The sequence below is a fragment of the Mastigoproctus giganteus genome, chromosome 6 (assembly GCF_048544385.1).
Source record: "Mastigoproctus giganteus isolate SK-2022 chromosome 6, ASM4854438v1, whole genome shotgun sequence".
In the NCBI taxonomy this organism is placed as follows: Eukaryota; Metazoa; Arthropoda; class Arachnida; order Uropygi; family Thelyphonidae; genus Mastigoproctus; species Mastigoproctus giganteus.
In genome coordinates, this window is record NC_143580.1 from 176,380,388 (window position 1) to 176,502,283 (window position 121,896).

General features: G+C 36.8%; 1 protein-coding gene across 1 annotated transcript; it reads left to right on the top strand.

The window, feature by feature from the left end:
* The first annotated feature begins 24,431 nt into the window (after positions 1–24,431).
* LOC150084768 (BRISC and BRCA1-A complex member 2-like) lies at positions 24,432–120,064 on the top strand. The gene is made up of 12 exons (XM_090375523.1): positions 24,432–24,677; positions 35,027–35,103; positions 35,260–35,351; positions 50,207–50,395; positions 71,859–71,933; positions 78,226–78,326; positions 91,518–91,617; positions 95,034–95,104; positions 111,327–111,409; positions 113,652–113,802; positions 116,136–116,185; positions 119,959–120,064. Exons 1-12 carry the CDS (start codon positions 24,562–24,564, stop codon positions 119,970–119,972), a joined length of 1,119 nt encoding a protein of 372 aa, XP_090231649.1. The 5' UTR covers positions 24,432–24,561; the 3' UTR covers positions 119,973–120,064.
* Positions 120,065–121,896: the final 1,832 nt, after the last annotated feature.

Here is a 121,896-nt window from a genome sequence, read left to right on the forward strand (position 1 = left end):
AAAAGTATATTCTTAACGAAAAGAATACCGTGGTGTTGTGTGTAGGAGACCAACAAAGAACATTCCATGTATTTGCCAGTCTCTTGCTCACATGCTCAGCTAATTGAAAACATCACATAATAATTTTGTTAATGTCCTGAAATGTTGCTCTGATTTTGTAAAGTAATTACAGAACAACGTTATTCTTCAAAAGTATGGATATGTTTAGGAAGTTTTATGTAACAAAAAAAAAAATATTGTGAAGTTGAAAACTATAAAAAAAACTTTGCCAAATACACTGTGCTACCACTTTATTAGGTACACCTCTACTGTGCACACAAATGGTTTGTCCCATAACGTTGCAAGTCACATGACCACAGTTGTGGATATAAATGCAGCAGAACAACCTTTCTAGTATCAGTTAGCGTACAAACTGTAGCAAGAATGGGGAAAATGGGTAATCTAACGGACTTCGAACGTGGCATTGCAGTAGGTGCAAGACGTGCTGCACAAAGCATCTCTGAAACGGCAGTTCTCCTGAACTTCTCACGCACCATAGTTTCAAGGGTGTATCGAGAATGGTGCAACGAACAGAAAACATCCTCTCAACGGCACTCCTGTGGAAGAAAATCGCTTGTTGTTGAGAGAGAAAGGTCAGAGGAGGATGGCTAGAATTATGCAAGCAAACAGAGAGGCCACAATGTCGCACATCACGTCAGAATACAACCTTGGTGCGCAGAACAAAATATAACGGACCACTAGTCGCACTTTGTCGCGAATGGGCTACAACAGCCGACAGCCACATCGCGTACCTTTGTTATCAATGAAGAACAAGAGAGCACGCCTCCTGTGAGCACAGCAACACCAGTACTGGACTATCGAGGATTGGAAAACAGTTGCTTGGTCTGACGAGTCGAAGTTCTTGGTGCATCATGTTGATGGAAGGCTCAGAATTTGGCGAAAACAACATGAATCCGTGGGCCCGTCATGTCTGACGACTACTGTTCAAGGTGGTGGGGGCAGTGTTATGGTGTGGGGAATTTTTTCTTGGCACACGTTGGGTCCATTGATACCCATAGATTCACATCTGAATGCCACATCGTACCTAAACATCGTTGCTGACCAAGTGCATCCGTTCATGTTGACAGTTTATCCTATCAGATGGTTACTTCCAGCAGGATAATGTGCCGGTGCACAAATCCCGAATCACAATAGAATGGTTCCACGAACATGACAATGACTTTTCTTTGCTGCAGTGGCCCGCTCAGTCCGCGGATCTCAATCCTATTGAACATCTTTGGGGTGAGCTGGAAAGGGCTGTTCGCTGCAGGCCTACACCTCCGTCGAATCTCAAGGAACTGCGTGACACACTCATGTCTGCGTGGTACTCCATTCCTGCACTCCATTTCTAGACGAATTCAGGCTGTTTTGAAGGCTAAAGGAGGCTCAACACGCTACTAGGTAGGTGTACCTAATAAAGTGGCAGCACAGTGTACATACCAACTAATGATGGTCTAATTTCGTGAACCCTTCTACCTGATTCCTGCAGATTAACTTTAAGCCAATATACAGTATATTAATTAAAAAAGCGATTACTTTAAACACTAAATAAGATGACAAACCACCACATATCTTCTCCCTTTCGGTTTAAGCCATTACTTGTCTTGATTTACTTGGTTTAAGCCATTACCCTTGCTTGTCAAGAAAGCAGTTTGAAAGCCTCGTATTCAAGAATCCAATATCAACAGAATTGAAGAGCCAAGAAGCATCCACACAGCTAATTCGTGAATGTTTAACCATAAACGACATAGGGGTTATCGTTTATGTTTAACCATAAACGATAACCCCTATATATATATATATATATATATATATATATATGACTGTACAGTATACGAATGTATATCATCTTCTTTGTGGATACCCTGCTGTCCTATGGCCACGGAGAATGGATTCAGGGGGTTTTGAATTGAGTCACGAAATTACACGTTTCTTTACAGATAAAATGCGATTATTTATTTTTGTTAACATATTTAATAAATTGAAAGATTGCAATCACTGGATTTATAAAAACATATTTAAGAAAAACACGTAAATTAAAGAATTTAAAAAAAAATCGGTTTGGATAACAATTTCGTTCGTGACTCAAGCGATATCTGACCGTGTTTTCTGTTAAGCAGAACTGAACTGAATTGAAATGTCCCACTCAAAATTAAATCTGAAGAAATTCATTGTACGTATCAGGTATGGCCTCTTTATGTAAATAGCTTTGAGAAAACTGGGTTTGCTACTTAGTAGATAGATGTTATATTGTGGAGCACTTCACGCGTTGCCTTAGTATTGCACTACTCCAATAGAGCAGTTCATTACTATAGTGGCATACAATTTAAATAAATAAATAGCAGTATACTTAATCCAACTGGGGAACTGATTTTTATTTAGAGTAGTGCAATACCAAGGCAACTTGTGACGGAGGCACTCCACGATGTGAGATCGATGCCCTAAGTAGCAAACCCAGTTTGCTCAAAACTATGTAGAGAAAGAGGCTAGGCCCGACACGTGCAATGACTTTTTATAGCTTTCATAGCTTGAGGCTTTTGTCCTAGACTTAAACATCTGAAAAAATTATAATTTACCTCTTTTTAAAGATAAATGGTAAAAAATATGACACTTCGGTTGCAACACTCTCTGAATATCAAAACTTACTTATGTATGCAAGAGTTCTCCACCCATTCAACCGTAAAAATAACGTCAGAGAAATGGCCTTTGTCATTCCTCATCCTTGCAGTCAGTAACATTTCTGCACAACTGCGTGCATAAAGCACGCAGTTGTGCAGAAACACCCGTGGACCTCTCACTAAGATAATTTTAGCTTACCTTACAAAAATGGAAAGTGAACTTTTGAGATCACCATGTCTGACCAATTCCCCTAATAACCTTTGTGTTTACAGTAAAATACAAAACACATTTATGGTACATCTCGGCAGTGTGCCCTACAGTGGTGCATCCCTGATGAGGATGCTGTTATTGCCATTTTGTTTCAAGATGGCCTCCACAAATTACACGCAACAACCTTAGAAGCTCGTATTTACGGTATATGGAGACGATCTTAGTTATCATTCTATTTAGACCTTGTAAAAATTAATTATATTAATTCCTAATCATATTTTTAAATAAGGCCATTCAGAGTTCAATTTTCTATTTTAAAATAAACGTTTACTCTACCATAATGAGCATGGACTCGTGTATTACTGTTCAGTTAATACAGCATAACTTTCTGATCATAAGCTTATTCTTTTTCAACAACAATAACAAAGAATACTTAAAATTATTTTCTAGTTTATTATGTGAAAACGGGAGAAGATTAAAATGAAGAATATAATATAAATGGCCAGTAGTCGTGGAGGAAATACTGCAGATAATGTTTGCATCTTTAAATTTTCAAAGATGCAATAAAGATAAAGATTATGTACAAGAGAATAAATGAAAATTTAACAGGATATGTAGCAAGAATGAGGTTATTGTTGAGTAATTGAAACTGCGACTATGAAGCGGTAGTGTATTGTATGTGTACACTGCGTTTGCTTTATGGTCGGTTAGCCTGTTTTACTGGACGAAAACCCAAAATTTCCACTTGTGAAGCGTGCAGCTGTTGCTCGAAATCAGATAATTCGGCCACTGTGAAGATAAGAATGAGGGATAATACGTGGACACGAAATATAACTGAATTATACTTACGATTGAAGAGAGAAAGAGGAAGATCAATGGAAGAGAAGAAATGCAATATATCAGGTGGTAAGATTAGTCTGATCATTACGGACTTGTCGCATTAGATTACAACACTCCTAAAGGTGTATCGCGGGAGTTAAAAATATGAACTTCATAACTGTGATAACTTTGCAAAAAAAGTCAGTTGCGAAGTTGGAGAGTTCAACGGTTAGACAGAAATTCACAATACTCCTGCAGCAGGACCATTGATTGCACGCGTAAAGTTTAGTTAAAAGTGGCTCCTACTTTGTATCATGGCCATTCCACATCACCGGACTTGATGCTTCTGTTGGGTGGGGGGGGGTTAGAGAGGCCAGTTGAAATACACATCTGAAACGCTGTCGATGGCACCATGCTGCATACCATCCTCTATGATATCGTTACATTTTTTTTTTTTTTTTTTTTTGGTAGTTGTTGACGCATCGGCTTCTGTGGCCATAATGCACCTCCCAAGGTTTTTACAGTACTTTGATCTAAGCACGAGGCGGGATTCGAACCCGCAACCTTTGGGTTGCTAGGCAGGTACTTTACCCACCCGGCTAGCCCGGTCGGCATATCGTTACATGGGTCCAATCGTGTATTATGGTAAATGGCAGTCATTTTGAATTCGCCGATCCCAACAGTTATGTATGCCTTTTATTTTCTGTCATGTACTGTTCTTGTTATAGGGTTTTGGGCGCATTACCGATTTATACCGTATTGCGCCTATGTAAAGTATATTATGTCTATAAATTGGTGTGTTCTTTGGTCGATTTGCCTGTTTGCCCAACGAAAAACCCGTACTATCCTCCCCTGAGACCTACTAACTCAGCCACATTATGAAAGTGTATAAAACCTAGAGGGGATTAGAAAATGAATTAGGGAAATGAGCGAGATAAGAACCAAAGGGAGCAAATATAAAATTTTGTATGAGTATTAAAACGGGCATCACTATGCCCATTTTAATACCCATACTACACTCTGGCCAAAAAAATTAGAATTTTTTTGCAATTAGCATTAACAGATAATTGAACAGTGCGGTAATGCAAATTTAAGTTGCTACATGGTATGATCATAAGACTAAGACTACCTCCCCGGGGTGGAAAGCCTAAATACTATAGGCTTTCCACCCCGGGGAGGTAGTCTTAGTCGATTTGGTCATGGGGAAGATAGGCGATTTTCAGGAAGTGCTATTGTTGGAGCACGTTTACGAGCCCCAATTACGGGTTGTGATTGATTCTTTCAAGACGACAACGCAAATATACACCTTGCAAAAATTGTATCTGAATGGTTAGAGGAACATTCCCAAGGTTTTCAACATGTATCAGGCCCTTATTCTCCAGATCTGAATTCAATGGAGGATTTCTGGGATTTCTTGGAATGAGCAGTTCGACTTCTCAGTTTTCTACCCACCTACGACATTACAGAAATTAACAAATATCCTGATGTAAGAAAGGTGAAATCTGGAGCTAGACTCCCTTACACACCTAGTGGAATTCATGTCACGCCGTGTGCATGCTGTAATTCGGGCAAAAGGTGGCTGTACTAAATATTGAATAAAATTTTCTAATTTTTTGGCCAGTGAATGTAACACTAAATACTACTGTACAAAACAAAAGGATTTTCAAATTATTCATTATGTAAAAAATTGCATCATGCATAACTTGATAATGTAATTTTTGTTGACTGTTCAGAACAGCGTTTCTGAACGATGTACCACTGACAACGATGCCTTGTAATTTGTATTCTGCTGTGGCTATTCATGGACCAGTGCAGTGTCAAACTGCAGGCTCATTCTCTGCTGTCTTCCAAAATTTTTAGACTAAATTCATTTATCACTGCAACAAAAGCTCGAAGACTACTGGTCTATACGTTTCAGCAACACCTTACTCATTCTACACAATATTCAAATGTTTCTTTTCTGCATTGCTAATGAATTACTGTAAAGAATCTCAATGATTTTCGAATTGCAGAACATTATAGGATGCTATTAAAATACATTTCCATCATGCAAAACAATTCCGTATCATTAGCTTGCTGGAAAGTCAACAGTCAGTCTTTATTTCCAGCAAGTTAATGATGTTAATGACGCCAACTGTCGATTTTCCAGAAGTAGTAACAATGTGCCACAACGTCTTGCGTTAGTTGGTAAACGTCCAGAAAGCTGTGCCTACATTAATAATGCAAACCTATTCTAGACATATATTTAAGTAGTTTACCTCCCGGTACTTCACGCTGTCTTTGATTAGCCATAATAGTGAGTAATTGCACTCTTTAATGCTCCATGTAATTGTCCTCACCTTACTCGTAGCTCTCAGGCGCTCTAACAATTAATTGCTGGACGCTGTCATTATCGTGCTAATTGGAAACCTGTTCCTATTGATGGAAAGGGTTCGCCATTTTGAAAGTGGAGCAGGTGTTTCTTATCTGAGCAAACTTTCATGCTTTCCTGGAGCAGATAGCGGGGAAGATCGGTGCAAAGAAGAACACGGAGAGAAGGATGTTTAAAAGATTAGTGAAACTTAAAAGACAAATCATTGAACAGAAGATTGAGAGAAACATGATAGCAAATGAGAGATGATAATTTAAAGAGGGGAAACTAAAATCAGAGTAATTGCTGGACTTGGAAAGAAATGCGAGAAATGAAGAAGAAAATAATAAAAAAAGGCAGTTAAGAGTTGGGCTAGAGAGCATAGCAAAGAAAGAAAGAGTGGAGAAATAAAAAGAAAAAAAAAAAAAAAGAAATCTTCAAAATATAAACCTTACAGAACATAAACAGAACTTTTCAGAAGACAAAGGCTACAGGTTAACTTGTAGATTGGCTAGCTACAGCCATGAATGAAAAAAAAAGGGGGGAGAGAGAGAACTATTAGCGAGAATTCCACTGTCATCAATAGCACTTGAATCGCAGATGTTTTTCAGATGGGTGACGAGTAACGAAATCAGTGAAATGGTAGACGCACGCACAACTGTGGTGAAGAGACGTCTGTGATGTTCCTCTCGCTTTTACTGAGTTTGACACAAAATTCATTAATCAAAAGCTGTTATTGGTTATTTGGTTTTTAGGAGCATTAGCAACTAAGGCCATATTGCTCCGGGATATGCGGTGGTCATTCCCTGACCTTTCCGCATCCTCCGTATTTGGTGGTGACGGGCTCGAACCCCGGTCTAATCAAGAAGCGTGTGCTACGCACTGCTGCTCCTTCCCACCTGGCTACGGAGGCGCCGCATTAATCAAAAGCAGAAGCTACCAACGTACAGCAGCAGTTGCAGCTACGAACTGGACGATTTTTATCCTTTCTGACTTTTACCACTTTAATTTGATGTTGAATATTGACGAGAGTATAATAATAATAATAATCGGGTATCCAACTTGTTAGCTTGAAGTAGTAGAATTAGGGGCTAATTCTACTACTCCAATTAGGAGTAGAATTAGCGTCCTCCTCCACTTATCACCCTTAGCTTTATTGCAGCGGTCATTGTGATATGTTTGTAGGATATGTTCATAGAGCGATTTTCATTTTGTGCAGGCTGAAAAACCGGAATAACTTACGGGGAGGCCGCCGTAGCCGAGTGGTCAAGGCGCGGGTGCATAAGTACATGTGCCTTGAGTGACCGGGATTCAGGCCCGTGACTGCTGAATACGGTGCCGTTTCTTATATTCTGTCTATCTTGTGAACTCCTCTGACCGTTTGGTCGTCCCGGAGTATAAACAGAAAAAATAAAATAAAATAAATACTCCATCTGCTTGAAACCTGCTTTGAATGGAAAAAGCTTTTAAAATTCTTCCAGTAACCGATGGGATTTGAAACGAGAACTCCTCAAACGAGTGATAAGTGTTTTGAGACCACTGTAGTATATCGGAGGACAATCATGACCAGTCAAGAGCTTCATTGCACGTGATGATAATTATAAATTCTTCACGGTTTTGGCTAGGGGCTGTGTTATCAGTAGTGAAAGTTCTATCGTTTAGTGGTATATACAAGTGTGTAATTAGCATATACTGACTACTTACCTAAAGCAGCCAGCATGGAGAGAGAGAGAGAGAAGAAAAAACCCTCAGAAACAGGTCTTCTGTCCTCAAGATTTAAATCTAGATATTTATCCAAAATGGTGTCACATACAAAGCGATTTATTGTCATTATCCGAGGCTAGTCCTGAGGAATTATTGATGGATTCACTTCTAATTATTGCAATGCAGCAGTAATTGAAAGTGGAGAGCTTAGTTGATACGATAGATGCTTCACCATCCACTATTTGTTTGGAGTAGCCTGGATTTGAGTCCGTCGAAGACTGAAAGATTTCTATAGATTCCTTCAATGGCTCTGACTGAACTTATCTCAGGTGGAGGGAGTAGGGTTTTCTCGTAACTTATTCATTTTTTTTTTCCAGCCTGCACAACACAAATCGGCCTCTGAACACACCCTGCCAGAGACAAAATAGACATAGGCGCGAAAGGTCAACGGCAAACCACCGCATGAAGCCTCTATAACATTCGTTGTCAGTCCAGGCACTCTCCATCCTGATCGCAGCTGTGTACAGAGGAAGCGAATCAGAATCAGTTTTGTTGTCAACAGTACAATAGTCTAAGGTACGACGGAACTAATTGTGTACGTTTGGAAGTCGGACGCAATCATCACAGATAGGGTCTTATGGTTCTAAAATGACCTAAGATCCAACGAGCCACCAACCTCATCCCTTCTGAGTACCAAAAAATAAAAGAACAGCGATAACAATTTGGCAACATTTAATTGAAGCTGATAACTGATTTAAGCTACTTTTTTGTGTTCTTTCGATACAAAATGTTTAGTATTTAATTCATAAATCTACGACGAAGCGTAGATTTTTCTTGAAAAAGCTAAACAGCGATCAGCTTACAATTATTTGCTCCTCTAAATTTTAATTATAATAATATTTTTTAAAAGAATTTTTGCCGTGAATCAGTTATTTCGTCATCGTTAACTTGTAGGTATTAGAACGATGTTTAAGATGTTGGTTTTGTTTTTATTGGCGCATTAGCTACTAAGGCTATAATGCGCCAAGATGTTTAAGAGAATGTCAGATTTTAAAAATATTGTGATTGCGTACAATCTCTTAAAATCGTTCACTTGTGTTTGTAATTCATACATGTTTGTGATATAATTTTGAATCACACAGTTATGCACGTAGCATATAGCTGAAAGACAGTTTTGTACTTTTAGTTTTTTTTTTTAGTTTTTTTTTTTTTAGGAGCATTAGCAACTTAAGGCCATATTGCTCCGGGATATGCGGTGGTCATTCCCTGACCTTTCCGCATCCTCCGTATTTGGTGGTGACGGGCTCGAACCCCGGTCTAATCAAGAAGCATGTGCTACGCACTGCTGCTCCTTCCCACCTGGCTACGGAGGCGCCTGGTTTTGTACATTTATGCAAATCCCTGAAGGGTTGGAATGAACTAAATGTTATTTCTAGTACTTTGACCTATCGGTAAAAAAAAAAAAAAAATATATATATATATATAAGATAGTTACCATTCCTAATTAATGACTAAATGTGACTTGAAGCTACGAAGACGGAAGTCAACTTATATACTAAACGAAAATTGCCATTGAAGGGGAGAGGGGGATTACTGAAACATGGATGACACTTGTTCTGTGGGGAACGGATAAGGACACAGCTGTATGAGAAGACGATATGTTGATATAATGCAGAGGGAGGGGAAGGTTAGAGCTTTCGTAATTTTACATATGATTTCCTTTAAGACATCAACCGATAATCACTCGCCGAATTTTTACTTGAGGGGTTGGGCTACTTCCCTGTTCGTTTAAGTTACATACTCAGGTAACGCCTCCTGATAAAGTTGCCTGGAAGGTGTAAGCCATTAATTCGCATACAAACAGACATATATCGTGGCTTTAATTAGCGTGTCATACAGTGACTCTGACAGATATTGTGATCGTACATAATGAACAGTTAGATGTGGTTAGAGTTTAATATATAGACATACAAATCAAACACGGAATTTCTTAACTAGTGCTAAGAACAAACACGTAACCTCAACTACCGTTTTCAGAATGCGAAATCTCGTTATTCATCGATAAGGGTCAGTTTAAGTTGGAAAATGTCAAAGATAAATTATTATTAAGTGTTCCTCCTGAAATATAGTATAATAAGGTTTTAGAATAGATAAACATAGCGGTATATTATTAATACAGTGACAGTATTCTTTGTTTATTATCTTTAAGCTTATTTTGATTAGGATGCTCATTAGCACGATATATCATTGCCTATTACTCATTTGGAGGGGTCTGCGTTCGATTTTGGTCGATGACTGAAAGAATTACTAAAGTCATCTTGAGTCGAGGCTCCAGTTGGCCGATTTCCAGCAGAGGAGTAGGATTTTCTTCATGAGTTATTCCGAGTTTTTAGTCCGCGCAGCGTGCAAATCGTGAACCCCCCATATATATTACAGTCATACTGGAATAACAAAGGATTTTTGATGAAAGAGAAGCGAAATACTTTATCGTAACTGTTTTTTTTTTTTGAATTGCTACAGAAATTTATTAACCCCCTCCTCCCCAATTCGCTGCTTTATTACATGCATAATAAAATATTGGATTTGTGACAGAAAAATCGCCTTAATTCAGCATAAATAAACCTTATTTTAAATACTATTAATTTTTTTTTACAAATATTTAGTGAAAAAATTCTATTACAGTTAATTATGTTTTTTAAATTGCATTAAAATATTTACAATCAATTATTTGATTACCTGATTAGTTAATTTAATTACTTTTTTTTTGTTGTTGCTAAGTTTATATGTTATTTATATTTGTTGCTGTGTAATGTAAATTATCACATCCTTCTGACAACCGCTTAATATTAAAAAAGGAAAACTTGCTCTCAAGACAAAAAAAAACAAAAAAAGGATTTAGAGAAGTCAGTTTGAATGATATTTAATAATCAAGAGGAACTAGTTACAGGATAAAAATAAAAATGTTTTTACAGAGCCTTCTTGGGCATAAAGCGGCGATGATGTCTTTAATTCACTAATGGTGCTAAGATGCAAAATATAATAATAAATGGGGTGCATCTTTACTAGAATTAATTTTGTAGACAAGCAATAAATAATCTATACCAGAATGATAATTGTGATTGCAGGCTTGTGTTAGGTTTTGTATTGAGCGCCAAAGCAACTAAGACTATGAGACGTCAGTGTACTGTGTGTATTTTTTGGTTGGTTGGTTTGTTGTTTGCTGAACGAAAAACCTGGGTTTCTGGGATTAAAAACCACGAAACTCTTGTTTGAGACTTATTAACTTAGCCACGTTTTGAAAAAGTCCTTAAAAATTACTCGCGACATTTACGGAATTCGAAGTCAGGCTGTTTTCCCTAGGTGTGGCAGGACCATGGTTATAACCAGGAGCTACCGGTGAGGGCGATTGTAAGGGGAGAAGAAATAACATTATTTCATTATATTCAACGGTTGGAAGCACAGCTGTTTATATAATGTTACTAATAAGAGTTAAATGAAGATGCAAATCTTGATAAATCCAAAGGCCATGGCCAGACAGGCGAATGAAAAACCCTAACATGTGATAAAATAAACCAGAACAAGACAGGTGGAAATATTGATGCCGGGAAAAAAAAAAAAGTTTATGTACAATGCCAAACAAATTAACAACAGCTTGTCCTTTTGCAACCTATTTTGCTGTTGATATATTAATTTTAAATACAAATCGACCACAATAAATGGCGAGAAATCTTTAAAACTAAAGATACATAAACTAAAAGATGAAATTCGCTGATAAAATCATTAAGTAGGTAGAAGCTCTGCTCTCTTCCCAGTATCATATTCATAAAACCAAGAACAGCCAAACAGGTAAATGAGATATACCCAAGAAACTCCATACAGTAGCGGTTTAGCTATGTTACAGAATTTCTTGGACGATCAAGTTTCTCGAGTGGTTAATCGTGGAGGTACAACAGTACGCGCGTTTGAGTTGACCATGGTTAAAGTTCACCGACTACTAAAACAGTGATTCTCTCTCTCTCTCTCTCTCTCTCTCGCTCTCTCTCTCTCTCTCTCTCTCTCTCGCTCTCTCTCTCTCTGTCTTGTATACTACTCTGACCTTATGTGATCATTCGAAGTATAAAAAATGTATTCATTTACACCGATGAGCCAAAACATTATGACCAGCCAGTCGTCATGCAAATCGAAGCAACTGCAGGTGAACTACGGCGCCCGCGCGAGTCGGGACACGGTATGAAAAACAGCTGACACTGAGCTCCGTTAATCAGTGTTACTCTTGTTCTTCAGATGGGAAAGCCAGCAGACTTAAACGAGTTTGACAAAGGCCAAAATGTAATGGCCAGACGACTGGGTCAGAGCATATCCGAAACGGCACAGCTGGTGGGATGCTCATATGTAAGTGTAAGTGTTTTCAGTGTCTAACGGCACCAGGGGTTTCCCCCATCTCCGCGTTGCTTTTATTGTGGGTGTACCAGTTCACTGGGAAAGCCAGAGATTTAAAACTGTATGGATTATGGAAGTGTGGTGTTTTGTACAGTTGTTCCTCTGGTCATTTAGCCGCTGGACCTCTTCTGAGGCCCAACGTTGCCCCACTTACGCCCCGTGGAGGCAGACCAGGTACCCGATAGTCTTTAGTTCACTCTGGCAGGTCCTGCCACCTAATTTCCTGAGATTTCAGTGGCTAGGACCTTAAAAAAATTTACACATATATGTATAGATATATGCGTGATATCTCTCGATTGCGTAGGGTGATGTCGCTTGAATAAGGAAAGACCGAAATATGGGCATAAGTTAATTTGGATTCATTGAATTTATGTGTGGGGGGGGAATTCGCTTGTGTAAAGATAGAGAGGGGGGAGACTGAAGACTGGGGGGTTAAAGGAGGAAGGATAAGGCCAATTGAGTAGGAGGCCTCAATTTGGTGTCAGTAGGGCATGCCCTGCCAGAAGGAAGAATGGGGGTGGCGTGGAGGGGAGGAAACAGTATGACCGTCTTCTCCCCCCCTGCCGAGGCAGGGTAGAAAGGGCCAGACAAGGGAGCCGGTACAGGTCGCCAATATGGCGTGTGTGCAGCGTGGCTGCAGAGTGGCTAGGTCAGCAGGTTCAGAACAGCATCACGACACTGGTCCCACCAGGAGGTACATCCAGGGACAAGGTCTCTATCGACTTGTTCACAGATCGGTTGAATGCCGGCGTTGGTCATGGGATCAAGGTCTCATCCAGTTTGGTCGTGGTCATGGTCCTTCTGTTTCCATTTAGGGTGGTCATTCTTGGTATGTGGTCACTTTCACTGTTTGTTCTGTTTTCTGGGCGCCGATGCAGTGTTGTCACTCCTGCATATGGTGATTGTCACATTCTTGGATAGTTCGTTGGGTAAATTACATGCGCTGTCGGTCCAGTTGACAGGGTGTCCGTGTTTGATTGTGATGTTCGTGGGAGCAAAGTCCCGTCCGATATCGTGGTACTTTGAGCTTTCTGGTTCAGTTGACAAAGTAATGGCACTCATGAGAGCAGAGTCCCGTCCGATGAGTTATAGTTGTAGTCAGGTCCTGCATCAGGCCTGGGGAGGTTGGGTCATTGCCCTTAGCCGGGTATCCAGGTGGGCAGGAGCAGCAGTGCATAGCACACACTTCTTGATTAGACCGGGGTTCGAGCCCGTGACCACCAAATACGGAGGATGCAGAAAGGTCAGGGAATGACCACCGCATATCCCAGGAGCAATATGGCCTTAGTTGCTAATGCTCCTAAAAAAAAAACCCAAAGCAAATGACTATTATGGGTTTCCATCCACACGATGAAGGAACCGTGAGAATGAACATGGGAAACACGAACTTTTTCAAAATAGGTAACGGTGTCAGAAAGGGCCGTATTTTGTGACTTCACCTTTTTAATCTTTATGCCGAAGATATCATGCGTGAAGATTTGGAGATTGGCATCTGCACAACCTTCGTTATGCAAATGATACTGTGCTAATTTGTAATTCTAAGGATCATCTTAAAGAAACTCTGAGGACAGTATGTGAAGCAAGTAAGAAAAAAGGATTATTTCTGAATGTGTGTAAAACTAAAATTATGGTGATAATCTTGATTCCAGTAAGGTGAAGGTTAATGGGCAAGATATCGAAGAAGTTGATGAATTTGATTACTTAGGGTCAAAAATAAATAAAAATAGTGACTGCTCAAAGATACGACAGGCAATTGCTAAAATGTTGGTCGCTGATCTGATAAAATTACGTAGAGATCATGATCTGCCCCTAAAGACGAAACTGAGAATCATTAATTCGTTAATTTTTCCAGTTGCCACTTATGGATGTGAAGGATGGAATCTGAAAAGAGTTGACAGGAAGAAAATTGAGGCATTTGAAATTTGGTGTTACAGGAGAATACTGCATATTTTCTTACTTGGATCGAAGAACAAATGAATGGGTATTGAATAAAATTGGCAGGCCTAAAATTCTTCTTCATAGCATCAACAAAAGAAAACTCAAGTTTTTTGGTCATATAGTAAAAAGGGAAACTTTCTGTTGAAGAATATAATGGAAGGAAAAACCGAGGGGAAGAGGTGCAAAGGAAGACCTGCAACTAGGTGGAAGGATGAGATCAGTGAACTTCTGGGCATGGCACTTTGCGATTCTGCTCGTATAGCACACGATGGATGCAGTTGGAGGAATTTGTTGGTGGCCACAACAGCTACTCAGGGAACTATGTGACTGGAAGAAGAAGATAGTTTGAGAGCAACGGCTTTTAAACTGTAATGTTATGAGGATTCCTTTTTGGCTTGAAAAACTTTTCGCGGGCCCGTTTTAGTTTGAAAAGGTTTTCGCAGTCCACCACGTTTAACAATAGTCTATTCTCAAAAATTTTTCAGTTTTAAATATTGACGGGAAATTTCGGATATTATTCGAGGACTCCCTGTAGCATCTCCTGAGGTCTGCGGACCATAGTTTAGAGTGCAGTAATTTTAAGAAACGCTCTACAGTGTATATGAAAATTTTTAAGGGATTTGGATATCATTAGTGATAGTGCTGCCATCTGCTGAAAGAATTTATTATTAATTTTTTTATTCTCATTATCATGCGAGTTCTATAAATTAAGAATTTTATTAGTATTAACAAGCACAAATTGAGGAGAGAAGGCAGGCTTATTCAGCATCAGTATTAAAAGAAGTCCGCTGTTTTCATCTGCCCAGCTGTTCCTTAAATTTACAAGCTGTCTAGGTTCTACAAGGTGGTTCTATTGGGTGATCCATGATCAAATAACTGTTAAAAATGACTCTTTTGTTAAAAGAGAATTTTGTTATTTTCCATCTACGTCTATTCTTTAATTTAAGTACATGTACTTTAGTTTGTGCTACTTTCAAAAGAAAAAAGATATACCAATTTTTAATTTAATCAAGCCTTTCAAGATCATAAATTCCTGAGAATGCCTGGAGTGAAATCTTATTCTATCAATTTTTATAGTTTTTTCCCACTGTCACTAATTCATGACTGAATGAGACAGTCTTGGGCGAATAGTGCACGCCCCTACTTTTTTGTCATTCAGTAAAACATGCAATCCGACCTTAGAATACATACAGTATATGGTTTACAGACACATCACACTGTCGCCATATAGCCTTAGCACTGATTCCAAACACAAATCAAATTATCACTCTCTCTCTCTCTCTCTCTCTCTCTCTCTCTCTGAATACTTTATATTAATAAATAAATAAGCTTATTGCACTTTGCTGCACCTTGTCCAGTAGATCCTTTCTGAAGTGGAAACTTCGAATCTGGATATACTGCTCAACCTATTGCCAAGGCTTTATATATGGAATAAAAGTGCTTCTCTGTTCCTACTTGTGAAATTCATGTATACTTCACAGACGAAACACCATGTGCTGTCCTGCCAGTCGCCTACGCTGTTGAAACACTTCATGTATTGTACAGATGATGAAGATGAATTACTCCAAATTCATCTTCATCATCTTCATTATCAACTTCCTTAAGTTTATTACTGCCAAGTAATAAAACAAACTGAGATTAATACCACACAAATGTGTAATTTTACATTTCCCATTATTGTACTGCCATTTTTCAGATTAACTAAATTATTTATCTTGGTCTTGTTGACATAACGTACTTTGGTAATTATTATTTACCACCCTTTCAACCATTGTATTATCAGCAAACTTTGACATTGAATCTGATGTCATCATCAGTGCCATTACCAAATATCAGAAACAACAGGATCCAGTGCTGAACACTGAGACCCAAATTCTCCTCAGAGTAGTAGCCATTTATAACTACCTCTCTTTTTTTTTTTTTTTCTCATTTAACCAAACTTACATCCGTCATAGTACCTTCCCAATAATCTCAGATTGTTCTATTCAGACAGAGGCATTTACACTGAGTGACCAGTTTATTAGGTACGCCTCTTTAATCCAAAGAATTAATTGCTTCATCGGAAGCAGTGTCACGTGTCCACACCAAAGGGGGGGTTCAATTCAGCGGGCGAGAGAGTACCTTAACAACGCGACCTAAGTGACTGAGCACAGTTCGGCGTGACACGTACAGATGCAAGTACCACGGTCACATTCTGCTTGAGTATTCATGCACAAGAGTATTTAGAGTATAACAAGAATGATTCAGCAACCAGAAAACGCCCAGCAACTGCAGTCCTGTGCTGGAAACAGCTTGTTCATATGAAGAGAAAAAAGTGCCATGCACTAACAAACGGCCACAATCGATCAAACAGCAGTGCAGTATAACAGTGGTGCGCAAAGGCAAAGGAGTATACCGGAACGCACACGTCGGACTTTACTACGGATACAAGAGCCGATCCGATGAGACAATCTCATCGGGTCGGCTCTTGTAAGTTAAAACAAGCAAGCAGCTAAGTTACACAAGCCATAGCCCAAACACTCTTAAGTGTAATTTTTTGTGTAAATTGTGTGTTCTTGGTCATTTTCTCTGAGCAAAAAAAAAAAAAAAAAACCCTTTCTGGGAGGCAAAAATTTGCGCTGATCTCACCCAAGACCGACTAATTCGGCCATGATATGTAACAAAGACCCATAAAAGTTCCTCACATCACTGATGGGATTCAAACCCTTTTTGTACACCGTGTACAAAGACCAGGCGACAGTTGCATGAAAGAATGGGTGAATGGGCCGTCTGTCCAGGTGTCAACACCGCAGTGTGTTGCTAGATGTATGAGTGTGGAGAGTGTATCCGTATCATACGTTACGTCCCTTGCCTCTCGTTGAATGCCAAAGCCTGCCAGAAAATTGCCAATCAGGCAATAATTTTCAATTTCAGAAATTTTCAAATCCATTCACGTTTATACACACAGTTTGTTTTTTTTTTTTTTTTTTTTTTAACTAGAAACAGTTGCTGCCCACAGAGTAATGTACCATGCCAAAAGACACAAATCATTGAGGGATGGTGAGAAGAGCATGAGGGTGTATTTTCCATACTGAACACCAGATATAGGCTCTGGATTGGAAATAGCAGTTTTATCACATTAATTGCCTCAAATTACTATTATACTACTCGTGCAATTGTAAAGTAGGCAGGATTGTTCAGACAAACAGCTACTTTCACAGTTTCTTTGATGATAACAAGTTGACCAATGTTTAAAAAACCTCCGAAATTCATTTCATTACGTGTAATCAATCGTTCCATTTTCCATTCAACTTCTCAGTTCAATTATCAATTAAGTTTTGTATACTGTTGATTTCCGAAAAATTGCGTGTGAGGATTAATGAAAGCCTCACTCATAAAACATCGACTACCGATTTGTCATGTCAGCTGCACGGAACGTAACTAGTGTGAACGCAATACCTCAATTGCACCCCAGCGAGAAATCAACTCAACGGAGTGTAACTGAATGGATAAATAAATAAATTTTCTGTTTATACTCCGGGACGACCAAACGCTCAGAGGAGTTCACAAGATAGACAGAATACAAGAAACAGCACCGTATTCAGTAGTCACGGGCTTGAACCCCGGTCACTCAAGGCACGTGTACTTATGCACCCGCGCGCCTGACCACTAGGCTACGGCGGCCTACTAAATGCTCACCAATTTGAGAACATGTAAATATATGCTTCCCTTGATTTGAACATTGTTCAAAAAGTCCTTGTTCAGCTTTAGGAAAAGTCTTATAATTTTTATAAAAGAATTTTACAGTTAATGAAGTGTGCTTAAGTGAGTTTTGTTTATGTTTTCATATATAGTAAAACCTCACTAATTCGGATCCTCTGTAATTCGAACTGCCTAACGGAGATTTTTCCTAAACAGGAATTCAACGATACAGTTGTATCATTAGATCAGTAATAAATCATTGTGAAATCAATAATTAACAAAAGGAAAAGTGACATGCAAATGAAAACATTACATTTTTATCGTTAGATAAATACCCCTAAAATAAAAGCTGCGCTACCCTGAGTTTGAAGAAGTACGACAAAATAAATTACAGGCAATCTTTTATCTTAAAGTAGGTTATAATATTGTGGTAAATGAAAATAAACGTTGTTCTAAATTAATTAAATACGCAATTTGCAGGCAAACAAGCGATTTTTGGTACAGTACTTGTTTATTCGCTTATCTGTCATTAATGTGCGTGCCTTTTATATCCTGTTTTTAATAGGTACTATTATCTGTTCGCATGTAATTTCTAGAATTAATCATTTTTTTCAAGTGTGGTGTACCAATACATGTTATCTCTTAACTAGTAATATCTTACCGCCATGCATTCTATGAACACTAGGTGAGGTACGAGCTGCTGTTGCGCCGTCCGCACCTTTTATGGGTTTGACTCCAGTCTTTTACTGATGGTGAGTGTTTGTATTTTCTGTTAATATTTGTTCACTGAAGAATAGATGGCGACTGGACTCTCAGAGTGCCACGCCTGGGCACTCCATTTGATATCATCCTAATATGGACTTAAAGGACACTGTAGTCCGGTTTTTAATCGAAACAACCAAATTCGCGAAGCATTATACATTTGTACCCGTGGGTAACGAAGTGATTACGATCGCTGTTTTTCCAAACTCTGTTTGGAAAAGGCTTAGTTTCTAATTTCATTAAGATGGAAGAATTTTTATGGTTCTTTTTCCTCGCCGTAGCCGAAAGCCATGCAACCCTCGCCCAAACCCGAGCGAGGGTTGCAAGGTTTTCCTTCCCTTTCCCAAGAAATCTGGTTGTTTTGACAAGGAAAAATAGGCAAATCGTCCACTGAATACATGCAATTTAGAGACACAATACACCAAGGTCTCATATCCTTGTTTGATTCGACACCCAAAAATAATAAGAACAATCCAGACCTCATGGTATTCAAAAGCGATCATGGGGCATCCGGAACATAAGTAATGTAATTGTGTAGGGGAGGAAACTATTTGTTTTTTAGGTGTCCATACTCCACGAAGATGCGATATATGACATGCATTATGTGATATTAAACCCTAAACGCAAACAAATGAACATAATAAGCTTAATATGACAGCTATATTGCCAAAAAAAAACCGGACACCCCTGGGTTACGGAAAAATGAATCATACTCGTCATTTGCGTGCACTGGCTCACCCAAAAATTTTTATCTGGGGGAGGGTCGTACGTTTCACTTTGATAGTTTTTACAAGCATCAACACATACTAGTACCATTATATAATATTAAAAAAATATTCTTTTGGAGGGGGGGGGGATGTATCCTCTCAGCTTCCAAACCTGTGGGTGCGCAAATGTCCACGTTTGTGGGAATGAAATACTTTATTCCGCCTCCACCTTAAAATCCAATCTATTATCTAAACCTTTGTTTTTCAATAAAGGTGCTAAGGCTGTTCAAGATAAGAATGTTGCATATTGCAAATGGCTTGTATTTCTGCCTACATCAAAGCTCGTAACAATTGTAAAGCAGTCCACACTAGATTTTGCACAGGGTAAGAATGAAAACTTGCTTCTTGTCCAATTGGTAGTCGAGCATTATAGTCCTTGCCTAAAACTATAAAATAGGTGACCAGGAAAGTTAATTTATATACCCATGTGTATTGTATCTATAAATTGCGTGTGTTCTCTGATCGATTTGCTTGCTTTTCTGGATGAAAAACCTCGTTGTTTTTGATGGTCTTGTTAAACCACCTCTTACAATTCCTAGTACACTCCATTCAATGCCTTCTATGGTCTTCTGTCAAAAGGATGTCAGAATAATTTTGAACAATCTTGATGCGAAGGAAGCTCCAGATCCCAATGGTATTTCTCACTTGTTCTCAAAACCCATGCTCCTGGGCTTATACCCGTCCTGTGTGGCTTTTTACACTTTATTATTCCACTGTTCCACTGGTATTTTTCCTTCTGATTGGAAATTTGCTCATATCCAACGAGTTCCCAGAAAGGGTGACAAATCCCTCCCATGCAGTTATCGTCCCATGCACTTACTTCTACTCATTCTGAAGTAATGGAGAAACCATTGACTGCAATTTCTAAACTATCTTGAAACCTTCCATCTTATCAATGATCGTCAACATGGATTCCGTCAGTGTCGATCCACTGGTAATATCCTGGATTACGTAATCTGTGGATAAATTGTATGGAAAAGATTGGTGAAACTCAAAGAGTTGTTCTTAACATTTCCATGGCTCTTTATGGTGTTTTGCATACAGATATTTTAATTAAGCTTCCATCTTATGGATTGCGTTCTGTTTTTTTTTTTTTTTTTTTTTTGTAATTGGGTAGACAGTTTTCTCTCTGATACCTCACCGCGATTGATGGTAGATATTATTATATAACCCTGTCTTGTATCTTCGCCATTAATGCTGGTGTTTCCTAAGGTTCAGTCCTTTCTCCAACTAATTTCCTATTGTATATTCTTGTATAGTAATTTTCCATTGACTGGAAATCTTATCCTTAGTTTTGCTGATGATAATACATTTTATTCCACCTTTCAGTTTGAGAAACATTGCCTAGCACTAGAAGGTTCAACCTCTCGAATATTTACCACAAATTCCTTAACTGCTGATCTAAATTCTCATTAAGGTAAAGATAATTTAGTTAATTTCAATCCATCTAAAATTGAACCACGTCTTGTATTGCAGAAAGGATTCTTCTCCTATTCTTATAGTAGTAGAAATGGAAAATGATGTAAGAAAGCAAGCTTATATTGCATCAACTAAACACACACACACACACACACGTAGAAACGCGAGTGCAGTAAGACACGCTCTTTGAGTGGACAGGCCGTGGCTGTTAAATACGATTAACATTTGTATTGATTGATTTATTGAAAATTCCACTGATCTGGGGGTCGTGCCGGAGTATAAACACACCCTTACCTTTCAAGAATTTGTCTAGTTATCCCTAGAATTTACTCAACCCATCCACTTCCACAACAACAGTTGGAAACCTGTTCCGACGCTCAACCACTCGCTGGCTGAAGTAAAACTTCCCCACATTTATCCTGCAGCTGGCCTTCCTCAACTTGAAATTATGCCCTCCCCCATGTGTGTAGTCTCAGCAAGTGGAAGAATGCCATTAACATTCAGCTTACTCAATCCATTCAAGGCTTTAAACACCTCAATAATATATTCCCGCAGGTGCTTAGTCGCGAGACGCTGCAATTTTCAGAACTGGAGCTTTTCTTGGTAAGCGCACCCTTTTGTTCACTTCCTTATCCCTGCTAGAAAAGTTTCTGTATATCATTGGCAAAACCCCATGAGCTGTCCTGGCAGCATGTCTGCACTGCTCAGAGAATTTCATGTCTGACTGCACAAATTACACCAAGTCTTTTTCATTCTTCACTACCCTGAGTGCAGTACGACACAACTGATAACTTACTCTGTGGTTACTGCTACCCATGTGCAGTACCTTGCATTTGCCAATGTTAAGCTTTAGCTGCTATTTCTCAGCCCATCGATCCATTTTCCCTAAACTTTGTTGCAGTAGCTCATCCTGATGACTCGTTAACCAACCTCCGATCTTTGTATCAGCTACAAACTTAGACATTAACTCTGATATACCTTTATCAATATCACTGATAAATATTGAAAACAGCAATGGTCCCAGCACTGAACCCTGGGGAACTACCACTCTCTATCTTCTTCCACTAAATCATCCCTTTATCCATAGCAGTAACCAGTGGCGTTTCCAGGTATCATCGTAAGGGGGGGAAGGCATGGCAGCTAGGTCCAGGTAACATCGTAAGGGGCGGCATGGCGACCAGGCTTTTGAGTTTTTTTAAAACGCCTCCTGCATTCTGCTTCTTTAATTGCAAAGTTTTGGCTAAGGGGGGCATAAGCCCTCTCTGCCCACCCCTGAATACGCCGCTAGCAGTAACTTGCCCTTAATGCTACATTGCTTCAGTTTATACAGCAGCATTTTATGCGCAACAGTATCAAAAGTCATACAGAAATCCAAGTATATGATATGAAAATTATTTTTTGCATCCAGTTGCTTTGTGACCGCACTGTAGTATTGAATCAAATTGGTCAAAGATTTCCCCTTAACAAAGCCATGCCGTATCTGTACTATAATTACGGCCCTGTCTAGATGGTCCTGCATTACTTCTTTTACCAGTAACTCCATTATTTTCTCTGAAACTAACGAAGAAGTTAAACTAACGGGTCTGTGATTACTCGTGTTGATTTTTGATCCCCTTTATGAATTGGGGATATTGGCACATCTCCAGTCCATAGGGACCTCCCCTGAATCGGAGAACGCTTATCTTCCATGACTCAGATTACTAGACAAGATGACATGTCTCTATTAGGGATTACCCTGTCATCCTAATCTGTCTCTTAGCATAAGCACATCACAAATATTGCTTCCTTTACATCTAAAAATTTGGATTTTTTTCTTTCGCTCCCGTCGTTACTTTTCTTCTAAACAGCTGCTCACTCGGTACAAATCTCAAATCGCCCTACCATGGAATGTTGTCCACATCTGGGTTGGCTCCCCTATAACCTCTCTCAGGCTTTTACACTCCATTCAAAAGTGGGCAGTTAAGTTAATTCATGAGCCATCTCTTACATAGCCATTCCGCTATCTATAGACGTTCTTTTTACTGCTAACCACCTTTTCTATAGATACTTCCATGGGCACCGTTTTTATGAATTATCTTCTATAATTCTCTCTCTCTCTCTCTCTCTCTCTCTCTCTCTCTCTCTCTCTCTCTCTCTCTCTCTCTCTCTCTCTCTTTTCCAAACCAGTCCATACACTTGCCGCATCTAGTCAATATCATTTTACTGCCAAACTTAAAACTCGCAGAATTAACTTTTCTTCTTTATTTATCCTTCAGCTTCTGTTTTCTGGTAGAACATCCATTTGAAGGGCTCATTTCATGTGTTTCCTGAAAATTAAAAAAAAAAAGAGAAACTGAACTGTAATATCAACAAGTATCTTCTTTTATCTTCCCAGTCTTCAACCTACTCATGGTACTAAGTACTATTGGTTCTAATCCCTTTCGTTTTTGGGATTTTCATAAAATATATAGAAAATAACTTATTAAAGACTTTTAGAAAGGGAATGATTGACGCGATCCATTTTTAAGAAAAATGTTTTACAGTAAACTTTGTAAACGTTGGCACTCTAAAATTCGGAATATTCTTGAAACCTTGCTGATTTTATAAAAAAATTAACTTTTTACAAACTGCAAATATTTAGAAATAAATCTGGCACTCGTATCAATGATCGCATTTGTTTCTAAGAGTTTTTGCAAGAAGTCATCTTTTAAACAAAGACGTGTTTATAAGATACTCGGTGGACTATTTTGTCTTTTAACTAGTTTTTGCGGCCAGCTGTATTTAAACTGCATAGATAATGCGATGGTTTTAATTCTGACAGTACAATCCGCCTTAATGGCCCTCAAGGGTAGCACAGTTGGTAGAATCGCCGTCCTCCCCACACCGAGTGGAAAAGACCAGCGTTCGAGTTTCGTTAATGACGTGAGGAATTTTTATGGTCAGTTTTCACAACATGGCTGAGTTAGTGGCTCTCAGGCAAGGGGATCATGGTTTTTCTCCCGGTAACTCGGGTTTTTCATCCAATAAATAGAAAACAACAATTTCTTAATGTATTAACAACTTGCCTTCGCAACGAGTTTCCCTCGTATTGCACTGCATTCAAAGAGATAGCCTTTCCAAAGGTTAATCGGCCCTTTGTGTAAAAGATGAAACAATTATGACAGTCTGTTTCACGATTACTGGTCCCTCCTCAGTTGGCAGGTGATAGAAAACAAAAAACAGTTCTTAAAGAAATTCTTTGATGTGAATTGTCATGCGGTATACGAAATCATTTCTCCAAGTCGTAATATAGTTATAACTATCTGTTGAATGTAGTGCAATACCAGGGTGACCCATTACAAATGCAAGTTGTTAATGCATTAAAAAAATATATTGTGCTGTGAGAATCAAGACTATTGCATTTTACGATAAGCATTATAGATGTAAATAAGTTCGTTGTTTGTGCTAATATTTATTGACACTTCGTGAAAGTTCGTATTAATATTTATTGAAATGTTCTTCCCTGAAACTTGATCAATCACTCAGTACGCAGCTCTAATATCCGGAAAATTTTAAATCGGGTACTTCTCATTCCTGAGGGTGCCGATTTTAAAGAATTTACTGTATTTTAAGAAAAATAAGTGGGGAATATTTGCATTTTTGTAGAAACAGTTGGGGAGATTGCTGCACCAGGGAATGGTGAGAACTAACTGGGGTTCTATGAGTATGTTATTTAATTCATGGCTCACTTGAAATGTTTATGTGTGTGTTCGATGGTTTTTATAGTCAATTTTTTTCAAAATTCATCATAGAAACTGTTATGAAGTCGTTTACGTTGTTATCTGCTTGAAGGTAATGGCAAACTTCTCGTGTTTTGAACCTCACATACAACGTTATGTTGAAGAAATTATTAGATATGGAAAAGTTGGAATTTGTTCAGGAAATATAGGAATTATAGGGCCGAAATCCGGGTAAGCAAGCCATTTGTTTGCAAATTTTTCACAGAGTAGTAACACCTTAATAGCTAATAGTTGTTTTTGGTATTGGATAATCACCAAGGCATTGCCTTGGTGTTTCGACAGTTAGCATAAAGTAACTGTCAAAGTAGGCTTAAAATAAGCTTTACGGTAGTATAGGTGTTCTCAAAGAGCAGGTTGCTACCCTCTCCTTCCCCTGGGGAGGGAGGAGTATCTCACATTTAAATTTAATTTTATCAGGTTTTAACTGTTCCGCCCCTACCTATTATAACAGTATTTTTATGAAGTTATATAAGACTCTATCATGATTAAAATTTAATTATTAAAATTTTTTTTTTCTTGCTGTGCTCTAACCGAAATGAAATCATTAGTTTTATTTATATTTATGGGAAGCCAAACAAATTAGTATTGGCATATGATGTAAAGAAGCATGGCTTATATAGCAGCAGCCAAACACACATACACAGAATAAAATAACAAAATAAACAAACAAAAAAAATTTAATTTCCCCATTCCTTCCAATATGGTTATTTTAGCGGATTGTGGCATGGCATGGTATAGTTGTGAAACTGCTGCAGTACTGGTTAGTTAAAGCATAACCCCAGTGAAAAACCTGGACTGACTAAGGAGAAGAACCCTGTCCCCTCCTCCTGAGATCAGCTAAGTGCAACCACAATTGAAGAGGCTTTAGAGAATTCTTCCAATCACCAATGTGATTTGAATTCAGATAGCTCCAAACAAACCCACTATACTATTATTGAGGACAGTGAAAATGCTTTCCCCATACAGATATTAAATTAAGGATGCATGGACAGTAGGAAAGGACATGAGTATTGGCAAAATGGTGCAGGGAAGTAAGCTTTATACAACATCAGCCAACAAAAAAAAAACTCCGCTTACATAAGGCCATTCTGTCTAATAATTTTCAGTCCTTCAAATTTATTCAAAGTACCTAGTTTCACAGTAACAGGTGGAAGTTTATTCCAACAATTGATTGTGCTACGGCTGAAGACAATTTCACACATTTGTTCTGCAGCTATCCTTTTTATTTTTATATATTCTTAGACCATTTTTTCAATTTAATGTTGTTATACTGTGTAGGGTTACTGTATAACCAGTTTTAAGCCAGATAATCTGGCTTTCTGAACAGGCATCCTCCTTGAAACATCATTTGTTCAGCTTTCTAAGTTTAGAGCAAAATTAAGTGAACATGTGTTTATGGCAATTTTGTCAGAATCCTCAAAGTTAGACTCATTCTGAGTTCTTTTTCTAAAGTTCAATTTCTTACTCAAAAAGAATATACTGACTGCCAGTTGGTGCATGTGCAGTGTGGTGTTCTTTCTGTTCAAACCTCAGCAACTGTATGCACTAAGTGTGTTGACAAGTAAGCTTTAAAATACTTCAAGGATTCTCAAACTGGGGTTGCAATCCACCCCCCAGATGTTGCAACTAGCTTAAAGGTGGGGGGGGGGGGTTGCAAATATAAATTTTTCCTCTCGTTTTAAAGCAGCTTTTGTTTATTTCCAATGCAATAGTTTTATTTGATAAAATTGTAATTGTTGTTTTATGTGACATAGATTAAAATTTAATTATGTGAAGTAAGTGGTATTTTAATTCAAGTGAAATCAGTTTTGTTTATGGGGCTACAAAAATTAATTTATTATTTTAGAGCATTTTGGTATAGCACAGTTTTAGAAATCCTGTACTAGTTAGTTAAAGAATTACACGATTTTATTTATTTATTGTGTGACCATATTAAAAATGCTGAAGTAATACTCAGAATTGTGGGAAAAAGAATTTTCTTGTATAAAAAAGAGTAGAAACATTTCAAGGGTGCATGTATTGTTTATTAAGTAGATGTAATACTGAAGTAAAAGTAACTAAAAGTAAATAATGAAGGAAAAGCTGACTATGAACACTGTAATTGAAAAAACAAACAAAAATTAAAGATATGCATTGTTTGCATAGCATATAACTGTATATTAATGATTAATATTTACAAAATATTTTTTAAAAAGTTGTTTTTTATGACTATTGTTATATGCCCAAAATCCATATTTTATTGTGGAAACAGTTGGTGTCCTTTTTGAATTTTAAAATATGGCACCTTACTCCTGGGTGCATCATCAGAGAAAGAGTAAAGAGGCCATCAACATTTATTTTACTGAACTCTAGCATATTGGACATTTAAAAAAATGTATATATGATAAAAAAAATAATAATAAATAAAAATTACAATTTCCTTAATAAAATACAGTAAGGATTCGTACAACAGAACCACATATAGCAGCAGCTGCTAGCAAATTCTCATTTTTCTGACTGAATGGATTTGTTGTTAGCAAACCAGTTTGGAAAGGTCTGGATTCAAATCCCACCGATGATATGAGAAATTTATTTAGGTCTTTTCAAGCATGGATATGAGAGCTAGTTATTTAGCATTAGTATTATTAGAGACATACAATGCAAGAAAGCAAGCTTATACAGCATCAGCAAAAAAAAAAAAAAAAAAACCCTTCCCATTTCACCCACCCATCCATTCATTCCAAATGCTTGTCTAGTTCTGCCTTGAATTTATTTAAGCTATCAACTTCCACCACAACAAATGGAAGTTTGTTCCAGCAATCAACTACCCACTGGCTAATATTTGCATGATGAGCTTGCAAACGGACAGAAGTGTATGCAGTTTACACATGATTAGGCATAACATTGCATGTTGTTAGTTGCTAGACATTAAATCAATCAACACGTGGACTGGTGTTTTCATTCTCTAAGGGTTCCTGAATTTTTCTTGAAGATAACAAATGTACATATTTTGGCTGAAAATTTCTTTTGCTCACTTTGCCCATACCTGCCAACTTTTCTGGTTTTTCTAAAATTCCTGGGTAAATCAGAAGTAGATTAGGCTGCAACTAGTATGACCTGCTTCCACTGGTGATTGCATTGAAGGAGGAATGGGCCCAAATTCCTGTTGCTAGTTGGTCTCACTGAGGGGGCAAAGATAGGCTTGCACCTTATTAATTTGTTTGTTAAAACTCTTATCGGGGGGTGGGTTATATCAGGTCCATGAAGATGAAGCAAATTCCAAGAGGCTTTCATTCGTTGTCACATTTGAAATTGTTGGTTGATTCCATGACATGATGATGGAACAAGTTTGATATGTATAACCAGTACCTTTAAGAATCCACAGAAAAAAGTTTATTTGTTAGTTATTTTGGTTTTTAGAAGCATTAGCAACTAAGGCCATATTGCTCCGAGGATATGCGGTGGTCATTCCTTGACCTTTCTTCATCCTTCGTATTTGGTGGTCACGGGCTCGAACCCCGTTCTAATCAAGAAGCGTGTGCTACGCACTGCTGCCCCTGCCCACCTGGCTATTGAGGCGCCACAGAAAAGAGTGCAACACATTCAGAGTAGTAGCCTAGGAATGAAGAGTTTCTCAAACTTTTGATACCTAATCAAAAAACAGTTGCAACCCGAATTCTTGGTGTAACACGACTAATGACTCTTGTGGCAGAGAAGAAAAATGCATATAAATTATCAGGTGAATAATTTCCTGTGGTAGATATAAACTAGTCTGTAATCAAGTCACAAAGGAGGTTAGGCAGGTGAAGGCAGATTATGAGAAATCTTTGTTAGAAGATACAAAGAAAAACAGCAGACTTCTTTACTTATGGAAACTCTAAAAGGAAGGGGAAGAATAAGATTGGTTCTCTTGATATCGATGGTTTGACTGTTAATGATCCTGCTCAGATAGCTGACAAACTGAATGAGTATTTTGCATCTACATTCACACAGGAATTCTTTAGGGAAGTGGAGGATAGAAACTTATTAAACTCTAACAAGTAGCTAAATGATTTTGTAATAGAGCAAAGTGGAGAGAAATTTTTGAAGTTAAACATAAGAAAGCCACCTGGGATGGCAGGGGATCTGTCCAGTTATATTAAAGGAGGAAGCCAACTGGGCTAGCCGGGTGGGTAAAGTGCCTGCCTGGCAACCCAAAAGGTCGCGGGTTCGATTCCCGTCTCGGGCTTGGATCAAAGCACTGCAAAAACCTTGGGAGGTGCATTATGGCCACAGAAGCCTATGTGCCAACAACTACCAAAAAAAAAAAAAAAAAAAAAATATTAAAGGAAGTAAGCAAACCCTTGGCCACAATTATGAGAGCATCCTTGGACTCACGGGAGGTCCCCACTGACTGGAGATGTGCAAATGTATCCCCAGTTCACAGAGGGTCAAAGGGTGACATGAGTAATTATAGACCTGTTAATTTAACTTCTGTTCTGGGGAAAATAATGGAGCCACTGGTTAAAGAAGCATTGCAGGATCATCTGGACAAGACTACAGTAATAATTCAGAAGCAGCATGGGTTTGTTAAGGGGAAATCTTCTCTGACTAATTGGATTGTATACTATGATGTGGTAAGAAAGGAACTGGATGCAAAAAATAATTTTGATGTCATATACTTGAATTTCAGGATACTTTTGTATATGTAAGAGTACTGCACAAATTGGAGCAGTATGGCATTAAGGGCAAGTTGCTACAATGGATAAAAAGGATGGTTGAGTGAGAGAAGACAGAGTGGTAATCAGTGGACACTTCCCTTTGTGGACTAATTATTAGTGGAGTACCCCGAGGGTTCTGTATTCGGCCAATTGTTGTTTTGTATATGTATTTATCAATAATATTGATGTTGAATTTTGCAGATGATACAAATTTTGGCAGGATTGTTAATTACAGTATGCTACTGCAACAGGATCTAGAAAATTTAAGTAGATGGACTAAGCAGTGGCAGCTTTGCACATTGACAAATGCACCAAGTACTGCATAAGGGTAGCAGTAACCCCAGAGAAGTGTACCAACTGTGTGGTACTACACTTGCAGTAGTAAAGAGTGAAAAGACTTGGGGGTAATTGTGCAGTTTGAAGTTTGATATGAAGTTTTCTGAGCAGTGCAGACAGGCTGCCAGAGCAGGTCATGGGATCTTGTCAATGATATACAGGAATTTTGCTATCAGGGATAAGGAGTTGATTTTCCCTTTGTATAAAGCAGTGGTCAGGCAACACCTTGAGTACTGCATACAGGTCCGGAGGCCTCATTTTAGGAAGGATGTGGAGTTGCTAAAATGAGTACAGAGAAGGGAAATATTGGTGAGTGGAACAAATGGGTGCTCTTACCAAGAAAGGCTTAAGTTCTGCAAATTGCAGCTTCTGGAGACTAGACACCTGCGAGTTGATCCAGTTTGCTGTATAAAGCCTTGAATGGCTTGAGCAGGTTCAGTGCTGATGGGATTCTTCCTCTTGCTCAGATTATGAACCTAAGTGGGTATAAACTTAAACTAAGGAAAGACAGTTGTGGAATAGATGTGTGGAATGCCTTTAGTCAGCAAGTAGTTGATTACTGGAATAAACTTCCATCTATTCTTGTGGAAGTTGACAGCTTAAATAAATTCAAGGAAGAACTGGACAAATGTTTGGATCAAATGGATGGGTGAAATGGGAACTTTTTTTTTTTTTGCTGATGCTGTTTGCTTCTTGCATCATATGCCTCTACTAATGCTAATACTGTACCTTTTTGTTTTGGAGTAGATGTAGAGAATTTCATATTTACATTTGTGGGTGAACCTAGTTCCACCACCACTTTCAACCAGAATTAAAAGAACCTGCAGTGTCTAAGCCCCAAGAAGATGACCTGAATGTCTCCTCACTCCTTTTCCTTGACACTCCTGACCAAGCTGTGGCATGGCCACTCGAGGCACACAGTATTGTCAGTGGCATATCTCCCAATGTGGGAAAAAATAATGGGAAAAAAAAAATCATACAAATGATTTAAAATAAGAAATGAAGCTAGACATATAGAATATAAATTTCACTTTTATTGCCAGAAAATGGCTGAGGTTTCAACATGACAGGGTCCTACTCTTCATGTGTATACTGCCTTTTAGTGTAGTATATCACAGTTAAGTAGGGCTGTCATTGAGCTCCTCATGCCATTCTGTATGGATGGAATATTTGTTCATTAACCTATATTACATTTATTTTGTAAACCTTAAAATTGTTTTAATTTTTTTATTACTAGTGCTGAACATAAATTCCTTTAAACAGTTTGCAAATGCATTAGGTGACAAAGTGTGAATCAGTGATGGGGGAGCATCAGTTGTTGATGCTTTTTAAGAGTTGATCTTAAGTTTTTGTATGTTATTTTTTTAGCTATTTTTTTATAGGGAAATGGTAATGTAGGTTGCCACCCCCCCTGCCCCAAATTTTAACTTTTGTCTTTGGTAACATCTGGATTTGCTCCTAAGTGGTACTATTATTATTAAATGTAATATACACTACAGGCATGTGCCTAGTTACTGTTTACCTGGAGGTGATTGTGTAGTCAGATATGAAATCTCTGAAAGTGTAGACAGGCTGCCGTGATAACTCATGAGGCTTTAAGTGATATTCAGAAATTTTACTAGCAGGGATAAGGAGATGATTATGAAGAAGCACTTTGTCTCGAAAGCTACTATATATTTTATTAGTTTTATCCCTATTTTATTGTATTTTAATGCTTTTATTTTATCTCTTCTTTAGTATTTTATGTAGATATTATTTTAATAAATTTATTTTAAGTCAGTTTGTCAGTCGTCACTAGAAAGTTTTGTGGTGGTGTTCTACAAGTGTTCCACCACAAAAATTAGTATTTATCCAATATCAGTATTTTAATGCACTTTAAAATAAAAAGAAAATATACTCTTTTTATATATATATATATATACCTATACCTATACTAAAAACAATCTCTCATTATGAGATTAATTTGAATATTTTTTAGTTATATGAAAAGAAGTTATGAACAAGTTTTTTTTTTTTTGTATGAAAGTGAGTGAATGAAATAAAGTTTTTATATACAGAATGCCGTATATGGCTTCCTAATTTCTTACTCATTCCAAAGAATTCTGTTACTCTTACCCAAAGTAGGTTGAGAAACAGGACACTTGAGGAGTGCTCTTGATCAACCTTCTTCCGTATGTGCACAGTCTTTCTCGAAAGTTAAAACTTAGAGAAATCCTTGCTGAATTAACTTCTATTCTTTCTTTTTTAAATTCTTATCTGTATTTCAGTAGGAATCCAATCCACTGGAAAAGTGGCTGACTCTACAATGTTATTCCCACATAATTCTCATGTTAAAAAGTAAACCAGTGTAGGTAATCGGTACTCTTTCTTAACACTTCCAGATTTCTTTCTCCTACAGGAGTAGGCTTCACTATTTGGAAAAGAATGGTCAACATCTTGTTGTTGACCATTCTGCATCCAAGAAACTACAACCCCCCCCCCCCCCATTAGAATACTATTATTTTGTCTGTGGTGAATTAAGTCCTTCATTTATTACCATTTTGTCTTTAGTACCTCTTAAAAAAAAAAAAAAAATAGGCCCTAACAGTGTGATATCAAAGTTTCATCAGTGCATATACGCACGCAAGCATGCACACCACCCGTACACACAAAAAGAGAAACTCATCTGACTATGTGCATGTGAACCAATGTTCTCTTTATAGATTAGTTGGGATTCAGTCTTCAGACTTGTTTTGAAGTGTTCTCATCCGTGGAGGATGTGGAACAGGTTCTCGTTCCTTTAACATCAAGGAGATGGACCACTATGATGGTGGTATTCTAATAGTCCAGAAAGTATTGTAATTAGAAGCATATTTGAGGGAATTACCTTGCCTTCACATGATATAAGGATGAGAACCTAGTGAGCTCTCTGTATGTGACTTTTCAGAGGTGCTATAGTCCTTGAGTTCACTTTCATGGGCAGTAATGCTCTTCCACATAGTTTGTTTTTTGTTTATTTGGTTTTTAGGAGCATTAGCAACTAAGGCCATATTGCTCCGGGAATATGCGGTGGTCATTTCCTTGACCTTTCCGCATCCTCCGTATTTGGTGGTGACAGGCTCGAACCCCCGTCTAATCAAGAAGAGTTCCACATGGTACTAATCTGTTTGTCAAATTTGTTCAAAGTGATATTCTTCAGGTGGAGCCTGCTGTCCAGATCTCTAGACCTGAATGTAATTGAGCATGTTTGGGATGCTTTAGGGAAGATACTGAAGAACTCCTTCATTAAAAGAACTATGGCACTTATAAATTAGCATAACTGGTTTTTCTTTGGACAAGAAAGTGTTTCACAGGGCTATCTGGAACTAGTTATCTGGTTGATGACTTGCTTATATGTGATGTTTCTTATGACTTCTTCATGATATACAATTATAGGAAAGCAATTAACATTTTATATTCTTTTTCGTGGTCTTGGACTGATTTTTGATTTAAAGAAAAAAAGTACTATCATTGTACATACAGTTTTATTTTTTTTTATTGTATGATTTACTTTAACATTTTATTTATTTAAAACTTAATTCTTATAATCTTATGCATACATGTACTATATGTTGCTTTGTTGTTCACTTTAACTCGGCACATGCCTGTAGTGTATTAAATTTAATGATAATTTGGGGAACACCAACCACAAGAGTAGATCTTAGTGTAAGATCACTGTTATACTAAAATCTGCTCTTTTGGAGGACTAGGTTTTATTATTAAAAGTTCTTATGTGATTTGCCCAGCTGTGACGGATAATCACACCTCCTGTTAAATTCTTTAATTATTAAGGACTGGTGTCTCATTTGTGGATATCCATCCTTTGTAATATGTTTCATAACATTAGAGATATTATTTTTCGAACTCAGTATAACTGAGTTTTATTAGGATGGTTCAGATTAAAATAGGCAGAAGGTCATTATTTGCGTGCATTTAATTTGAAATTATTAGTATATAGGGGAAGTTATTTTGCCTTAATTCTCCCAATTGCAATTCTCATCTATTTCAATGTTCATCTTATAGCTACACAATTCAAAATGGTGTCAGGTGGAGATGAGAGCATTTGTACAATTTTTGAATGCAGAATGGATGAAACCTATTGAAACGCATGTTGTGCCTGAATGGTGAAAACTATTATTATTATTATTATTAGCCATAGAGTGCAAGGAAGCCTGAGGCTTATGCTGCACCAGCCAAAAAAAAAAAAAAAAATTTGAATTACCCCGAGAGAGAGAGAGAGAGAGAGAGAGAGAGAGAGAGAGAGAGAGAGAGAGAGAGAGAGAATCACCAAGAAAAAGAAGAATGATGATATCCAGCTCAGGACCCTAGGTGTGCCAAGCCCATACTCACTAGATGTGAGCCCCTGGGGTCGTTTGGCACAGTAGAGTGTATTTATGGTGTCCAAAGTTTAAAAATCTAGTCTGTAATCTAGAAGATTCTGTTTGACCTGGCCCGTTCGAAATACAGTTGGACTGACTAATAACTGCTTTACAATTGTTGCGAGCTTTGGTGCAGGCAGACAGTGAAACTGATGATTTGGAAACAAGCCAATTACAATATTCTAAATTTTTCTCTTGAACAGCCTTAGCACATTTATTGGAAAAAAAAGGTTTAGATAAAGGATGAGATTTTAAAGTGGAGTGTGGAATAAAGGATTCCATCCTTACAGGAATAATTTCACTGACATGATCTGAGCAAACATTGACATCAGAAGTTTTGAAACAGTAATCCGACCAAGGAAAAGAAGAAAAGAAATCTTGCAGATAAAGTTGAAGGGAACAGCTTTATACAGTACTGCATTATACCTACAAGCCATCTGATGTGTGCAGTCTATACCACCAGATATGGTGGATTGATTTCAAAAGTGGTTTGTTTATAGTATAATATCCATCTTCAAGACACCTGTGCAAGTGTTGACACCTTTCAAGCTTTTTATTTTGAAGTTGTACCACATCCTACTGTTTTCTTACTTGGCTTCAAACAATTTTTTTTTTTTAGACCACTCACTCAAAGAGGCATTATTTATAAAGCATTTCTATTCCAGTGGCAAGATCCAAAAATTTGTGCACAAGTGGTTTAACATCCAACAGAAAGTTCTTCTGGCAGCCATTTGGTTTCACAATAGAAAGTGCTTTTTGCAAGAAGAGATCATTGAAAAATAAGGTTCCTTATTTCAGTGAAGAATTGTCTATTTAATTTTTGTTATTTTCTTTTAAAGCACAGTATGATAATAATACATTTCCATAAACCTTTGATAAAATTCTATCAGGGATGTATTTTTCTTTTTATAAGATTTTATAGTTGAAACTTAATTTTAGCCATCAGCATAGATTGCTTGTCTTGACTTTTTTTTTTTTTTTTTTTCTCATTCAGGTGTAGAGTTTGTTAGTCTGCAAGCTTATCCTTTCTGTATGACAATAAATCATAATTAAATTAATTTCCCATCTAAAAGAATAACCTGAAGTCTTATTATTGTATTGTTTTTAGGAGCTGTGATTATGAAAAAAAACCACAGTGTGACAGGTTTAAACTTGTAATTCCATATGGTGGACAATCTATCACATGTAAGTTGCTGTTTTTATATATCCTGAATTATTTTAGCAATTGTTAATTTAACATTTCAGTCAGTTATATTTTGAACAGTGCTTGCTTGAATTGTTTTATAGTTTAAGCAAGTCAAGTGAATTAGTTGTACAAATCTTTTTCTATTTTTCTGATAGGGGAAGTCATATTCCAAGGAAATCATTCAGAATTCCCACCTGATTTCATCTTTAGTGATTCAAATTTCCAGCCTGATATAAATGATATTGAAGTAAGTATCACTTGTAAATTTAACATTTGTACACCAGTTTCCAAAACTTAAGCAAATGTCACCCATAGAAATATAGGTGCAACTTTTCAGGTAGATTATTTTTAATTAGTGCTATAGATTGACAAAGAGAAAATGACAATCAGTGGTAAGATAACAATGAATACATGCATGCAAATCATAGAATATGGCATACTGGTCAAGTGTTAATTTGTGGACAATGAATTGCTAGTCAGCGGGGAATATCCCCCCCCAACTGCAGTTCAGGAGAGGATTCAGCAACACAATGATGTTTGAGGTTAGCTAGAAGTCCTTCAGGTGGCAGCATTGCCTTCTGGCCTACAGGAGATTACTTCTAAGCTACTAGTGGGATTTTGCATGTAGTTGGTGGTAGCAATGTCTCCCATACTGATTATGTGATGAGATCATGCTAGCCACACCATATGGATAAGGATATTCCATTTTCAGATAGCAGTCTGATGTGATGTTGTTGTGCAGCATATTTTGTCCCTTGAAAGTGTATACAGATTGGTACATTCACTCAAGGGGATGAACCTGCACACCAGAAATTGGTGTCTCTTTCAATGGTGTCATTGGAGAAAGGATGGCCTTTGCCAGGTGACCATATATTCTGAATCTGTATAGTGTAGTGTAGAGACTTGCTGATAAAGAGTGCACATTGCCATTAGTCCTGGTCATATCACATGCCACCTACATCAATTCAGATATACTCTTTTGATGTGGACTGAAGGGAAAACAGCATCAGTTGTCTTGCATCGATGCCACCTTCATGAAATGTTGGTTTTGTGGTAGAAGCTATTCACTAGGTCTAAATATAGTAAAAATAGAGTTGTTAGTCTGTGTATCTTTGTCAATAATCAAAGATATGCCTTCATTCAAGGTTGTTGCTGCCCTAGGTCTATATCTGTAGCATCAGCCAAAAAAAAAAAAAAACACATTTCCATTTCACATATCCATTCCCTCTAAACATTTGTCCAGTTTCTCCTTGAATTTATTTAACCTATCAACTTCACAGCAACAATGGAAGTTTGTTCCAGCAATCTACTACCTACTGGCTAAAGGCCAGTGGGTAGTAGATTGCTGTATTCCATACATCTGTTCTATAACTGTCTTTCCTCAGTTTGAATTTATGCCACCTCAGGTTTGTAATCTGAGCAAGAGGAAGAATCCCATCAGAATGGAGCCTGCTCAACCCATTCAAGGCCTTATACACCTCAATCAGATCACCTCGCAGGTGCCTTGTCTCCAGATGCTGCAATTTGCAGAACTTGAGCCTTTCTTGTTAAGAGGACCCCTTCGTTCCCCTCACCAATGTTACCCTTCTCTGTACACTCTCAAGCGACTCTACATCCTAACTAAAAATGAGTCCTCCAGACCTGTACGCAGTATTCAAGGCAAGGCCTGACCTTTGCCTTATAGAAAGGGATAATCACCTTTTCCCTACTAACAAAATCCTGTGTATCATCGGCAATACTCCATGACCTGCTCTGGCAGCCTGTCTGCAAAGCTCAGAAAACCATATCTTACTGCATTCCTACCACCCTAAGTGTAGTACCACACATTTGGTATGTTTCTTTACCCATATGCAGTGAAGAACTCTACATCCTTCCTAAAATGAGGCCTACAGAACTGTACGCAGCAAAATTCCTGTGTATCATTGGCAATACCCCATGACCTGCTCTGGCAGGCTGTCTGCACTGCTCAGAAAACTTCATATCTTACTGCATTCCTACCACCTTAAGTATAGTACCACACATTTGGTATGTTTCTCTGGAGTTATTTCTACCCATATGCAGTACTTTGCATTTGTCAATGTTAAACTTCAGTTGCCACTTCTCAGCCCATCTACCCAATTTTTCTAGATCCTGTTGCAGTCACATACTGTCATTAACAACCCTGCCAACCTTTGTATCATCTGCAAACTTCGACATTTAGCCTGATATACCTTCATCAATACCTTCATCATTGATAAATATGCAAAGCAACAGTGGGCCCAACACTGAACCCTGGGGGACTCCATTAATAACATTAGTCCGCGAAGAGCAGCATCCATCAATTACTACTCTGTATTCTTCCACTCAGCCACCCTTTTATCCTTTGTAGCAACTTGCCCTTAATACCATACTGCTCCAATTTGTACAGTAGTCTTCCATGTGCAACGGTGTCAAAAGCTTTCCTGAAATCCAAAAATATGACATCAAGATTATTTTTTGCATCCAGTTCCTTCGTAACCACATCATAGTATCCAATCAGATTTGTCAGACAGGACTTTCCCATAACAGAAACCCATGCTTTGTGTGAATCATTACTTCAGTCTTGTCTAGATGATCCTGTAATGCATCTTTAACCAATGACTCCATTATTTTTCCCGAAACAGAAGTTAAACTAACAGGTCTGTAATTACTTGTGTCATCTTTTGATCCTACTTTGTGAATTGGGGTCACATTTGCACATCTCCAGTCAATGGGTACCTCCCCTGAGTCCAAGGATGCTGCCATAATTATGGCTAAGGGTTTGCTTACTACCTTTGCCTCCTCCTTTTAATATAACTGGGTTGATCCATCCACTCGGGTGCCTTATGTTTAACTTCAACAATTTCTCCTCCACTTTGCTCTCAGTTATTAAAAAAGCACCCTGTTTAAAAAGCATCATTAAGCACCCTGTTACAGTTTGATAAACTTCTGGCTTTCTCCTCCCTTAGTAACTCCTCATGTGAATGTAGATGCAGAATACTCAATCAGATTGTTGGCTATCTGAACAGTATCATCAACAATCGAACTATACATATGAATTGGACCAATCGGATTCATTCCCGGCCTTCTAGAGTTTATATACAGTGGCAGACAAAAAAAGTAACATTTGTAGTGAAATGTATAAGATATTGTTTGATTACCGTCATTTTGTTTGTCGCAAAGCAAAGGTATTGCATCAGATAACACTTCTATTGTATCAGATAGTAATTGCAAGGTATTGCAATTACTGTCTAATGCAATAGAAACTGTTTCTATACACGCTCATTAATATCCTGTTTTGCGGAGGTGAAAGCATGGCTCCATGTGTTCAGTTGACACCAAGAAAGAGTGTAGCTGTTGCTTTGTCCCAGGAAGGGCTTTCTACTACTCTCTGCTATCGCTGATAAAATAGGCTGTTATAGTCAACAGTAGCCTGTGTGCCGAAATTAAAGTGTGAAACCGGTGATGTGAAGAGAAGACCTGGATCAGGCCATAAGAGAGTGACTATGCCTTCCCAAGATCAATATTTGAAACTGCCATTCCTGTGTAATCTCCATGCTCCTCTTCTAAAACTGGACTTTGAGATGGCCTCTGGTGTTGAAACAAGTGCACAAACTATCCAAAGATGGCTTTCGGAATGTGGTCTGCATGCTTATCGGCCCAAGAAGCCTTTGTTGACCCAACAAATGAGGAAGTGACTTGCTTGGGCTAAAACGCATGTTTCATGGACAAAAGAGCAATGGGACACAGTCATCTTTTCTGATGAATCAAAATTCACCTGCATGGCTCGGATGGGAAGTAATATGTCAGAAGGCAAATTGGCGGCATACCATCCTGACTGCATAACACAAACTGTAAAGTTCCCCACCGGTCAGATGGCCTGGGGATGCCTAACAAGCAAAGGGATGGGGCAAATTAAGTTTATTAAGGAACAGTAAATGCAGAAACCTACACTGCTATCTTTGAGGAGTGCCTGAAACCTGTTATTAGGGATCACCACACAGACATCCAAAACTTCATTTTTGAACAGGACTCGGCACTTTGCCACACAGCAAAATTGGTAAGTTTTATGTTATTTAGATTTAATGATGAGTTTGTCTTCTTGTAGCACAAGGCTTAAAATATACTTACACCAATGTTTTTCCTTGGTTTTCTCCCTTATGGTGCAGTCATGCCTCAGAAATGCTGGCATTATATTGTTGGACTGGCCTGGCAATTCCAGATTTGACCCTATTGAAAATTGCTGGTACATAATGACGTCTAATATTGCTCAGAAGAAGCCAACAAGTAAGATTCAGCTGCAAGAGAGCATTGTTAAGGGTGTGGTACCACAAAATTGGACAACCGTATATCATAAGTTGATTAACTCTGTGCCAGATTGTTGCCAGGCTGTAATTGCAGCTAGAGGAGGAATGACAAAATATTGAGGACTTATTTTGCTGATTTACTGTACATAATACGATTGCATTAACTTGTCATTTCAGTTTGTGCACGTAAATGCAATAAAATGTATGTTTGATTGTCATGATTGCAATTTGCATGATTTCTCATATTTCCATTAATTATGTGTTTTATCCTTTGGGAAGATATTTATGGCAATTAGGTATATCAGGTAGTCTTTTTATTGTATTTCATTCACACAGATATATATCCCATCTAACAAATGCATTTCAAACATTTCTGCAACCCAGAAAATACATTATTTGTAAAATTCACAAGTGATGCAGTTTTTTTGTCCACCACGGTAACTAAAAAAAGTTCTTGTTGTTTTTCTTACCATCCTTTGCCAAAGATTTCTCTTAATCTTCCTTTGCTTGCCTAATCTCCTTTGTGACTTGATTACAGACTAGCTTATATCTACCATAGGTTTCTGTATCCCCATGCATTTTTCTTCTCTGCCATGAATCTCATTAGTTCATCTGACATCCATTTAGGCCTAAATCTCCATAGTTTATGGAAATCACTGTTAACATTGAGCTTGCTAAGCCTACTTGAGACTGACTAGCCTCAAACCTTCTGATGACCCTCCAGTGTAAATGTTGGGTAGGTGATTCCTTTCAGACCTTTTTACATATAGACAATCCTGATGTAACATTTTGGTTTGTTGAACAAGTAATAAGTTTCCTTTCCTGCCTGATCCATTATAAAGTGAAGCTGGTGACAATTACATCCCTGTGAATCCAGGTCATATTAATTTGCATATGGTATATAAATCAGCACCATGTTTTTTTTTTTTTTGGTCAGTGAAAATCTATTTATTTTATGCCCACAGTGTGTTGTTTGTTTAAAATATTACAAAATAGGTGTTTCTTAAATTTTGGAAATAACTGTATTTAGGGCAGAAGTGTTTATGAAAAACTCTTGTTTGGTGTTTTGCATTATTTTTCATTAATTTATCTAAAATTCTTTTAAACTTAATTTTTTTTATGAGTAAACTGGAATTCGTTTAAATCTAAGTGTTTTTCAACGGTAAAACACAAAATCTGTATATTCTCTTTTATAAATGGATATTTATTTATATACTCTGGTAATTATCAGTTACAAGTAACCCATTTACATTAGCATTAGTAGAGGCATATGATGCAAGAAAGTAAGCTTATGCAGCATCAGCCAAAAAAAAAAAAAACCACTCCCATTTCACTCCTCCGTTTGTTTGAAATACCTGTCCAGCTGAGCCTTAAATTTATTTAGGCTATCAACTTCCTCGACAAGGAATGGAAGTCTGTTCCACCAACCAACTACCCGCTGGCTAAAGGCAAATTTCCACACATCTATCCTACATCTGTCTTTCCTCAATTTGAATTTATGCCCTCTCAGGTGATTATTCTGAGCAAGAGGAAGAATTCCATTGGCATTGAGCATGCTCAAACCATTCAAGGCTTTATACACCTCTATCAGATCACCTCGCAGGTGCCTAGTCTCCAGACACCGTAATATGCAAAACTTAAGCCTTTCTTCGTAAGAGCAACTCTTTGTTCCATTCACTAATCTTGTTGCCCTTCTCAGTACTCGTTCCAGCAGCTCTACATCTTTCTTGAAATGAGGCCTCCAGGCCTGTATATACAGTATTTAAGGTGTGGCCTGACCATTGCCTTATACAAGGGAATAATCACCTCCTTGTCCCTGCTAGAAAAATTCCTATATATCATTGACAAGACACCATGAGCTACTCTTGCAGCCCGTCTGCACTGCTCAGAAAACTTCATATCTGCCTGCACAATTACCCCCAAGTCCTTTTCATTCTCTACCACTGTCAATGTAGTACCACAGAGTTGATACGTTGCTCTGGGGTTACTATTTCCCATATGTAGTACTTTACATTAGTCAATGTTAAACTTCATTTCCCACCTCTCAGCTCATCTGCTTAACCTTTCCAGATCCTGTTGCAGCAGCATATCGTCAGTAGTGTCCTTAACAACCCTGCCAACCTTTGTATCGTCTGCAAATTTGGACATTAAGCTTGATATACCATCATCAATATCATTTATAAATACAGAAAACAACAATGGACCCAACACTGAACCCTGAGGGACTCCACTAATAACATTAGTCCACGATGAGCAGTGTCCATTGATTACCACTCTGTCTTCTCCCACTCAACCATCCCTTTATCCATAGCAGCAATTTTCCTCCAATGCCACACTGCTCCAATTTGTGCAGCAGTCTTCCATGTGCAACAGTATCAAAAGCCTTTCTAAGATCCAAATATATAATATCAAAGTTATTCCCTGCATCCAGTTCTTTTGTGACTGCATCATAGTACCCAATCAAATTGGTCAGGCAAGACTTTCCCCTAACAAAACCATGCTGTGTCCGAGCTATAACTGAAGTCTTGTCTAGATGATCCTGTAGTGCTTCTTTAACCAGTGCCTCCTTTAATTTTCCTGGAACAGAAGTTAAACTCACAGGTCTATAATTACTTGTATCAGCCTTTGATCCTCCTTTGTGAATTGGGGTCACATTTGCACATCTCCAGCCTATGGGTACCTCCCCTGAGTCCAAAGAAGCTCTTATAATTATGGCTAAGGGTTTGCTTACTTCCTGGATAGATCCCATCCACCCCGGGTGCCTTTTTTATGTTTCTCCTCAACTTTCCTCTGTTATTACAAAATCACTGCCAGAGTTTACTTCACCGCTGGCATTCCCCTTCCTGAATAACTCCTCATGTGTGAATGTAGATGCAAAATCCTTGTTTATTTTGGTAGCCACCTGAGCAGGATCCTCAACTTTTGAACCATAAATATCCGGTGGGCCAATCTGATTCATCCCTTTTCTTCTAGAGTTTACATAAGTAAAAAACTCTTTTCTGTCTTTCTTTGCCAAGGATTTCTCATAATCTGCCTTTGCCTGCCTAATCTCCTTTGTGACTTGGTTACAGACCAGCTTATATCTGTCATAGGCTTCCATGTCACCCATTAATTTATATGTATCCCATGCATTTTTCTTCTCTGCCATATGTCTCATTAGTTCATCTGACATCCATTTAGGCCTAAACCTTGAACAATATTTCTTAGTTGGTATGTAAAGCCTAGTAGCTTCCAAGATAATGGGAAGCAAATTCAAAATGGGGAGCATTCTTTGAATGCTTCCCATTTACTTGTTAACAGGAGAGATTGCTTTTACAGGGATGGGATACACTTAAATAGAAAGGGTGCAAGAATTTTTGCTGATGCTGTCGAGGCAGTGTTAGGTGGGTCGGAAAACTGCTAGTTGGGGGGGGATACGAGGACTAATAGATTAACAGTAGCCACTGGCAGAGGTGGAAGTGATTCTTGCACTGCTTCTATTGAAATGAGCAGAAGCCTGAAAAACAAGATGCAGGATATTTCAGACTGCTGGAAGTCATTGTGGTACAAGTAAACACATGGGTTGTGTTAGGGTAGCTAAGAATAGAAACAGGTGCATGTATACCTGCGTGTACACCAATGCTAGGAGTTTGGTAAATGAATTTGAGGTATTGCTCAAATCATCAAAGGCAGATATTGTTGGGATATCAGAGACGTGGTGTCACACAGATATAAGTAATGTGGAACTGGAATTTGGGGAATACAATGTGTATAGAAAGGATAGACAGGATAGGAGGAAAGGAGGGGTTATGCTATTAGTTAAGAAACACAAAGTCCAAGGAAGTGAAGCCAGTCGACATCGATGGACAGGCCAGTGTCGAGTCAGTTTGGTGTGACAGAAGCATAGGGAAATCAAAATTGAGAGTAGGAGTGTGCTATAGGCCTAATGACTCTGATGAGTATAATAAGATATTGTACAGGGAAATAGAGTGGGCCAGTAAATCAGAGAGTCTTATAATGGGGGATTTTAATTTCCCAGATATTGACTGGAATTTGTGGGTTGGTCACTCGCACGCTAGCAAGGCTTTTGTGGATTTATTGGATGATTGTTTTCTACATCAGCATGTTCGTGAGGCAACAAGAGGGAGCAATACTCTTGATCTGATTATCAGTAGTGATTCTTCGTGCATTAAGAATCTGCAGATAAATGAACCACTAGGTGGCAGTGATCAGTGTGTTGAAGTGGGATTTACTCAAGGAGGTAACTACCATCAGAGGTAAAGGGAAGGGTTTTTGTTTTCGTAAAGGCGACTATGATGGTCTGAGACAGTATTTAAATTCTATACAGTGGGACCAACAGATGATGTTACCAACAGCAAACTCAAAATGGGAAGCATTCAAGGAACTAATCTTGGAGGCTACCAGGCTTTACATACCAACTAAGAAATATTGTTCAAGGTTTAGGCCTAAATGGTTGTCAGATGAACTAATGAGACATGTGGCAGAGAAGAAAAATGCATGGGATACATACAAATTAATGGGTGACATGGAAGCCTATGATAGATATAAGTTGGTCTGTAACCAAGTCACAAAGGAGATTAGGCAGGCAAAGGCAGACTACGAAAAATCCTTGGCGAAGGATGCAAAGAAAAACAGAAAAGAGTTCTTTACATATTTAAACTCAAGAAGGAAAGGGATGAATCAGATTGGTCCACTGGATATTGATGGTTCAACAGTTGAGGATCCTGCTCAGGTGGCTAACAATCTAAACGAGTATTTTGCATCTACATTCACGCATGAGGAGTTATTCAGGAAGGAGAATGATGTAGGTAAAGTAAACATTGGCAGTGAGCTGGATGATTTTGTAATAACTGAAAGGAAAGTGGAGGAGAGATTGTTGAGGATAAACATAAAAATGGCACCTGGGGTGGATGGGATCTATCCAGTTATATTGAAGGAGGCAGCAAAGGACGTAAGCAAACCCCTAGCCATAATTATGAGTGCTTCTTTGGACTCAGGGGAGGTACCCATAGACTGGAGATGTGCAAATGTAACCCCAATTCACAAAGGAGGATCAAAGGCTGACACAAGTAATTATAGACCTGTTAGTTTAACTTCTGTTCCAGGTAAATTAATGGAGGCACTGGTTAAAGAAGCACTGCAGGATCATCTAGACAAGAATTCAGTTATAGCTCAGACGCAGCATGGTTTTGTTAAGGGCAGGTCTTGCCTGACCAATTTGATTGGATACTATGATGTAGTCACAAAAGAACTGGATGCAGGGAATAACTTTTATATTATATATTTGGATCTTAGAAAGGCTTTTGATACTGTTGCACATGGAAGACTGCTGCACAAATTGGAGCAGTGTGGCATTGGAGGCAAATTGCTGCTATGGATAAGGGGATGGTTGAGTGGCAGAAGACAGAGTGGTAATCAATGGACACTGCTCAACGTGGACTAATGTTATTAGTGGAGTTCCTCAGGGTTCAGTGGCCGACCGGGCTAGCCGAGTGGGTAAAGTACCTGCCCGGCAACCCAAAGGTCGCGGGTTCGATTCCCGCCTCGGGCTTGGATTAAAGTACTGCAAAAACCTTGGGAGGTGCAATATGGCCACAGAAGCCGATGCGTCAATAACTACCAAATCAAAAAAAAAAAAAAAAAAAAAAAAATCAGGGTTCAGTGTCGGGTCCGTTGTTGTTTTCGGTGTTTATGAATGATATTGATGATGGGATATCAAGTTTAATGTCCAAGTTTTCAGATGATACAAAGGTTGGCAGGGTTGTTAAGGACACTACTGACGCTATGCTGCCGCAACAGTTTCTGGAAAGGTTGAACAGATGGGCTGAGAGGTGGCAAATGAATTTAACATTGACAAATGTAAAGTACTACATATGGGAAACAGTAACCCCAGAGCAACGTATCAACTCTGCGGTACTACACTGACAGTGGTGGAGAATGAAAAGGACCTTGGGGTAATTGTGCAGGCAGATATGAAGTTCTCTGAGCAGTGCAGACGAGCTGCAAGAGTAGCTCATGGTGTCTTGTCAATGATAGGGATAAGGAGGTGATTATTCCCTTGTATAAGGCAATGGTTATGCCACATCTTGAGTACTGTATACAGGTCTGGAGGCCTCATTTCAAGAAGGATGTAGAGCTGCTGGAACGGGTACAGAGAAGGGCAACAAGATTAGTGAATGGAACAAAGGGTTGCTCTTACGAAGAAAGGCTTAAGTTTTGCAAATTACAGAGTCTGGAGACTAGGCACCGGCGAGGTGATCTGATAGAGGTGTATAAGGCTTTGAATGGTTTGAGCATGCTCAATGCCAATGGGATTCTTCATCTTGCTCAGAATAATCGCCTCAGAGTGCATAAATTCAAATTGAGGAAGGACGGATGTCGGATAGATGTGCGGAAATTTGCCTTTGGCCAGTGGGTGGTTGGTTGGTTGGTGGAACCGACTTCCATCACTTGTTGTTGAAATTGATAGCCTAAACAAATTTAAAGCTCAACTGGACATGTATTTCGAACGAACGGAGGGGTGAAATGGGAGTGGTGTGTGTGTTGTTTTTTTTTTTTTTTTTTTGGCTGATGCTGAATAAGCTTGCTTTCTTGCATCATATGCCTCTACTAATGCTAATGCTAATTTTGAATTTGCTGTTGGTAACAACATCAGTTGGTCCCACTGTATAGAATTTAAATACTGTCTCAGACCATCAGTCGCCTTTACGAAAGCAAAAACCCTTCCCTTTACCCCCTGATGGTAGTTACCTCTGAGTAAATCCCACTTCAGCACACTGTGATCACTGCCACCTAGTTGTTCCTTTATCTGCAGATTCTTAATGCATGAAGAATCACTACTGATAATCAGATGAAAAGTATTACTCCTTCTAGTTGCTTCACGAACATGCTGATGTAGAAAACAATCATCCAATAAATCCACAAAAACCCTGCTAGTGTGTGAGTGACCAACCCACAAATTCCAGTCAATATCTGGGAAATTAAAATCCCCCATTATAAAACTCTCTGATTTACTGGCCCACTGTATTTCCCTGTACAGTTTCTTATTATACTCATCAGAGTCATTAAGCCTATAGCACACTCCTCTCAATTTTGATCACCCAATGCTTATGTCACACCAAACTGACTCGACACTGCACTGTCCATCGATGTCGACTGGCCTCACTTCCTTGGAGTTTGTGTTTCTTAACTAATAGCATAACCCCTTCCTGTCCTGTCTAATTACATTACATTGGATTACTGTACTTACTCAGTAAAGACCATTAATTTGGAAAATTGATATTTTATGTATGTAATAATTTAACTACTATATGATTTTATTTTAAATTAAATACTTTATTAAATTAAATAATATTGTAAAAATAAGTACATGTTATCTTCCTTATGAATTATATTCTACTCTACCTTAAGTAATGAAATACATGAAGTTCAGAATACCACATACATTTATTAAAAAAATTAATATTGGGTTAACAACCTTTTTGCTTTAATTACTGCTTGAATATGTTTTGGAAGGCTTCTACCAATTTGTGGTACAAAATACTTTAGTATGGCACTCAGTTCTTCCTTCAAAGGAATAGTGAGTTTCTTGTGGAGGACTTTCTTGTATTGTATATATTCATGGTATTTTATTCTAATTCTCTGTGTGTGTGACATTGGGGAACATTATTAGATTGGAATGTGTAAGGGCAGGGTCCATAAAATTACTATACTGTACGATGTACAATGTTATCTACTACATAAAGATAGGGCTTGACATATATAGTTCCTTGCTTATAATAATCAGCAGACATAGGCCATACTATTGTGAAAACATTTCCACAATACAATTTGTCACACTTGAGATGATGTATTCTGATCAGAAGTGCTCACAGGCATTCTCTAGTTACAAACATACCTAGTGGACTGGAGGGCATATACTTTGTGTTAGATTTAGTGATCAAGGACATGCAGCTCTACTGTAGAAATTTGTGGCGTGTACCCCTCAGCTGTGGAAGGTCTTAGAGAATTGCCTGTGACTCCTTGTATCTTAATATAGGTAGAATGGTAATGTTATTGGATTTTACAAGGCCACTAGCCCAATTTTTTATTATCATAGTATCACCTTTTAGTCATCCACTTTTGCAGCATATTATCAATAGTGAACTTGGATATATTTAATTGCTGCACCATGGTGTACACAGACATTTGTCTAATGTGAAATCTAGCTGCTATACTGCTCTAAAAGTCCATTCTCAATGTTCTCTTGCCAGAAGCGTGAACTGCCTTTGTGGTGTATTGATCAGCTTTTTATATTTTGTATATTTCCATGTCTCCAAGGGAAAAATACAGCGTAATCTCGATACAATGAATTTCTAGAGGGCGAACAAATCTTTTTAGCATTAGCATTAGTAGAGGCATTTGATGCAAGAAAGCAAGCTTATGCAGCATCAGCCAAAAAAAAAAAAACCACTTCCACTTCACCCCTCTGTTCGTTCAAAATACCTGTCCAGCTGAGCCTTAAACTTATTTAGGCTGTCAACTTCCACGACAAGGGATGGAAGTCTGTTCCACCAACCAACCACCCTCTGGCTAAAGGCAAATTTCCGCACGTCTATCCTACATCTGTCTTTGTTATACCAACTACATCTTTGTTATACCAACATTTTGTCCTAATTAAGATTGCTGAAAATGATTCCAAAAGAATCATAACCTGTATAAGTAAAGCATGTTGCACTTTTCTAATAAACAGAAATACCAATTTCTGCCTTAGTTTACTTAAATATAGACTTTAAAATCAATGATAAATAAATAAAATGGCAAAATACATTTAATACAGAAGTAAAAATAATTTTATTCAGTGTCAATTTGAAAGCATATTTTATTATAAGAAATACCGCACGTTCAGAAATTTGTTACTATAGATACAATTTACTGTTACTTCTCCCAAATGAATTTCAATTTTCTTTTTAATGTGCGACTTTTTCCTCTGCATTAATGTGAAATTCAACCCTAGTGCGATCACATATGTGGATATCATTTGTTAAAAAAAAAGGATAATCATTCAAAAATTTGTAAAAAAAAAAAAAAATGGAAGTATGCTAATAAATTTGTTTAATGTATCTTTTAAAACTCCTATATATTTTTTCCCCCTTTTTCCTTCAAGCTATGATTCCATACCTATATTTCCAGTATACTGTGCTACTCATTTTTCAGTAAAAATATTTTTAGGCATAAGTAGACCTTGAAATAATTCAGTGTACTGTATTTGTCATCAAAAATACAAAGAACTAATTATTATTAGTTCTTTGTAAATTTGTTTTTGTCATAGTGAAATTTTTTTCAAACTGTATTTACTGTAATGGAATTTTGGTGTACGCTGGAAGTCCTCAATTCACTTTATTCTGAATTAGCAATTTTAAATTCTAAATATGATAATTTTTGCTTCTTCTCTCCCTTTTGAAAGAAGCGGGGTATGGAACAAAATCTTAACGAAAGGGCATTGCTTGTTTTTAACAACACATCTGGCCAACATATTAACATTGTAGAACTGAATGATGGCTTGCAAGTAATTTTCATGCCAACAAATATGACTGCCTTTGTTGCAACACATGAACTAAGAGATGATAGTGATGTTTAAAGCCTGTTATATCCAGTGAACCATGTGACATTTGATCATTGAGATTGGTGGCAAGGACCAGCCATCATTTCAGGATTTCTGGAAGGGAACAATATTAAGAACCTATAAACAATACTGCAGACTTGGAAATAAGTCACTCAAACCAGACCACGATAATTGGGGTGTAGTGGAGCATATGGGCATAGTGCATAACTTGCGAGTGTTTCAGAAATTTTGTAGAATTAGTAAATAAGATTGGCTTTGATGAAGTGAACATAAGTAATATGGTGGAGACACTTCAATAGCACGATGCTCAGCTGACCAATGGAGATCTGACTGAATTTGAACAACAAAGGTTGAGTGCAGGAAGAAAAGGAAATGCAGATAGCACTGAAAGTAAAACAGCCCATGAGAAAGAGAATGACCAGAAGTCTTCAGTTTGTTTGAGAAAGGGATAGCTCTGTTCATTTAGAATGATTACAGCTGCAACTCTCAAGGATTGCGTGATCTTTTGTGCTGCTATAATGAACTGTATCAAGAGAAGAAGAAGAAGAAGCAGCAGCAGCAAAACAAGTAAGAAGCAGATCCTTGGCTTCTTAACTTGAATAATTTGGCATGGCTAATACCAGTATATAATTTTGTATACAGTATAATAGATATGTGTGCATTTTTATCACTTTCTTGTTTTAATATTGATTTGTTTTAATATTTTCTAATGGGTAGTTAAGTGAAGCTAAATTAAGTTTGCTGAATACAAAAGATTGATGACAGGAACATATCTCCCCTTAATATATATTACATTCTATGTGCAATGTACAGTACTCTTCCATGTCCAGTTTACATCATTTTGATATGCATCACTGTTCATTGGAACACATTCCCACTGCAAATCAGAAATTATCTGAATTGTCTGTATTTAATTTTATGTGACTTGTCTAGTTCATGATGGATTTCAGTTCATGGATTCCTTCTTCTTGATAGTTTCTCTTTGAACTCCCCAGTTCTTAGCTTTCAGTTCATGATAGCTTTCAAGTATCTAATTTGCATAACAAGAATTAGTGCATGTTTGTGTGTAAAGTAATATGTAAGAAGTATTTTACACTCCAACTTCTGAAAAATTTTTAAATTTTGAAAGAAAAATTTTGAAAATTTTCTCATGCAGTTATTGTTTTAACATTGCTCTTTTATAATTGCCATTAGAGTCTAGGTACCTGGAAACCTGCAGATTCTTCAAGTCTTTTGAAGGTTGTGCAAGAGTTAATAGAATTATTTAAAAAACAAGAAGTTATACACTTAGAAGCTTATTCTAGACTTCAGTTTGAATACTCTTCACTTATCCATCAGGCAGGATTTACAGAAAATGATGTTGAGGTTTTGATGAACCGTAAGGTAATTGAAGGTTTCTATCAGATTATTTATAAAATTTCAGCATTTGTGTTATGTAAATTTTATTATAATTGCAACTAAAGAAGTAAAATTAAGAGGCTGTCTGTGACTTTCACTTACCCACTAGCTCCTTATCAGTAGGGATTTTCGGTGTAATATATTGGTGGAACAGCATACTGCACAGATTATCTTGATCAAAATGATATGAAATGAAAGTGCTTTCACCTGTGCAGAGTTTAGAATATGTTTATTATTCATAGAATATAACAATCATACAGGTGCCGTAGCCTAGTGGTCAGGCGCGCGGGTGCATAAGTATACGTGCCTTGAGTGACCGGGGTTCAAGCCCGTGACCGCTGAATACGGTGCTGTTTCTTGTATTCTGTCTATCTTGTGAACTCCTGTGACCGTTTGGTCATCCCAGAGTATAAACAGAAAATTTATTTTCGTGATGTGTTCTCCTCTGCTTTTTTGGTGACTGTGAACTTAGTATTAGTAGTGTAAAATGATGCAAGGAAGCAAGCTTATACAACACCAGCCAAATAAAGGTGGTGTGTGTGTGTGGGGGGGGGGGGAACTACCAACCTCATCTTACAATCCTCTAATAATTTGTCTTAATTCTCTTCAAATTTACTTAAATTATCCATTACCACAATACCAAATGGAGGTTTATTCAAACGATGTTACTCCCTGGCTGAAAGCAAATTTCTGCACATCTGTTCTGCAACCTACTTTATCTTGCTGTTACATCAACACAAAAACACCAAAAGACTAAACTGACTTTATGATCTTGCTTTATGACTTATTAATTGCTGTTAGTTTTTTTTTTTTTTCCCCACTGCACTAACACCTTTAGTATTCATTTCTGCAGCATGTTACTAACAGCCAACTTCTAGCCTGTTAACATAATACAACTGTCTTTCAACATCTTCTTATATTGAGGTACCACTGCTTGTGATTTCAAGCTAAACTTTGATTGCAAAACAATCAAATCCTTTATCACAACTGGTCATGATGGAAGCAAATCTATTGAGGAAATTGTTCAACACTGCTAGTCTTTCAAAGTATTTCAAACTGTGCAAACTGAGCAGTGAATACAGAGCCTCAAGGGGCATTCTCTATGCTTTCCTCTCTTCACTCACTCCATTGTGAGTATGGAGTGGGGATGACTTTGAGCCTCCAGTTGTTTTGTACTCTTATTATTAAAGTAAATATTTACTTACAGCACTAGCACTTCAGGTCTGTGTAATGTCATGAAACTTTGCAAGATCAGAACTTCACCTGAAATTGCTTGGTGACTGCAGCACTTATTATTGTCCACCAAAGTGCATTTCATTTATGGATGGAATGGTCCTGCATGTTTTTACATGGTGCAGGTCAAAACAATTTTACTCCAATTGAATTGATATATGCACATGGAAGTGGTTCACCCTAGCATGTGACTTTTCCCTTAAAAGCTGGAGAGAGTCTGATACTCAATCTGTCTACCTGCAGCTCTATTCAGCAGAGTGAACTGAACATTCTGATTTTGCACCAGTCTACACAGATGGCTTGAAGTCAGAATCACGTGTAGTGTCTCCTGCTGTCTTTCTGGACACCACTTTTTCTGAGCAGATTGTCTCTGAATTCAGCATATTTACTGCAGAGCTGCATGCTATAGAGTTAGCCTTGAATCACATTAGTACTTGTCAGTACCAGTGGTTCATTTTATATTTTGATTCTTTTAGGTTTTATTATCGGTGAGATATAATCCTCATCCAGTTCTGTCTCGAGTTCAGTAGAAGATCCACGCTTTCTCCATGAACGTGAATATGATATCTACTTCTCCTGGATTCCTAGCCACATTGGGATTAGGGGGAATGATTTGGCTGACACTGCAGCCAAAGCATTTAAATCAGCAATTCTCGTTAATAATTACTGCTTGTAATTATTAACGACAATTGTCTCCTGTACAGACTACAGAAAAATAATACAAGGTACACTCCCAGTGGCAGAATTTGTGGGATAGACAAACTACAAATAAATTACATCAGATAAAGCCTGTAATTGAACTGTGGCAGTCTAGGCTGTGCAGGAATTGTAAAGAGGAAGTTGTTTTTGCTCAAACTTGCATGGGACACAGTCATCTGACATTCATATTTGCTGAGGGCTGATGACCCTCCTATGTGTGAATCTTGTGATGCAGTTTTATCTCTCAGACATTTTAATTACGTGCATAGATTTTAATGACATGTTTTACTGCTTTTAACCATCTAACTGAGCCTTATACACTCAGTCAGATTTTATCCGACAATGACAATGTGTCAGCTGTTTTTCATTTTTACGACTTATTAATTTATGTACATATTTATAAAATAAGGCATATTTTTTAGAAATATATATCGCCTTTTAAACATATACTTACATAATGTTTTGACCAAGTAACCTCATTGTCAGATATTAAAAGGTTACCAGAACCTATTTTTAAATGCTATAACCCTTGTCTCGTCACATAATAGCCCTTGCTGCTAATGTGCCAATAAAATCGTATACCAAAACCAGATCGTGCACTTGGAAGTGAATGCGAGAATGAGCACCTGAAAAGAGAAGGAAAAAATGACAGTAAGCTATTATTTTTTTTTTTCAAATATAAAATTAAAAAACAAATGGAAATAAAATAATAATATATAATAACTGTCACTATTTCCAATTACAGTTACAAAAATGGGCAAGTTTGAATTGTCATTTAATGGTGAAGGTAATTTTAGAAATATATTATGAATAAATAATGAGTGGATTGCAGCATGTCATTGTCAGAATATAGTGTAACTTGATATTGTCGAGAGAGAGAGAGAGAGAGAGAGAGAGATCCCCAGCACATCAATCTCAAGGACTGTGTATGCATTGTATTTTATTTTTGGTATACTTCTTACTTTTACTGTACTAAAAACATGTACAGCATTACCTATTTGGAGTCATTAGATTTACAATTTTGATGATGTGTTTGTTGTGGCCCACAATGGACTATCCACAAAGTTGTGCAGAGTTTCTCAGAACGTGTTGTCTATGTTAAATAAAAATCATCTGTATAAATTGCCTATAAAAATTTCTAGTTGCAGATCTGATGGGTATTTCTGTTTCCACCATTAAATGATTTGAGGGTTAAAATACAGCAAAAATGATCATTTTTCAAAGTTTGGGAAGCAGTTAATTCACATGAAGCAGAACCAATTAATTCACATTATTATCATTATAGTAACTTTCCACCTTCTGAAGGCTGTAGTGTCGATGAGTGCTGTGGACCTTCCAACATCAGGTTAGGTTGCTGCAAGTTATAGGCAGTAAAATGTCTGATTTGTGTAACTTTTTGGTTATCATAAAATGATCATAAATCTTAAGTCCTCCCCCACAGCTGTGGGTCTTCCACTAACCCCATCCTGTTGTATATTCCCTGAAAACGGAATATACCACAGGATGCAACAGGCAGGGAATATACAATAGGATGCAAATACATTGCCTCTATTATATTCCCCAGAACAGGGAATATAATAGAGGCATTTTATACCATTTTTTTCTCAACTGTAATTAACTTCTTTGCTGTGATTTTTATATATCCACCTCAGAACATGATTTAATTGTGTTTTGAATTGCATCCTGTTTGTATTAAGGTGAATAATTTATTATTGTAGTTAAATTTCATTAAATATCTTAATACAGAAATCATTGGTATAATAGTGTTCTATTTTTTTAATTACTCTTTAATCATGATATGTTGCATATTGGCCGACTCAACTTATTTACTCCTGCTGTTCTTAAAATTTGACATTTCTTGAGATGGGTAGCATTGACCAGCTGTCATAGAACTGATGGAGGTTTATACGACTGAGAGGGAGTGGCTAATGAACGAAGATGAAATTTTTATGATATTAAATGTCACTAGAACTAGTAGAGCATGAATTCAAATTAAGGAGAGAAGAGCAATGAGTTGTTATTTGTTGGAATAATTTGTTTCCTTGATTAGTTGAGGCCAGCAGCTTAAGTAAATTCAAAGGCCATCTGGATTGGTGCTTGTGGTAAGAAAGAAATGCATACTTTTTTTTTTTTTACAGTACATTAACATTTATATTGTTAATACCATTTAATTTGATATCAGGTTATTCAAAATGCAGTGTATTCTGCTTAACTGAAGGAGTGCAAATCTCCTGAGTTTTGAAATTTGCTCTGAAGCAGTGGAATTCCTGTGCTGTCCAGCCACAGATTTTCAACCTTCTTTAATGCACCTGTATGCGACATGAAAATTGCAGTGTTCTTTAAACCACATCAAACACAATAGGCAGTAAAGTGTATATATACACTTTACCAATAGTGTATAACAAAACATTGCTCAGTATTCATATCTTCCATTATGCAGCTTACAAAACTGTTAATACTTACAGCACATAATTTAAGGTTACTTTCCAGCTACCAGACAGCATATCAGACTGCATTTGTTGCAACTGTATCAGCATATTCTTGGAGTGGTTGTATGGTTATGCTACCATTCTGCAAATTAAATGCTTAACCTGTGTACTTTATTAATATTAAATTTACGTGATGTTATTTTTGATATTTAATTGAATTTGTCAAAGGGTTTTTGGTAATTTACTTCCTTCTTGGTACGCATCTCTTTTTGGTAAGCTGACATAGAACCCAACTCGTGTATGAGGTGAGACTATTAAATAACAAGACTGCACATACACACCAAGTGCCACCTGTGAAACAAGCACATCAGTTGACCTTGAACCTTTCCCTAGTTTTCTTCCAAGTTGTTCTGACCTGCTCATTCGGCCCCTCGACATGGGCACCTGTACGTGGTGAGGGGACCTCCCATTGACGCTGCTGGACTTCCAGACTAGCATCACTGGGATCCAACGCCCACAGCCCAGGTTCCAGGCTTACATCAATGGAATCTGGCGTGTTTGCCGTGCGCTGCGACCCGTGGAAATTCGGAAATGGGGATCCTGGTGGTTGAGGGGCCCAGCTTCAATACACCACTTCGGCCCCTGCTTCGACAAGACGGGTGGTCCTGGAAGGCCCGGCTAGGATCAATCGGTTAGTAGGCTCGCCTGCGAGGGTCAACCGTGTCAATGCCAAGCCTCTACCCTCGTGGTCCGAGGGACAGGATTCAGGCTGGCGGCGGTGCGGGTATAGTGTCTGGGTAGCCCTGGCGTTCCACTCCTGAGCGCATTTATTGCATGCCGGGTATTGGGCGTCCCTTTGGGCTTCGTGGTGGGTGGGGAGCCCAGGCACTGAACAATTTAAAAACTATATGAATCCTGATAAACTTACTTCTTCAGGGGCCCCAACCCGGTCTCTATCAGAAATCAATGAAAAAGATACAGATAGCATTATTGCTAAAAAGAAGCAGCGAACCGAATTACCATCAGGACCTGTCCCAAGGTTCTTAATCATGCATTCTACCAATGAAACACAGATTGGTAAAATGTCGCCCTTTTTTATTCAAAAAGGGTTAGATGGGTTAGCAGGTTCACCCAAATCAGTTAAGAGGCTTTGTTCTGGAGACCTTTTAATTGAAACTAAAAATGACAGGCAATCTGAACATCTACTCTGAACAACATCAATCGGAGGAATACCTATAACAGTGACACCACACAGAACACTCAATTCATTGAGAGGTGTCATTTCGGAGTGGGACCTTCTCGACGTAACCGAGGAGGAAATCTGCTCCGAATTAAAACCACAGGGAGTTATTGCCGTCAAGAGAATTACTGCGCAAAGGGATGGAAAACTTGTTAAAACCAGGAGCGTTATCCTGACTTAACTCTCCTAAACCTCCCGATGAGATTAAAGCTGGATACATCAAATTGTTCAGTGTGTCCATACATTCCGAACCCTTTACGGTGTTTTAAATGCCAGAAGTATGGACACTCTCAAATGGCCTGCCGTGGAGTCCTTGCATGTGCTTGATGCGGTGCAAAGGACCACAAAACAACAGCATGTTCAGCCGCAAAACCCACCTGTATTAACTGTGAAGGCGAACACCCGGCCTACTCACGAGCATGCCAGAGGTGGAAAGAAGAAAAAGAAATTCAACGGCTGAAGGCAGAGCTAAATATATCATACCAGGAGGCAAGGAAATCGGTGAAACCCCTGAATATCAACAAACCTACCTACACCCAGAAGGTAGCAGGGAGATGTTCCGTTGGAACTCAGACGGACATGACCATTCCTCCAAAGGAGTCTTTCACTCCCATCGCGCGTTATCTTTTAAGTTCTCAAAAACCTGCACAGAAAAACCAATCAGCTGCCACTCCTATATCAGTACCTCCTAATGCTCCACAAGCAACAAAGGAAATTATGAAAGAAAAGAATAAGAAAGGGGAGGTCCCCCCTAGTACCCAAGAAAACATGGATGTCGAGCAGAAAGAGGTACCCGAAGATTCAGTCTTGGAACTCTTTGCGGAGGAAGAAATGGACACGGGACAGCATCCATTCTTCCCCAAAAAAGATAAACCCAAGACTGATAAAAGTAAGCCCTCAGCACCTCGGAAGCCGCCTGATGGACCCACCAAGCCAAAATAATGGCTAAATTCCTACAATGGAATTGTCGTGGATTCCGGCGAAATATTGATGACATCAAGGCCCTCCTGCAAAAGCACGAGCCAGTTTGCTTTTGCTTGCAGGAGACATATCTAAAGGCAAATGACGATCCCACCATGCACAACATCACAATTTTTCGAAAGGATAGAATTGCAGATGGCTCTGCTCATGGAGGAGTGGCTATCCTTGGCGGCAATCAGACCCCAGTTCAGCCCTTGCTAATTACAACTAGCATGGAAGCTGTTGCAATTTGCCTTTCGGTGGGATTTATATTAACAGTTTGCTCTCTTTATTTGCCACCTGGGACTGACATCCCCCAGGAAGACCTTGATGATCTTGTAACGCAGTTGCCTCCCCCTTACTTACTTCTCGGGGATATGAATGGACATACTACCCTGTGGGGTAGTGCTAACATCAACGGAAGGGGACGAGTCATAGAGCGTATGCTCAATGACAATGACCTTTCCCTTCTAAATACTGGAACAAACACCTTCTTCCACATGCCTACCCGTACTTTTTCTACCATTGATCTCTCTATCTGCTCCCCTTCTCTACTCCCTTCACTCACTTGGGAAGTGGAGGAGAATCCATACGGAAGTGATAACCTTGTTACACAGTGGGAGACCATGTCTTCCTTTTAGGTTACCACGGTGGAAGCTTGATCAGGGTGACTGGAATGCCTTCCAACATCAGGCAAATTTTGACCTCAGTACAGTCAGTCGGGAGCCTATCAATGACTCAGTAAAGTACATCACAGAAATCATTGTCCAAGCAGCTGCTAATGCTGTCCCAAAAACATCTGCCCGGTTTCCACCATTTCCCAAACCTTGGTGGAATATACAATGCACAACAGCAAAAAAGGCTCAAAACAAAGCATGGGGGATATTTCGCCGATATCCTACCACGAACAACCTTATAGCCTTCAAACGCGCACGAGCCAAAGCACGCTACATCCGTCGTCAGAGTCAAAAGGAATCGTGGATCCGTTTTACATAATCTATTAACCAGTCTACCAACTCTAAGGTAGTCTGGGATAAAATCCGGAAAATGAAGGGAAAATATACACCCCACCCTTCTTCAATCCTAGATTATAATGGATGCACTATTGCAGATCCAACTGCAATAGCCAATGCTCTTGGGGAAACATTCTCTAACATCTCCGCAACATCTTCGTATTCCCCAGAGTTCCTGGTTCTGAAACAGAAAATCGAAAAACAGGCACTTCATTTTAAGTCCCAGGGCCTCTATCCCTAAAACGGGGCATTCACTATAGAGGAACTGAAAAGAGCCCTCACTCTTTCCAAAGCAAGTGCTGTTGGACCAGATGGCATCCATTATGAAATGATTAAACATCTTTCACCAAAATCTATGGATTGTCTGCTCCTTCTGCATAACAGAATCTTTATTGAAGGGCAGTTGCCGGACTCCTGGTGAAAGGCAATCGTTCTTCCCCTTTCCTAAGCCAGGAAAGGATCCAAAAGTCACCACCAATTATCGTCCTATTGCTCTGACTAGCTGTCTGTGCAAAATCCTGGAGAGAATGGTTAATTCTCGTTTAATATGGTATCTAGAATCAAATGACCTTCTCTCCAACATCCAGTGCGGCTTCTGAAGGAACCAGTCCACTTTGGACCATCTTATTAGATTGGAAGCATCCATCCGGGATGCTTTCCTAAAACGCGAACACTTGGTGTCGGTGTTCTTTGACATGGAGAAAGCGTATGACACAACTTGGAAATTTGGCATCTTAAAAGATCTTCATAGCCTTGGTCTTAGGGGGCAACTCCCAATTTTTATTAAAAACTTTTTAGCCAATCGATCTTTCCAAGTTTGCGTGGGATCCTCACTCTCTCCTTCCTTCCTTCAGCCAAGAGGAGGGAGTACCACAAGGATCAGTATTAAGTGTCACGCTTTTTGCCATCAAAATAAATTCAATCACAGAACAACTTCCTCCAACTGTAAACAGTGCCCTCTATGTTGATGACTTTAGCATTTTTTGTCAGTCGTGCAACATGAGGGTTATTGAAAGACAACTGCAGAAAGCCATTGATAATCTGAATTCCTGGGCACTTGCTAATGGCTTCAGGTTCTCGCCGGAGAAGACCGTTTGCATACACTTTTGTCGTAAGCGGAATCTTCATCCTGAATCCGAATTAAGGCTTGGGCAATATGCTATTCCAGTAGCAGCGGACATAAAATTCTTGGGACTCATATTTGAAAAAAAACTGACCTTTTTGGATCATATTCGTCAACTCTGCACAAAGTGCACACGTGGTCTTAATATTCTCCGCTCGCTCTCCTCTACATCTTGGGGAGCAGACCAATGTACCCTTCTTCGGCTTTACCGTGCACTTGTGCGATCCAAACTAGATTATGGGTCCCAGGTATATTCCTCAGCCAGAGACAGTGTCCTGCGATGGCTGGACCCCTCCATCATCAGGCCCTATGTATAGCTACTGGAGCATATCGCACATCTCCTGTCCAGAGCTTATATGTCGAAGCAAACGAACGACCGTTATCGCTTCGACGTAAGCAGTTGTCTTTAAAGTACGCTTTAAAACTGAAATCCCTGCCAGACCATCCTACGTGGCCATTCGTTTTTGAGCCACGATGGGAAAATTTATACAATACCCGTAAGACTGTCAATCGTCCTTTTGGTATTCGTCTCCAAGAGCTACTCAAAGAACTTAATATCAAGGTAGACAAGGCTGCCCAAACACCAAAGCAACCCTTTCCACCCTGGCATGCTCATATCCCGGCATGTGACTTCTCTCTTAGAAATTGGGGAAAGTCGGACACTCCATCATCTGTCTACCTGCAGCTTCATTCAGCACACCGAACTGAATATTCCGACTTCGCGCCAGTCTACACAGACGGTTCGAAGTCAGAATCATATGCGGGATCTGCTGTCTTTACAGGCAGCTCTACATCGGAGCAGATTCCCTCTGAATGCAGCATATTTACTGCAGAGCTGCACGCTATAGAGTTAGTTAGCCTTGGATCACATTAGTGAATGCCAATACCAACGGTTCATTTTATACTCCGACTCTCTGAGCATGTTACAGGCTTTAATATCTGTGAGATATAATCCTCATCCAGTTCTGTCTAGTATTCAGCAGAAGATTCACTTCCTCTGTGGACGTGAATATGATATCCGCTTCTGCTGGATTCCCAGCCACATTGGGATTAGGGGAAACGATTTGGCTGACGCCGCAGCCAAATCAGCAATTCCCAATAATAACTGCTGCCTGTCAGTCCCCTATACAGACTACAGGCAAATAATACACCAAAACATACACTCCCAATGGCAGGACTCGTGGAATAGACAGACTGCGAATAAATTATATCATATAAAGCCTGTAATTGAACCGTGGCAGTCTAGTCTGCACAGGAATCGTAAGGAGGAAGTTGTTCTCGCCCGGACCCGCATAGAACACAGTCATTTAACTCATTCGTTTTTGCTGAGGACTGATGACCCTCCTATGTGTGTGTGTCCTGTGGCACAATTTTAACAATCAGACACCTTTTAATTGACTGTCCAGATTTTAGCAATATCCGTTTTACCGCTTTTAATCATCTGACTGAGCTGTATACACTCAGTCAGATTTTGTCCGACAATGACAACGTGTCTGCTGTTTTTAGCTATTTTAAATCAATAAAAGTTTTTAATTGTATTTAAAATTTATGTTATTGTTACATCTTTATTGATTTATTTTTTATATCTTCGTTATTATATATCTGGACATGGTGGCCTTACTAATTAGGTCACCGAGAGTTTAAATTTCTTAAATATTACCTAGTCTTGGCACATTATAGCCTTAGCTGCTAATGCGCCAAAAAAATCCAAACAAACCAAACCAAACCTGCTCATTCGGTTTGCAGAGAGACAGGTTTCGTAACTTGTTTTTGCAGTTTGTTGGAAGAATCAATCTCAAATTTTTAACAAACCTAAAGAAAGCTCCAACTGAAAATTATTAGTTGTTACATCAGTATATGAGGAAGATACTTTGTCAAGAGTTTGCATGCTTGAATGGCATAAAAGATTTTTAGAAGGAAAAGAGAATGTGGAAGACTATGAATGACCAGGTCGTCTGTTATCTATGAAAATGTGGACCAGATAAGGACATTGATAAGATGTGATTGTCTTTTAAGCATTAGAATAGCTGTATCAGAACGCAGTATGGACAAAGAAACAAATTTTAACTGAAATGGGCATGAGAAAAGTGAATGTGCCAAGATGGTGCCAAAATTTTTGAATAATTTTCAAAGAATGAGAAGACTCCATGTTTGTGAAGTTTTTTTTAAAAAAATTGAAATAGAGTTAAACTTCCTGAGTACTGTAATTACATGAGATGAAAGTTGGCCATTCCAGTAAAACCCAAAAACTAACACTGTCTACAGAAAAGGAAACAATCCCCCAGACCAAAAAGAAAAAAAAAAGCAAGAATGTCAAAAATGAAAACCATGCTTCTTCTTTTCTTTTATATATAAAGGAATTATTATGGCTGAGTGCATCCCACCAAATCAGACTGTCAATCAAACATACTACATCGAAGTTCTGACAAGGTTGCTTGAAAAAATTCAAAGAGACCTGAATTGTAAAAGAATGGTTGGATGCTCCATCACTCTCCGTTTGCCAGTTTCTGGCCAAAAAACAAATCACTTGCCTGACCCCTTGTGACTTTTTCTCTTCCCTAAACTTCAAAATGTACTTAAGAGAACTCAACCTATTTTCAGTCCATTGAAGACATTCAGAAAAAATGACTGAAGTGTTAAAAGGGCTTACAGAAGATGACTTCCAGGAATATTTCTGTGCTTGGAAGAAACATACGGAACAGTGTGTGCAAGCCCAAGGCAATTATTTTGAAGGGGATAACTTTTAAGGTATGAAATATTTTATTATATTTATTTTATTGCAACACTCTTGTTCTTTGATAGACACCGTGTTTGTATAAGCTGTTTTTGAAAGGTCTCATTAAGCTTTGAGAACACGTTCTACTGAGCATGAAGAGCAAAAAGGTTCATATGGACATAGGTCTGGAAATGCTTCCCTTCCAAGTTGTAGCCTGTTTTCTCTCTCTCTCTCTCTCTCTCTAAATAAATAAAGCAGTCACAATCACTGAAATTTGTTAAATTCAATTATAATCTCTACCAAAGCAGGAATAGAATATATTGGCAAGATGCAAAGTCATTATACTCAAGAATGAAACTGTAGCACACAGTGACTATAGTCAAAATAATGGCATATGAGAATTAACAAGACTGCAAGGCTAAAAAGTTTGATAAACATAATCATTGGCAAAAAAAAACTGCATCCATATTTCTGGAAGTGCAAAGCACGTGCAAACATAGGACTGGAAAGTGATACTGAGTATTCAGTTAATGTACATAATTGTAACTAGTAACATAAAAATATAAACTCTCATTTAAGACAACAGTGGCATTGAAGCTAAGATACAGGTAAGATCTAAGACGAGAAATATCATTGCAGAAATGAAAAGAGATATATCTCTTTTATAATATAATATAATAATAAGATATATAAAAGACATATCACTGGTTCTCTTACATTGGAGAGAAACAGGAAGAGTCAATACATATATATTATGGTTATTTATTTATTTATTTTTTTTTAAGAGCATTAGCAACTAAGGCCATATTGCTCCAGGAAATGTGGTGGTCATTTCCCGACCTTTCAGCATTCTCCGTATTTGGTGGTCACGGGCTCAAACCCCGGTCTAATCAAGAAGTGCATATATATTATGGAACAGTGTATGCTGGAAACCTGCAGTGGCTTCGTCATCAGAATTCACTACAGGAAAGCAGCTATAGAAACAATAGGATACTTCTGAAGGGCTATTCACAGTAAGAAATCAATAATAGAAAAATTTATATCAGCGGTGAGGCTAGAGGCAAAGTACAATTACAGTTTCCTGTAAGTAATTTTTAGGTACGATTTGGTGGCAAGAGTTTTTTACAAATAACTGCTAATGATTTCTAGCTGGATTGTTTGAGGAATGCTTCCTCCCAAAGGGTGATGTAAACAAACTATAGTCTTAAAAACTTTTTTTCCAGCATTTTTAATAGCCTGTAGTTATTACTGACATTTCATTCTGCAAATATTCAGTGATTTTTCCATTGCACTCCCTTGAGAGCAATGGAAATTGCTCTCAAGGGGTGTGCAAAAAAAATAATTTTATTGCGCGTGTGTGTGTGTTTTGCAGGTTAAAAATTAGTCTTCGTAAAATTACACAGCATTTATGTTCTTATTTTTAATCCTTTCTCATTAAAATGTTTTTATAGTGTGAAGGATTTGTAGCTTCCATTATGTATCCTCATCAGAAATAGAAAAAGAAAACCCCTTTACTGTTTATGAGGCCTAAACTCCTGTTTATTTGCATGCATATTGTTATTGTTTTAAGATAAAGCTATTGAGAAAAATGTAGTTGTCTTTTTAGCTTTAAACTATGAGCTAAGAAAAGGATTAAATGTCTGAAATATATATATTCTGAATCTTGATTGTTATCTTTTCCCATTAATTGTAGCATTGCTTTATGTCACCATTGCTGATATACAGGGCCAGCCCAAACAAAAGTGGGGCCTGGTGCGAAGTTGACTTGTGGGGCCTTGATACAAATTTCGTACAACAAAATAATTTATTGCATTTTGATATTTATTACATTGCACAAATTGGTTTAGTAAGGATTACATGAAAATGATAAATAATTAAATTATTTTAATAAAATTAACATTTCAAAATTTCAATCACAAAAAAATCTTTAATAAATCAAATAAGAAAAATAATGCTTCATATACTTATAAAATACAATTTGGTATGTGACTTAATCGAATAAGATCATAATATGTGATTTTTGTTTCATTTTCTTACATGTTTTATAGCAAATTCGTTGATAATATCATCATAATTTAGTTTTCTGGCTATTTCGGATTTGATAGATAAAATGGCTAAGGAGGTAAATCGTTCTTGACTTAATGCTAGATCTCAAGTAATTTTTTACATTTTCAATCTTGAGAAAGATCTTTCTGCAGATGCGATGGTAATTGGTAAGGTTAATATAATTTTCAGAACAGTAACAAAATTTGGATACAATTCAAATAAATTATTTTTCAGTAAATATTGTAATACAGTGCATTCCAGTTATTTGCACCACCGGTTAATCGGGGCAGCCGTTTATTTGGGGCAAATCTTAAAAAAACAGAAACCAATCGGGAAAATAGCCAGGGCTTACTTCGCTTAATTGGGACAGCATGCCGTTTAATCAGGCCAGGAGACCGCAGCACTGGAGATTACCCTACGATTGTCTCCGACGGTACCACGTGGTTCGGTCGAAATTGTGGAGGTCACAACCATAAAACAAAAACAATTAGCAGTCACCTGTTTATCGGGCTTTTCTGTTAGTGAAACCTATCATAAATGGATAGTAAACTCAATCTTATTGCCGACCGGGCTAGCCGAGTGGGTAAAGTACCTGCCCGGCAACCCAAAGGTCGCGGGTTCGATTCCCGCCTCGGGCTTGGATCAAAGTACTGCAAAAACCTTGGGAGGTGCAATATGGCCACAGAAGCCGATGCGCCAACAACTACCAAATCAAAAAAAAAAAAAAAAAAAATCAATCTTATTGAATTTTCAATAATACCGACAACTGGAATTCTGTGGGTTATTATGTTGAAATGTGTTTACACTTCCATGAAATCTTCAATCATATAAAAAAAAATTAATTTTCAGATCGTCTCTTCATTCCTATTTTTAAAGCTTTGTAACTTGTTACTCCGTTCTCACTTGCGCATATTGTGTTACTTGCAATTTGTGTGTGCCATGTTCTTTGTTATTGATTGCTTATCTTTTTACTGTTTTAAATTTTAACCCCCACCCACAAATGTCAGTGAACAGAAATGTCAACTAGTTTGTATGTACATATTACAGTACATATTAATTATTCCGATTATCACGCATATTCTTCTGATTTTCACGTATTATTTAATTTTTTAATTGGTAAGGTAATAAAGGGTAAATTTGTGCTTAATATATCTTTGCTTTTTCAGCCTGTGGATAATATTCCTCCTATTTTCTCTAATTAGAATCGCTGTTTAATAGAATTAAAATTCAGTTCACAAACGTGATCACAATGACCGGTGCTTACTACACATCGTATAGTGAACGGTACTTTACTATGGTAGGAGTTTGTTGTAACGTGATTTGATTGTACACTGAATCAGTTGTAAAGGGGGGGGGGATAAATTGTATTTTTAATTATTTACGTGAACCTTCGGATAATTGGGGCAGCCGCTTAATCGGGCCAAAATGCATTAGTCCCAATGTGTCCCAAATAACCGGAACGGACTGTATTTGTAATATTGTGATCCTGGAAGACAAAATGCGACGACAAATATTTATTTCATTAAATAAATCAATGCAATCTTGCAAGGTCGCATTTAAGTCTTTGCAACAATTAAGAAGATCGTTTTTAGTCAGTTTTTGAATATTATCCGAATTATATAAAAAACCATATGATGTCTCATGTTCGTGATAAATTTCGAATCTTTTCTTAAAAGAAATAATTGGGCTATCGATTATGACTATAAAATATTGAATTCTGAAATATTCTTCACCTGATGAAATAGGCTGATCGGTTCCTTCATAACAAAATTTCTTTGTTTTTCGTCCAGTTCTTTGATTCTTAAATTCAGATGTTGTCACTTGTAATTCTTCAGCTATTTCCTTTGCAGTTATTAAAGAAGATTTGAATCCCGATTCATGACACTGTTCAAAAAATTTTAAAAGGCCTTTTAAATGTGAATTTGCAGTACCCGATATCTATATTTGAATTTTGAAACATCTTGCTCACAATATTTACTTCATTCAGTATGTCATACCAAATGACCAAACTTAATAAAAATTCAAATGAAGTAAGTTTATTTTCGATTGATCGGATTTTGTTTTCATGTCACTGGTATGTTCATAAAGGTATTTCAAAGCTAGAGAAAGTTGTGATACTTGGTATCTCACAGATTTCACACTTTCGAGGCGACATTCCCACCTCGTTTCTGACAGTGGTTTTGGAGTAAGATGTTTGACATGATTTTTTAATATATCCCAGCTTATCACAGAACTTGCAAAAATATTATGTTTTGTAAAGTCCCAAAAAATGAATTTGCAAGAGATGATTTTGAATTGTCTCCAAGAACCAAATTCAAATTATGACTTCCGCAGGGCATATACCATATACTGTGCTTTGGAATTCTTTTGCAGGATAAGTGCTTGCACACCTTTATATAAACCTCTCATATGAGCTCCATTATCGTACCCCTGTCCTCAACAGTTCCCTAAATCTAATTCCTCCTTTTCTAATATGCTTTCAATTTTAGCTGATAACCCCTTTTCCTGTCGAGTCTTTTACTGTTTCAAAACAAATAAATCGTTCTTGTATACTCACATCACTTTCAGAGTTATCTAATTTAACATATCTTAAAATAACAGATAATTGTTCTTGGCTTATGTCTGGAGTGCAATCTAATAAAATTGTGAAATACTTAGCTTTCTTAACTGTATTTATTATTTCCTTTCTAACTTTTTTAGCCAAAGCAGAAATCAGTTCATCTTGTATTCTATGAGATAAATAGGAACGTGATGCTGATTCGTTGTTGTTATTTGGTTTTTTAGGAGCATTAGCAACTAAGGCCATGTTGCTCCGAGGATATGCGGTGGTCATTCCCTGACCTTTCCACATCCTCCATATTTGGTGGTCACGGGCTCGAACCCCGGTCTAATCAAGAAGCATGTGCTACACGCTGCCGCTCCTGCCCACCTGGCTACGGAGGTGCCCTGATTCTACGCACCTATCCAATGTTGTTTCACGATTGGGTAAAATCTTGCAAGTAATTCTATGAGACTTAAGAAATTACCGTTGTGCGGTTTATATAAAGCATTGCTACTGCCCCTGAATGCCAAATTATGCTCTGATAAATATAAAATTGCAGCCACTATTCATTCACAAGAACATTTTAAATGCTGTTTCGTTTTTAATTATTTTTTCATGTTCTTTGTCAATAGTGTTTCCAAGTTTCAAATTATTTATGTACCCAATCTTTATGGACAGACTTAAATGTACCCAATTGTTAAGTCCAGTTAAACATAGAGAAGTGGTATTTGAAGAGAATAACTTACACGCATAATACAATGTGGCATCTTTGTACTTTGAGTAGAGTAACCACCTTTGTTCTTGACGTTCCCCATTTGTTAATTATATGATGTATGATAGCCATTCGTATGATAGCCATTCTAAATTTATCAGTTATAATTTCAGGCCAAGTACCAGGATCATTGATATTAACATTTTCGTCTTCGTCACTTTGATGATTCTCTTGAAGCTGCGGTCCTCTAAATAATTCATCTTGTTCTTTGTTCGACACTGACAAAAAATCCTCCGTCTGTACGTTTCCCTCTGCTTCATGATTATCTTTCCATTCTACAGTTTTCTTATCATCGCTTTCCTCTTCATTAGGACGAGAGCTGGCTTTATGATGATCAGGATCATTTTCGTGGATGTCGCACGGCATAATTTCATTTCCGCGAGTTTGATTTTCCAGTAACTGTGACTTATGCGTTTCTTCAGTTTGTTGCACATTTTCAGTTTTTAAAAATTTTGCAAGGGAGTTCCTCTGTTTTTCCATAATTTCTTCTCTTTCTTTTTTTCTTCAATTTATCAGAGGCACACATACTTTCTTCCTGCATCTCTGTCTCTACTAGCCATGTTGCGAAATAGATAAGAATATGTTATTTATTTTCACACCTCGCAAATCGTGATAAAAACGTACGATGTACGATCAGCTGTCATATATATTCATGTTGGTGGGGAATATTTATTGAATAATTTCAATGAAACTCCAATAAATTATTATATAGTTGTATATATTTACAGTGAAACTTCTAACGGACATCTCTCTACAACGGACATTTTCAAATATCCCAAATCTCCTCTATTGGTTTTAACGTGTTTTCAGCTTCTGTCTAGCGGACATTCTCTGTAACGGATGCGGACAGGCAATCTGCACTGTTTCGTTTAGATTAGCACTTGATTTGATCTCCCCATAACGGACAGTGGGCGAGCTCACGGCCCTTTTTCTAGGAATGTTTCTTCCACGTCTTGCTTAAATCGTGTGTTTATTTTCTATTTCCGGTTCTCTGAATTTTATCACGGTTTACGTCGAGGTTCTAAACCCTTTTTCAAGAATTTTAAGGTACGTGTAAAACTTCTGATGAATTCGGTGTGTGGGGGGGGGGATTTAGTCGGCCTTTCGTCTTTTGAGTTTCAGTTTTCAGTTTTGTTCAGTGTCGTGTAAAGTGCACAATGTCTTCTCGTAAACATTTAACTTTAAAAAATGGTCGAACTCATTAATGCGTATGATCGGCAAAAAAATGTGTTCGCAATCTCGCTGCAAAATTCAAAATTGGGAAGACGAAGGTAAGCGACATCCCAAAGAGAAAAAATGAACTGCTCAAACAATTTTGGCAACACGGAAATGATCAGGTTCAAAAATCATCCCGAAAACTGTTGGACTTCAAATTGACAATGTTACGTATTAGTGGTTTTTTTTTTTTAGCGCACGTGCCAAAAAAATTTCCCATTAATGGGCCTATTATTAGGGAAAAAGCTTTGGAGGTTGCGAAATCTGTGGGAGTAAATGAGTTCAAAGCTTCTGTGGGATGGCTAGATAAGTTCAAAACTCGGCATAAAATTTCTTGGAAAACTGTTAGTGGTGAAGGTGGATCTGTTGATACTGGGGTTGTAACAGAGTGGACTGTCAAATTGGAAGATTTATGTTGTGATTTTGAAGCTAAGGATATTTACAGCTGTGATGAAACAGGGTTGTTTTTTAAAGCTCTTCCTGAAAAAACAATGAGTCTAAAAAACGAAAAGTGCCAGGGTGGAAAAATTTCTAAGGAATGCTTGAATATGCTGGGAGACTTTGAACAACCTCTTGTTATAGGAAAACCACAAAATCCTCGTTGTTTCAAGGGCATAAAGTTGAATCTTTTGCATGTTGACTGGAAGTCTTAATAAAAAAGCGTGGATGACACGAGATATCATGAGCGAATGGATAAGTCACTTTAACCAAAACAGAAAAATTATTCTTTTCGTGGATAATGCTGCATCTCACCCGCACATTGAATTGTCCAACATTCAAATAGTTTTTCTGCCACAAAACACATCTGCAGAGTGTCAGCCCTTGGATCAAGGGATAATAAAAAATTTTAAACTTCACTACAGAAAACGTGTTTTGAGACATCTCATTGCAAACATGAACAATGTTACACGTGTGAGTGACCTTGCAAAGAAACTCAGCATCCTAGATGCGATTCAATGGATTTCCTCTTCAGTAAACGCAATTAGAAAACAAACTGTTGTGAACTGTTTTGTAAAGTCTGGCTTCTCAAACGTAAAAAGTGAAGCTGTGAACAGCAATGTGGAGCACCAAGAAGAACAAGAACTTCAACATCTATTGATAATGTACAATACTTCCGCTACAAGTGCCCCTGGCTACAAAGATATAGACTCGAACCTCACTACAGAAGATGGTGCTCTAGATATCAACGACATTATCATCGATATTTTTCAAGAAGTTCCTCATGAGGATGAAGAAATGGAAGGAGGTCATTCTGTCGAAGAACATATTAACAACGAACCACCGATGAAAATAGAAGCGCTCGTACAAATCAATCGTTTAAAAATGTTTTTCGCCGCTGAAGAAGGATACTGAATTCGATGGTGTCTTCACTCCAAACAAATGTTGAAAACAAAATTATCAGCTGGAAGAAGGTGCAGAAGAAAATAAGTGATTACTGTATGTATTTTTCTTAAGATAAAGTCATAATATGCATAGCACAATTATATGTATATTATTTACAAAAATATTGTGCAAAATCTGTATATGATTTAATTTAATTTTACATTAAACACTTAACGATTTTTCTTTATCTCTTGTGTATGTAATTGTATATTATTTACAAAAATATTGTTCAAAATCTGTATATATTTTAATTTAATTTTTCATTAAATGTTTAACGATTTTTCTTTTTTTTTTTTTCTTTTCTCCCTCAGACTTCTTGTTAGCAGACATTTCTCTCTAACGGACAACTTCTCGTTCCCCATGGCTGTCCGTTAAAGGGAAGCTTCACTGTTTATACAACCTTTAGACATATATAATAAAATAAAACAAGAAATTCTTTACTCATTTACTATAGAAATCCAAATTGAGAAAAGGTATCGAAAATTGTATTTATTTAACTATTTTTTGGTCAAACCAGTATTATTAACTTAAATTTTCTCAGAAGAAAATTTAAATCTACTTCTTGAATAATTTCGAATTCACTTTATCTCTTGAAGGTAGAAAGTGAAAAGGGGCCGAGAAAACCTAGTCGGTGGTATATATAGCCTTTAGAGTACGATAAGTATGCAAATGCTGGCAACATATAATCGTACATCTGAGCAACTTGTAAGGAGAGAAATTTTAAATATATTTGAAAGAAAATATTTTTCTGTGTTCTTTGGAGAATTCTTGGCAGGCTTTCAGATAATGTTAATAACATGATTATTGACATTTTATTTCTCATGTATATTAAAAAATATGGCCATTTTATGGTGATGTCGCTAGATTTTGTGACAGTATTAAAACAAAAAAAAAAAAAAAAAACATTTTTATTTTGCAAAATCAGTCAGCGGCACGGGGCCTTCAGAAACGTGGGGCCTTGTGCACTTGCATCGTTTGCACCCCCCCCCCCTCGGGCCGGCTCTGCTGATATATGAAATTCACAGTCCCAATACAGTTTAGCCTCACTAGACTTTTGCACTTATGCAGAAATTATGCATATTAAACAATTAGAGAAAAGTGGGTGCTGTGCGAATGGCATTAAATGTACTGAGTGCTGAATTGGTACTCATTATGGAAGGGAAGAATTGTAAGCAAAAAGAGGGAAAGGGTATATAGCTAGTAAAGTGGTACACGAGTCTGAATTTTGTTGTGTGGTAAAAATGGAAATTTACCAATTAAAGTCAAAATTCCACAAGCAGATAGCAAATGTGCAGGTCTCATTTTAGGGCTAGGAAACCCTGAGGTCCAAGGTTGCAATACTTTAATGAAATTTTCACATTCAGAAACAAACACAAAAACATCGGAAAAACGAAGGTGAACTTTATATTTCTTAAGTTTAATCTATAACTCTACTTCATAACTTCTGTGTAGACTTCATTATGGTTTTGAAGATTTTCTACCATTGCAGGGATAAATTAGAGTACTTTGGCAGATAGCCACGTGACAAGAATGCTTAAGTTTAAAAGTAAAGCTGCCACGTGTACTAGTAATCTTAACAATTGTTCATTGTTCTAGTATATATAGAAAAATTTCCCACATTAAATAGATTACAATTTTCATTATGGTACTAGGTTTGATCAAATGTAAGATCATTTTAATGAGATTTCAAATTTGAAATTCAGATATATATTAGCCATTCCTAAAATGTGCTGTATTGATTGATTTCAGTGGAACTGAAGATAGTTCTCTGCTAGAAGTAGATAAGAAGAAAATTTTGATAAATGTTTTAAAAGCTTGCATATATCCTTAACTACATGAAACACCTTAATATTTTAGGCTTATATGAGCATCTAATGGATTATTATTTTTATAGATTCAGAATAACTTTTTTTTTCCAGCTTTTATTTGACTTCAGGGTATACTTGTCTTTAGGGTCAAAGTTGGATTATTAAGAGTATAAGTACAGTGAAACTTTTATTTTAGTTTTCCTCTAGAAGTTAAATATATTTTTCCTAACTTTAGATTATATTTTACTCTGTTTTTCTTTCATTCTTAGAACAGAAATGGTCCTGTTAACTTCCTTATTAGGCTTCCTGTTGATTTTTCGAAAATTCCTCCAGTTCTTACCAAGGTTTGTGAAATTTACAAAAAAAAAAATCAGTTGTAAAATAATGATATTTAACCTGTTCAATTAGGTATAATTTTAAACATATGAAGATAACATTTGAAATCAATATTACCACTGGCTCTAAAGTAAACGCCCTTAAACTTAATATCTGAAAGTGCTTAGGGCAATAAAATAAACTTGTTAGTTTTCCTGTAATCTTTAAATATTTGACTACTTGCTGTAGTTTGCTTGCGTAAATTGTTATTTACCTGTTGTCAGAACAGTTTTTATTACACTACAAATAATAACAAAAAAAAAATATATATATATATATACAAAGGGTACTAGGAAAGTTTTGCAATATGACGCAACAATAAATCACAGGAAGCTGCTTGTTGCTGCATGTTGAGACATGTTCATATGTGCATAGTAGCCGCCGTGCCAAGTCGATGGGCTCGGTTATTCATTAGTAGTGAGAGTGTAAAGTGCTTGCGACGGCATCGTGGTCACGAAATGAGATAAGGACAGTTTTGCGGTATAATTTTGTGCGTGGTTTAACCATAGACCAGTGCTTAGAAGAAATGACTCTTGCACTAGATGATGATTGTCCACATCGTACAACGATATTCAGGTGGTATAGAGAATTCCAAAGGGGAAATTTCACTCTGGAGGATTCTGAGAGGCCGGGAAGGCCACGAACGTCAGTTACGGAGGAAAACGTTACTGCTGTGAGGAAAATGCTTGACGAAAACAGGCGAGTGACCTACCAACAGATAGAGGATACTTTGGGCCTAAATGCACCAGTAATTCGTTCGATTCTGCAAGATCATTTGCACGTGAAGAAACTTTGTTCTCTCTGGGTGCCGCATCAACTGACTGAAGAGCAGATGACACGACGTGTGACTTGGTGCCGGGAGATGTTAAAAAAGTTTGATAAGGGACAATCTCGGTATGTGAACAACATCGTGACAGGTGACGAGACTTGGCTGTACTATTACAATCTGCCGACCAAGGCTCAAAACAAAGTTTGGGTCTTTGATGATGACGACACACCCGTAATTGTCAGAAAATCCCGATCTGTAAAGAAGAAAATGATAGCTGTATTTTTCAAATCGAGTGGAATTGTGGAACGTGTCGTTTTGGACACGCAGAAGACAGTCACAGCTAAGTGGTATACTGAACAATGCCTGCCTAAAGTCATTGGATCTATGAAGAACCTGCGGCCAAAGTCAAGAATGGACACCTGGTACCTCCATCACGATAATGCTGCAGCTCACCGCGCCAAAGCCTGCACCGAATATTTGACCACGACAGGACTGAAACTTCTCGAGCACCCTCCCTACAGTCCAGACCTTGCTCCCTGCGACTTTGCACTATTCCCGCATGTGAAAATGAAGCTAAAAGGCAGGCGGTTTTCCAGTGATGAGGACCTTCTACGGGCTTGGGACAACGAGTGTGCTTTACTCCCTAGTGAAACTTGGCAGAACTGGTTTAAAGATTGGTTTCGGAGGATGGAGAGGTGTATTGAATGTAGAGGAAATTACTTTGAAAAAATTAAATAAACAAAGCTGTATTGCAAAACTTTCCTAGTACCCTTTGTATATACACCCGCACACACACCTACCCACCCAGAATTGTAGTTAGTTTCATAGAGTTACCCACATAATTATTTTTGTCTAATTCTAATGATAACAAAAATTAAATTTTAGTTTAGAAACAGAAAGATATTGATTATGTGATGGTAAATATATTTCTGAGAATGGTGCAGGACTCCATAATAATAATTACAATTCTGTACCTGTAGTAAAACAGTTTGCATTACTGGCTTTATGCCATCTGCATTGCAGGTTTGAATTAGTTCTTTTTGGAAATCTTGGTGCATCTGTTACTTGGCCATAGTTTACTATTTCATAAGGAATGCTAGTTTTTTTAATTTTATATTATGTGTTATGTTTTTACAATTGTATGTTCCTTAGCCAATCTGCATATTGTTTGTCTGAAAAACCCAGAATAATTAATAGGAGAAAATTCTACTGCCCCTTTCAGAGATCAGCTAACTACAGCCCTAACTGAAAATCCTTTGAGAATTCTTTCAGTATTTGATGGGATTTGAACCTAAACCTCTTCAGATGAGCTACAAATTATGAACCTGCTATACTGCAGTACACCAAGTCATCTCTTCCATTTCCCCTTATAATGATGAGTTTGTTTCTGCTGCTTACATTGCCCACTATCCAGGAGTTTCTGGATTGTCTTATTTCTTACATAAGTATTCTTACAGAATGGAGGTTCTTCCTCCCCTCCTTTTTAATTTTTCTTTCTTTTCTTTATTTGCTTAATTACTCTCCCCTTTTGTTTCCACTATAATGTATATAGCCCACTTACTAATAACTTGTGTATTCACCAGTATTCTTCCAGTTAACTAACAAAACCAGACATTTTAATTTTATTTAAAGTATCATACACTGATAAAAGAGTATGTCAGAAAAACTCCTTAGCTAGATATCACATGTGCTGAATGTGTGTGGTGATGGAATCATTCTTTTTCCATCATGCATTGTTCGTGTGCTTGGGACATGAGTCCTGACTTTGATATCAAATCAGGTGCTTAGATTGAATAAACTCTGAGAACCTTCGGGTTTAAACTAGGGCCCTTGGAAGACCCACGGAGAGAAGAGTGTGGAGAAAGCAGTCATCAAAGCCGTTTGTGGTCGAGGAAGCTTCAGTCAGAAGAAGAAAGGGTTCATTGCTGAGACAAAGAGGAAGATATGCCAACGCTGAAGTTGCCAAAACCAGTACCAACATCAATCTATAGCTAGAACGCTGAGATCCTTGGTGTAAGGGAAAGTAGATTGAGCATCTTAAGTCATTCCCCAGTAAACATGGTAAGTGAGGGGATGCCTATTTTATGAGTGCAAAAGGCAAATGTCTGGAATAACAGTAATTGAACTGAAAATAGTCATGTGCCTTTCACACTTATAAAATAAGCATCTCCTCACCATGTTTATTGGGGGCCTAGGACTTCAAGGGGAGGAGCATTCCCATGAATACTGAGAGTACAGAGATTGTTTTATCAACTGCTAGACCCTCATTCTTGGGGGGGGGAAGGTTAACAGCAACCAGTATAGATGGCAGTCTGTGACAGTGGAACCTTGTAACACCTGAATGCCATTGCGCTAACATGGGTGTCAGTAACATAACGCTGATGCTTTAACTAACAAAACTCCTTAACATTATTACACTAGATGTATCCATCTCCTCGGCAGGAATCTTTTCATTTCTAGGGTGAATTCCCTCCATTCCATTTCTTTTACGAAGTGGGTTATGTATCAGATTATTGTTATTTGGTTTTTAGGAGCATTAGCAACTAAGGCCATATTGCTCCGGGGATATGTGGTGGTCATTCCCTGACCTTTCCGCATCCTCCATATTTGGTGGTCACGGACTTGAACCCCGGTCTAATCAAGAAGCGTGTGCTACGCATTGCTGCTCCTGCCCACCCGGCTACTATGTATCAAATAAAATGTGTGGATTGTAAGAGGTCTTATATTAGAGAGACAGGAAAGTGACTCAAGGGGCTTGACAATCACATTGCCAACATGGGAAACTGCTTGGCACAGCTAGTTTTGCTCATTCTGCTATTGCAGAGCACTGTTGGTCTGAGCAGCACGGTAATCTTAACCCCCATAATTATATTGAGATAATTGATCACTCCCATGATTTTTGCTAGCACTTGTAGATTGGATTGTTCCATGTGTGTACATAGTTCCCAGTATTCATTGTAATAAAGTGATCATTATAAAGACTTCAATTTTGCAATGTTCGTGAATTTCATGTTGCTATTAATATATTGAAATATTGTGCCACAAAATCCTGATTAATTTTTTCTTTCTTTCTTCCTTTTCATGCTCCCATCTCTCTCTCTCTCTCTCTCTCCTTTGTTCTTTTCTTCCTCTAGTTTTTTCTTCTCCCTCTTTTTCCATTGGTATAATGTGATAATTTACATATTTTTTATTCACTTGTTATTCTGTTATAGCAAACATGCAGAAGTCTTTATGAGGAAGTGTTATTATCATTAGTAGAGGCATATGATGCAAGAAAGCAAGCTTATACAGCATCAGCAAAAAAAAAAAAAAAAAACATTCCCATTTCACCCATCCATTTATTCCAAATGTTTGTCTAGTTCCGCCTTGAATTTATTTAAGCTATCAACTTCCAAAATGAAAAATAAAAGTTTGTTCCAGCAATCAACTACCCGCTGACTAAAGGAAAATATCTGCACATCTATCAACAACTTTCCTCAATTTCAGTTTATGCCCCCTCAGGTTTGTAATCTGAGGAAGAATCAACATTGAGCCTGCTCAATCCATTCAAGGCCTTATACATCTCAATCAGATTGCCTTGCAGGTGCCTAGTCTTCAAACACTGCAATTTGCAGAACTTTCTTTGTAAGAGGTATCCCTTTGTTCCCCTCACTATTCTTGTTGCCCTTCTCTACTCATTCTAGCAATTCTACACCCTTCCTAAATGAGGCTTCCAGACCTGTACGCAGTACTCAAGGTGTGGCCCGACCATTGCCTTATATTAGGGGATAATCACCTCCTTATCCCTGCTCACAAAATTCCTGTATATTAATTACAAGACCCCATGACCTACTCTAACAGCCTGTCTCCATTGCTCAGAAAACTTCATATCTGACTGCACAGTTAACCCCAGGTCTCTTTCATTCTCCACTACCCGAGCGTAACACCACCCAGTTGGTACATTTCTCTGTACACGCTCAAGCAACTCTACATCTTTCCTAAAATGAGGCCTCCAGACCTGTATGCAGTACTTCAGGCGTGGCCTGACCATTGCCTTATACAAAGGGATAATCACCTCCTTTTCCCTACTAGCAAAATTCCTGAAAATCATTGACAGTACCCCATGACCTGCTCTGGCAGCCTGTCTGTATTGCTCAGAAAACTTCATATCTGACTGCACAATTACTCCCAGATCTTTTTCATTTTCTACCACCCTAAGTGTAGTACCACACAGTTGATGTGTTTCTTTGGGATTACTTCTACCCATATGCAGTGTTTTGCATTTGTCAATGTTAAACTTCAGTTGCCACTTCTCAGCCCATCTGCCCAAATTTTCTAGATCCTATTGCAGGAGCACACTGCCATTACTGTCATTAACAACCTTGCCAACCTTTGTGTCATCTGCAAACTTCGACATTAAGCCTGATATACTTTCGTCAATATCATTGATAAATATACAAAACAACAGTGGGCCCAACAACGAACCCTGGGGGACTCCACTAATAACATTAGTCCACGAAGAACAGTGTCCATTGATTACCACTCTGTCTTCTCCCACTCAACCACCCTTTTATCCATTGTAGCAATTTCCCCTTAATACCATACTGCTCCAATTTGTACAGTAGTCTTCCATGTGCAACAGTGTCAAAAGCTTTCCTGAAATCCAAGTATATGATATCAAAATTATTTTTTGCATTCAGTTCCTTTGTAACCACATAGTATCCAATTAAATTTGTCCGATCAAATTGTGAACAACTTAGGAATAAAAGTCATTATCTGTGGTTCCTTTTAAGTTTTTAATTTATCTAAGTTGATTAGTATAACCTGGAAAAAAATTAATCCACTATTCACATAACAGAAAGCCAATAAGCTTTGAAAAAGCTCTCCTGGCAGTGTCTCAGATTTTTAAATGTGTAGTGAAGTCACCTTTTCAGGATCCTATACAATTTAAAAAGATGTTAGCAATTTAGGCAGAACCATGGATAATGGTATTTGTTTCAAAGTTGAATACAAGTCCAAGTTTTAACACTGAGCACCCAGCTTCAGTATTCAGTGGGAGCAGAATGATCCCCACAATCAATAATTGAGCACAGTAAAAGAAGCTTTATTTCACTTCTTTCATTTTCAAATCTATTCAACTATAAATGGCAATCGCTATTGTTGTAGGATGTGATGGGCATACCTATGCTTCCAGATCAGACAAAATTCAGTCCTTATTTTAGTACCTTTAGAAAATGGGATTAAATCAGTTAATAGATTCTTACCCTTCCCATTTCATAATTTTATCAACTGGCTTAAGTGATAATTTTTAACTTATTTATTGGCAAAGCTTAAAAAAAAACATGTACAGAAAAATGGCTGTCATGAATATAAAAGGTCTTTCCATTATAGTTTTCTGTATAATTTAGAAGGATAAACAGAACAACATTAAAAAAAAATCTTTTTAAGCTGCACTACTGAAAATTAAGTGTTAACGTATGTGCTGCAACATAACAGTTGATTGACAATTGTAGGATAATCCAGGAGAAGATTCTGCTGTTCTTTTAGTAACATTTCAGACTCCAGAGGGTAACAGGATTACACCACAGTTGTTCTTATCTCCAAGGGTAGAGCAGTAAGTGTTGCATCTTTTTATTTTAAGTATAACTGTTTATAATAATTTTCAATAAAAAATATGTTTATTTACTTAGCTGAATTCATTAATCTGCTTTGAGAATAGTATTTTCAGTGACACTATGTACCGTGTCAGGAGCACATTGTGTGCAACTTCACTCTGACTGTGAAACATTATTAATAAACTGAGAGGGCATGTTAAACACGTGGCATGAATTTCTCAAATATAGTTCAATATATGGATTTTATTTAGATATTTCTATTACAATATTCAGATGAACAAAATGGTATGATGGGGGGAAAAATAAAAGAAATCACCCTGCACTATGAAATATATATATAAAAAAAGGAAAAATAATTATATTGGAGCATGTAATAACTTGTTTTCCCTTGTTCATCTGTTTTAAGATGAAGGAATCCAACATGTTTATTTTTTTATGGCTCTTTATTCACACTAATTTAACATATTCCATCGCTGGCTTCTTGGGCATACCTTAAGACTGGGTGAGATGGGTAGGCACAGAATGTAATTGTAAAAGATGTGCAAGCTGATAATTTATTATTTAATTATTTTATTTACTTCTCATCAACTTTCAACAATTTGCTTATAAATAATTTGTGATCTGATTGCATTGTGGACATCCCAGATTTTTTGTTGGTTCTTTAAGCTTTGAGGCAGTTCAATGGTCATGTAATAGTAGCAGATAATAAGACAGTGTCTGTAGGCATTGGTCCTTGAGAAAGTGGACTTGGTACCACCAATTTTCTAGAATTAGACTTATAACCACGATCTGATTTCTTGTTTTTTCATTGTGTGTGTGTGTGTGTGTTGTCAGTGACAGATGTTTCCAAATGACCACTTTCTCCTATAAAAAAATTAATGGTTCGTGATTGTAACTAATATCACAATTTTTACCAAGTGAAGCTATCTTGTGCATATATATTTAATCATCACTTGGCTTCTTTGTTGTGACGATTTTGGAAACTGCTTTGAAAGATTACTGCAAGGCAAATGAGCTGGAATTTATGGCATTGCTACTTCTCAATAATGCTTGTGGGCATTCCTCCCTACTACCTCTGTGACCTTGATCCCATGTGAAAGTTGCAATTTTACCTTCTAACACCACCTCCATTCTATAGTCCAAGGAACAAAGAGTTTCCGCCAACATTGAACTTGAAGAGGAAATTTCTGAAGGCAGTTGCAAAAATTAGAGAAAATGCACCAATCTTATGGGAATTGTGGAAGAAAGCGTGTCCAACTTTCATAAATCAGTTCTGAAATATTGAATCCAATCAGGTAGCAGTGGCAGCTGAGGTCATCATGATATCGAAACAAATGAACTTAGAAGTGGAGCTTCAAGGTGTAGAAGAATTGCCCAATCCCCATTCTGAATAATTAGGGAATGATGAACTTATGGAAAACTACAAAAAGCACAGAGCCACTGCACAATTTTCTTTTATTACTGGTGAGTCCTGCAATGAGCAGTAGGGGATTAAATGAAGAATTCAGGCTTTTGGAGTAAATCAAAGTTTTGTTTTTAAGGCAGAACTCCAACTTTAAGAGCAGCAAGAAGGTTTGCAATTATAATGATTGGCAAGTAGCATTTAACCAAGAAATATATGAGAGGAAAAGGAAGGTCAGTCAAACAAGCATGAACACCTACTTTAAGAGACTAGTTCCTGCTGCTCTGAATTTCTCGAGCAATTCATATTAGCAATTCATGATAGCAGGTGAAAATATACTACAAAAAATGAGCTATCAGAACCACCTGATTTATATTCCCAACAGATATTTATTTATAAATTATTTTTAATGTATCCACAATGTTTTTACTCTGATTTTTTTTCTATATATATTTATGTAGCATTTCAGGAATGAATAACCAATTTTTTTAAAAATTAGTATGACCTATTCTTGTTTAACAAATGATATTTTGGACCTGATTAATTTATTAAAGTGGGAACTGCCCATCTAAACATTCACACTAATGTCCAGTTATTACATACAAATGGACAGCAAGGCAGAGATGGTAAAGACAGTGGGAGTCTTTACCATCATATATATATATATATATATATATATATATAAACTTGTCTAAAAACTGAAAAACAGTACATATTTCACAGATCTTCTGTGATTAATAAAATTATTTATGTTTAATAAGATAATAGCAAAAACATACAACAGACATTTTAAAAAAAAATAGCCTCTTTAATTACATGTGCTGTGTTTGAACTGAGATTTGTCAACTTAATGAAGTTCATGATAGCAGGTGAAAATATAGTGCAAAAGTGTAGCCTTGTGCATGCGCTATGACTAACTTTGTTACAGATCAGGTCGGCAAAAAGTGGGGGAATAGGAATATAGGAAGAGGACATCAACTGTTTGACTCTGCGTTACTGTTGAGACTTACATTAGACATATTAATAGGTCATCATCTGATGTAAAATAACGGCCTCCATAATAGGATATATGGAGGTTCCAGAATACGATTAATGGTGGACTCTGCCACAGCAATATGGAGGGCCTCCAACCATGAGATATGGCAAGGATTATATTCCTAATCTATTATCTCAACATTGGGGAGTGGATTATAGTTGAAGCACTGCTCACTCCAATAATGTTCAGAGAGATGGCTGAATCAGCAAAATGATCATTACAGATAGTTCCTTCATGCTCATAGACTCTTCTGCATAATCTGCACTCTGTTTGATCGAAATAACATATCCCACAATCCGGGCAAGTACATACATTTAAGGGCGCCTCCGTAGCCAGGTGGGAAGGAGCAGCAGTGCGTAGCACATGCTTCTTGATTAGACCGGGGTTCGAGCCCGTCACCACCAAATACGGAGTATGCGGAAAGGTCAAGGAATGACCACCGCATATCCCGGAGCAATATGGCCTTAGTTGCTAATGCTCCTAAAAACCAAATAACAAACAAACAAACAAACATACATTTAAGTGGTGGTACATCATATAGAAATCAACTAGTTTAAAAGAAATTGAAATCCTGTTCTGAGCAGTGAATTTTGTTGTTTTTTTCTTCTAATTTGAACAAGGATTTCCTTTCCTTTCTTGAAGTCTTTCCTCAGTTGAGGACCCTAACCTTAACTTTGCAGACAGTCTCTGCAGGTTATTACTTCTGCAGATGGCACAACCTTTACACTGCAGGATACTTTTTTTTGAATATCTTTTCACACTACACTATTGTTAGCATATCTCCAATCCACTTGCCTCTCAGTGATAATTCTACAGAGAATTCAAACTGGTACAGCCCTTCTCTACATGAACTGCATCATTTATACCACTAACTTCTTGCTGAAGACCTTTTTATCCATGGTATGTCATCTTTTGGCAATACAGGCAACCTCATATAACACGGTACTTCTAGAACATGGTTTCACTCTAACAAAATTGATAAATTGTGGCAATCTTTGCACAACATGCTTATATAACACGGTTAGAGAATTGCGGCAATCCTCGCATAATATGGTATTTTTCAGCTTTTGTGCGGGAAAAACCCTGCTATTATGTTGGATGTAAATTTTCAACATTTCCATTCTTTTTTTGTGAATCTCTGCTGTTGACTTGCCAGTCATTATGCAAAAAAAAAAAAGGTGTAAATCCCCATGTTAGGTTCTGTTCTATTGAACTTGTGCTTATTTGAGACCTTAAAAAATTGTGACTTTGAAGAATGCAGTTCGCAACTTAAGGTTTTTGTAAGGTTATATTGGTTTTTATTAGATCATTTATAAATTTTTCCTGGTATATATTACTAAACTTTGTTCTAAGAACTGTATCGGAATAATTTCTTTGTTGTGAATTAAATTCCAGCTCTAAATTATGCCTAAGGAACTTTGGCATAATTTAGGTAAATGCTGATTTATTTAAAGAATGGTGCCTAAATTGTTTTGTGCCAACTGTGGAAGACTATTTAAAGCGGAAAAATCTAGATTTCAAAGTTTTATTATTGGATAATGCACCCAGGCCATCCAAAAGATTTAAGTCATCCAAAATGTTGAAGTAATGTTCCTATCACTTAATACAACTTTTTTAATTCAGCCATTAGATCAAGGCAATATATTTTCTTTTAAAACTTATTACATCAGAAAATTGTTACAATGGATTTTAGAAAAAATTGATTCTGAATCTATTGAAGCGATGGAGGCATGGAAACATTTCTCAATTGTGGACTATCGGAATTGTAGCTTTATCACTCAAAGAAGTAAAACCGCCAACACGTGCGTGTTGAAAAAATGTATGGCCAGAGTCAGTTCATTCAGGAAATATGGTTGAACTGGCAGAAAACGGAATCTCTGTGTGATAGTAGAACTTGCTAAGTTGGTAGGAAGGGAAGGTTTTGATGATATGACTTCTGAAGACATTCAAGAATTACTGGTAGAAAAAGAGGCTGGCAAAGTGGATTTGGTGGAAATTGCATCAGAGGTAAACGAAATCAGTTCAGATAATGATAGCACAGATAAATTCTGAAGTTCCCAAATTTTACACTAAAATAAAGCATATGGGAAGGAAATAAACTTATCCGAACAATTAGAATCTTATTTTTTGAATAGAGATCCTTCGACTTAAAGGAATACAGTTCACAATGGAGCTTCAAAAATTCTTAGCTCCATACCATGAGGTTTATAAAGATCTATCAAGCAAAAGCAAACAATCTCAGATTACTGGTTTTTTTAAAGAGAGCAGAAGATACATGAAATCTAGATGCTGCAAAAGAAAGTTCAAGAGGTGAAGATTTTCTGCAACAGAGAACGTTCTCATTTGATTGTGCTTAGCAGCAGTGAAGAGGAAGAAAATTAAATGAACGTACATTATCTGACATATGTATAGCAGATAATGTATGTTCAGTTATTACTATTTTTAATAAATTCATTTATTAAATTCAGTTATTATTATATTTAATAAAAATTAAGTTTCTGATAGTTATGAAAAAATTATGTATTTTTGGTAGCTTTTGGAATGTAACCCCCTTTTGTACTGGTTCTTAGTCCCATATAACACGGTTTTGCACTATGTGATGTTATATAGCAACCTAACGACCGTGTTATACGAGGATTACCTGTACTCTTCTCACATATTTGCTCTTACTCTATTTTCCCTCCCTGTGCCATTCTTCAGGGTGGCCTCCCCATATCCTAATAAAGGTTTTGCATCTCTGTTTTCATTTGGATCTGCCGTTGGGCACTCCAAGCTTACCTTCCCATTTATTACTTTGAGCTTGCTCCATTCCTGTTGTGACTGGAATGAGGTGGTCCAGCGAGTGTCCTTTCACCCTTCCTCTCTCAGCTTTGCGATACAGGAATGGTTTTGTATGGTGTCCTCTGTCCTGGACGAGTTCACAGAAGCTCTTTCCTATGTGGTCATGCCTCCTGGTAACTATGTGACCAGGTGAACACTCATGATATCTGATCTCTGCAGAATTTTGCAATCTCCACAATGGTACAAATAGTGGTTTTGTACCATCGTATAGTGCCATCCATTTGACACAGAATACAGGGTACAAGATGTCTTCTCAGCTAGATGATGCCTCTCTTCCACTTTGCTCTCATGGTTCATAGGAAATGAAATTAACAAGTGTGGTGTTTGTTGAATCGGACAGGATGGACTTGGCCATCTTTGATTATCTGACTTGATACCCCTGGATTTCTTCTACCAGGCTGCGTTGAAAAGTATATGCTTATGATAGATTCAACATCACTTGATGGAACTTAATGGACTGCCATCAGATGTGTACATTGAAAATTAAACCAGCAACTAACATCTGTCATAAACAGGGCTGCAGTGGAGGGTATACGCATATACCTTCTGGATGTTTTTTACATGAATAGCTTGTACCTTCTGGTTTTTGAAGACTTGAAAAAAACAAATATTAAATTATTTACTAAAATTAAAAAATAAATTTATTAGAATTTGATACTGAGGCAATGCTTATAGTTTTATATATTTTTAATATATATGCTGTATATATAAGTAAGTAAATATTCCGTGTGTTTATATACGGGTATACGCTGTATACCCTCTGGAATTCGATTAATAAGTCTGATATACACAGTATACTCTCAGTTTTTTGAAACATTCATAGAACATACCTTCTGCTAATTTTACAACTACAGCACTTGTCATAAAGAAACTGACAAATCATAAACCACAGTACTACTACAGTGGATTCCGGTTATTTGGGCCACCGGTTAATCAGGGCAGCTGTTTATTTGGGGAAAATCTTAAAAAATGTATATATAAGTAAGTAAATTGGGGGTGTGTGTGTGTGTGTGTGTGTGTGTGTGTGTGTGTGTGTGTGTGTGTGTGTGTGTGTGTGTATATATATATATATAACTGATATTAAATCAAAATTAATGCCAGTAGCGTGGCAAAACTGTTGATTGAAAAATAATAAATTAAACATAAGATTAATCAACAGGGAGGGAGAAGAAAAGGTGACTAAAAATTGTGGCAGAAAATCTCCAAATAATTTAGAAAATCTAACTCATAAGTCAATTTTAAAATTTAGAGCCAATTACATAAGAATTTAGTGGCACCCCCCCCCCTTGTAATGTGCCAGTTCCGAATTACGTGAAATACCACAAATAGACTAAACTAACTACAATAAAATAAAACCAAAATAACAAAAATAGACTGACCATTATGTCCCATATCAACTGAGGACCACAAGGCCACTAATGGTCAGGGAATCACTGCATTTCACTCGCTAGACAAATTGCCGCAAAGGCGAACTGATCGAGGGACCAGTCTGCCACCCGATCCCTGATCGAACCGCCAGTGCAGAAGATTTGAATAGCGGTAGTATTTGTGCAGCAAAAAATAAAGAACAGACAGACTAGCACTCCAATGCAGAGCCACACCACTGACAATGTAAGCTTATATAGACAAATAAATAAAATACTATAGATGGCGGTATGGGTGCAGCATTAGCACATCAAACCCACTACTACCATTTTATTTACATATATTAGCATAATGAAGTAGTTAATTTTTGTTATTTTGGTTTTATTTTATTGTAGTTAGTCTCTATTTGTGATATTTCATGTAATTCGGAACTGGCACCTTACGGGGGGGGGGGTGCCGCTAAATTCTTATGTAATTGGCTCTAAATTTTAAAATTGACATTATTTTGAATTGGATTCTCTAAATTATTTGGAGATTTTCTGCTACAATTTTTAGTCTCACCTTTTCTTCTCCCTCCCTGTTGATTAATCATTCTGTTTAATTCAACTCAACAGTTTTGCCATTGCTACTGGCATTAATTTTGATTTAATATTTAATATCAGTTTTTTGTGTATATATATATATATATATATATATATATATATATATATATATAAAGAATAATTATTATTATTATTATTATTATTAGTATAAAATATAGTAAGTAGATATTTATGCTTAGAATTAGACTAATGAAAATACGGTGTTACCCTGGGAGTGATATACATGTTGACCGAAAGGGGGGGGCGGAAAGATAGGAATCGAAATTAAAATAAATATAACAATAGAATAAATAAACCAAATGGAATTTTGAAGAGACGACCAAGGTGGAAATAGCATTGTGGTGTCATTCATAATTTTAGTGTCTTCTTCAGAGGCCATCCACCAAAATAATGAAAAAGACAGCAATACTCTTACTTCTGTTTCCGACATGTTCTGTATGTCAAGGTACACGTGCGAAATGCCACGTGGTAAATCTAATATAAATTTTGAATATAATTTAGAATAAAGTTTGCCAATACAAAATTGTGTTGATAAAGTAATACATACAGATCATGGATGACCTTACAGATGTAAGTAGAACGCTATGAAGGTGGAAAAACCAAAGACAAAGGTAAGGAAAATTCGAATGATGGGAACTTACCGCTACTGGTCGTGCTGACAGAAAAGCCTGTGTCAGAGGAATACCAGTGTATTTATGCGTTGGCACATTAGCGGCGCCTAGCATTAGACCAAATTTCGGTGTATGTTTGAGATGAAATGAAATTACGTGGGCAGTGAAAACTACGCTAGGATTAAGTACATGATGCTCCAACTGCCCAGGATAGTAAGAAATATAATAGCTGACAAAGTAGCAGTAGAAGGCAGCTAAACTTTGTTAAGGCGAAAAATAGCTTGGGTAAAGTTAGAAAAATAGAGCCCTGATGTAGTGGTCGGTAAACTAATGGCACACAAGGCATAATATGTAGAGGTTAGCAAAGTAAAAAGATGATTATAGTAGAAATATGTAGTTTGGCTAGGGTGGTTCAGGGTTGCAAACCCGTTCCTATAGTTAGGACCCTGAACGAATGTCCGAGAGTTAGTGCATCATGTATTTAAGTCAGTTGTGTTAAAAGTGGTATAATTAAATACAATTAAGCTATATGTTTATGTTCACATATAAATAAAGTTAGGCTTGAACATAATTACAGGATAAATACACTGTGTTAGGCGAATTGGTGGGTACGAGCTTATTTATATGTGAATATTATAGCTTAATTGTATTTAATTATACCACTTTTAACACAACTGACTTAAATACTCTCGGACATTCGTTCAGGGTCCTAACTATAGGAACGGGTTTGCAACCCCGAACCATCCTAGCCAAACTACATATTTCTACTATAATCATCTTTTTACTTTGCTAACCTCTACATATTATGCCCTGTGTGCCATTAGTTTACCGACCGCTACATCAGGGCTCTATTTTTCTAACTTTACCCAAGCTATTTTTCTCCTTAACAAAGTTTAGCTGCCTTCTACTGCTACTTTGTCAGCTATTATATTTCTTACTATCCTGGGCAGTTGGAGCATCATGTACTTAATCCTAGCGTAGTTTTCACCGCCCACGTAATTTCATTTCATCTCAAACATACACCGAAATTTGGTCTAACGCTAGGCGCTGCTAATGTGCCAACGCATAAATACACTGGTATTCCTCTGACACAGGCTTTTCTGTCAGCATGACCAGTAGCGGTAAGTTCCCATCATTCAAATTTTCCTTACCTTTGTCTTTGGTTTTTCCACCTTCATAGCGTTCTACTTACATCTGTAAGGTCATCCATGATCTGTATGTATTACTTTATCAACACAATTTTGTATTGGCAAACTTTATTCTAAATTATATTCAAAATTTATATTAGATTTACCACGTGGCATTTCGCACGTGTACCTTGACATACAGAACATGTCGGAAACAGAAGTAAGAGTATTGCTGTCTTTTTCATTATTTTGGTGGATGGCCTCTGAAGAAGACACTAAAATTATGAATGACACCACAATGCTATTTCCACCTTGGTCGTCTCTTCAAAATTCCATTTGGTTTATTTCTTCTATTGTTATATTTATTTTAATTTCGATTCCTATCTTTCCGCCCCCCCCCCCCTTTCGGTCAACACTTATATCGCTCCCAAGGTAACACCGTATTTTCATTAGTCTAATTCTAAGCATAAATATCTACTTACTATATTTTATACTAATAATAATAATTCTTTATATATACATTATGGTTGTAGGGTATTTTTGCGTTAGCAGTGACCCTGATCCATATTTCATGTTATCGTAATACTGCTTATCTAATCTTATCTAAATCTTAATTCCCCCCCCCCCCCACATATACCAATAGCTTCTCCATTCTATTATTCTATAAGATTTTATATATATAGACAAATGTTTACATTCAGTGTATAGGGGAGGGATGCTGACCTATCAATTGTAATTACCATGGAAAAAATTGAGAAGGCCTGCCAGGTGAAGGAGATAACCTGAAAAAAAATCGATGAACATAAAAATGATAATGATGTTGCCTAAAGTAGTGGATCCTAGGGCTTTAACTACTTCCCCTAGGACCCACTACTTCAGGTGACATCGTTATCGTCGTTATTATTTTATTTATTTATTTTATTTTTTTTTTTTTTTCAGGTTACCTCCTTCACCTTACAGGCCTTCTCAATTTTTCCATGGTAATTACAATTGATAGGTCAGCATCACTTCCCTATTCACTGAATATAAACATTTGTCTATATTTCATTATGGTTGCTGGGGTTTCTCTACTGTAACTAGTAGTACCCAGGATCCATGACACAGTTTTATAATTTTGTTTTAATACTTTGCTTGCTTACTTTGTCATTCAATAACCTGATTATTTTTATCAATATTACACACACACACACACACACACACACACACACACACACACACACACACACACACACAGGTGTATGTATATACACGGGTATACGCTGCATACACTCTGGAATTCAATTAATAAGTCTGATAGTCACGGTATACTCTCAACTTTTTGCAACATACCTTCTGCTAATTTTATGACTACAGCACTGGTCATAAAGAAACTGACAAATCATAAACTACAGTAGATTCTGGTTATTTAGGCCACCGGTTAATCAGGGCAGCTGTTTGGGGCAAATCTTGATCGCTTAATTGGGACAACATGCCATTTAATCGGGGCAGGAGACCGCAGCACTGAAGAGATTACCTTACGATTGTCTCCGACCAAACCACGTGGTATGGTCGGATTTTTGGAGGCCACAACCGTAAAACAATTAGCAGTCACCTGTTTATTGAGCTTTTCTGTTAGTGCAATCTATCATAAACGGATAGTAAACATGATCTTATTGAATTTGCAATAATACCGACAGCTGGAATTCTGTGGGTTATTATGGTGAAATGTGTTTACACTTCCATGGAATCTTCAATCATATAAAAAAAATTATTTTCAGAATCTTCTCTTCATTCCTATTTTTAAAGCTTCGTAACTTGTTACTCCGTTCTCACTTGCGTATAGTGTTACTTGCAATTTTTGTGCGCCTTGTTCTTTGTTATTGATTGCTTATCTTTTTATTGTTTTAAATTTTAACAGATGTTAAAATTTACCCGCCCACAGATGTTAGTAAACAGAAATGTTAACTATGTAGTTAGTATGTACATATTACAGTACATATTAATTATTCCGATTATCACTTATATTCTTCAGATTTTCACATATCATTTAATTTTTTAATTGGTAAGATAATAAAGGGTAAATTTGTGCTTAATATATCTTTACTTTTATAGCCTGTGGATAATATTCCTCCTATTTTTGCTAATTAGAATCGCTGTTTAATAGAATTAAAATTCAATTCACAAACGTGATCACAGTGACCAGTGCTTACTACATATTGTATACTGAACGGTACTTTACTATGGTGACTCCATTGTAATGTGATTTGATTGTACAGTGAACAAACTGTAAAGCTGGGGTCCATTGTATTTTTAACTTTTTTTTACATGAAACTTCGGATAATCAGGGCAGCCACTTAATGTGTCCCAAATAACCAGAACGACTGTATGTGGTAGTTCATGGAGAATGTTTTGAGTATCATTGCCACATCAAAATAAATTTAGGCGAATTCTGCCCCATGTTAAATTCAAACAAATATATTGATCTAAGATAAATTAACTTATTTATTGAAATATAGTATTATGTATTTGAATCTTGTTAAGGAATATCTAAAAGGGAATGCAGGGAACCCTCGTATAACGTGGTAATTTGGTTCCTACAAAATCTCATGTAATGTGAAACCATGTTATATGGGACTAAGAACCAGTACAAAAAGGGGGGGGGGGGTTACGTTCCAAAAGCTAACAAAATATGCCTTTTTTTTTTTTTATAACTATTGGAAACTATATTTTTATAGTAGTAATAACTTAATATTTTAACTTTATTTTTATAATAGTAGTAACTTAAATAGTAATAACTGAACAAATCTTTTACCTTACAAACTGCAATACTTATGTCAGATAATTGTATGTTTATTTAATTTTCTTTCTCTTCGTCGCTGCTAAGCACAATCTCTTCTGCAGCATTTAGATTTCATTACCTTCTGCACTTTTCAGTCAATTATTTTTTATGGTCTCAAACAAGCACAGGTTCATTAGAAAACAGCCCTTGTGCGTCTGGTTGCATATCATCCAAGTTTCTTGTGACAACTGACTAACTGGTTAAAATAAATAAATGATATATACACAAGATAAAACAGAGATAAAATATCTTATCTATCTTATGTATATATCATTTATTTATTTTAATAAATTTATTTTAACCAGTTAGTCAGTCGTTGCAAGAAACTTGGATGGGAAGCACAAGTTCAATAGCACAGAATCTATTAACCCAGGGTTCTCCCAACAAAATACAGTGGATCCCTGCTTTAAATGATATGCAAAAATCAGAAGAATATTTTCCAGTTAGCGAAACAAAAATAAATTTATGCTTACATACATAGCTTAATTAATACATACTGTAATATGTACATACTAATTGATATTTCTATTCACTGACTTTTTTTTTTTTTTTGTAAAATTTAAAACAGTAAATGTGATAAGCAATTAATAACAAAGAACAGTGCATGCACAAGTAGCAACAAATAAGATACACACAAGTGAGATATGGAGTAAAAAGTTTCTGAAAATTTGTTTTTTATATAATCAAATATTTTATGGAAGGGGAAACGCATTTCATCATAATAACGTGAAAACCCACACAATTCCAGCTATCAGTACTATAGCAAATGCAAGAAGATAGTTTCCTACCCGTTTATAATTGACTACACTAAGAAAACACCAATAAACCGAAACTGCAAATTGTTTTTGTTTTATGGTAATGACCTCCAGAAATGTGCTTTGGAAAAATATCATAAAGGCAATAACTAGCGAGTCAACAGCAGGGAGTCACAAAAAGGAATGGAAACGTTGAAAATTACATCTAACATAATAGCAGGTTTTCCCAGCACATAAGCTCAAAAATACCATGTTGTCGAGATTTTCAGCAATCCTCAAACCATGTTAGAACGAAACCTTGTAGAAGTACCATGTTGTGTGAGGATTGCTGCAATTTATCAATCATGTTAGAGCAAAACCGTGTTGTAGAAGTACTGTGTTATACGGGGGTTGCCTGTACTAAAATTTAAAAACAGTAGAAAAAAAATAGTTGTAGGTTTCTCATTGTTTATGGCCCAACTGTTGCTGTAGCTAAATTCAGTGCCAGTTGGATTGATGCACTGAAATAAAGTCAAAATAATTTATTTTATTCATTTACCATATTACTCTGTTGTTATTCCTGGTTATTTTTATTAATAGTACCTAGCACTTTCTGAAATTAATGTTATGGCTTTCTCTTCTTCCCTGTGATAGAGCACTTGGCGGAGGTTCGGCACTAAGAATACCAAGTTTTCCTAGTGGTGGATGCCTCATGGATTATGTCCCATTGGTCAGGTCATTACTAGTGAACAAGGTATGATAACATCAGCAATACATTTAAATAGGGGTAACTTTGACAGTATATAGATAGTGGCCATTGAAATATGACCTAATGTTTTGGGTTTTTATTGGCACTGCTATTGGCTTGCGCCGACTGGGCTAGCCGGGTGGGTAAAGTGCCTGCCTGGCAACCCAAAGGTCGTGGGTTCGAATCCCGCCTTGGGCTTGGATCAAAGTACTGCAAAAACCTTGGGAGGTGCATTATGGCCACAGAAGCTGATGCACCAACAACTACCAAAAAAAAAAAAAAAAGCTATTGGCTTGCATGCACTGCAGCATGCACATTGAGATTTATGAAACATACCCGGAGATATGTTAACCATGCTGTATGCAAAGAACCTTCTCCTCTGCAACAATATGGTGGATTTGTTGCTTTCACATGTTTGAAGAGATCTAGGTTTGAGTCCCGTCATAGACTGGAGAATTTCCAAAGGCCTCTTCATTCAGGGCTGTTGTCTGATCTCAGGTGCAGAGAGTAAGATTCCCTAAGTGAGTTATTCTGGTTTTCAGCCTGCAAAACATGCAAATCAGCCCATGAATACACCTCTACAAATGTATTAGTAATAGCCATATGGTGCAAGGAAGCCTAAGGCTTATGCTGCACCAGCCAAAAATAAATAAATAAATAAATAAAATTAATATATTACGTGTATAAAATACACAATGGAACAATGTGGCCATAATTACTGAGGTGCCTAAAAGACACAACCAACACCATGAAGAACCCCTTGCAATTCCACCACCTGTAGATGTGAGGTGGTGGAATCTTCACAGCTACTTCATGGGGATGGTCATCATACTTCACAGATGCTGAATGGCATGGTCTTGTAGGCCATTTGAATATCTTGCAAACTGTATCTGCATACTTTTGGATTCTACAGTGCATTTTCCCACTGAAAGATGACACCCAGAACTGTGCAGTTCAGCTAATCCACATAGCTATGTTAGCAATTTGGAGTTAATTGTGTTGTCGTCATTTATGATGATAAGTTGTCTTGCTCTCAGTTTGTTAGTGCATCTCTGCTTTAACAACAGCTCTGGAACTACTAGATGTGCTATTTCTAGCAAGGTGTACTTTTCTGGTACTAACAATTACAGTTGGTGCATTTTCCCATGGTTATTTTACAAATGCTTTACACACTATTAGCATGTAGTGAATATATTGCCGGAAGTGGCTTTATTGCACTAGAACAGTTCCTTATCCACCATTATGGCATGGGAGTAGTTATTTTAACGTTCACAGAGTAATAATTTATTCACATTTACATTTTTTTTTTTTTTTTTATTTTTATTTTTATATGTAGATTATGCATCTGATCTTGTGTACAGAAAGTTTTTAGCCTTTTCTAGTGTATGTTTTTGAAAGTTGTTTCAGATATGTTTCAAGTAATATCCATTTATGAATAAATTTTCTTAAAATCAAGTGCTGTCGTATTTTCCTGTGTTTTCAAGTTAATTGTAGACAGTTTATATAATAGATGATAGCATGAAAATAGCTTTTAAAATTAGAGAAAGAGATTGCACCTGTCATTTGTCTGATTCTGGCTTACAGAAGCTGAAATTATCCAGAATTGAGTTCCAGAAATTGATATGCAGTGTGTTATGGAAAAAAACAAAAAAAAAAAAAAAACAAGGAACTTGGGTGAGAAACTACATAAAGGAAAACAAAAACATGAAAGAGCAAGTTTACGTGTATAATACGTGACATTTACATTGTTTAACTCAATGGTCATAGCATGTTAAAATAAATGTTTTTTTAATACTTGAATATATGTGGCTTTATTTGATCGTGCCATCGATCATGCATTTTGTACTTTTGAACTTCAATCTAATTTTGTTTTGTATTTTTTTTTAATTTGTGATCTTTTAAAATTATTTGTGATTTTAGATATAATGTCTTCCATGTAAATGATTTATAAATAAAAAGAAATATGTTAAACTTGTATATTTAATTTTTTATTCTGGGGCGCATGCTAGTCTTTTTAAGTAAAATAAGGGTGCATGACCAAAAAAGTTTGGAGACCACTGGTTTAACTTGTTACTGCCATCAGTACAAACTTAAAGTGAGAAAGGTTTCCAATAGAACTCCCTTTGGGAAAACAACTTTAATTTTAAAAATTTTCTACCACAATTTCAATATTTTGTTTAGCTTAGCATTACTGCATTTAAATGTTGCATTTAAATATATATGATTTTAAATATATATGATTTAAAAACTATATGATTGTAAAGCTTTAAGAAACTGCGTTTCTTAAAGCTTTACAATCATATAGTTTTTCCTGTAGAATATAATTAAAACTATAAGAAATGGTATTCAATCAAACAACCCATATTATATTTCATAAATTTCAGTAATGTTAAATATGAGTTCCCTAAGCCATCTTTTACAAAGCATCCATGGGATACAGTGTGCAGTAACAACTGTAAGCCAAATCTCAGAGTGCCCACTGACACCCAGTTAAGCAGTTTGACCATCTTCTGTGATAAATATAAATCAAAAAATCAATATGTGGACAAATGATTTACAAGAACCCAGACAGGAGTAACACTGTTATTTTAAAAATTTAGTGTAAAAGTATAAAAATATGAATTATTTTTACACTAAATAGATTGGAATATAGTTTTTATATAAATTTTAAAAAAAAAAATCTCTTTGTTATCTGAAATTTAAAATATGCTGTAATAAGTTGCATTACTGTATTTTTCAGAACTATCATACAATTTTCCCTCTAGAATATAATGAAAATATAAAAAGGGTGTTCAGTAAAGCTGCCTACTTACTATTAGAAAGTTTTATGAAACTGCAGGATAAAATCATATTTGGGTTCTTTAGCACACATAATTGAAATAGTATGATACTGTGCATAACTACAATTTTTCTCTGATATATAAATATTCTGATGAATCTTTTCCATGCTTGTTGTTGACAACCCTGCTTCACCTGACTCACTGATTTACCATCACTGCCCTAGGATTTCCTGGCTCAAGATTTAAAGTGATAGTAGATTATTGGGAGGGAGCTAATGAGAGTGTAAAAATGAGTGACTTGTAGGTCTCCTGTTGGACTCTGAAGCACTAGGAGCAAATTATCTTCACATACACACACACACACACACACACACACACACACACACACACACACACACACAGCATTAGCCTGTTCATTTATTTGTACTTCAAGTAGTTTGTTACATCCTCATGTTAAAACATTTCTGATTGGCTAACACTTATTAAATAGTAGAGTTATTCTTATTGATTAATGAGCTCACTTATTAATGAAAATTATTAACTTCTTAGTTCAAGTCCTAGCTATAAATACAAACAGATATTTGCTACTACAACAACCTGAGTGTGAATATTTTATTGACAAAATTTTAAATATTTACATAGGTTGACCAAATTGTTCAAGGATTTGAAAGGCGTAAAGAGTACATTGCATCGTTCCTTAGTCACTTTGGAAGGTAAGATTTAGATATTTTTATTAGTATTAAAATGGCATGGCAATGAAAGGAAGCATGTTGCCATGATTCCTTGCATTGCTCCTTAAAAAAAAAAAAAAAAAAATTGCCCAATTAGTTTGTTCAATAGTTTCTAGATACAATTTTCATGACTCGAGTGTTCTTGGTAAAAAAAAAAAAAAAACCCTTTAGAATATACATACATTTAACCCCTAACTAATCTAATTGCTCTTCTATAGCTTTCTGTATATGGCTGAAAATTGTTGTTCTGTGGCTGCTGAAAGCTGCCATCTCAATATTAGGACAAAACAGTGGTGATCCTAGGATATTGCAATTTAGCATTAGTAGTGGCATATGATGCAAGATAGCAAGCTTATACAGCATCAGTCAAGGAGAGAAAAAATAAAAAATTTCCCATTTCACCTATCCATTTGCTCCAAAAATTTGTCCAGTTCTCCCTTGGCTTTATTTATGCTATCAACTTCGACAACAACAGATGGAAGTTTTTTCCATCAATCAACCACTTGCTGACTAAAGGAAATTTCCACACAGTTGTTCTGCAAACCTTTCTTCAATTTGAATTTGTCCTAAATTCAAATTTCTAATACAAAACCATCCAAGCCACAGCAAGATGCCGCCAAGTCAGGAACGTTAACAAAGGAGAAAGAGGTACACCTTACACAGAATAAACCAACTGCTATATTGATGACGAGATGGATATTACTCGTCCAGCTTTTCCAAAATATAAACAGGATCGAGGTAAAACAAAACGATCAGATAAACCTTTCTAACCTAAACCCAAGTAATGCAGAAACATTCAATGGAATTGTAGAGGTCTAAGAAGCGATCTCGATGAATTAAAATATTGAATGCACCAGCACGATCCTGTAATTTGTCTACAGGAAACAGATTTATCATCAAATTATACTCCATGCTTCTCACGATATACACTATACAGACGTGACAGATGTTCCAAATCTCCAGCAATGTACTGTCCAAACCTATCCAGCTATGCGCCAATCTAGAAGCAGTAGCCATTCATATTGTTGTGGCATTTCTCTCTCTTGTCTCAATTTTATATTCCACCAAACTTTTCATGTTCCACTACAGAACTTGACAATTTACTAAATGAACTGCCCCGTTCTAGGTGATCTAAATGCACATCATCCTTTGTGGGGTTCCCCGAACATAGATCGTAGAGGGAGGATGATCGAAACTACTTGAGAACCGTCACTTAACATTACTGAATACTGGTGTACATACTTATATCCACCTGCCTACAGGATCAAGCTCTGCTCAAATGGACCTGTCCATATATTCCTCGTCCATTTATCCTAGCCTTGATCGGATGGTATTAACTGACCTTCACAACAATGATCACTTTCCTATAATTTGCAAAATATAGACGGATACAAACTATGCCTCCAACCAACAAATTTCATGGAATTTTCACCGAGCAAACTGGGAACAATTTTCTAATACAATCCATTTTGATAGTCATTTGATCCTTACTGCATCTATTAATAATGCCACTAGGCATATAGTAGAACTACTTGGAGCTGCTGCCAGTGCAATACCGAAATCAAATATTACCAAACAAAGATGTAATGGATGATGGACAAGGGATTGCTTCCTTGCAAAAACAAAACAAAACAAAGCTTGGAATATCTTTTGCTGAAATTCTGCAATGGAGAACCTTATAAACTATAAACAACTTAAAGCTGAAGCACGCCAAAATTCGTAGGAAAGCAAAACAGGATGCGTGGATTCGATTCACTTCTACCATCTGCAGAAACATTGACCCCAGAATAACCTGGAGAAAGATCCGAATCCTCAGTGGAAAGTATCAACAAACTTTTGCCCCAATCCTGTCTTCAAAAGGAAGGAATATTTCTTCTCCGACTGCTAATGCAGAGGCATTAGCTGAAACGTTTGCTGCTACTTCATCCTCTGAGTCTTATGAAGACTCATTTAGATGCACAAAAACATCCAAAAAAAAATATAAAATTTACTTCAATACGAACCAATCTTTTTCCTATAACCTTCCATTCACCATTACTGAATTTAATGAAGCTCTCCAGAATTCTCGAAATAGTTCTGCTGGACGAGATAGCACTTACTGTATAATGCTTCACCATCTCAACTCCAACTCAATTTGCTCTTAAAATTTTACAACAGAATATTTGAAGAGAATGTTTACCCTAATATGTGGCATCATTCAATAGGGGTAGCCATAGCAAAATGTGGGAAAGATGCTTCTTCTCCCAACAATTATCACCCTATATCTTTGACCAGCTGTTTAGGAAAAATACTAGAAAAGATGGTTCACAGGAGACTTACCTGGATAACTGAAGATCAAAATGCTATAACAAGACACCAATTTGGCTTCTGCCGTAACAGGTCTACAACTGATGTCCACATCAAAATTGAAGCTTGAACTGTAAATGCTTTTGTTAAAAAACAACACCTGGTAATGATAACTTTCAATATTACCAAAGCATTCAATACAACCTGGAGATATGGAATCCTGCTGCAAGACTTAAACAATCTTGGACTGAGAGGTAACCTGCCTCGATTCATACAGAATTTTCTCCATCTCAGGACCTTTGAAGTGCAATTTCAGAGTGAGCTGGCCACAATTTACACGCAAGGAGTACCTCAAGGATCAATCTTCAGTGCCACGCTACTTGCATTGCGTACCAGTGACATTACTCGAGACATCCCAGCTGTGGTGGAAATTTATGTATGCAGACGATCTTGCTATCTCCTGTCAATCATTGAGCATGGCTACCATTGAAAGACAACTACAATTAACAATGAATAAAATTGAAACTCTGACAAAATGCAATGGCTATCAATTAACTGAGGGGAAAAATAGCAGCAATACACTTCGGTAAATTGTGATTGCTTCATCCAGAACCTGTATTAAAACTGAAAGGCAGAGAAATACCAATGACAGACTCCATAAGACTATTGGGTTTGTTTTTTGATACCAAATTAAATTTTCATAAACATGTAACCTATCTACGAACTATGTGCCTCCAGAAGTTAAACATCCTTCGTGCAGTATCCTCAACATCTTAGGGTGCTGACAGGCAGTCACTGCTGAATTTATATCGTGCTCTAATCCTGTCACGATTAGATTAGGGAGCTATAGTATATGATTCAGCTAAAAACAGTATCTTATGATCCCTGAACACCATCCAACACAATGCTCTTCGATCTGCACTAGGTGCCTACAGAACCTCACCAGTTCAGAGCTTGTATGTGGAAGCACACAAACCCTCTGTATATTAGAAGATAAAGCCTACTTTGCCAATATGCTGCCAAAATAAGAAGCTTTCCATCTTATCCTTGTTGGTATACTAAACTAACCTCTTTGGCAAAGAATCCAAGCCTAATGAACCCAGGCTTGCTGGGATACACCTCCAAGAAATAATACAGAAATGGGAAATTGATCTCAACAAAATTGAGGTAATTTCAAATATGCATTTACCTCCATGGGAGAGACATGATGTGGACATTGATCTATACTTCGCTCAGTGGTCCAAAAACACCATTTTTGTATATTTATCAATGATATTGATGAAGGTATATCAGGCTTAGTATTGAAGTTTGATACAAAGGTTGGCAGGGTTGTTAATGACAGTAATGGCAGTGTGTTACTGCAATAGGATCTAGAAAATTTGGGCAGATGGGCTGAGAAGTGGCAACTGAAGTTTAACATTGAAAAATGCCAAGTACTGCATATGGGTAGAAGTAACCCCAGAGAAATGTACTACACTTAAGGTGGTAGAAAATGAAAAAGACCTGGAAATAATTGTGCAGTCAGATATGAAGTTTTCTGAGCAATGCAGACAGGCTGCCAAGGCAGGTCATGGGGTGTTGTCAATGATATACAGGAATTTTGCTAGCAGGGAAAAGGAGGTGATTGTCCCTCTGTATAAGACAATGGTCGGGCCACGCCTTGAGTACTGTTTGCAGGTCTGGAGTTTAGGAAGGATCTAGATTTGCTTGAGCATATACAGAGAAGGGCAACAAGATTGGCGAGGGGAATGAAGGGATCCTCTTATCAGGAGAGGCTTAAGTTCTGCAAATTGCAGCAGCTGGAGACTAGGCACCTGCGAGGTGATCTGATCGAGGTGTATAAGGCCTTGAATAGGTTGAGCACGCTGAATTCTGATGGGATTCTTCCACTTGTTCAGATTACGAACCTAAGGGAGCATAAATTGAAATTGAGGAAGGACAGAGGCAGATTGTGGTTAATTGCTGGAACAAAACTTCCATCTGTCGTTGTGGAAGTTGATAGGTTAATTAAAATTTAAGGAGGAACTGGACAAATATTTAGAGGGGATTGTTTTGTAAATTTTTTTTTTTTTTTTTTTTGTTGATGCTGCATAAGCTCATACACTTGCTTTCTTGCATCACATGCCACTACTACTACCACCACCATATCCTCTAGTATCCAACATGCCAACCATACTTTGGTGGAACACACTGGAAGCTCTTAATCTATATGGATGGCTCTAAGTCACACTCGCATGTAGGTGCAGCAGCTGTATTCTCTTCGTATGGTTTCAAAATCTCTTCCACTTGACTACAGCATACTTTCTGCAGAATTATAAGCCATCCAACTTGCATTAAGTGAAATATGTCAAGTCATTACTTTCTGTTCTAATATATTCTGACTCGCTCAGTGCTATACAGCTGTACAGGGTAAACGTCATTCTCATCATCCTCTCCTATTAATCAACTTCTGTCAAAAAAACACTCTAAAATAATTCTCTGCTAGATCTCAGGACACTGGAATAAAAGGCAATGAAAAAGCAGATAATGCAGCAAAATTAGCTTCTGAACTGCTGAACAATACAAAGATAGTGCCATACTCTGATTTTAGACCAATTATTATTAGAGCATGTGAAGATGAATGGGCCCAGGTATGGAGAAATCAAATGAACAATAAACTGCAGGAAATAAAAAACCAAATCCACAAACATGGGACTCGAGCTTCAGAAAAAGTCGCAGAGAAGTAGTAATGCTTTTCAGACTAAGAATTGGCCATACCCATCTTACACATTATCATTTACTAGCTAATAAAAATCCCCCTCTCTATTTTCAATGCCAAGTTCAGCTTAACAGTAAAATGCATCCTTTTGGTATGCCCATGCTTCAGAAATTCCAGATTCCTTTGCTTCCAGAGTTTATGCAATAATCAGAATCCACTTATCCTTCAACAGATATTAGACAACTCTGCAAATCTAGATGAACTGTTTAATTTTCGGAAAATCCAATTTGACAAAAAAATCTGAACAAAATTGATTTATATAAAAAAAAAAAAAAAAAACCTGGAAAGACACTTCTTGGCCTTTGATGCCCTTGTGTCTTAAAACTTTTAAACAGCAGTTGTTGTTTAAGCAGTATTTTGCATTTGTCAGTGTTAAACTTGTTGCCACTTCTCAGTCTCTCGAACTTTTTTAGGTGCAGCCGCATTCTGTCATTAGTGTCATTAACAAACCTACCAACTTTTGTATCATCTGCAAACATGGCCATTAAGCTTTATACATTCATCCATATTGATAAATATAGAAAACAACAAAGGGGCCCAATGCCAAACCCTTGGGGGCTCCACTAATAATGTTAGTCCATGAAAAGCAGTGTCCATTGATTATCACTCTTTTTTTGCCACTCAACCATTCCTCTATCCATAGCAACAACTTGCCCTTAATGCCATACTGCTCCAGTTTGTATAGCAGTCTTTTATGTGCAGCAGTATCAAAAGCTTTTCTGAAATCCAAGTACAGGCAAACCCCCCCCCCCCCGTATAACACTGTACTTCTACAACACAGTTTTGCACTAACACGTTGATAAATTGCGGCAATCCTTGCACAGCACGGTACTTGTATAACGTGGTTAGAGAATTGGGGGAACCCTGCTATTATGTTGGATGTAATTTTTCAACATTTCCATTCTTTTTTGTGAATCCCCACTGTTGACTTGCTAGTTGTTAAGCAAAAAAATTATTGGGAAATCCCCATGTTAGGTTTTGTGCTATTGAACTTGTGCTTGTTTAAGACCATAAAAAAAAAAAAATAATAAAAATATTGGAACTTCGCAGCGTGCAGTCTGGTATGCTTTGAAGATTTTAAAGGTGTTGTTTTAAGGTTATTTGATCGTTTATAAATTTTTCCAGATATGTATTACTAAACTTTGTTCTTAAGAATTGTATTGCAATAATTTGTTGTGAATTAAATTTGCCCCTAAATTATCCCTAAGGAAAGGAAAAAAAACACCACTCAAAGGGAACACTATTTCTCTAGAATCAAAAATACAAATTTTTGAACAGTCTCTTAAAAAAGGGGAAGGTATCTATCTTTTGTTGCAAAAATTTTAAATGAAGAAACAATCTGGATCGTAAAGAAAAATGAACAGAAAATTAAAACTGCAGTTGCTGCAGGATCTTTCATTTTCCGCAAATATGTCAGCTCGCCCCCAAGTGCCAATAATTGAGAAAATGGAAAAAGCACTTGGTATTTGGATTGAAAATAGCAGTAAAAAAATGGATCCCAATTAGACAACTTAATTAAACAATAAGCACTAAAAATTTATAACCATTTAAAAGAAAATGGAGAATCTTTTGTTAACACTGAGTTTGTTGCAAGTAAAGGTTTGTTTGAGTGATTTAAAAACTGCTTCTCATTACGTAACATAAGAATTCAAGGGGAAGGTGCATGGGCTGATAATGAAGCTGCAAAGAAGTATGCAGAGAAAATTCAAAAAATTATCGAAGAGCACAGATACACACCACATCAAGTTTTCAATGCCAATGAGACAGGTCTTTGGTGGGAAAAAATGCCCAACACATTTATTTCAAAAAAAGAGAAAACTACATGAGTTTTAAAGGTAGATCAAGGCATTATATCTACCTTTAAAACTCGTTACATCAGAAAGTTGTTACAATGGATTTTGGAAAAAAATTGATTCTGAATCTATTGAAGTGATGGAGGCATGGAAACATTTTTAAATTGTGGACTGTATCAGAATCATAGCTTTATTGCTTAAAGAAGTAAAACTGTCAACATTAAATGCATTTTGGAAAAATGTATGGCCAGAGTCAGTTCATTCAGGAAATATGGTCGAATTGGCAAAAAATAGGTGTGTGATAGTAGAACTGGCTATCGTTCAGGAAGTACTGTAGAGAAAGGCTGGTGAAGCACATTTGGCATCGGAGGTAAACTAAATCAATTCAGAGGCTATCTCTTTACAGATAAATTCTGAAGTTCGAAATTTTATGCTAAAAAGCATATGGGGAGACATAAATTTAGCCGAAAAATTAATCTTATTTTTGAATGCAGATCCTTCAACTGAAAGGAGCACAAAGTTCAAAAGGGAGCTTCAAAAATTCTTAGTGCCATACAATGAAATTTATAAAGATCTATCAAGCAAAAGCAAACAAACCCGCATTACTCTTTTTTTTTTTTAAAGAGAGCAGAAGATACACAAAATCTAGATACTGCAGAAGTAAGTTCAGCAGCTGAAGATATTCTGCAACAGAAAATGTTCTTGTTTGATTGTGTTTAGCAGCGAAGAGGAAGAAAATTAAACAAATGTACAGCATCTGAAAAATATGTATCACAGTTTAAGACATTTGTTTGGTTATTACTATTTTTAATAAAAATTACATTTCCAATAGTTATAAAAAATATGTTGTATTTTTGTTAGCTTTTGGAATCCCCCTCAGTTTTAGGGGGTATATGAGATTTTATAGTAACGTAACTACCATATTATCAAAGGGTTACCTGTATATATCAAAAACATTTTGCATCCAGTTTCTTTGTGACCACATCATAGTATCCAATCAAATCTGTCAGACAATATTTCCCCCTTAAAAAACCCATATTGTGCCTGAACCATAACTCTAGTCTTGTCTAGATGATCCTGCATTGCTTCTTTAATCAGTGACTCCATTATTTTCCCCAGAGCGGAAGTTAAACTAACAGGTCTGTGATTACTCGTGTCACCCTTTCATCCCCCTTTGTGAATTGGGGATACATTTGCACATCCCCAGTTCATGGGGACCTTTTTTGCCTCCCTTAATATAACTGGATAGATCCCATCCACCCCAGGTGCCTTATGTTTAACTTCACTCCACTTTGATCTCAGTTAGCTCACTGTTAGTGTGATAAACTTCTGGCCTCCACTTCCCTACAGAATTCCTCATGTGTATGTATGCAAAATACTCATTCAGTTTTTTAGACTACCTTAGCAGGATCAACATTTGAACTATCGTTATCAAGGGGGCCAATCTGATTCAACCCCTTACTTCTAGAGTTTACATAAGTAAAGAATTTTTTACTTTTTTTTTTTTTTTCCTTTGCTTGCCTAACCACCTTTGCAACTTGATTACAGACTAGCTTATATCTACCAGTCTTTGTAACCTGATTATATCTATGCACCCCATGCATTTTCCCCTTTGCCACGAGTCTCATTAGTTCATCTGACATCCATTTAGGTCTAAACCTTAAAGTATTTCTTAGTTGATATGAAAAGTCTAGTAGCTTCCAAGATTAATTTCTTGAATGCTTTCCATTTATAATTTGCTGTGGTAACATTCATCAGTTGGACTTGCTATATAGAATTTAAAAACTGTCCATATCACTATATAGAATTTAAAAACTGTCCGATACCACCATAGATTTTTACAAAAGTAAAAATTCTTCCCTTTATCACTGATGGTAGTTACATCTTTAAGTAAATCCCACAGCAGTCACTGTGATCACTGCCACTTAGTGGTTCCTTTATCTGCAGATTCTTAATGCATGAATAATCACTGCTGATAATCAGATCAAGAGTATCACTCCATCTGGTTGCCCCTCGAATGTGTTGCTGTAGAAAACAGTCATTCAGTAAATCCACAATCTGCAAAAGTCTTGCTAGTCTGTGAGTGACCAACCCACAAGTTCTAGTCAATATCTAGAGATTTAAAATCCCACATCATAAGACATTCCAATTTACTGGCTCATTCTATTTCTCTATTCAATTATTCATTGTACTCTATCCATGTTTGACTTAATACTGCAGATTGCCGCCTTGTCGTTCCCATTTTCCAAAGTCGCCAGATGTGGGCATCTTCAGCTTTCAAATTTTTCTTTCTCATGATTGATAGTGTATCTTCCTTCCATGTTTTTCTAGGGCATCCTTGCCTTTTCTTTCCTTGTGGTATCCACTCATATAATTTTAGGCCATCTCACTTCATTCATGCGTAGCAGATGTCCAAACCATCTCAACCACCTATTTTCTATTTGTTCTATAATATCTTCATCTGCGTGCATATGTCTTCTTATTTCCTCATTTGTTATCCTCTCTAGCCTAGAAACCGTAGCACTCTTATGTAGGCAGTCCATCTCTAGGGCCCTAAGCTTCTTTTTGTCACCCTCTTTCAGTGTCCACACTTCACATCCGTAGCAAAGTACTGATTCCCCTAAAGACTGTCCGATGTTTTTCAGTTCTATGGGTGATATTGTTGTCCCACCATATAGAGTTTAGGGCACAAAGAATCTTCCTACTTTGATGAATTCTTGTGTAAACTTCTTCTTTCCCCAATCCTTCCTTAGTTAATCTACATCCAAGATATTTGAAAAAGTCAACATGTATAGACTAACTTTCAATCCATCAGGATGTTCTGCTGTGCTTAGGTATTCTGTATTTGTAAAATTGATATTGGGCCCCATTGGTCATATGTAAGATGCAATTTTCTCAACATGTATTCTAAATCATAAGCTTCTTGTGCAACGATAACCTGATCATTGGCAAAATTTAGACTCCAAGTATATCTGTCATTAATCGGTACTCCCATTACATAACAGCTTCTTTTAAAGCACATTCCAAGAAAACATTAAACAATAATGGTGATAGGCTACATCCTTGTCTCAACCCTTTTTTGGATAGATTGGGTTAGATAAAGTATTCCTAACTTTTTACAATTCCCTAATCAGTTCCACAAGCTTTGGATCAACTGACATATTTTGAAGGGCTTTCCATAATTCCTTTCTTGGAATGGAGTCATAAGATTTTTCTACATCGATGAAGGCAAAGAAGGTATCATTATTTGCTTTTCTTTTCTCCACTGGCTGTTGTAGAACAGATTGTCCACACAAGAGCAACCTGACCTAAATCCACTTTATTCTTCCTCCCTTATCTTATCCTTTACCTCCTCTCGTAATTAACTGAAGAACTTTAGAATATAGTCTGGACATAGTGAATTAACACTTAAGCCTCTATAGTTCCCCAGATCCAGCTTATTTTCTTTTTTTATATATTGATGAAATATGACGTACTTTCCATTCATTTAGAGTTTTCCTTAGCTGTATACATCTGTTAATCAGCTGTGCTATCAGATTGAAAAGACATAGTGGTCTATATTTAACTAGTTCATCCCTATGTTCCTAGGGCCTGGAGATTTTTTGTTCATTAATTTTGCACAGTCAAGAACTTGATGTTTTGTAATTTCTATCTCCATATTGTCTACTGGTGGAGGGGTAATTATGCTCTGATACTGTGATAGTCTTTTGTTATTATATATTTTGTTATAGGAGGTTATTATAATGATTTTCCCATGTTGGCATATCTATAAAGTTCTTATTCGATCAAGATTCATTTGTTTTCAGTGCTCTCAAGCTTCGCCAGGCTTTGGATCACAGTGTTCCTTCTAATGAGCTGTCAATTTCTTGACATCTTTTCTCCCATGCTAGGCCTATAACACACTCCTCATTTTTGCTTTCCCGGTGCTTATGTCATACCAAACTGACTCAACATTGCACTAGCCACCCATGTCAACTGGATGCACTGACTTAGATTTTGTTTCCTAATTAACAGCATAATCCCTCCTCCCTTCCTATCCTGTCTGCCATTTCTGCACACATTGTACTCCCCAAATTCAAATTCTGCATTCCATATATATACACGTGACACAGTCTCATATCCCAACAGTATCTGCATTTAATGTCTTGACCAGTGCTTCAAATTCATTGAATTTATTTACTATACTCCCAGCATCTGTGTACATGCAAGTATACATGCACCTGTTCTTACTCTTAGCTACCCTAACACAGCCCATGTATTTACTTGTTTCATTATTACTCCCACCAACCCTTGAAATCTCCAGCTCCTTAGCTTTCCAGGCTGCTGCTCATTCCAGTAGAAGCAGTGCAAGAATCACTTTCACCTATGCTTGCGACTATTGTTTATCTATTAGTCTGTTTCCACCAAGCTAACAGTTTTCTGACTCACCTAACACTGCCTCGATAGCATCAGCAAATATTCTTGCCCCCTTTCTATTTAAGAGGATCCCATCCTTGTAGAAGCTGGTTCTCCTGATAGCAAGCACAGACCACACAGAAAAAAAATTCTATCCCATGAACTTTGGACAGTCTCTCCATGGCCGAATCGATTGAAAAGGCTTTCATCATGTACTCCCTCCTATTGTGTATGTGCATATGCGTTTCAAATTTAACCCTAACTCGTAACTTTTTCAACATTCACCCGAACTGCAAGTCATTTCTTGCCAATCTTGAATTTTCTTTTAATACATCTTCTGTCTCTTGAGGTTGTTGTTCCATAACATTGAAGTTGCCATTCTTGGCACCTGTAACTGTTTTGCCATCACCTGCCAAAGTAAACCTAATGAAATGCATTCTGTACTATGTTGATTAGAAGTGAGGGTGATTTCATAGTGAACAATTGCCAGTCTGTGTCATTTGCATGTTCTGGAACATAGTCATATCTGGATTTATCATGTATAAATTTTACAATTTTACATTAAAATTTGTGGCTATATTTAAAAAAAAAAAAAAAAAAAGTAATTATAAGCTAACTTTTGGACACCAGTGTAGTAGAAATTTGACCAAAGTCACAACTGTTTTTATTAACCAGCTCACGTAAACTTTCACATATAGGGTGCTTTTAAAGTCACTGAACCTACAGACCTGCATATATATCTCTGAGCCGACCGGGCTAGCCGAGTGGGTAAAGTACCTGCCCGGCAACCCAAAGGTCGCGGGTTCGATTCCCGCCTCGGGCTTGGATCAAAGTACTGCAAAAACCTTGGGAGGTGCAATATGGCCAATAAGAAGCCGATGCGCCAACAACTACCAAATCAAAAAAAAAAAAAAAAAAAAATATATATCTCAGGTTTAACTTGCAAGAACAACATTATAGTTAGAAATGTAGACATATTGTGTTAGGTCACAAGGTGCAATAAGAGATGCTGGAAGTGCTCACCATTCTATGATAAACATGTAAGATTAACATATTTTTGGCCATGTGGAGAAGCATATTCTGGTGAATGTTGACAGTTAACTCAGTGGTGTCCTTTAGTTGAGTGTGGATTGTTTATAATCATCTGCTTAAGATACCTAATCAGAAAGGATAGGTGAGGTCTGGTGATTTTGGCAGCTAGACACCCTTAGAGTTATTAATACTAACCATATGCTGTAAAGAAGCCACATGCTTTTGGTGCACCTGCCAAAAAAAAAAAAGTAAAAGGTAGATTTCTTGTTTAGACTGCATTGTAGAAAACTTACTACAATCTAGTCTAAACCTCTTCCATTTAATGTTCCTAGTTCGAGAATTAAAAAAAGTTCGAGAATTCTTTATGACAGTGAAAATTCTGCCTTCATTCATTTTATTAACCCCTCGGAGCTTTATAAACCCCAATCAGGTACCTCTTTAAGTTCCTGCCAGACTGTGGACCCTTTCAAGAAGCTCTGTCTTTTTTTTCAGATGAGGTCTTCATAGTTGGACAGTGTCTTACAATTGCCTTATACAATGGGGTTATGACCCCCCCCCCTCTCCAGGATATTGTTTGATAAATATTTAATAGGACACCATGGGCTTTCCTAGCCACCTGTTCATGCTGCTCAGAGAACTTCAGTTGTAACTCTCAGATCTTTCTTCTACTGTTTTTAATGCAACCCCCACAAAGTGTGCAAGTTATTTTGGGTTTGGTATTTCCCAAATGTAATACCTTGCATTTTGCTTCATTAAAACATAGCTGCTACTTTTCTGTCCATTCTTGAAGCCTGTTAAAGTAATCCTAAAGGAGTGCTACTCGGCACAGACTAATGATTCTCCCAATCTTTACATTGGAAGTCATTAATAATCATTAACATCACATCCTCCATCCTTATGTTGGTGTTTATGAAAATCAGACAACAGTGTCCCAAGGATTAGTTCTTGGACAACACCAATCTGAAGATACCCATTAATCACCTTCTGCTCAGCAGCCACTCTGCAGTCTATCTTAGACCCTTTACAGTAATCCTAATGTATTTCATCTTATACAATAACCTCATGAGAGATTGAGTCAATTGCCTGCAAAAATCCAAATGAACTATTTCAAAATTGTTCCCTACATCCAGCTCATCAGTAATTGTATCAAAATAGCTTACCAGGTTAGTTAAACATGATTTTCCCTTAACAAAACGATGTTATGTATCCTTCATTTTTATCTAAATCTCCCTGGATTGTACTCATAATCATTTTTTCCAAATTTTGTACCACTGAAGTCAGACTAACTAGTGTATAGTTACCACCTTCACCCATAGAATAGCCTTTATCCATTGGTGACATGATGGCACTTCTCCAATCCAAAGAACCTCATCCTAGTCCAATGATCCCATCATAATTAACCTCACTGTTTCAATACACATTCTGGCTGCTTCCCTCAAAATTACTGGGTATGTACAATCAACTCCAGGCCTTACTTGCCTTTAGGCACGAAGGTTTGATCATCTGTAATTTCAGAATCATTAATTTCATGTCTGTCACTCACACAGCTTCTACTCAGCATGAAGCATCTTTTCTCAGTAAAGACTGATATGAAGTACACTCAGTCCTCGTAAACATGTGTTTACACTACACGAATTCGATCATACACAATTTATAAATAGGAGAACGATATCTTATATAACACGAACCGAATTCGCTTATGCACGATTCGCCTTTGTGTTTACAAGAAATGGCAGTCGAACGCGGAATCACCCCAACCGAACGCAACACGATAGGAATGAAGAGAAGATTCTGAAAATGTATTTTATGTTTTTTATATCAGTGAAGGGGAGACACAGTTCACCATAATAACGTAAAAATCAACACAATTCCAGCTATCGGTATAATCGCAAATGCAATTAGATCGAGGTTACTACCAGTTTATAACAGATTCCATTAGCAGAAAGGCAACTGGAAATTGTTTTTATTGTTTTATGGTAGTCACCCCTAGAAATGTGCTTTAGTAAAATGTGAGGTGTTAATCTCTGCCTTTACGGTGTTGTTTATTCAGTTGCTACACGCGCGCAGCTTTGTTTATGTGTATCAAGTGTGTCTCCTCGTTTTGTAATTGTGCTTTATTCCCTAAAAATGAGTAAAATACTTAAAAGGTGTGAAAAGGAAGCATCCTGGCGAAGACACTGCAGATTCAGAGAGAGAAAGAAAAGCAATATCGATAAACAGAGACGGACTGGGTCAAAAATTCTTGCCGAGGAAAATTTATAGTGGTCTAGTACTATGGTTTATGGCCAAAATCACACTGGCCTCCGGCCCACCGGGGTGTCCCCGTAAGGCTTATGGCCAGTCCGCCTCTGTCAATAGAGAAAAAATATGAAATTGTTGAAACGCTTTGAGCGAAATGAAAGACCATGTGATATTGCACGTGCTACAGACCTAAATGAGGCAACGCCGAGAATTACAAAGAATGCAGAGAAAATAAAAACAACTTTCATAGCAGGAACAACTCAAAGTGCAATTAAAATCCATTAGATTAAGACACAAAGAATTGGAAGAGATGGAACGGCTGTCATCTGTTTGGATAGAAAATCAAACAAAAAACAAGTTTGCTTACGATAGAAGCAAAAGCATTAGCAATATTTTATTACGTAATAGTCGTAATAAAATACATAAGTATTTTATTACGACTATTTATTGTGTTTGGTAATGTTTTGGTTACAAATGTGTGTTCAATCTTGGGTGGTTGGCACCTAACCTCATTTTTCCCATAGGGCCTGTTGTTTATATTGCACGATTTTGCATTGCACGTGGGTTTCTAGGAACGCAACTATCTTGCTATACGAGTACTGACTGTACCTATTCAATTCATTAGCACCACCAGCTAAGTTATTTAACGCTTTTCCACACCTGGTACACAAGGGTCCAATCTGATTTGTATTCATACACATGTAAGACTCCTTTTTCCCGTTCTTTGCTCTTAGCAGTGCTTTCTCACACTCAACCTTTGCCTCCCTAACCTTATCTGTTTTCCATAATTCTAATGTATTTGTTTCCCTCCTAATTAATAGATGCCATAAACTGTCATAGTTCACTTTTCTGAAATTAAAAGCTATGTCTTTACCTTTAATGACTGCAGCATCTTTCTTTATCTTCCAACAAACAACTACTGTACATGATCACTACCTGCCAACAGTTTGTTTCTTGTACTGGAAACCCTATGATGTCATCTGATTTGTGAGTAATGATGAAATCTAGAATATTCTCTTTGCTGGTACAAATAATTATCATTTAGTTAATTAAAAATTTTGTTATTATTGTCCACATTCCTATCAAACTTCTTCAAAGGAATTGAGTTGGAATTATCACTTCATGGTAAAGCTTAAGTAAGTAAATGTCTTTATAATCTGGATAGTCAAGGGTAGAAGGGTTTCTGCTATGGGATTATCACCATGACTTACTCTGGAAGTGAATGGCATTACTGTGTGAGTGACTTTTTATGCACCACAGGTATGTGCAATTATATGGGTTCAGGGACTAAAACCACCCTATACTTTCTCTTCCAATTAAGGCAAAGAACTTTCAATCAGGAAACTCATTTGGTTTACTACCAAGCCTTTTTAGATTTTAAAATTTCTTGAACTTAGATATCTAAAACTAAAAAAAAAAAAAAAAAGTTCATAAGTGACATCAAAGTGGCACTAACTTTTAAGTTAAAGAATGCATACGTGTACCATTCTACCAAGATTTATTTCTGAAAAGTCAGTTGGCACCATTAAATAATTGTTTAAATGTGAGTTATAATGTAAGCACATTATTTAATATATAATTAAACTGAATTTTTGAACATGTAATCACTTAATAATGATTGTTAATATTAATTTTTTTTTTTATTTTATTTCAAAGGTCCTGAAGTATTTTTATATTTAATTGTAAATTTTATTTTTAGGTGTCTCATAGAATATGATGCTGAATCATTCTCTAAAATGTCATTACTCTTTGAATGGAATGATTTCTATTTCCTGTTGCACAGTAAGCAAAAGTTTAATGTTTTACTTTGTTTTCCTTTTTTCTGTCACTTTTAAAAATACATCTGAAGAACCAATAAGGTCTATATTGTATATGCAGTGAACATCTTGAAATGGTTTTCTGGCCATATCCTATCTCAGACCTGAGATTCCTGTGCATGCTCAATGGAATTGAGCACAGGATGCTCTTAGGGAGATTTTGTACACAAAACATCTATTTTTAGATATGCATGAAATAATTTTACATATTTCGTAAGTGGCATACTATACCTAGAAGTTACGGTACCATTGCACCATACTGTAGACGTACTTTCATACTACATTTCATTCACTTGCATCAATAACTTATCTAACATCAGCTTAAATAACCCAAGTTTGCCTTACTTTCAAGCCACAGTGTTGGGTTTTTTTTTAATTTTATTTTTTAATAATTAGTGCCCAATAGCTCTTTGCTCTGCAATAAACAAGGTAAATTCTTTACTATATTTTACTAAAGACTAAAAGAATATATGTAGCTAAGCTTAAAACTCTGAACTGTGCTGGTTTCTGTTTGATCTGAAATTTTAATTGTCTTGGCCCTTTTAAAAATCTTTCCACAGATTCAAAGTCCTCAGTAAATGTTCTAGTTTATTCTCACTGAAAATGCAAGCCTGGTCTATTTTTGCATGGTGATCTAAATTTTTCTAATATTGACACTAGCTCTGTTTACAAGTTGTTTACTTTGTACTCCTAACTGAGCTGTTTCCAGCACTTGCCAGTTTAATGGTTTAGAAATACTGATGACATAAACTATGTATTATCAACATTTTTAAACCCCTAAACTGACAAGGATGGTTCTTAGTTCCTATGCAGGTTCTTGCTGTCATCAAGTTCAATATTTGTGACAGTGCTTGTATCAGTACAGTATATTCCTGCTACAACAAATCTTTTAACAACAATTTATTTCTAGGTCCCAGACAACTTTTGTTATTATCAGTGTTTTTTAAATCCTGTTTGAACTTTGATGGAAGTAATTCACCAGGTTGAATTTGGTAGAGAAAAAATATTTTTTTAAAGATACAGCAGAAGAATTCAGTATTACTTTTTTTTGACCCTTGCAATATACAGTAGTGTGGCATACTAGAATTGTTTCACACACACGAAGCTAGGTGACCATGCATCAGATTCAACATTAAAAACAAAAATTGACTTAATGTGATAAACATTTATATTAAGTTGTATCTGTTATACTGCATTCTGAAAGCAAGTTATTTTTTTTTTTATAAATCAAGGGTACTTTAACAATGATACTCATTGAACAATCTATTTTTACTTTTGTAGTAGATGTATTGTCATTTTATTAATTATTGATGTTAAAATCTGTATTTAAATAAAATAAAGGCTAATTAATAAAATGTAATTAATAAAGTAAATCGGGCTATCACTGTTCTCGGCTACTTAGGTCATGCTGTTGGCCCATTCACTAGCTCGGTGCATTATATACTGCCTGACTGCTTTCTTGATATAGCCTAAGTACAGACAAGACATTGTCTTGGACAGAGCAACCAATTCCTTGGGTGATTGAGGTGCACCTAATAAATTGGTCACTTATTGTATTTCCAGCTGCTGTTGATGATGGTAATAATTGTGGCATTGTGAGCTCGAAGAAACACCAGAAATATGAGTTTGGTAAACATCCCATCGTCAGCTAGTGTTGAAGAGGTAGAGATGGATGGTCACTTAACCTCATGTATATTATCACACTTTCTGCTTGTGTATGCAAAAATGTGGAAAACAGGCTGTCTCACCTGTTTAAAACATCCCCCTGGATGCAGACATTTCAAACATCCAAATGAAGTTTAATTTAGAAACCCATACTTCCTTATTTCCAGTTTAGGGAAGATATCAATTTCTATGATGTAAGCTTGGATGTTGTGCTCTGTTGGGAGGATTGAGTTGATAGGTATGCTTTCTTCTGACACACTTCCAACTGAACTGTATTCAGCACTGTTGAAAGTTAATGTATTTATTCTTAAAATACTTTAAATCGGTTCAAGCTATATTTCATTGATTCACTGAGTGATAGCTTATTAGCTTGAACTTTCAGATAAGCCACCATTAATTGAAATTCAATAAGAAATATAATGTTCACTAAAACAGTTTTTGTTTAACAAGAATTAATAGATAATTCTGTTGCATTCACTTCATTGAACTGTAAAATAATTGAAACTTATCATATATGTTTAACTTTTTTTAATCCCATTTAGTATCTCTGAACATATGTTTTCCTCAAGAGAAACCATCTTTCACTTTCCAGTCCATTTATCATGCTAGCCTTGGTCGCCCATTTAGTATTACATGTACAGATTATCCTTATAGTCCACGTTGGTCCGGAAATGAGATGGCTGAGAGGGCAAAGTAAGTTTAATTTTCAAGAGTGTTTCTTTTATTACGTGAAGTGGAATTTTTTTTTAACAATATACTTTCTCAGTATTTCTGCAGCATTGACTAAATATGTATCATATTACATAGAAATGCTTAAAAAACCTCACGTCTCCTTTTTTTTTTCCATTCCCAAAAAAGGTGAGTACTCCGGTTTCTGTTACTCTTTAAGATTGTCTGCTGGTCCTTTGTCTCTGTCTGTCTCGTGCTAATGTACATCCTTTGTTCATTTTGCTTCAGGGACTTGTGCACCTCAGTCAGGTTCCCTTGAAGTTGTTGTTTATACTCTGGCATGACTACCAGGTCAGTGAAATTTACAATAAATAAATCAATACAAATGTTAATTGTATTTAGCAGTCACAGGCTTGAATCTCACTCAACAAGTGCGTGCAAATGCACTTGCTCTCCTGATCACTTACTATGTCAGGTCTTGTGTATTTACAGTCCTCACCTTCTAACCCATTATAGAGGGAGCAGTAATTAGTTTAGTCATTCTTCTTGAACCTGTTGAAGGTGGTGTTTCTTTTTTTTTTCTTTTCTTAATAGGTGCAGACAAATTGTGGTCTTACCATCTTATTTAGGAAATACATGTGCAGGAAGAACAGCAGTAGAAGAATAAATGAGAAAAAGAAGTTACTCTAAGCCCAGAGCTGGACAGCAAATGGATGCTGTCTGACTGATGCATGCATCACTAACTCAAAAGTGTAAAATACATGCATATACAGTGCAACCTCGATATAAGCTTTAATACCTTTTGTTATAAGCGAAGCACATTGTAGCTGAAATTTTTTTTTTTTTTCCCTATTTCCCCTCTGTTTTCTTAACATAAATACACTTTATTAATTTTGAGTGTACAAACAAAGTATTAAAGGTTATATATCATTCCTAGTCAGCATAGATATGAGTGTATACAGTATTTACTTTTTTCAATAAGAAATTACTACTTCTTTGAACATACTTTTTTCATAATTCATTTTGGAGAACACTATCATATCCATGGTATGAGAAGGTACATTATATAGAGCAGCATTTCCCAAATTTTATCTCACGATATATTTACTAAACACAAGTTTAGCTGGAGCCAAAGAACTGTTTGCTAATATTTTATTACATACAACGCACTGTGAATCAAGAGCATCTTTATTTCCAGCACGTGTAAGCCACAATTCAAATAGTTATCATACTTTGATTTTGGTCTCTTATTAGTTGGTTCCTGTTTTTTCACTTCAGATTTTTGGGGAACAAAATGCTGCAATTGTTTATTTTCTTTGAAGTGTGACAATATTGTGTTCGGTTTCATCAACCACAGTTGCAATACTAGAAGTTATTTGCTTCTCATTTTAAAGTTCCTTTTTTCAACCACAAATACATGGTCATTATTTTAACAATATTTCAAAATGTTGATAGTTATCAAAAAATTTATACAAGGAAGTGAATTTAGTTATGGTATCGGTTTGCTTCCCCCTCTCCTTCAACCCATGTACTCCAGGCTAAATCACATATGAATGGCATATCAGATCACTACTTGCTACTTTTTCGTAGATGTCATTACCTCTCTGTACTTCTCTATGCAAAAGCCCACCAAAATAGTGTTCCGTGGTCTACTTGATTATTAGTCTATGCCAGTATATTAATAACGGGGGGGAATTCTGTTAAAAATTAGGATGACACAAAAGTGATGTACAATATGAAATATGCAACATTTGTTTACTTTTTTAAATTATTAACTAGGATTTTTCAAGGAACACTTGTTCACAGAACACAGTTTGGGAAACTCTGATATAGAGGTTGAACTGTTAGTTTGTTATTTTAAACAACTGAAATGTGATCCTTTTTGGAGTTCAAGTGCTGATTTACCCTGAAGAAGTATTTGAGAGTTCCCTGTCTTTACTTAATATTGTTTATTATGAAATTGGCACTCAATTGGTGGTGGGTGTGAGGTTGCATCTCCTCGTGCAGAGAGTCATGTTTGTTCTGCTGAGGGTAGGCCTTTGTTTTTTAAGATTTTATTTTGATTATTAAGGTACCTTTATGTTCATGCAGCAGAATTAATGAATTGTGTGGCATATTTAGTGTTCCTTTTTCTATAATAGCCTTGCTTTTGTGCTAGTCTGAAAAGAGATCTCAAGTTCATCAAAAGTATTTTTTCATTTTTTATTGCAGTGTGTTTCAACACTTTGCACCTGAAATGCTGATAAATAAGTGGAAATTACAATAAAAAATGTAGTAATCCATGCTTTAAATTGCATTTTATAATTATGAATAAAAGTGTGTAACAATCTAATATTTATTTTTCTCATTTTCTCTAGGTCTTTTTTGCTAGAATATATTCCTGTATTCCAAAGGAGCTCCCTAAAAAGTAAAGCATAAACTTTTGCTAGAATCTGAAACTATTTATTTATTTTTTTGTAAAAATGTATACCTATGATGTATGTAATACTTTTTTGATGTGTAGAATCATGAAATTTTGTTATATGCATTTATAATATTTAATAAATAGCGAATTTTTGAGATCTAATTTGTTTTACTGAAAAGCAAGCCATTTTAAATAGTTACTACATATTTATATAAACATTTCTTTGTAAGGTCCACTTTCAGAATACTGTAGTGGTTTATACCTTATTTTCATAACAATACCTTTTTGCCTTTGAAAGTAAGTTTTTTATTCAGAGTTAAATTCTTCCAATTTATGTTGTTTCTCCAAATACCTTTATTTTCGTCTTATTTGTATTGACACTTTCTTTATATATGATATTGTTTCAGCACTACAAAATTGATGGGATAGTTAGACTTAAGGACATGGAAACTTATAATACCATAATGTTATGTTCCACAGCATGTCAAGACGTACCCCATTATGACAGGTCGTGAAACTAAATTTCAGGTTATGGAATAGCCTCCTTTAAGTGATGGATTCATTTGTTCTTTTATTCTGATACATGGATTATTAATTCACTCCACATTCACATTTTTCCTGTGAATTTGCTATGAGCAATGATTATATCAGATTAATTTGGTAATTTTTTGATTGGAAAATGCAGCCTCCCTGACTTAATTTAGGATTTTTTTTTTTTTTTTTTTTGTAAAATGTTGTTGGCATTGTTACCTGAAATACACATCTTCATTATTCCACATTTGTATTAATAAGGCTCAACACAGAAAATCAGGATGTTTTTAAATTATTTCCCACAGAGCAAAGTGCCATTATTATAATTTTATCTGTTTAGAGTTATGCCTTTTGACTAACACCTTATAATAAGTAGCATGTGCTGTGTTAGAATAACAGAGTAAGAATAACAGAATAACACCAATGCTAGAAGTATAGTAAATAAATTTAAGTGTTGTTGGGATATTGGATACAGGGTGTCACACAGATAAAAGCAATGCAGAAATGGAATTTGGGAAGTACAATATGTAATAATAATAAAAAAAAAAAAAAACTAAGGATGCATTCATGGCATACATGGACAGTTTGGTGTGACATAAGCACAGGGAAAGCAAAAATGAGAGGAGGAGTGTGTTATTGGCCTGATGACACTAATGAGTACAATGAACAATTGTATAGAGAAATAGAATGGGCCAGTAAATCAGATTGTTATAATGGGGGATTTTAACTTCCCAGATATTCATTGAAACTTGTGGGTTGGTCTAGAGGCGGATTTAACTGCAGGTGCGTGCCCTGGGCCCCAACTTTTGAAGGGCCCATGCAAAACCCCAACAAATTAGTTGAACTAATATATTCAACTATTAGTTCAAAACTTTGTGATTATTATTATGCTATTATTAATTATATTATATTCAAATTTTATTGGAAATAAAACATTAATAGTACATAATATATTTTATTTATTTAAAAAAATGGTTAACATGTATTTTTATTTTCTCTGTCTCTCTCTTTTTTTTAAGGGGCCCGATATTTTCTTCCATGCCTGGGGCCTCAACCGACCTTAATCCGCTCCTGGGTTGGTCACTCACACACTAGCAAGACTTTTGTGCATTTATTGGATGATTTTCTGTAGCAGCATGTTCGAGAGGCAACCAGAGGGAATAATACTCGATCTAATTATGAGTATTGATTATTTGTGTACAAAGAATTTGCAGATAAAGGAACCATGAGGGATCAGTGTACTAATGTGGGATTTACTTAATGATATAATTACCACCGAAGGGTTTTTGCTTCTGCAAAGGTGACCACGGTGGTCTCAGACAGTTTTTAAATTCTGTACAGTGGGACCAACTGATGATGTCACCAACAGCAAATTCTAAGTGGGATGCATTCAAGGAATTAATCGTGGAAGCTACTAGACTTTTCAGAAATACTGTTCATCTAAATGGATGTCAGATGGAGGCCTAAATGAACTAATGAGACTCGTGGCAGAGAAGAAAAATGCATGGGATGCATACAAATTATCAGGTGACACAGAAGCCTATGGCAGATATAAGCTAGTCTGTAATCAAGTTGCAAAGGAGGTTGGGCAAGCGAAGGCAGATTACAAGAAATCTTTGGCTAAGGATGCTAAGAAAAACGACAAGGTCCACTTGAAAACAAGAAAAACTTATTGGTCCACTTAATATCGATGGTTCAACTATTGGTTATCCTGCTCAGATAGCTGATAACCTGAAAGAGTATTTTGCATCTACATTCACATGAGTTATTAAGGGAAGAAAATGCCAGAAGTTTATCAAACTGTAACAGAGTACTTAATGATTTTGTAATAACTGACAGCAAAGTGGAGTTATATTAAGGGAGAGAGAGCACAGGAAACCTTAACCATAATTATGAGAGCATCCTTGGACTCAGGGTAAGTCCTCACAGACTGGAGATGTGCAAATTTAACCCCAATTCACAAAGGGGTATAGTAATTACAGACCAGTTAGCTCTTAACTTCTGTTCTGGGGAAAATAATGGAGTCTCTGGCTAAAGATGCATTGTAGGATCCTCTAGACAAGACTGTAATAATAATTTAGTACTGCAAGGGTTATCTGTGTAGGGAAAGTCTTGTCTGACAAATTTTATTGGATACTATGATGTGGTTATCAAGGAACTACATGCAAAATATAATTTTGATATGATTTCAGAAAAGCTTTTGTACTGTTGCACATGGAAGACTACTTTCCAAATTGGAGCAGTGTGGTATTAAGGGTAAGTTGCTACAATTGATAAAAGGGTGGTTGAGTAGGAGAAGACAGTGGTAATCAATGGATGCTGCTCTTTGCAGACTAATGTTATTAATGGAGTCCCTCAGGGTTCGGTGTTGGGCCCACTGTTGTTTTGTATATTTATCAATCATACTGATGAAGGCTTAATGTCGAAGTTTGCAGATGATACAAAGGTTAGCAGAGATGGTAATGGCAGTGTGCTACTGCAACAGGATCTAGAAAATTTGGGCAGGTGGGCTGAGAAGTGGCAACTGAAGTTTTAACATTGACAAATGCAAAGTACTACATATATGGGTAGAAGTAACCCCAGGGAAATGTACCTACAGTGTGGGTACTACACTTAGGGTAGTACCACATGTGTGGTGACTCATTTTATCCAGACAATTTCTGCCATGAATCAGTTCATGGAATGACATGTTAAGAGTTCTATAACTGCTATTAGTCTAGCCCAAGTGTTCTCTTTTGTAGTGGAGTTAGGATATATTGCAGACTATGTGGAGTGAAGAATACTTAAAATATCCTCAACTGTCTCCCTGACGAAGTGAACCTATGGTAGACTTGAATTGTTGCCATATGCTTTACCATACTGTTTTACTACCTTCCATTCCAATTTCCACCTCAGACAACCTAAAATGTAACTGTTTATGGGACAGACCATTGATAGGTTTTGCTTCAGAAGTGAAATAAAGGAAACTGATTTCAAAACAATTATTGTAACCAGGTGCTACATGTATTTAACTGAGTTCAGTCTATTATATTCAGCTTTTTTATTTTCTACTATTTATTTAAATTCATGTAGTACTGCACAATATTTTTGGAACTTCTGTATTTCATAACACTTAAAATGTTAATGTACAGTAATAGCAGACAATTTTTGAAATTGATAACCCAGAAGCAATTAGTCAAGAAGAATCTTCTACACTGTGGAATTAGCTTAAATGTAACCTATTTTTAACTCTTTTCTTCTTTCAGGAAAAGCTGTTTGATATCTTCAGAAACTTCCTGGAAAGTACTGTTACAAGTGTCTTCCAAAATAGATACCACTTGATCTTCAGTCAATGTTTTGAAACTATGATCATCTGAAACAATTATATGAATAATGATATTGAAATAAATTCTACTTTTCTAAGAAGTTTAAGGTAGAATACTAATAGATTGTGTGACACGTTCTGAGATTACTGTTTTCTTCTTATATGCACAAGGACACTGAAAATATCACCGAAATTATCCAAATGGCATTATAATTAACAATGTACACTTTTATATATTGAAACTGCACTGGTCATTATTTATTGTGTTTAAGGAAAGCCAGTCAAACTTTAGGAGGCTACTAATTAGGTGATCTAAGGTTCTAAATGTTACATGAACATGTATTTTATTCAAATGTAACAGAGCTATGAGCATTTCATTTTGTGATAGTTGTTGCTAGTGATATAATATTCTGCGAAGGTATATTTTATTGTTAGATACTATTCAAAATGACACCTCCCATGCTGCTGCTTTTGTGTGTGTGTGTACTGTGCTCAATACTCATTTGGTTAATTCTTGGGTTACAAAATGCTATTGATATTCTACTGCTATAGTTTACACTCCAGAATTCATAAATAAAAACCAAGAAAAACTGGCAGTCTGTAAATAGATGCGTGGTGACCTAACTGAAGTTAAGGCTTTAAAAGGATTAAACTAGTAAACTAAATGCATGGCATCTTTACTCTTGCTGACGGGAACATAAAATAAAAACATGTGCAGAGATTCATATTAAATTTCTAGCTAATGTTCAAATGAAATTCCACCTAGTGTTGTGGAAGTGGGTAGTTTGAATACATTTGGCAAATGAATGTTATTTTGTGGTTTTTTTTTTTGCTAGTGTATAAGGTTTACTTTCTTGCATCATTTTGCCATCAAAATGAACACCAGGTGACAATGATGTTGTAAAACTGCTCTGGCTGCAGTGCATTCCCAATAATTTTTAACTAGATTTGTGTAAGCACAAATATAGTTAAAAGTCTGAGGGTGGAATGATTCCCTCCATTCGCCTTTGTCGAATCCGGTATCTATCAGATGAAATCCATGCAACATCACACTGCTGTGGCACACAATGTTAATATCCCAGATGAAGGAAAACCCCCTTTTCAGGTGATAATAACAAATGATTACACGCTTAATCATTTGTTACGAAAAAAAGTTAGAAATATGACCTGTCGCATGTAGCTACAATTAGAATGGCTACACACACTAGTGTTAAAGTTGTTGCAAAAACCGTTATATATTGTTTTCCTCCTCTTTGCTGATCCAGCAACAGTCTAACTTCCTTGCAGCTTTTGGCCTATACTAATACTGAAAGGAATATCCACGTATTCTTTGTCTGCAATTTTGATCTTAACTAGTCATGAAAAGGGCCTGTTATGTCAATTTAAAATAGAGTATAAGATCTTTTTCCCACATAGCTATGGGATAGTTATAGTGTGACAGGAAATATAAGGGGAAAGGCTCATAACTCTGTAATACATGTTCATATAACATTTTAGACTCAAAAACTACACCTAATAATTTTAGGTATTGTGTGTGTGGGTGCATGCGTGCACACACACAGAGCACAGTAAATGACATAACTTAATGGGCTGAATGCTTGAAAAAGTAATGCTAATATTAGGGAATTTTTAAATTAAGGGCCATCACTTTGAAATACAATGCACAAAAGTTTTATGATGTCAGTTCCTGTTCTCAGACAAAGCTTTCTATTCATTTGAAAACAGGAACTGATATAAATGCCCCTCATATATTGATATGAGGATATGTCCCTGTATTCATGTGTTACAAAAATGGCTGTAAGAGTACAAATAACAAAAGTGGGACAAGTGCTCAATGTTAACACTTTTGCATAATGCGGTAAGCAAAAGTCTATTTATG

Bases quoted from the DNA above. Each gene is read 5' to 3' on its own strand.
- LOC150084768 (XM_090375523.1), top strand. From the start codon at position 24,562: ATGGCAAACTTCTCGTGTTTTGAACCTCACATACAACGTTATGTTGAA. The intron at 24,678-35,026 runs GTAAGCAAGCCA...TATTGTTTTTAG, and splicing joins ATTATAGGGCCGAAATCCGG to GAGCTGTGATTATGAAAAAA. The intron at 95,105-111,326 runs GTAAGATTTAGA...TTTTATTTTTAG, and splicing joins TTCCTTAGTCACTTTGGAAG to GTGTCTCATAGAATATGATG.